At 39.6% G+C, this 144,179-nt stretch overlaps 1 protein-coding gene and 1 long non-coding RNA gene across 2 annotated transcripts; both read right to left on the bottom strand.

Moving 5' to 3' along the window:
- Window positions 1-80,365: 80,365 nt before the first annotated feature.
- igsf9a (immunoglobulin superfamily, member 9a) lies at window positions 80,366-143,914 on the bottom strand. The gene is made up of 20 exons (XM_068335421.1): window positions 143,432-143,914; window positions 134,838-134,932; window positions 134,511-134,711; window positions 128,323-128,469; window positions 125,203-125,351; window positions 123,664-123,775; window positions 121,217-121,358; window positions 114,630-114,775; window positions 94,094-94,236; window positions 92,675-92,815; window positions 92,205-92,321; window positions 90,196-90,346; window positions 89,863-89,974; window positions 88,269-88,459; window positions 84,787-85,004; window positions 84,326-84,410; window positions 82,230-82,400; window positions 81,801-81,837; window positions 80,676-81,514; window positions 80,366-80,451 (listed from the first exon to the last, which is right to left on the bottom strand). Exons 2-20 carry the CDS (start codon window positions 134,896-134,898, stop codon window positions 80,366-80,368), a joined length of 3,249 nt encoding a protein of 1,082 aa, XP_068191522.1. The 5' UTR covers window positions 134,899-134,932; window positions 143,432-143,914.
- On the bottom strand, window positions 100,021-102,027 carry LOC137609006 (uncharacterized). The gene is made up of 2 exons (XR_011038267.1): window positions 101,070-102,027; window positions 100,021-100,902 (listed from the first exon to the last, which is right to left on the bottom strand). It is a non-coding gene; the product is annotated as an uncharacterized lncRNA (long non-coding RNA).
- Window positions 143,915-144,179: the final 265 nt, after the last annotated feature.

The raw sequence follows: 144,179 nt of genomic DNA, 5'->3' as shown, positions 1-144,179 counted from the left end.
AAGGTAAATATATGTCATATTTAATTTGTGAATGTCTTTACAGCGACACCAAATACCAAAATACTTCTTGTCAAAGTGATCAAATGCACAGTGAGCAATAAAATGCCTTAATGTCATCACACACAAGTGTACAACAAAATCATCAGACAACTCTCTGTGCAAAAGGACTCAGATTCAGGTGTAAAGTGAGACTATAAATACAAACCACAAAAAACAAAGACACAGGTGCAAGAAAGAAAGCAATTATGAAAATATATTTACAATGAGTCGTCAAGATACAGGCTGTGGGTGTAGTGTGAATGGTCACTGGCGACGCTTGTGGCCCTACACAGACATCTGTTGTTGTAGATAGTAATAACTGCACACCTACACCTTTTGTGCTGACTTCCGGACCCTTTCCAGAGCCTTTCTGTCAGCCTGAGACCAGCTGTTAAAACACAACAGCATATTGTTGGTGAGGATGATCTCCACAGAGCACCTGTAGTAGGATAGCAGCAGGTCCTGGGACCTGTTTACTCTTCTCAGGGACCTTAGACAGTATCTCCTTAAACAAGAAGATGCTCCACCTGGAGGCGGGCTGGAGGTGGGAGCCACAAACAATGTCTACTTTTATAATAATGTTTCACAGAATAAAAATGCTGCAGTAGCTGTGCTTATTGTGTCGGTGTTAACAAACACCAGTGAGCAAAGCAGTTGTGTGTTATTGACAAAACCTTTCTTTCTCAATATGATCTGTGGTTTTATCACTAACAATAGATAGATATGTTGTACAAATACAAAATAGTATCATGAATGTGTGCTAGCTAGACCAGCGACAAGGGTGTGAACTTTAAAAAGAAAGGCAACTGCTTTTTTGCCTACAATATAGCGGTGATGTTGTAAACGTTTGAGTTTACTGTTGGGAACATGAGTATTTTTGTTATACAGTAATCCTTTGTTACTTGCAGTTAATATGTTCCTGGACCACCTGCAAAAAAGGAAATTCCGCAATATTTTGTTATTTTTCGTAATTCAACGTTCAAGAACCCTTTGAATCTTCTTCGTCTTTTCCTTTCGGCTTTTCCCTTCAGGGGTCACCACAGCGAATCAATTGCCTCCATCTAAACCTTTGCATCCTCTTCTCTCACATCAACTACCTTCATGTCCTCTTTCACTACATCCATAAACCTCCTCTTTGGTCTTCCTCTAGGCCTCCTGCCTGGTAGTTTAAAACTCAGCATCCTTCTACCAATATATTCACTACCTCTCCTCTGGACATGTCCAAACTATCTCAGTCTGGCCTCTCTGACTTTATCTCCAAAACCTCTAACATGTGCTGTCCCTCTGATGTACTCATTCCTGATCCTATCCTTCCTGGTCACTCCCAAAGAGAACCTCAGCATCTTCATCTCTGCTACCTCCAGCTCTGTCTCCTGTCTTTTCCTCAGTGACACTGTCTCTAGACCAAACAACATTGCCGGTCTCACCACAGTTTTGTACACCTTTCATTTTAGCTGAAACTCTTCTATCACACATCACACCTGACACTTTCCTCCACCTGTTCCATCCTGCCTGTACACGCTTCTTCACCTCTTTTCCAGACTTTCAATTGCTCTGGACTGTTGACCCTAAGTACTTAAAACCCTCCACCTTCTTGATCTCTTCTCCCTGTAACCTCACTCTTCCACTTGGGTCCCTCTCATTCACACACATGTACTCTGTCTTACTGCGGCTAACCTTCCTTCCTCTCCTTTCCAGGACAAACCTCCACCTCTCTAGCTTCTCCGTCACCTTTTCCCTGCTCACAATGTCATCTGCAAACATCATAGTCCATGGTCCAGATCTACAAAAACACAACGCAGCTCCGTTTGGCCTTCTCTGTACTTCTCTATCAACATCCTCAAAGCAAATACTTCATCTGTAGTACTCCTTTTTGGCATGAAACCATACTGCTGCTCACAAATGTTCACTTCTGCCCTTAGTCTAGCTTCCACTACTCTTTCCCATAACTTCATTGTATGGCTCATCAGCTTTATTCCTCTGTAGCTGCCACAACTCTGCACATCTCCCTTGTTCTTAAAAATGGGCACCAGCACACTTTTCCTCCATTCCTCAGGCATCTTCTCACTATCTAAGATCCTGTTGAACAACCCAGTCAGAAACTCTACTGCCACGTCTCCTAGACACTTCCAAACATCTACAGGTATATCATCAGGACCAACTGCCTTACCACTCTTCATCCTCTTCAGTGCCCTCCTCACTTCATCCTGACTAATCTTTGCTACATCCTGGTCCACAATAGTCACCTCTTCTAGTCTTTGTTCTCTCTCATTTTCCACGTTCAACAACTGTTCAAAGTACTCTTTCCATCTTCCCATCACACTACTGGCACCTGTCAAAAGACTCCGTCCATATCCTTAATCACCCTAACCTGCTGCACGTCCTTCCCATCTCTGTCTCTCTGTCTTGCCAACCGGTATAGATCAGTCTCTCCCTCCTTACTGCCCAACCTAGCATACAAGTCATCATAAGCTTCTTGTTTGGCCTTTGCTACCTCTACCTTCACCTTACGCTGCATCTCCCTGCACTCCTGTCTACTCTCCTTAGTCCTCTCAGTGTACCACTTCTTCTTACCTAAACTCTTTCTCCGTATACACTCCTGTACCTCCTCGTTCCACCATCAAGTCTCCTTATCTACTTTCCTTCCAGATGACACACCAAGTACTCTCCCACCTGTCTCCCTGATCACATTAGCTGTAGCTGTCCAGTCATCTGGAAGCACCTCCTGGCCACCCAGAGCCTGTCTTAACTCCTTCCTAAAAGTCATGCAACACTCTTCCTTTTTTAGCTTCCACCATTTCGTCTTCTGCTCTGCCTTTGCCCTCTTCATCTTCCTCACCACCAGAGTTATCCTGCACACCACCACCCTATGCTGTTTGGCTACACTCTCGCCTACCACTACTTTGCAGTCACTGATCTCCTTCAGATTACACTGTCTACACAAGATGTAGTCTACCTGTGTGCTCCTACCACCACTCTTATAGGTCACCCTATGTTCCTGTCTCTTCTGGAAGAAAGGATTCACTACAGCTATTTCCATCGTTTTTGCAAAGTCAACTATCGTCTGTCCTTCTGCGTTCCTTTCCTTAATACCAAACCTGCCCATCACATCCTCATCACCTCTGTTACCTGCACCAATATATCCATTGAAGTCTGCACCAATGACAACTCTCTCACTTCTAGGAATGCTCTGCATCACTTCTTCAAAGTCCAACCAGAATTTATCCTTCTCCTCCAGTTCACATCCTACCTGTGGAGCATACCCACTAACAACATTGAACATCACACCTTCTATTTCTAGCTTCAGACTCACTCTATCCAACACTCTTTTTAACTCCAGGACATTCCTAACAAACTCCTCCTTCAAGATAAATCCTACTACATTTCTCTTCCCATCTACACCATGATAGAACAACTCGAACCCTGCTCCTAAACTTCTAGCCTTGCTACCTTTCCACCTGGTCTCCTGGACACAAAGTATGTCTACCTTCCTCGTCTGCATCATGTCAACCAACTCTCTACCTTTCCCTGTCATAGTTCCAACATTCAGCGTCTCTACTCTTAGTCCTGTACTCTTGGCGCTCCTCTTCTCTTCGTGCAAACACACTGTCCTTCTCTCCTTCTTCGACCAACAGTAGTCCAATTTCCACCGACGCCCTGTAGGTCAACAGCGCCGATGGCGGTCGTTGTTGACCCGGGCCTCGACCGATCCGGTATGGAAGTCATAGGTTTGATTTGCATGTTTGATTTGGCAAAAGTTTTACACCGGATGCCCTTCCTGATGCGACCCTCTGTATATATCCGGGCTTGGACTGGCACAATAAGATGATTTGGCAAAAGTTTTACACTGGATGCCCTTCCTGATGCAACCCTCTGTATATATCCGGGCTTGGACTGACACAATAAGACACTGGCTTGTGTCCTCTTGTGGCTACATTTCATGAACCCTTCGAATACCGGTATTAAACCATCTCTATTGCCTTTTCCCACACTCATAGAACCATCTGTATTGCCTTTTCCCACACACATAGACTTGTAACACCCCTGGTGTTTCTTATGGTGGGCAAGGATGACACACACGATATTTCCTGTGCGGTCTTTATTTGGCATCCAGTCTTAACAAAGAACAAACAACAACCAATGATGATCTCCCACTCGCACTCTCACTCTCACGCCCCCTTTTCAGTCTCGCGAACACATGCAGAACACACACACGTAGGCCTACTCAGGGCAACACACACCCAACTTAGCAATTGGGTCATCACAGACTGTTTGAAACACTTTCGTGTTAAAGAAAAGTTGGAGGAGGAACCGTGAGTCTCAGAACGCAGTGCACACACATGCTGTCATCCAATGGCATTTACGTATGGTATCACGTAACTACCTACTAAAAATCTACAATGTAGCGAAGCCGCTTATCTTGAAGCGCGAATAAGCGATTACTGTTTATCCTTATTGTCGACGCTGTCTGTTTGTGTTTGAATGTTAGAGATGAATGTGTTTTGCTAAAAATAACAAAAGCAATAAAAGATATTAATGAGAAAAAAAATATTTTGCTTCCTTAAAGATATGTGTTTATAGAATCCTTGTATTGTGATTTCTCCCTCGAAGCATATTTAGGAATGGTGTACAACCGTCTCTGGACAATTTTAATCTACAGCATGTCTTTTCCACTGTAATCTTTCTGCTTTTGTTATTTCTTGACTTCTGTTGCTTTTCAAGTCACACTTTTCAGGGCTTCTTTTTTCCCCCAAACAATTCCTCCAAAGTTTGCTGAGTGTGTTTTTGTGCTGGCACGTTCCGACCTGTAATGGACAGCTGACTAACGAAGCTGTTCAAATTCCTCATATTCTGAACGGTGGCTTGTTGGGCGATGGTGAAACGAGTTGGTTCTGTTGCTGCTTTGCAGATGGCGGATGACGATATTGGCATTGTCTCGATTTGGATTCCTGATGCAGTTGATTTACTTTTTTTTTCAGTCAAATTAACTCAACTTTGTGTTTTGTGTGTTGACCGTGTACGCCTACGAACATACCCTGTTAGCACTCACCCTGTGTCCAGACTTCTATTCCACTTGGCTGCATGAGTCAATGATTGATTGAACTGGTGTTGTCTTGGTTTTGTTTTGTTTTTTTCCCCAGTATGATGTATTCAATATCAACTGGCACATTGTTAAGACCATAAAGATCTGACTGTAGAAAGTAGATGATACATAGCATGTCACAGTTCTGTCCATACTTTTCACTGGTGTACAGTATAGAATTACACGGTATCACTAAGCACAGTGATTAAAGGTTTAATATCACATCAACACTTCTATTAATATTCTCACATTTACTCTATCTCTGAAATCTGAATCCCAGGTACTACATTCCAGTTCTTTATAATGAAATCATATTTTTCATATATGCGTGTATGTAACAGCACAGTGATAAAGTACAAGTAGTAGTAGATAAGATGTGCTTCGAGAAATCCATTGTCTGCTGTTGGTACTTTCACTTCATTAAACAGTCCTCAAAAATATGTGACTGCACAATAATGTAGTGAAGTGTTTGCGCAGATGGTTGTGTTTTCTGACAATCTAAGATATTCATTAGAAAACACGAGACATACAAATATTGAAGTGCAGGCCTGATTTACTTTTTCAGAAGACGCTGCAGTTAAACTGAATGCTTGGTTGAGCAAAATGTTTGTTAGAGTTATTAGAATTTCTACAATATCCTCATTTATTTTTTGTCCACACATGGGGTCCAACCAACATTCACTAACAAAAGAGTGTGCTGAATAAAAACATGAAGCACTTGCTGAGATCAACGATTGACTGACTTTCACATATAAAGGTTTGTGCACACTTACCATGTCACATTTCTGCAGCATCTCACTGTCAACTGGATGCAGAAGAGTCAACTTCCTTTTTTAGCTGATCCTATAAAACAATGATGTAAACTATTCACAGCTTATGAAATCTTCCACGTACGTGCTTTGCGCACTTCATTTCTAGGAAGACAAATATCTGCACACATAGATTTATTTTTATACATCATTACATAAAGAGAAAGAGCCCCGCCTATATTTTTACTGCTCTGATTCCCTGTGTCTGCTTGCACTAAGCCCTTGAGTGTGATACAGTGTATTTCGTTGTTGCAAAGACTATGAAGTACATAACTCTGCATTCACAGTATTCCCTCTGGGTCCAAGAAAAGGCAGGATGCTCATCAATCTTTTTTTGTCAGTGATCTCACTTTGCCATCCAAATAGATGGAAGGTATGGTTTAAATCTTCTTTCATTTTCTCTATCTCCATTCAGCCGGCTCTGTCCTCACTCCATCAAAAAAGTAGCCTAGTCAGTAGATTGTTCATCCCTGGGCCAGCTGCCAACATCTGTGTAATCAGCTGCCACTAAGTGTGAGGCTAAGGACAGAAATGAAAATGTAGCTAGAATTAGCCTGTTATCTTTTATATCAGTGAGCACTGCTGTTATGTAAACTGTTTAGAGGTTTCCCTAATTATGATGTTGGGCAATTTTAGATGTGTAAAGCAAGATACAGTCTTTCAAAATAAGCATCAATTAATTTTTCAAGTATCACGAACCTTGATTTGAAATTTAAAAAAAAAAAGTGCAAAACATAAATAGTTAAAAATGGATCTCTATTTAACAACAGCAGTTTAAAAAAAAGTGTTCACACAACCAACTGAATGATAAACTTTATACTGTCATGTGCTTCACAAGGTGTGTGAGTGACAGAGCCTTTGCAGCATACTCCTTTCATAAACTCAGCGCTTGAACCAGTGAACTTCGATGTTGTGTTTGTGTATGATGTGATGAATCTTGGCTAAAAGTGTCTCTTGAAGATGCCTCTGTTTATCCGTTAGGATAAACAGAGGCATCAGAGGTAAACAGAGGTATCCGTTAGGATAAACTGGGGTTATATATAGACACACGGGACCTACTCTCCACTAAATAAAACAAATCCTGACAAAACCATTGAAACCTCTGCTAAACTAGCCCTGAACAAAACAACATGAAGCTACCGTGATATTGACTCTTTTATTTAGTGACCAGTGCGTAGCTTAGGAGGTTGGGGTCTATGTTTGTCCGTGCTCTGTGTCCCGTGGAGAAGTTTTGGTTTTCCATAAATAAATCATTGTTATTAGTAACATTGGTTAACACGAGACCTCTCGCACCCCCCGGACCACAAACTCACGTCCTCTGCACTGGACTTGCCGCCCCGCCAGCTCTCTGAAGAACGACCTGCAGCTGGATGTCTGAGGGGCTCTGATGTTCTCGGGGTGGATGAATGGAGCGCTCCATCGAATGCACCCAGACTGTTCACCTGGTGGGATACTTCCCAAAGAAGTTCAATAAGTGCCAACAGAGATACTCCACAGTTGAGCAGGAGACTCTGGCTCTCTTGTTGGCCTTACAGTTCTTTGATGTGTATGTAGGGTCCAGTTTTGAGCCGGTGGTGGTCTACACAGACCATAACCCGAGGTGCCGAGGCGCCCTGCCGAGGCGCCCTTGAGCGAGGCGCCCTTGAGCAAGGCGCCGTCCCCCTTACAAGCTGCTCTATTGGGGCACACTCCAGGAAGCTGCTGCCCGTCACTCTGCCTCCCGATGTACAGCTTGATGTTGTGTTTGTATACTAACTGCATGATTACAGGCCCCTTTGTGTGCTGTGGTTGTTTCAGGGGCCTGTACATACATAGTGTGTGTGAAAAACTAACACAAAAAAAATGTAACAAATGTACACCTGAGTGACAAATGTAATTTCCCCTAGGGGATCAATAAAGTGTATCTTCTTCTTCTTCTTCTTCTTCTTCTTCTAACCCCTTAGTTTTTATCAATTGTATGTACAATCATAACCGGAAACTGATGAGATGGGCCTTGTTTTTACAGAATTACAATCTGGTCATCTGTCATAAAAAGGGCAATAGCAATGTGTTTGCAGATGTTTTGTCTCGTGGAGGGTGGTTTTGAATTTTTCTGAAGTCATCAAGTTTGGTTTTTACATATACGTATGTAGACCTTATTGTTGCTAATTGAATAGTTGAAATTTTTACCTCTGGTAATACTGTACCTTTTCAAGTATTAACTTATGTTATATGGAATGGGCTAATCCGGATATGCTTGTTTTATATTAACTGGGAGTTGATATTTTGGATGGGAAGTGTTACAAGTGGAGGTATGTTATGTTATGTTTATGTTGTTTCCCCTTGGTTTGTGTTTGTGTTCACCAGATCCGTCCCTTCTCAATAGGTTTCACCTCTGTGATCATTCTAAGGCCTGCACAGCTGAAACCAGTTGCTCTCCAATCAAGAACTCACCAATCATCTCTCCCCTGGTTTCTAATTTTGTATTTTCTTCTCTCCTTAGACGGTGCCAGAGCCAAGAGGTAGGGAACTTAGCTAGACAACTGCAGAGGCCTGTACCATAAAGCTTGATGAACCTAGCTAGTCTTCCTCTTACTTATCTGGCTTCACTTACCAAGACATCCGCCTCCGGATTTTCGGTACCGTAAAGCCGGCTATCAACTCACTAATTCAATTCAGGCTTGTCCACTCTAGATCTGTGCGCGCTCACATAAAAAGGGCGGAGGTTGCTGCATGCGACCAATCACACACATGCAACAAACCGGCCCGATCCGCATATTTCACAACGGAGGAGCAAACAATAATAATTATAAATACGAGCAATACAAATCAATAATCCAGGCAAAAAGCAACACAGTTGCAGCTGCCAAACGGCGCCAGGATCACTGGTACAAAATCGCCGACTGTGTCAATGCGGAAGTTAGTGCCATTATAATATTACTTCCCCACTATGACTGCACTTGTATATCTGACTACAGTAACATTTGTGTGTTCAATAAATGTATGTGTGTATGACATTTTTCGTTGTGGCATGTAATTGTAGCCCCTGCAACTTTATCAATGGCTCTGCATACTGTGTTCTTCCCAAGGTTTTCGGCATCGCCAACAGAATACATACAAGTACCTATGAATGAATGAATCAATCCATGATTTACTTAAAAAAATAATTGATTAATGGCATTTTATCTGTGGATTGCTAGTAACCCATCCAACAAGGGATTTAAGGACATCATAATAATTACGAACATCACTAAGAAATATATTACCTGTGGCAAAGAACCTCAGTGCAATGCACACTGTCTGCGGGACTGTCAGCACGGGGTTACAGTGCGTTACATTACAGATGTAAGGCTCCAGCAGCTGACAGATGTAATGTAACCCCTCTCCCCAAAACCTGTACCTTTCGTACAGTGATTGTTCAGGCAATTCATAAAAGGGACAGCCCATTTTGCAAGAGAACTGATTGGTCAGTAGGTGGGGCTGTTATACCCACTGAGCTCTGATTGGTCAATAGGTGGGGCTGTTATACCTTGCTGAGCTCTTATCCTGCTCCGGAGCAGGTTAGGTGTTCAGCATAGGTTACCGCGACAACGTAGCCCGATAGGAAGTCAGCCACCTTTATGGTACCGAAATTCTAGGGTTAAGCCTTAAGTTATCTCACTAAACCGTAATCCAGCTTTATGGTACAGGCCTCTGGTCTACATCGTGTTTCCCACCTCACATAGCCCATCCTTTGTTATACACACTAGCTAGAGTGCTGGCACTAACGTTTGTATTTTTGGGACACTACAGTGCCTGTTTTGCTAGGGATAGTTTTGGGCTTATTTTTGGAAGAAGGGTTTGGTTTCTTTTGGGACTATTTTATTTAGTGACCAGTGCATAGCTTAGGGGGTTGGGGTTTATGTGTGTCTGTGCTCTGTGTCCCGTGGAGAAGTTTTGGTTTTCTGTAAATAAATCATTGTTATTAGTAACATTTGTTGTCCTGCCTTATGTTATGCTGGCGGCCTGGACATTAAAGGAGGGCATAACATATGACTTAAAACACATGCAAATGCGCGTGCACGCACACACACACACAGTGGTACCTCTACTTACAAAATTAATTGGTTCCGGAAGAAATTACGTAAGTAGAAAATTTTGTGAGTAGAGACGCGTTTTCCATGCAAATGCCCTAATCCGTTCCAAGCCCACAAAAATTCCGACATAAATATTTTATAAAGCATAAAAATGCATCAAAACATGTGACAAATACATGTTACGATTAGATTATTACACAATGAGAGCTGTGCATAACGTAAAAAACAAAGAATAATAATGATGGTCATTTACCTTTTAACTGCTGTCCCCATTGTTTTTTGCCCTCTTTGGTTCATGCGCTCCTATCTCACGATGCCGAACAGAGTGAATTCCAGTCCTCCTTTTGAACTTCTCCAACCACCCACGCAATGCCTTAAACTCCTTAAACTTCCTTTTGTTTAATGTGGTGGTTGTAGATTTTTGGCCATATTCTTTGGCGAGATCAACCAAATGCATCCCTTTCTCATGCTCTTCTATTATCTCTTGCTTTGTATGGACAAAAAAACTCTTTTCTTCATCATTTCCTCTTTTCTCCGTCACTTTCTTGGGGTCCATAGCGAATACGTACTCAAAAAGTTCTTATATTTGCGCAAAACTATCAGACTACCTCACGGGTCGAGTGCCGAATACCGAGACACTCCATAAGCACCGTTATAGCTCCACAAAGAGGTGGAGTACCATCCCTCTTAGCCAATGAGATGCCAGGAAGATACGTAATAGGTAATAGCCAATGGCAGAGCAGCTATGAAAATGTTGCGTTCAGGAACCTGTGGGAGATTCAAGTACCAGCCGATACTGTGTTTTTACATTACGTAAGTAGTAATATTTTCCTGCTGAGAAATTTTGTAAGTAGAAAATTTCGTAAGTAGACAATCGTAAGTAGAGGTATCACTGTATATGGAAGACAATATACTATATATATATAAAAAAAAATGTCCCTCTCACCCTTGTGGGGTGGTATCTGTGTGTCATCCTCAAGCTCGGGTCCTCTACCAGAGGCCTGGGAGTCTGAGGGTTCTGCGCAGTATCTTAGCTGTTCCTAGGACTGCGCTCTTCTGGACTGAGGCTTCAGATGTTGTTCCAGGAATCTGCTGGAGCCACTTTTCCAGTTTGGGGGTCACTGCCCCAAGTGCTCCTACTACCACGGGGACCACATTAACCTTAACCTTCCACATCTGTTCCAGCTGTTCTTTCAACCCTTGATATTTCTCAATCTTTTCATGTTCCTTCTTCCTGATGTTGGCATCAGCTGGAATCGCCACATCTATCACCACTGCTCTCTTCTGCTCTTTGTCCGGTTTGTTAGCCAGTAGCTGTTTGTCGGTCTGGAAGCTTAAGTCCCACAGGATCTTAGCCTTGCCGTTCTCAACCACCTTCGGTGGTATGTCCCATTGGGATTTGGGTACTTCTAGTCCATACCGGGTACAGATGTTCCTGTACACTATCACAGCTACTTGGTTGTGCCTTTCCATGTATGCTGAGCTGGCGAGCATCTTACACCCTGCTACCACATGCTGGACTGACTCTGGGGCTTCTTTACATAGCCTGCACCTTGGGTCAGATCTACTGTGGTAGATGTTGGCCTCTATTGCCCTTGTACTTAGGGGCCTGTTCTTGTGCTGCCATGATCAGTGCCTCTGTGCTGTCTGTCAGTCCAGCTTTATTCAGCCATTGGTAGGTCTTCTTGATATCAGCCACTTCCTCTATCTGACGGTGGTACATGCCGTGTAGGGACTTGTCCCTCCATGTTGTCTCCTCCTCCTCCTCTTCCTCCTCAGGCTTCTGCTGTCTAAGGCATTCACTGAGCAGTTCATCTGTTGGGGCCATCTTCCTGATGTACTCTTGGATTTTTGATGTCTCATCCTGGACAGTGGCCTTGATGCTCACTAGTCCTCGGCCTCCCTCTTTTCGCTTAGTGTACAGCCTCAGGATGCTGGACTTGGGGTGAAACCCTCCATGCATGGTGAGGAGCTTTCTAGTCTTGATATCTGTGGCTTCTATTTCCTCCTTTGGCCATCTTATGATCCCGGCGGGGTATCTGATGACCGGCAGTGCATACATGTTGATGGCTCGGACCTTGTTCTTGCCATTCAGCTGACTTCTCAGGACTTGCCTTACTCTCTGGAGGTATTTGGCTGTGGATGACTTCCTTGCGGCCTCCTCATGGTTGCCATTAGCCTGTGGGATTCCAAGGTATTTGTAGCTGTCCTTGATGTCTTCTATCCTGCCCCCTGGTAGGTTGACCCCTTCAGTTCTGATCATCTTGCCTCTTCTTGATACCATCCGGCCACATTTGTCTAATCCGAATGACATCCCTATGTCGTCGCTGTAGATCCTGGTGGTGTGGATCAGTGAGTCAATTTCTCGCTCATTCCTGGCATACAGCTTGATGTCATCCATGTAGAGGAGATGGCTGATTGTTGTCCCGCTTTGGAATTGGTATCCGTAGCCACTCTTTGTGATGATGTGACTGAGGGGGTTCAGGCCTATGCAGAACAGCAGTGGTGATAGTGCATCCCCTTGGTATATGCCGCACTTGATGTTAACTTGGGCAATTGGCTTGGAGTTAGTCTCCAGGGTTGTCTTCCACTTCCCCATTGAGTTCTTGATGAAGGCTCTTAGTGTCCTGTTGATCTTATACAGTTCCAGACATTCCAGTATCCACGTGTGTGGCATTGAGTCGTAGGCTTTCTGGTAGTCAATCCAGGCGGTGCACAAGTTGGTCTGCCTATTCTTACAGTCTCTGGGTACTGCTCTGTCCACCAGTAGCTGGTGCTTGGCTCCCCTGGTGTTACTACCAACTCCTTTCTGTGTCCCACTCATGTATTGATCCATGTGCCTACTCATCTTAGCGGCCATGATGCCTGACAGGAGCTTCCATGTTGTACTGAGACAGGTTATTGGCCGGTAGTTGGATGGGGTAGATTCCTTCTGTGGGTCTTTCATGATCAGGACTGTCCTGCCTTCAGTCAACCATTCTGGGTGCGTCCCATCCCTTAGCAGCTGGTTCATCTGTGCTGCTAGACGCTCGTGGAGTGCTGTCAGCTTCTTTAGCCAGTATGTATGGATCATATCGGGGCCCGGTGCTGACCAACTCTTCATCTTTGACACTCTTTCTTGGATGTCTGCCATTGAGATGGTTACTGGTTCTTGTTCTGGGAGGCAGCTGTGGTCAGTCCTTAGGTCCACTAGCCACTGGGCATCGGTGTTTTGTGATGCTACTCTTTCCCATATGCCCTTCCAGTATTTCTCCACCTCAGCTCTTGGTGGGTCTGGCCAGATGCTATTTCCCTGCCACTGAGAGTACACCTTTGCTGGTTGAGTGGAGAAGGTCTTGTTTATTCTCCTTGGTGTATCGCTTCAGTCGGGTAGCCAGAGCTGTTAGTCTCTGTTTGGCAGTTTCGAGTGCTTCAGGTATGGAGAGCTTGCTGTATTTCCTGGGTGCCCCTTTATTCACCATGTTCCCCTTCTGTAGCTCGGCTAGCTGGCTGACTTCTCTCCGTGTCGCCTTTATCTTGGCCTCTAACCGTCTCTTCCATGGAGGGTATTGTTTGTTATGCCCTGTGTTGATCTTGTATCCCAGCATCTCGAGGATTACTGTTGCTGTACTGTGGATCAGCTTGTTGGTCTCAGTTATGTTCCCTGTGGGGATGGTTCTTATTGCAGCATTCACATCTTCTAGCAGATCTTCTGAAGGTACTTGACAACTTAGCTTCGGTATTTGTCGGAGGCTCCAGGTTTCCATTTGGGTTAACAGCTGTTTCTTTGTTAGCCTTGATTGTGGGTTTCGAAGCATCCATTGGTCCCACATCCGCCCCATATATCCCCTCTCTCTGGGATTACTTGTGTAGTAGCATTCCAACAACTCCGTATTCTCCGCCCTTGTCCATGTGTGTCTTGTTCCAGTAGCCCATTTCTCATCAGATTGCCCTGGTTCCCTAGCATCTGACGCGGACCTTGTTAACCCGGGCGACGTCCGAGCCGGTATGACTCGGTCATTATTGTGTTCACTCATGTTTGAGGTAGGCTCGTATAGCATTAAGGGTCTTGCCTAAGGACCCTCACTGGATAGTGCCCGCCATGTCTGGGGTTCGAAGCCACGCCCTCCTGCATTCCAGACCACGCCACTTTCTGCATTTCACATTGACTGGATAGTGTTTGTCCCGACCGGGACAAACACTATCCAGCTGCTATCCAGCTGCTATCCAGCTGCTATCCAGCTGCTATATATATATGTGTGTGTGTGTGTGTGTGTGTGTGTGTGTGTGCGTGCGTGCGTGCGTGCGTGCGTGCGTGCGTGCGTGCGTGCGTGTGTGTGTGTGTGTATATATATAAATCCATATACAGAAACCTTTGTCACAGTTCAGTTCAAAGCCAGACTCTGACTGTTTCCTCTTGGTTAGGTAAAGGGGCCACACAGCCATAGTGATGTGTTCAAACCATCAAGGATTTCAAGAAGACAATCAAAATCCTCTAGAAGATGATCATCTCAAATGTGCTGTACTGTTCAGCACCACAGGAGGATTCTGCAAAGAAAGGCAACATTAATATGTTTAAAGCTTAGCGAGATGGACAGAAGTGTGGGTAATAAAGATAGGTTGTGCTCTGTGGTTGCAGGCGAGTAAGTAATCAGGGACACTGAAATCCACTGCTGAGCCCACATGGGGTATTGTAGACGTGATTCAGTGATGTAGCAGTGGAAGATACCATTGATAACCACAATGACTTAACCATTAATCTACCAAACTCATGAAGCAAAGGAGCAACTTAATACCAGGAATATTGTGCTTCAGGTTTATTTTGCAATTACAAGGGGATACATGGATATAGGGGATACAAGTTGAAATTATTACCTAAAAGTAATGGGCACATAAATTTCCTGATAAGAGTTATTATAAAATTAATTAGCTTAATGCCATTGAAAATATAGTTTAACGCTTGAAGTCTAACATCTACTATTCCAATTAAAATTTGGTACAGCCAAGAACAAAACAAAATTCTTTCAAGGTAGTTTTACATATGACACATATAAAACAAATTTTATCGACCTACATTATTTTATCTTTTTTTATATGACTTTTTATGCCGATGTTATATCTAAAATATTGATCTTCATTACCTGCATGCATATACCTTTGTGATGACAATGGATTTTTATGTAAGCATTTTTTTATTTACAGCAGTAGTAGTTATAAACCAGAACGTACATTTCTAAAAAATTTTAACACAGAAATTATTGAAATCAGTAGAGAGAAAATATATGAATGTTTTACCAAAACAACATTATCGATTTTTCAACACTTTGTTCAACTCATCACTGTATGAAATATATTTTTACCTGGGCTCATTGTAAAACTGTGTTCTATTTTCATTCCCACTTTAGACACCATCCCACCTTCTTTTGAGTTATGTATGTTAATGTTGACTCCAATCCTACACATAAAAAGTAAAGATTATGTGTTTGATAGTGTGACAATAAATGGCTTTTTAAGAAAAATGAAAATGCATGTATCCTGAATGAAAAGAAACCACTACATTTATAGAGTACATTTAAAGAGAGATATTGTGACATTATGGTATGATCATGCCTCTTACAAATGGCACTTGTTGACAGAGCTAAGCCATAATCTTCAATCTTCGCACTCTGCCAGCTCAACAATCTCTGTTGACTCTCAATTTGAGAGCATATTCAGTTAGTCTGAGTAATATGACAAGATGGATAAATAGAAGACTGCTGTACTAAAAGCTGTGCTGAATGTTGTAGCCCCCAGTCAAGGAAATTCTTTAAAGTGACAAGACTTTTAGAAGTCCAACACTACTATCAATGGCAGTTTATCAAATCCAGTCACAGTGTACTGAACATGCCGTGTAATTCTCCAAATTCAGCAGCTGGATTGATCTGAAATGCAGGTGGTTTTAAATCCTTTTGGGGGAGGCTGAAGCAATACAAAAATAATATTGATATTGACATTTGTACCTTCCCAATGATATTAATATTATGTCTCATGAACAACATCAGGCATCATGAACAACACCAGGCACCCCCTACACACCACCTTCTCCCAGCAGAGAAGCACCTTCAGCGACAGACTGCTGTCACACAGCGCCTCCACAGAGAGGCTGAGGTCCTCCTTCATGCCCCGTGCCATCAGGGGGTACAATGACTCTCTCAGGAGGAGCGGGGGGGAGGTGGCGAGGTCAGCACGGGTTTGAATATGGATTTAATTTAATTTAATTTAAATTTAATTTTATACTGTTGTATATATATATATTATTTATTTATTTATTTTTTATACTGTTTTATATTTTAATTCAATTTTATACTGTTTACATTTTATTTTATACTGTTTATATTTTAATACTGTAATATTTTTAAATTTTATACTGTTTATATTTTAATTATAGTTTAGTATATAAGTCCTGTTAGTGCTGCATGTGCCTGTCTGTTAGTGTAATGTATGTCTTGTGGTATGTCCTGTGATGTCAATGTTTCCTTTTCTCCTGGTGTTTATCCAGTATTATTTGTTATGTAATGCCTGAGCAGTGGATATATGCAATGTCCTCCGGGATTAATAAAGTATCTATCTATCTATCTATCTATCTATCTATCTATCTATCTATCTATCTATCTATCTATCTATCTATCTATCTATCTATCTATCTATCTATCTATCTATCTATCTATCTATCTATCTATCTATCTATCTATCTATCTATCTATCCTCTCTAAACATAACCAAATGCAGATATGATATATGTCAGATATATTAAAATCCAAAAACATCACCCCGGCAGACAAAAAACCCCCCTTTTAGCTATCAGCTACCTACTTTACAAAAATAAGAATGGGCAGACCTTAGCAGATTTTTTTGATAATCTTATCAAAGATTGCTCTCTACTATGGAAAAACCTTGTTTATGTGTGTTGTGTGTTTATAATATACAGGTATGTTTAAAACACTAAGGTTATTGTTTATTTATACAGTACAAGAAGAGATAGAAACTTCTCAATAAACAAACAAAAAAAAGTTTGGTTCATAAAATAGAACCTTCCAACCAAAATGGTTCTATAATGTTAAATTGCTAGAGCACCCACCAATAAGAAATGCTTCTTTGTTTTTTACTTGAGTGTTCGTCAAGAATAGGGAAAAAACTCTCAAGCATTCAGATCACAATAGGACTACAGTAAATCCCCTTAGTCTGCCTGCAACACACAGAGAAGATTTAACAAATGGAATGATAACTTTTATTTCATTTAGTCGTGTGTTGCAAATTGGACTTGACTTGTTGATCTGGTATTGCCTTCATATACCAGCCTGAGCATGTAATATGGTAATTAGTTTGAGGACCATTGACTTATTCAATCTAAAAGAGTACACATGAACTTAAATATGCCAAATAGAAACAATACTTTATCATAAAATTAGTCAATTAAAATAATAGAACTTAAATTAGAAACAAAGGAACCTAAAATTCAACACAGGCATAAGACACAAATAGTATTAACTACGACTGAGCCAAACACAGGTTTAATAGATTAACTGTTTAATATTGTTGTGTTTAGACTTAAATCATATTATGTTCATCCAAGCCTTTTATATACAGTCAACATGGTGGAAGTTCACTTCCACCAATTAGTCTATGATCTTTGTCTCGTCTGTTTATTATAACTGCTGCTACAAGCCCAGAGATGGGTCCAAGATCTCCATAAAGTCTACAATGCCACACAAATGAGGAGGATGAAAAAACAAGTATAGTTTTATTATTCTCCAGACTGAGGAAAAGACAGGAGGCAGAGCTGGAGGTAGCAGAGATGAAGATGCTGAGGTTCTCTTTGGGAGTGACCAGGAAGGATAGGATCAGGAATGAGTACATCAGAGGGACAGCACATGTTAGAGGTTTTGGAGATAGAGTCAGAGAGGCCAGACTGAGATGGTTTGGACGTGTCCAGAGGGGAGATAGTGAATATATTGGTAGAAGGATGCTGAGCTTTGAACTGCCAGGCAGGAGGCCTAGAGGAAGACCAAGGAGGAGGTTTATGGATGTAGTGAAAGAGGACATGAAGGTAGTTGGTGTGAGAGAAGAGGATGCAAAGGACAGGTTTAGATGGAAGCAATTGATTCGCTGTGGCGACCCCTGAAGGGAAAAGCCGAAAGGAAAAGAAGAAGAAGACGTTTTATTATTCTCCAGGGAATTTGTCACTATGCTATCAGGCCAGTGCTATCATGTGCCAGCACAGAAAACCTTTCTATACCCAAATCTCTTCATTTACACTGAATGTTTGCTTTATGTGCCTTCAGTTGCCCTTTGGGGAATAAACTTATTTGAATTTGAGCTGAATTTCTTCCTGTATTGAGCTAAAAATGCTGAAAGTAGCTGCTGATATATCAACCACTCTACTACATGCACATGTTGGTATTGTTAATGCAGTTGATTGCTGCACTTGTCACTGTCCTGCTGAAGTCTGATTGCTAATAATTTATTCTCATTATTTTGTATAACTGAGTCAGACTGTGAATGAATGAACAACGGCAAAGAATTACCTTTGTGGGATTAGTGAAGTTCTGAATCTCAAGGATCTATTTAAGAGTAATGACATTCCAGTAAACAAAATTATGATGAATGAGATAAACATCATAGTTACTGCTAATTAATTAATGTCCACATGTTTGCATGTTAATGTATTTATTTCAGTATACAAATTATGTACAGCCTCATACAACTTTCAAGTATTGAGTACAAAGAGACATTAGCTGACTGGCAGAAGCATAAACAAAACATGTTTAGAGTAATTCCTCATGGGACACAGTGTGCTCTTATTTTACACACAAAGGGACATGATGCAAAAAGTCTGTCACTCCTAATTGGAACTGGAGAACAGTGAATGAGCAATTCAGACAATGCATAAAGTTCTTGTTGAGAAAGATCTACAAGTTATTGTTAATGACAGTATAAGTACTATGAAATATTTAACAACATTTGTAGCTGATCTGAGTCCTATGTATGTTTGAAGATGATGTGACTCACACGATGCTTTTATGTATTTTAATACAGGTATTCCGAATGCACAGCATGAAATAATGGAAACATAAACAGTGCATGTTTCCAAGGCTGGGTTTTGATATGAGGAAACAGCTCTAATCTCGGTTGTGAGTATGAGATTCTCTCAAGATCAGGGGGACAAAAACTGGCTAAGGGAGATATTTGAATGAGCCTCTTGTTTTGATGCTAGATATAGCACAGTCCAGTTGCTGAAAGCTTTAGGCTGTTGCTATGGATACCATACCTAAAGCATAATATTACTAGAGAGCTGGGTTTTGTTTGTAGCAAGGCAAAGCATGGCAATATGTGATCATCATACTGATGATCACTGATGTTTTGGTTCACTAAATATTAAATAGGTAAAAATAATTTGAGCAGCTACCATCCCATAGTAAATTTCTAAAATCAAATGGATTTTTATTTTTACTGGGCGTTGGTTTAACACCAGTATTATACCAGAAATACTGCACAGGTTGCCATCAGACTTGGGCTCAGCTCACCCTAATTTGTATCTTTTCTACAAAAAAATTAATCAAAAAAGTGTGTGGATGAATGAATGAAATTTATTGTGGTTATTCATGTTTCACATTTAAAAAACAAAACATATTTCAATTGTATTAATAATAACCAAAACAGGACTGGACTGAAGCAAATTGCTTACATAAGCCCACCCTGAAAGTATTGGAGTCACTTAACAAATGGAAAACGACAAAACAACAGTACCAGACCTTGCTTCCGTTTGGGAGGTTTGCCGATATCCCGCCTCCATAGTAACCCTCACACTGTTTTAGTGTCAAGTGCTGGAGTTACAGGAGTCTGAAGTGCATGACAATCAGTCAAGAGGTATTTCTTCCCTTCTGCTGTCAAACTCCTTAACAATCAATAGTGTTTCACAAAAGTTCAACCTACAAAGTTTACACTTGTATTGAACCATCTGCTGCTATATCTATCTGTCATGCACACTGTGCTAATATCTGTCAATAACTGTTAATAACTGTGTATAATATCTGTCAATATGTAAATATAGTATTTTGTGGTGGTTTGTCTAAATACTGTACATGTGGTTTTTTTGTTGTTTATTTAAGAATTTGCGTCGTATTACGTGAAAGTAACTTTTTCATTGTACAGGGAATTCCTGATTCTTTACTGTGCAAATTACAAATGCTTTGAATCTTGAAATACAAAGACTTCAATCTGAAGCAGAACTTTGGCTGTGTAAATTGTGTGACGGTGACTTCTCTCAATTTGTAAATGTAATGCAACTAGTGACAGGTGATTGTTCAATCAAATGATGTATAACAGTTGCATGGTTATGTGTTGATTTTGATAGTTTGAAAGTAAGTCCTGTGTTATAATTAGTAAGGCAGCAGCTAGCACAGTAATGTTACTGTCTGCAACCTCTGTGCCCCCCCCCCCCCCCCGTTCCTTCCCTCCAGTAACTTGATGGTGATTTCCCACCCAAGTTTTTATTGGAAAGCATGCATATATAACCTAAGCCCAGCCCGACAGAGCATACAGTTGACCCTCGACCACACTTTCCTAATTTCTACCTCCATTTTTGGTTTTATGATGTTCTATAGCTTTACTAGCGGGCACAATTTCTCACCTTAGCATGCTAACTCCTACTGATATTTGAACACAGGCACAGCTGGTCTTCCCGCAGTTACCCTTTTATGCTTAAAACTTAAACTAACCAACCTCTGCACAAAAGGTAACAAGCATATGTCCTCAAATACAATATTTCAAGGTATGCTATTTAACCCAAAAAACCCTAAAAAATATTTTATTTCTATTAAATTACTTCCATTACATTTCTCATCAAATCTTCCAATGAAAAGAGTTGAAATATTTGAAATATTAAAATTTGAATGTAGGTTTTGTATACAGTGAATGTGCTCTCGAAGCCGTGTTTTCATTTTAGATTTGAATTAATTGAAAATTGGTTGTGAGGAATGCTTTTTTCTGGGTTAGATTTTCAGTGCCACAGTATATAAAGGGAGAGCCATGACCCAGATGCAGAGTAAACTGAAGAATGGTTTCATTGCAATGAGGTACAACTGAAAATCTTATTTTGGGGAAAATACATATACAGTGATACCTCTATTTACGAATGTCTCTACTTATAAAATGTTCTACTTACGAAATTTCTCAGCAGGACAATATTACCTCTACTTACGAAAGAAATTTCGACTTACGTAATGTAAAAACACAGTATCGGCTGATACTCGAATAAAAACACAGTATCGGCTGATACTTGAATCACCCACAGGTTCCTGAACGCAACATTCTCATAGCTGCTCTGCCATTGGCTATTACCTATTACGTATCTTCCTGGAATCCCATTGGCTAAGAGGGATTGCACTCCACCTCTGTGTGGAGCTAGAACAGTGCTTATGGAGTGTCTCGGCATTCGGCACTTGACCCGTGAGGTAGTCTGATAGTTTTGCGCAAATATAATAACTTTTTGAGTACGTATTCGCTATGGACCCCAAGAAAGTGATAGAGAAAAGAGGAAAAGAAAAGACGAAGAAAAGAGTTTTTTTGTCCATACAAACAAAGCAAGAGATAATAGAAGAGCATGAGAAAGGGATGCATTTGGTTGATCTCACCAAAGAATATGGCCGTAATGCATCTACAATCGCAACATTAGTAAAACAAAAGGAAGTTTAAGGAGTTTAAGGCATCGTTGGAGAAGTTCAAAAGGAGGACTGGAATTCACTCTGTTGTTCGGCATCGTGAGATAGGAGCACATGAACCAAATAGGGCAAAAAACAATGAGGACAGCTGTTAAAAGGTAAATGACCCTCATTATTGTTCTTTACTCTATTCTTTGTTTTTTACGTTATGCACAACTCTGATTTATTGTGTAATAATCTAATCATAACATGTATTTGTTAAGTGTTTTGATGCATTTTTATCCCTTATAAAACATTTATGTTGGAATTTTTCTGGGCTCGGAACGAATTAGTTTATTCTTACGTAATTTCTTCCGGAACCAATTAATTTCGTAAGTAGAGGTACCACTGTATATATAAAGTATGAACTGAAAATCACCACCAATGGTCTTCTTTTCCCTTCAGGGGTCGCCACAGTGAATCAGTTGCCTCCATCTAACCCTGCCTTCTGCATCCTCTTCTCTCACACCAACTACCTTCATGTCCTCTTTCACTACATCCATAAACCTCCTCTTTGGTCTTCCTCTAGGCCTCCTGCCTGGCAGTTCAAAACTCAGCATCCTTCTACCAATATATTCACTGTCTCCCCTCTGGACATGTCCAAACCATCTCAGTCTGGCCTCTCTGACTTTATCTCCAAAACCTCTAACATGTGCTGTCCCTCTGATGTACCCATTCCTGATCTTATCCTTCCTGGTCACTCCCACAGAGAACCTCAGCATCTTCATCTCTGCTACCTCCAGCTCTGTCTCCTGTCTTTTCCTCAGTGACACTGTCTCTAGACCAAACAACATTGCTGGTCTTACCACAGTTTTGTACACCTTTCCTTTCATTTTAGCTGAAACTCTTCTATCACACATCACACCTGACACTTTTCTCCACCTGTTCCATCCTGCCTGTACACGCTTCTTCACCTCTTTTCCAGACACTCCATTGCTCTGGACTGTTGACCCTAAGTACTTAAAATCCTCCACCTTCTTGATCTCTTCTCCCTGTAACCTCACTCTTCCACTTGAGTCCCTCTCATTCACACACATGTACTCTGTCTTACTGTGGCTAACCTTCATTCCTCTCCTTTCCAGGACAAACCTCCACTTCTCTAGCTTCTCCTCCACCTGTTCCCTGCTCTCACTGCAGATCACAATGTCATCTGCAAACATCATAGTCCATGGAGATTCCTGTCTAACCTCGTCTGTCAGCCTGTCCATCACCATAGCGAACACGAAGGGGCTCAAAGCTAATCCGTGAATGCGGAGGAGGATGACAACTCCAGACTTCTTTTGTGAGTTTTTCATGAACACATCCAGTCTGAACCATTAACTATCCAAAACCCACTCAATTCCCGCTCAACACTCACCTTTCTCACTCACGCACCAACCCTCTCATCTCTCGCGACATGCAGAACACACACACAACCAAATACACATACACAACACAGGGGATTTCACAATATTTCCCCTGCTTTAGAAAAGACTCGCTTCATATCGCTTTCAACACTTGCGGCACAAACCAAACCACTACCTGAATCAGTCAAGTGGTATCAGCTAGGCAGCGAGGCTTCAGACGTCACCATTTTCAGCTCCTCCCCTAGATGAAGCAAGCCTCGATACGCACTTCACGGGAACGCCCCCTCCCCTACTCGGCACATGCTTCGAAGCCTCGATACGGAACGTCACATCACTACAAGTAACCCAGTTATTTTTGCCTGCAAGTTTGTGAGATATGCTCAGGATTAAGATATCTTGGAAAGACATAATGTTTTAAGTTTGAGGGACTACAAAATTCTCAAGTTAATTCCACCAAACACTTGCAAAAATATTGAAACTGAACAAAAGTGACACTCTGTTGATCAGATATAAAGCAAACAGACATAAAGAAGCATTGAATAGAACAATAGCTGTGCAAATTTTGGTTTATTGTGACACCTTCCCACCTTTTGGTTCACTAACAAATCCATTGAGCCAATCAGTTGAGTTTTTATGATGCAATCTCAGAAGCAGAGCTACACTGAAGTGTGCTTTTCTGAAATGCCTGAATTTAAATATTGAGATCTCACTTTGGCCACATACCAGCATGATCATATAGGGAATCAGCTACATATATGTATTAACATTGTAAACTCTGCTATATGACTCAAATCTCAAATATGATGACTTTAGATTTGCGAAAAAGAATCCCCTGCAGGACAATTTGTATAGAAACAATGTTAAAACATAACAAAACATAGCTCTCTTGTATTTATTGAAGTGAGCAACCACAATAGAGAAAAACAACAGTTTGCAGGTCTCTCTTAATTTAAACTGGTTCAAATAGAACATTAAAAAATAAGATAACTTGAAAGCCGAGGCAAGACTAAGGGATAACTTAACCCTGCGACAAGATATGATTGCTTTATTGAATGAATTAGCCGGGAGTCTCTGGGGTTACCTAGATTTTTAAAATAGGTAGGATTTTCTGTGAGTCTTGTTTTCATTAAATGCAAGTTTACAACAAAAACATAGTCTTTCCCTCCCTCGCTTGTTGCCTTTCTCTTGATTTTGTTTTTGTTAACCTTTTTGTCAGAGGATTTGTTCAATAGAATTAATATAATTAGTACCGCCAACAATGAAAAGACACAGCATAATGTTTTTTTTCTTCTTGTTTTACTCTTCATATCCGGAACAAGCAGGTCCATTATGTCAGCCAATCTGCCTGAGTCGAAAAACATATGCCCTTATCTCACCCACAAGACCTGACCCGACTCACATATGGTCGACTTTATGGACTTTATTGGCACAGAGAACTGACAAAGTGACAGAGACGAAACAGACCGCTGTGGCCCTAATCCTTCTGGGACCAACCTAGCCTTCATTACTTTTTCCTCTTCTCCTCTGCCCACAGTAGTGGGAAGATATAATACAAAATACAGACAAATTGGTCTAAATGTCAGTCTTTATTTCTGATTAACAGCAAAAAGAGTAACCATGCAATAAATCAATGAACTTTGACAGAAAAAGTGACTGAAAAGTGAGAGGAAAAGTAAAAGTTTAGGGTTGATCCATGCATGTAATGACGCTAAAAGCTATTGATAGTCTACTCTAACTACTGATTGGTGACCTGAGGCTACCATGACCTAACTGGATATATTTCCTCACAAACAAGCTTGACCTTGGCTGGTCCTGCCAGAAATAGAAGTGTTAAAGGTACTTTATCGCTGATAAACATTGTAAGTATTGCATGAATGTGTATCTCTTTGTCACAGTTGCTCATTCGGGCGCACCAGGCAGGCGCTGCCCGCCACTCTACCTCCCCTTGAATGCCTACAGTCCCCTTTTGTGTGTTTGTGTGTTCAGGGCCTGTACACACTAATATACCGTCTATGCATGAGATTTGATGAACTAGAATGTGCTACTAATTTCCCTTTGAGAATTAATCAAGTATAAAAAATTTAAATAAAATATTCTTTCCAGCTAATACAGAATCAGAAAAAAATATCTGTCGGTGACGTTCTCTGAAAAATCAAGTCTGCTTCAAGTGTTTGGTTGCAAAGCTCAAGGTGGATCAAAAAGTTAATGAAGGTAGTCACCACTCAGTCATTCTTGATAGCTTGGCCAAATAGAAAATGTAATTCTGATCCTTCCTTTAAATACAGAGATGGAGTTTCTTTCTTCAGAGAACCAGGGGCCAACAGATTTAAATGCTGCTTAGTATCCTTAGTAATGTATAGTCAGTTTGGGTGGAGCCTTTTCACAACTAAGGAAGATTATTATTATGTGTTTGTGTGCATTTCTTTAATTCCTCTACTTTTACCAACTCTTTTTTTACTTTTTTAAACTTTATTGACTCTAGATGATGATTAACAAAGCACCAATCACTAAATGACCAAACATGTGATTGATCACCTGCTACCAAAAACATAAATGTTCATGTTTTTGGTCTATTTTGTTGTGTAAGACTGCAATGGTGAACTAACCTGTAGATGCATCCATTGATTAGTTTTGATTAGGTTTGAGCTACATATGACTGACTGCAAAAAGCCTCAGGCATTTGTTATCCACAGAAGTCACATCAACAGTTTATTTATGCAGAACATAAACTTGGGTTGCTGTGCTATTCATATAGACGTACTGTAAGTCGCAAATGTTTTGGAATTAACCTTGTCCTAACAAAACAGTGCACCCTGCGTTCCAAGAACCACACGTGAATAACAAATTCCGCGATATAGCAACAAACTATTTACATTTTATTTACAGTAATTTAAATGTTTCTGAACCCTCCCCATTCTGATATTAAATCACCTTCTATCTGCATTACCTTTTCCACACTCTTATCAACTGTTTAAAGTACTTCTGTGTCTCACAGAAGTGCGCCGCATTCCGAGACTCATGGCACATCCGGATGCCATCAGCCAATAAAATGCACATACGGTATCGTGTGACTACCTACTAAATATCGACGATGAGGTGAAGTCGTAAATATTGATGCGTGAACGTTCGAGGGATTACTCTATTTTTCTTTTTCATTCTTCGGATGGCATTTTTTTAAAGAATTGAAAACACAAAAGGAAATTATCTACGTGTAGCACCATTTGAATAGTGAAAAGTTTAACATATTTTTAACAAGCCTTTGATAATAACAACAATTCTAACAATAATGAATTAATTTTATGTGTTTGTTATTATGTTGACTAAAAACTCTGGCAAATTTAGGTGTATATCACTTCTACCGTCATGGGATGCTGGATTTCAAAGCACTTCAAAAAGTAATGAAGTTAAAGTGCAATGTCTTGTTGTGCCTCTGGTGATGCTCTTAATCATTCATTTTCAATAAATCTTGTCCTTTGTTTGTTTCTGTCAAGCAGCACCAACAATATTCACTTGTTTGCAGAATACATACTTATAAGCCTGCTACCTTGTTTACATGGAGGAGTATAATTCCCTAACATAGGATTAACACATACTCCTCTCCCATAAGGCACACTTACCGCCTTTCATATCAAATCTATTAGAATAATCAAGGAGCGAAAAGTAAATCACTGCTGACGTTATTGTCCCGTTTGGAAGTGCTTGTCTTGTACACGGATGTCAATTCTGTTGAGAAAACTGTAACAACAAAATGCACTCACCCTCTAATTGCCTCTTCATTATTGTGCTTCTCAATCTTGATTATAATTTCCCAAGCAGTTGATGGGCGTTCAGACACCACGAGTCAATATACATAAATTGACTCAACTGTTTGACGTACATCCTGTGAGATTTATGACTCCCATTAGGGGAGGAAATATGATTTTCCTGGTTGTGTACATGTAATATACTGTTAATGAAATTAAACAAATGCTTTCCGCAATTTAATGAAATTTATGCAAGTATAGACAATAAAATGCAAAAATGGTATAAGTTAGTGCATCTGTTTCAAATGTCACTGGTAGAACCTTTGTATTTTCACAATTAAGTTGTCTTTCTTTAACAAAGAAATTCAAACCATTAAATATTTTTTATGTTTTTCACTATGTTTTTCACTGTTTTTCACCTTGACAAACAAGGTTTTACACAGTGAATCCTTGTTTTTCAAGGTTTCACTGTGTTCAGACATTTCTTCCCTTTCCACTTCACAAAGCAAATTATTTATCCCATATGTTTCATGAATTTTTAATAGCATAAATAATTTTTTTCTTCAGTTCTGGGACACAAACACCCACATGCAGTACAGATCTGAACACCTACTGAGGAAAAGCATAATTCTCCTGGCAAACATATAGGTCATTAATGTCATTTTGATTAAGCATTTGGCTGTAAACTCATCTCTTGTCCAGAAAGTGGCAAACAGCCTTCAGGAGCCCATTGTTCTCTTGGATTTGGATCCCGTGCAAATATTAGGCTCACCAGCCCACAATTCAGAAGGTGCCACCTGTTTAGCAAAGACAATATAAAATCAAAAGCAATCAATATAAAATTTGTTGAATAGAAGGACACACAAACACTGGAATGCACATATACACACACTTGAAACAACAGGCAAGCGAATGCTTAGATCTAAACATAGGACGAATGCATAGTTAGCTCTCATCATGCACTTGTTTTTCTTTTTGACAACAAGGGACAGAGGAACTCCAGTTAGCCTGGAGGAGATGCTGGGCAAGGCTTAGCACAGTGAGTTTCTTTAGTCCTTCCAAAATAACAACAGATTTCAAGCTAAGAGACTCCACGGGAAGCGTTTTATGTTCTGATATCTCTTCCTTTGTAATCGGCATGTGTGCAAACAACCTGGAGCTGCTTCCATGACTGTCTGCATAAGTGTAAAATCCCAGTTTTGTTTGTTAACTGACCCAGATTGTACAACCGCCACAGAAATTTGGATGTCCTGATTGGGGCCAATGCTGCTGTTTCTGCTTATTCCGACATGGTGTGTGCTTGTGATAATGATCAGCTGTTCCAAGGCTCTGATTTTCCTTTGTTGTCCTCCAGAGAGAAAGAGAGAGAAAGAGAGAGAGAGAGAGAGAGAGAGAGAGAGAGAGAGAGAGAGAGAGAGAGAGAGAGAGAGAGAGAAGGAGATGAAGCACAAGCAAGAAAAATACTGCTCCTCACCCGATGATTCATTTTTTTCATGTCTTGGACATATTCTACAAACACAGACTTGAACCTGCATTTAAGATTGTAGGCCCGTTTCACAAAGCCGGTTTAGTGGAAAACAGACTCTGAAGCTAGCCTCACGAAGCAGGTTCAGTGGAAACTCTGGGTAAGTTAACCCTGAAATCAGGGAAAACCAGGGTTTACGGTTTCACAAAAGGAGGTAACTTAACCCAGGGTTAGAGCTGTAATCCTGGCCTGTTTCACGTAGCGAGGTAAACTGAACCTCTGGGTTTGTTACCGCAGTAACAGACTCTCTGAACATAACCTGGTCGGGAGCAGGTTTTATTCCACACACCCAGAGTTTCCCTTTCACCGCCGCTCGTGCGGCTTCATTTTCCTGGTTCTGTCGGATGGAGAGTTTTACCGACGTAAGGTTTAATCAATAACTCCGTATTTTAGAGGTATTTTAGAGGTGAACATAGCATGTTCGTTTGACATGGAGCCCCTTGATGGAGTTTCAGCATTAATTCACAGAGAATTAAATATTTTTGTATCGCGTTCAGATGTCCAGTCATATCCAGACAGTTCTCTTTATGATCGGTACCGATTCACGTCCCAACACACACACACACACACACACACACACACACACACACCTGATCCATCCTCACATCTGCAGCGGCGCTGCGTATAGCGCTCCGTTCAGTTTTTCATTTTTTATTTGCAAACGGTAATTTTCCTATGTAATGTGAGAGATGCTCAGTGCGCCTCGCCTTCAAACTTTTACCCCAGTTTTTCTATATCCCTGGAGAGAAAGCCTTCAGAATCATCAAGGAGTTCCACAGGACTGCAGGTGAATAATGTAGTAATCTGATAAGTTAATTTGAAAGTATGTTCTCTTAATGATATTGTGCTGCAATGTTAGTAACATTAATGTCTTTTCGGATGTCCCAATGTAATTTGCTGCCATAGATGGTACCCATATTCCCATCAAGGCTCCCTCACATAATGAAGGTGATGATTTGAAGAGGATGACAATTCACAAATAATATATGCAGGTACAAGTAGATTGACTACTGTTTCTACATGTTAAAGACCACATCATAGATAAACTAACATCTGTCCAGATCACATGTGATGCTGCAAACTACATTTTCCGCCCTTATTTGTATAGCACCTAATCACATCATCTGACATTTCAAAGAGCTTTAACAGACAGACACCCAACAGAACCCTCCAGAGCAAGCATAACATGCAGCTGCGGGGAGGAACTCCCCTCCGTACTGATGTGGAGACGGAGCGGTCCTGATCGGTTCCTGACTCACAGGTGTATGATGAGTCTCACCTGAGCAACAGACTAATGCAGTAACTAAAGATTAGCACAATAATACATTTGTCTACATTGTTTAATCCACTCTAATGAATCTATTTTCCATCACAGGAGAGTCTGAGGGTTGTTTTCTGGGGGACAGGGGTTGCCCATGCCAACCGAGGCTGCTGACTTCACATGGGTTCACTGCAGGATGAGAGCCCGGGTGGAGATGACCATAGGCTGCTGAAAGGCCGTTTCCAGTGTCCATGACACCTCAGGATGATTCCTGAGAGGACCTGTGATGCAGTCCTGTTCTTCATAGTAGTATTGCCACTATTAGACAAGAACAACACCCTACCCCACAAACCGAACACTCCGATAATGACCCCGTCCACCTGCCAGCTATCCAGGGTGGTAGAGCAGTGACTCCATCTGCCAGAATCATTTCAGAGTCTGTGTAACTCAACATCACCACAGCAGGCAATAAAAACATACAATATACATTTCATTTGGTCATCTTTATTACTTACAAATACAAAGTAATTTCTTAGATCGTTGCAGTGGTGAACATTGTAATATTCAACATGATTCACTTGTGAACAACACCCACCTCTAACTTGGCTCCACAATTTGTATGTTCAAATCTGCCCTCCTAATCTGGAGGTCCAAAGAAATCACTTTTTTATCTGATGTCTGTATTTCATAGAGAGTGAATTCGATAAACTTTAACAAATAGCTGAAAATACATGAGAAGGACATCAAAACATACAGTTGCATATGAATTCCACTGAATTAACCGCTGGTGTTCACTGAGCATCTATCTGTACATTGGATGTGATGGACTGTCCAGCTTGCTCTGTTAAAAAAGGATGAGAACGTGTTGATCCTTCAGTGGAGGCTAAATGTGACTCTGTATTGCACCAGAACAATAGGAACAGTAGGTAACAGAAAATATTTGACCACCTTTCTTATCTTCAATTTCCTGTTACTTTATTTTTCTTTTTATCAATTATGTATCATTTGACTAAAAGACACAGAGAATTAAACATGGAATGCCGAAAGATGAGAGCACATTTATGTGTGTGACAAGAGCATTCTGTTGGTGATAAAACAACTGAAAAGCCGAACGTCCACTTATTATTTACTGTACAATGTCATTATGTTATAATGAGGTAGAGGAGGATCCCTAACGAGATGATGCAGAAGTCTGACCTGTGTGAACGATGTTTTTAAACTACGTTCTCAGTTATTGACGTGTGCGCTTCTCCCCTGCTGGATTGCATCTAATAAAATAATTTAATAACCTATTATTCAAGCCGTTTATCTCCGTAATTTTACCGTGAGTCCAACGGACTACGTTTAGACGTACGCATCGACTTGAGCAGCAGTTTCAAGTCATCTCTCTCTTCTTTACAGCTGCAACGCTGTTCGTCTTTTCGCAATATGTCCTCAAAGTCTTCATACACGTAGATTACAATCTGCACTTCAAATGCGTAAAGTAACGCGGAGCGCGTCTCGTCCGTCGTCATGGTGACTCGTCGAATCCGGGCTCCATTGATGATGGCTTTTTAAAGTGGCGTCACGCCCTGTTAAACTGCGGGTCAACTTACCCTGGGTTACAAAAACTAACCCCGAGAAGCGTTTGTGAAATCGAAAACCCTGGGTTTCCAAGTTCAGGGTATAGCAACCCAAAACCACAGGTTGTACTCGGGGTTCGTTAGCCCTGCTTCGTGACGTGGGGCCGTTCAAAAAGCAGGTTTAGTGGACAACCAGGGTGAGTTAACCCTGAAATTAGGGAAAACCAGGACTTTCATTTTCACAAAGGGAGGTAACTTAACCCAGGGTTAGAGCAGTAACCCTGACCTGTTTCATGACGCGTGGTAAACTGAACCTCTGAGTTTGTTACCGCAGTAAAAGACTCTCTGAACATAACCTGGTCGGGAGCAGGTTTTATTCCACAAACCCAGGATTTCCTCTGACTCTGCTCCCTTTCACCGCCGCCCAGGCGGCTTCATTTACTGGTTCTGTCGGACGGAGAGTCTGACCGAAGTAAGGTTTAATAAATAACTCCGTATTTCAGAGGTGAACATGGCATGTCCGTTTGACGAGGAGCCCCTTGATGGAGTTTCTGCATTAATTCACAGAGAATTTTTTAAAAATTTGTATCGCATTCAGATGTCCACTCATAGCCCGGCCAGTTGTCTTTATGATCGGTACCAATTGATTCGCGTCCATCCATCGCACACATCCACGACCTGATCCATCCTCACATCTGCAGCAGTGCTGTGCTGTAGTTAGTGGTCCGGTCAGTTTTTTATTTTATATTTATATTTTTCTATACAATGTGAGAGATGCTCAGTGCGCCTCGCCTTGAAACTTTTACCCCAATTTTTCTATTTCCCCGGAGATAAACCCGACAGAATCAGGAGGAGTTCCACAGGATTGCAGGTGAATAATGTAGAAATCTGATAAATGAATTGCAAATGATATTGTCTTAATGACATTGTGCTCCAACCTGAAAATTGGATTATTAACTTCAATTTCTTTTAGGATTTTCCAATGTAATTTGCTGCACAGATGGTACCACATCCCCATCAAGGTACTTGTAGTCTGAACATTGTTTCAACATGTTCAAGACTGCATTATAGATAAACATCTGTCCAGATCATGTGATGCTGCAGACTACATTTCTGATGTGGAGCTCTTGGATATATGGTTTTACCCGAGCAGCAGACTGTATTGTGGTCAGTAAGCTAAAGATTTGCACAATAATTCACTTGTCTTCATTGTGTAATCCAGTCTAATGAATCCACTATACATGAGAGGAGAGAGCCTACGACACCTCAGGATGATTCCTGCTATCCAGTACGGCAGAGCAGTGACTCCATCTGCCAGAATCATTTCAGAATCACCATCACCACCATCACAGAGGGTAATAAAAACATACAATAGACATTTCCTGTGGGCATATTTATTCTGAAGAATACAAAGTAATTTTTGTATCGTTACAATACTTAACATTCTAATGGTTAACATGATTCGCCTGTGACCATCACCCACCGCTAACTTGTGCTCCAGTATTTCAATGTCCAGATCTGTCCTTCTAATCTGGAGGTCCTGATAAACCTTTCTATTTTCTGTACTTTTTTTAGAAAGTAAATTCTATAAACTTCTTCAGTAGATTGATGGGAATACATGAGTAGGACATTAAAACATAGTTGCATCTGAATTCCACAGAATGAACCACTGGTGGTCACTGAGTGTCTATTTCACCGTGATAATCTGTAGTTGGGACCCTTCTGCTACTGTCCATTCATGATTTGTTAAAAAAGGATGAGAATTTGTTAATACTTCAGTAGAGGATAAATGTCACACTCTGTATTCCACCAGAATGTGAAGGAATGGAAAGAGAACAATCAGTAACATAAAATATTAGACCACCTATGTTTTCTTCTATTTCTTGTTAATTTATTTTTGTTTTTATTGATTATTAACTCCTGTGTGTATCATGTGACATAAAATAAAACTTGGAATACCTTAAAGCGGTTCTAAGCAGTACAATGCCACAGCCACTGATGTAAGAACTAAAGCAGTTTTGGCTATTACTGTATCAAACGAGCTACATGTCAGCTCTTGATTTCAGTTCTTATATAATATAGGTATACACAATGGTGTCAATATCCTTATCAACGGTTTTTGTAACGTGAATATGTCAATTTACTGTTTTATGTACACAACAATAAAATGTTTAAATATATTTCCTTATTGAACAGAACCTGATATACAGTAGATGAGAGCGCATTTATGTGCGTGAAAAGAGCGTTATGTTGGTGATAAAACAATTCAATAGTCAAACGTCCACTTAATATTTACTGTACAATATCAAACATAATGAGGATGAGGAGGGTCCCTAATGAGATGATGAAGTCTGACCTGTGTGAAGAATGTTTTTATACTTCATTCTCAGCTGCTGACGTGTGCTTCTCCCCCCCACTGGATCGCACCTAAATAAAATTAACCACTGCACGGTGGTGCAGTGGTTAGCGCTGCCGCCTCACAACACGGCAGACCCGGGTTCGAGTCCCGCTCTGTGCGGAGTTCGTATGCTCTCCCCGTGTCTGTGTGGGTTCTCTCCGGGTTCTCCAGCTTCCTCCCACCTCCAAAAGCATGCGCTTCAGGTTGATTGGCCATTCCAAATTTGCCCGTAGGTATGAGTGTGTGCGTGCATGGTTGTATGTCTTTGTGTGTGGCTCCGCGGTGCACTGGCGTCAAGCCCGGAGTGTCCCCCGCCTCACGCCCTATGCCGCCAAGATAGGCTCCGGCTCCCCGTGACCCGCTGCGGCGGATGCAGCGGTGGTAATCTGAAAATGACTGACTGACTGAAGCCGTTTACTTCCGTATTAATACCATGAGTGCAACGGACTACGTTTAAACTTAGGCATCGACTTGAGCAGCAATTCACTGCCACGATATGTCGCTCTTCTTTGCAGTTGCAACGCTGTTCTCTTTCTTCTGAAAATATCCTCAAAGTCTTCATATTCATAAATTAAAATCTGTACTCAGACTGCTCTTAAGTGCTGCGGAGCACGTCTCGTCCATTGTCATGGTGTATCGTCGACTCGGGGCTCCATTGATGATGGCTTTTTTTCGAGTTGTCGTGTCTGTTAAACTGCGGGTCAACTTGCTCTGGGTTAGAAAAACTAACCCTGAAACCCGTTTCTGAAACCGAAATCCCTGGTTTTTCCAAGTTCAGGGTAAAGCAACCCAGAACCAAAGGTTTACCTCAGGGTATGTTAACCCTGCCTTTGTGAAACGGGCCCTGTATGATTAGTCAGTTTTCATTGCTGTCATTTTCCTGAAAACTTCATCTCAATTATTTAATGATTCAAAGGTTATGCAGTTTGATAATTTTACTTTTCTCTATGAGCATTAGATAATGTGACCGTGTGTCAGCAATTACAGTATTGGCTGCACACAATTAACTGAATTTTGATAACAGTGATTAGAAATGAGACATTAAAGGGAAAGCGAACTTTTAGTGGCTCAATAATTTTACTCAATAGTTGTCTAGTGTCTGACCACATGATGACAATTTTTGACTGATTCCATATGGGAGAAAGAAGTTGGGTAGAAGCTGAAGCTACAGTTGGCAAACTAGAGGCATTTGCATTTTGTTTTGGAATTATTTATTGAAAATGGTAATCGCGTTGACTTACCTGCCGGGTTAGATTAGAACAATAAGCTAAAACAGGGAGTGTGCTTTGATTTTAGAAAAGTTCAAAGGCATTGGGTAGCAGCTTTAATGAAATACCCAGCAGCTAGACTAAGGAAAAACACATTTTCATTCTTTTTATCCATGTATTTAATTAATAGAGCCTTGGTGTAAAGTGGTGACCTGTCCAGAGTGCTATTTTGGTCTTCAATGTTTTTGCACACTGTGACTGAGCTTGTTCAGACAGCTCCAATTTACAATTTAAAAAATGCACTTAAAGCACTGCAATGAGTGGTACCTTGGATGTTTGACACTGAGCTCAGACTAGATGCCTGAGATTCATGGAGTGCAACAAAAGCAAAATTATATTGGAATACATAACTCATTGTAAAAGAACCGATAATAAACATATGACAACTGGTGAGTGTGACTAATTGCTGCAATAGAAGCAGGACTGTTGGTTAAAGTAAGAGTAAGAGCAGTTCATGTACGATGTTTGAAGTGCTTAAATCCAGTCATCCAAAGGCACCATCTCAGACCTGAGTCAACACAAGGAATCGTCCATATACACATTGACGTGAAGATGTTTTCTTCCTAGCTGTGAAACAACTTTGTGTCAATGTGAAGGTCACTGTGTAACCCTGTCAGTATAAAGGGTTACTGTCAGTTGTAATCTATTGCTGAAAGTGTTATTTAATTCAGAAATGTATTAGAAATACTTTTAGCAATATTATTGTGAAAAAGGAAGTCTGTGACTTTTATTTTGAAAAGGCCATCGAAAGCGGCGCAAGTGACTTTCGCTGAGGCAGCCCGCGAAAGAGTGAAGAGACAGACGGCAAAGAGTGAGGAGAGAGATGGCCGAGAGAAGGAAAATAGAGAAAAAGATGTTCCCGTGCACCACGCCAGAATATTAAAGAGAGAAAGGAACTTTTGACAACAAGTTTTTGTGGGATTATCAAGACTTGGATTTTTGGAACTGTTTTCTGTGGAAATCCATCACGGGAATCCACGGAGACCCTTAATTGATGCTGGCGCCACACCGTCGCCATTTCGGATTCTAGATTCAACGTAGTGTCCAATCCAAAGATGGTTAGCGATGCCGCCTCACAACACGGCGGACCGGGGTTCGACTCCCACTCTGTGCATGCTCTCCCCGTGTCTGTGTGGGTTCTCTCCGGGTTCTCCGGCTTCCTCCCACCTCCAACAGCATGCGCTTCAGGTTGATTGGCCGTTCTAAATTGCCCGTAGGACTGAGTGTGTGTGTGTGCATGGTTGTATGTCTTTGTGTGTGGCTCCGCGGTGCACTGGCGTCATGCCCGGAGTGTCCCTCGCCTCATGCCCTGTACTGCCGAGATGGGCTCCGGCTCCCCGGGAACCGCTGCGGCGGATATAGCGGTGGTAATCTGAAGATGACTGACTGACTGACTGAATTTCTGTGGATGGACAAAGACTTTGGAATTCTACTTCTGAGGTAGGAAAAATTGCACCTTGTTCGTGGCACACTCTGCAGAGGACACCATCATTGAGAGACTAACTAACAAAACCCCGGGGTATGTGTGTATGTCTGTTTATTATTTTATTGATTTTCGGGCCCATTTTCTTTCATTGTGAAATGTTATCTTTTATGATGTTAATATTGTTCTGAATTATGAACAAAGATGACCCTTTATTTATTTATTTTTTATAATGTAGCCGCAAGAGGGCACAAGTCAGTGTCTTATTGTGCCGCTCCCAAGCCCGGATAAATACAGAGGGTTGCATCAGGAAGGGCATCCGGAGTAAAACGTTTGCCAAATCAGAGATGCGAATCAAACCCATGACTTCCATACCGGATCGGTCGAGGCCCGGGTTAACAACGACCGCCATCGGCGCTGTTGACCTACAGGGCGCCGGTGGAAATTGGATTACTGTTGGTCGAAGAAAGAGAAGAGGAAAGTGCGTTCGCACAAAGAAAGAGAAGAGGAGCGCCAAGAGAATAGGACTAAGAGTAGGGACGGTGAATGTTGGAACTATTACGGGAAAAGGTAGAGAGTTAGTTGACATGATGCAGAGGAGGAAGGTAGACATACTGTGTGTTCAGGAGACCAAGTGGAAAGGTAGCAAGGCTGGAAGTTTAGGAGCAGGGTTCAAGTTGTTCTATCATGGTGTAGATAGGAAGAGAAATGGAGTAGGAGTTATCTTGAAGGAGGAGTTTGTTAGGAATGTCCTGGAGGTAAAAAGAGTGTGGGATAGAGTGATGAGTCTGAAGCTATAAATAGAATGTGTGATGTTCAATGTTGTTAGTGGGTATGCTCCACAGGTAGGATGTGAGCTGGAAGAGAAGGAGAAATTCTGGATGGACTTTGATGAAGTGATGCAGAGCATGCCTAGAAGTGAGAGAGTTGTCATTGGTGCAGACTTCAGTGGATATGTTGGTGCAGGTAACAGAGGTGATGAGGAAGTGATGGGCAGGTTTGGTATCCAGGAGAGGAACACAGAAGGACAGATGGTAGTTGACTTTGCAAAAAGGATAGAAATGGCTGTAGTAAATACTTTCTTCCAGAAGAGGCAGGAACATAGGGTGACCTATAGGAGTGGTGGTAGGAGCACACAGGTAGACTACATCTTGTGTAGACGGTGTAACCTGAAGGAGATCAGTGACTGCAAAGTAGTGGTAGATGAGAGTGTAGCCAAACAGCATAGGATGGTGGTGTGCAGGATGACTCTGGTGGTGAGGAAGATGAAGAGGGCAAAGGCAGAGCAGAAGACGAAATGGTAGAAGCTAAAAAAGGAAGAGTGTTGCATGACTTTTAGGAAGGAGTTAAGACAGCTCTGGGTGGCCAGGAGGTGCTCCCAGATGACTGGACAACTACAGCTAATGTGATCAGGGAGACAGGTAGGAGAGTATTTGCTGTGTCAAAACTGAAGGAAAGTAGATAAGGAGACTTGGTGGTGGAATGAGGAGGTACAGGAGTGTATACAGAGAAAGAGGTTAGCTGAGAAGAAGTGGGACACTGGGAGGACTGAGGAGAGTTGACAAGAGTACAGGGAGATGCAGCGTAAGGTGAAGGTAGAGGTAGCAAAGGCCAAACAAGGGGCTTATGATGACTTGTATGCTAGGTTGGACAGTAAGGAGGGAGAGACTGAACTATACAGGTTAGCAAGACAGAGACAGAGATGGGAAGGATGTGCAGCAGGTTAGGGTGATTAAGGATAGGGACGGAAGTCTATTGACAGGTGCCAGTAGTGTTATGGGAAGATGGAAAGAGTACTTTGAAGAGTTGATGAAAGTGGAAAATGAGAGAGAACAAAGACTAGAAGAGGTGATTGCTGTGGACCAGGATGTAGCAAAGATTAGTCAGGATGAAGTGAGGAGGGCACTGAAAAAGATGAAGAGTGGAAAGGCAGTCGGTCCTGATGATATACCTGTAGATGTTTGGAAGTGTCTAGGAGAGGTGGGTTGTTCAACAGGATCTTAGATAGTGAGAAGATGCCTGAAGAATGAAGGAGAAGTGTGCTGGTGCCCATTTTTAAGAACAAGGGAGATGTGCAGAGTTGTGGCAACTACAGAGGAATAAAGCTGATGAGCCATACAATGAAGTTATGGGAAAGAGTAATGGAAGCTAGACTAAAGGCAGAAGTGAACATTTGTGAGCAGCAGTATGGTTTCATGTGTAAAAAGAGTACTACAGATGCAGTATTTGCTTTGAGGATGTTGATAGAGAAGTACAGGGAAGGCGAAACGGAGCTGCATTGTGTTTTTGTAGATCTGGAGAAAGCTTATGACAGGGTGCCCAGAGAGGAACTGTGGTATTGTATGAAGAAGTCTGGAGTGGCAGAGAAGTATGTTAGAGCGGTGCAGGACATTTATGAGGACTGTAGGACAGTGGTTAGGTGTGCTGTAGGTGTGACAGAGGAGTTCAAGGTGGAGGTGGGACTGCATCAGGGGTCAGCTCTGAGCCCCTTCTTGTTCGCTATGGTGATAGACAGGCTGACAGACGAGGTTAGACAGGAATCTCCATGGACTATGATGTTTGCAGATGACATTGTGATCTGCGGTGAGAGCAGGGAACAGGTGGAGGAGAAGCTAGAGAGGTGGAGATTTGTCCTGGAAAGGGGAGGAATGAAGGTTAGCTGCAGTAAGACAGAGTACATGTGTGTGAATGAGAGGGACCCAAGTGGAAGAGTGAGGTTACAGGGAGAATAGATCAAGAAGGTGGAGGATTTTAAGTACTTAGGGTCAACAGTCCAGAGCAATGGAGAGTGTGGAAAAGAGGTGAAGAAGCGTGTACAGGCAGGATGGAACAGGTGGAGGAAAGTGTCAGATGTGATGTGTGATAGAAGAGTTTCAGCTAAAATGAAAGGAAAGGTGTACAAAACTGTGGTGAGACCAGCGATGTTGTTTGGTCTAGAGACAGTGTCACTGAGGAAAAGACAGGAGACAGAGCTAGAGGTAACAGAGATGAAGATGCTGAGGTTCTCTGTGGGAGTGACCAGGAAGGATAGGATCAGGAATGAGTACATCAGAGGGACAGCACATGTTAGAGGTTTTGGAGATGAAGTCAGAGAGGCCAGACTGAGATGGTTTGGACGTGTCCAGAGGAGAGGTAGTGAATATATTGGTAGAAGGATGCTGAGTTTTGAACTGCCAGGCAGGAGGCCTAGAGGAAGACCAAGGAGGAGATTTATGGATGTAATGAGGGAGGACATGAAGGTAGTTGGTGTGAGAGAAGAGGATGCAAAGGACAGGGCTTAGATGGAGGCAATTGATTCGCTGTGGTGACCCCTGAAGGGAAAAGCCGAAAGGAAAAGAAGAAGAAGACCGTCTATTTTTTATAAAGTTTCAATACATGTCATCTAACCAAACTTACTGAGTTGTCTCCTTTATTGCACCTCCTGCTCCAGTAGTCAAACCTCCGCATTGGCCCAACATCCAGTGAATTCTCAGACTAACTCACTAAAATCTGAACGGGTGTTACAACTGCATGTGGAAATGTGCTTTTCATTTCCCAGGAACACGAGCAACAAGAATGTCAATAATGGGATTTCTGTCGAATGTTGCTTAAAAAATTTTGAGTCATAATCTGGCTTCAACTTTTGAAAATAAATTGATTTGGAAATGTTCTACTCTTTTGGAATTCCATTGGCCAGTATATAATGGTGCCATTCTGGACGTCCTGCCCCTGAATCCCTGCAATTTCTGGGGATTTACCATGCCCCCACATTTCAAATATTACCACATTATCTTTTGAAACTTTTCTTGTCCAGACCTGGCAAATTGAATCCAGAGGTATCTTTGCAAAGTTCCATACTACTTTATTAGAAAGGTTTTACTCACATTGATATATTTCCCAACTTCACATAAGGGTATACGTGTCTCATTGCTATATTAATAAATTTCTGTATACTTCTGTGTGTGTGTGTGTGTGTGTGTGTGTGTGTGTGTGTGTGTGTGTGTGTGTGTGTGTGTGTGTGTGTGTGTGTGTGTGTGTGTGTGTGTGTGAATGTGTGTGTGTGTGTGTGTGTGTGTGTGTGTGTGTGTGTGTGTGTGTGCCTGTGTGTGTGTGTGCACGTGCCTGTGTGGTTGCATTCTTGCATGTGTGTGTCTGTGTGTGTGTGTGTGTCTGTTCAATACCACCACTGTTTTTTCCATTTTCCTGCTCTTTGTAATTCACGAAGGGTTTCTAACGTCTTTTCCACTGAGGAGTATCAAACATGTAAACAGTATGAACAACTGGGCATAATGTGAGAGACAAAGATCGCAGGTTACAACAAATTTGTTTAGACAATGTTTTGATCTTGAAATTAAAGCACAGGGCCTCACAGACACTGCTGTGTCAAATGAGATTCAGGAGGATTAGGTACATTTGGTAAATTTTTTTACCAAACATTTTTTCATCACTATCTTGATGATTCATTCTAAAAAAAAAAAAAACATACCACACACATCTTGCTCTGGGGATGTTTGTTACACTACTTGAAAATATCTAAATAACAATCAGAAGTTTATTCATTTGAGGAAGTATAGAGGGAAAGGTGGAGGTTATTTGTATCTTTGTGTCTGAAAACAAGGTCAGATCTGGAGCTACCATATCGAGATGCGAAGTCATTCACGTAAAACCGATTGTATCACCATATTATTTCCAAAATTATTTCAACATCTCATTAAAAAATATTACAACCCATATCGCTGTGAGATAATTTCATCAACTGGGCCGAATTAACAGGAAAATGTGGTCAATATGAACCGAAGTGAGGATTACAAAAGTGACCATAATTATACTTATTCTCTTACAGAATTTTGTTCTCACACAAAGTATTGCCTTTTTTTTTTCATTAGCATGTACAGTGATATCTCTACTTACGAATGTCTCTACTTACGAAATTTTCTACTAACGAAATTTCTCAGCAGGACAATATTACCTCTACTTACGAAAGAAATTTTGATTTCCGTAATGTAAAAACACAGTATCGGATGATACTTGCATCTCCCAGGGGTTCCTGAACGCAACATTCTCATAGCTGCTCTGCCATTGGCTAATAGGGATCTTCCTGGCATCCCATTGGCTAAGAGGGATGCCACTGTGTGGAGCTGGAACGGTGCTTATGGAGTGTCTCGGCACTTGGCACTCGACCCGTGAGGTAGTCTGATAGTTTTGGGCAAATACAATAACTTTTTGAGTACGTATTCACTATGGACCCCAAGAAAGTGACGGAGAAAAGAGGAAAAGAAAAGACAAAGAAAAGAGTTTTTTTTGTCCACACAAACAAAGCAAGAGATAATAGAAGAGCATGAGAAAGGGATGCGTTTGGTTGATCTCGCCAAAGAACATGGCCGTCATGCATCTGCAATTGCCACGTTATTAAAACAAAAGGAAGTTTAAGGAGTTTAAGGCATTGCGTGGGTGGTTGAAGAAATTCAAAAAGAGGACTGGAATTCATTCTGTTGTACAACATCGTGAGATAGGAGCACATGAACCAAAGAGGGCAAAAAACAATGAGGACAGCTGTTTAAAGGTAAATGACCCATAATTATTCTTTGTTTTTTACATTGTGCACAACACTCATTTATTGTGTAATAATCTAATCGTGACATGTATTTGTTACATGTTTTGATGCATTTTTATGCTTTATAAAACATTTATGTCGGAATTTTTGTGGGCTTGGAACGGATTAGGGCATTTGCTTGGAAAACGCCTCTCTACTTACGTAATTTTCTACTTACGTAATTTCTTTCAGAACCAATTAATTTCGTAAGTAGAGGTACCACTGTATTGTCATTTCCTGTGAGGGATAAACCAACCGCACTAGATGTGAGAGATAAAACACAATCTGAATGAGACGTGATAAAAGAGAAGACTAACCCTGGCACATGAACCAGGTACAAATGTGCCTCATGTCACATCCACAGAAGACACACACTGTCTTTTAAAGTGACACTAATTGGCAAAAAAGCCCGAAAGCCTGCTTTAATGGGCCTCTACAGCATCCTAAAGATTTTACATTGATCTGGTGAAGTTAGAGCGAAAAGAATTATTATTATCACAGTGTTCGTGAATACTGACACTGCTTTTCGGATATTCCTGACCATTTTTGAGACCTCGTTTTTGTTGTGTACTTCTACAACATCACAGGATATTTGGAAGCATTTGAAAGCTTTGGGTTACCATTGACTCCACCATGCTTATGTTTGTCTATCAGTTAAATACTGTATGTTCTGAAAATATGTGTGCACATTTTACTCTAAATATATTTCTCAGTCACTATTAAGAACATCTTAGATTATTAAAAACAATCACACTAAAGTCAAGTCAGTAGATTCTGAAGTGGGCGACAGAGAAATTAGCCCAGCTTTTTTACTATCATTAACAAAATCATGTGCACTCATTCATGGACTAATACTATGCTACAAGATCCATCTCTGCTTTCACCACAACCAACTGAGGAGAATTATACTGCAATACATTATGTATGTTAAACTGTCAACATTACATGTTGTGACCATCAGTAAGAGGCTACACCCCAGGTCACATGTAGAAATGCCATCATTACAGAGGAGTGTTTTGGAGGGCATTTCAAAGACATCAATCTATTTGCGTCATTGAAAGGATTGGGTGGGGTCGAGCCATGCTCTGAAGCCCCCAAGGGAAGTCACAATCATCTCGCAGAGTGGCTTCGCTACCCTTGCAAACTACAAATTGTCATGTGCAAATGAAACAAGGATTACATAAATGTTTCCAGATTCGAAAGCATTTCCTAGAAAAACAATTTACAGTATCGCTGAACAACACATTGCCTGACAGCTGCTTGCAATAATAAGCTGCTGGAAAACACGAGAGCAGTTGTTTTAGCTGGCACCTATTTGAGGGCATGCTAATTTAATTTTAATACATCCATCTGTGCATTAACGGAAAGTGATGATGCAAATGAAGGACAAACAAATAATGCGTGGACTATCTCAGACTTTATGATTGCAAATTTATGGGCATGTATTTCTAGAATTATGAAGAGTAGTGTAAGTAGATGCAGAACCGGAATGAAATAAAAGGCTTTTATATTGAAACTAATAACCTGAGGTAGGACAGAAAAAAGAACAGCTTACAAAAAAAACCAAAAGCAATATTATTTTGAATATAAAGGCAGTGGTTCGGGCCCCCCACTTTTATATTCTATTTGATCCAGCCAGCGTTAGGTAGTGATATGCCATATTTTATGCTGAACTAAATGTTATGAATACAATAAATGGGTTCCTTTGAGCAAAATTAAAAGAACAATTTCTTTACAATCATGTATACATGCATTCAAGGAAAGATACATCAAAGCTTTCATGATGACGCCATTGTATTTGAATGCAATCATTTTTAGTGCCGATCATCTGCTAATCAAATGAATATGTGCAGTGTCAGAACAGCAGGCAAACCTTCAAAGAACAGAGTGTTTCATTAGTTTAAAAAAAATTGTCTTAAAGAACCAAAATGAAATTCATCATCAAAAACACTGCAATCAAAACGAGATGAAGGAGTCATGCCGTTTCAAGTTTTGATGGACATGGATATACATGGTCCCTTCAAGCCAGCAGGTATTAGCTTGTCAGATGTCACAGCTGTGACATGTCCTCGAAATGGATTCTGTAAAATGTAGAATAGTTTGTCCATCCACATCCGCTCATCAGCATCAACTAGTTCTGACTGGGGGATCCCAAGGCGTTCCCAAGCCAGTGTCGAGATATAATCCCTCCACCTGGTCCTGGGCCCGAGGTATCCTTCCAGCAGGACGTGCCAAGAATACCTCCCTAGGGAGGCGCCCCAGAGTCGTCCGTACCAGATGCCCAAACCACCTCCGCTTACTGCTTTCCACTTAAAGGAGCAGCGACTCTACTCTGAGCCCCTTGTGAATAACACCCTAGTGTAACGAAGACACCAGCTACTTGCCTGAGAAAACCCATTTTGGCGGCTTGTATCCGCAATCTCGTTCTTTCGGTCATGACCCATTGCTCTCGACCAAAGGTGAGGGTAGGATGGCCCTAAGATGAGGCCCCCTCACCCAAAACCCTCGCAGTACCTCCCACAGTATATCCCTGGGGACCCAATCATGCGCCTTCTCCAAGTCCACAAAACACATGTAGACTGGATGGGCATACTCCCAATCCCCTCTAGGATCCCTGCAAGAGTAAAGACCTAGTCCGTTGTTCCACTCAATGACAGAATCCCCATTGTTCCTCCTCAATCCGAGGTTCGACAATCGGCTGGACCCTCCTTTCCAGCACTTTGGAGAAGACTTTCCCAAGGAGTCTGAGGAGTGTGATGCCCCTGTAGTTGACATACACCCTCTGATCCCTCTTTTATAAAAGTATTTTATAAGGTATCAACTTGATTATATGAGGTATCAACATTATATCTTCAAAAATGCATTTTCAAAGAAACTGTGAAGGCCCAGTGCTGGATGAGCTACTTGACAGACGAAAAATATAAACTGAATTTAACAAGGACGATGCAGGTCAAGATGTACATCAGGTGGCATAATTACTGTGTAGCATCCTTGCTACCAAATACATAAATAACGTATAATCATTATTGCTAATAATTCTTGAATCACTTCCCTCTGCATGTGTCAGTATCATCATCCACTCCTCAAACATAATCATAAATATTGCTTGCGAGGTTCAGATTGGTGTAATAACCGGAGATGAGTCAGCTCATAGAAGTTAATCCAGAAGCTTTCAGTGTGTTGTGACAGAGAACAACCTGGCTTGTAACACCACTGAAACGAAGAAGAAGTCATTGATTAGAGAATCCATGGAGTGAGACCCGCCCCCTTTTGCATTGACAGAGATGGCTTTCCACCTTCTTCCAGAACTCAGATCTCAGAGGACTTCCACTTGTCTGCAAATATAACTGTGTAACTGTGGTAAATTTCTGAAGGAAAAACTGCCAGTGACTAATATTCCCTCTAATTTTTCATATGTCTGGGCAAACGCACAAGCTCAGTGAGCACACTGAGGATCACTGTGAGCAACATAAGACATGCACGCTGTGGCCACACACCAGTATCACACTTGTTCAAGACCTTGGATCAAAGTTACACGGCTTATTAAAAGAATCAAATTACAGCAGGAATTTTCATTAGTTTAATTTTAATATAAGTGATTTGGTCCACTTGAAATGAGTATGCTAAATGTGAGGGTCCTGCTTTGGCCATGGGAAGAATGCTGCTTTGGTCAAGGTGCAGTCCAGTTGTGGCCTGGCTTAGGGTCCTGTTCTTGAACACACGTACACCTTTCAGATATCACATTTTGTTCACATTAAAATATTCATAATTTTTCACAAGCTGTTGTTTTTGATACAGTCTAATTCCTGCAACTGTTTATCTGCAAAATATCTAATTAGAGTGCACCCTCTCACATGCTCACATCAATGACTCCACCTCATCACAGATTTTTAGTCGGCAATAAATCCGCATATGATACCATAACGCGCATTCTATTGGCTGACAGCTTCTGGAAGTGTGCTCTGTTCCATCAGCCTCGGACTTTCATGAGACACAAAAGTGCTTTAAATAGTCAATAAGAGTGTGGGAAAAGATAATACAGATAGAGGGTGGTTTAATATCAGTATGGGGAGGGTTCATAAACGTTTAAATTACCATAAATGATAAGATAGACTGGGATCTCGATCACGGATTCCTCAACCATTGTAACAGCATTTAATAATTAATATCCACAATAAAAAAAATTAATAAATGTCACTAGAATATACACAAATCTTACTTAAATTTTATCTTATCTTAGTCTGTTCTTCTCACTTCTCCAATGACTGTACACTTTTTCCAGGCTGATGGCTTTATCTGCTTCTTGCATTGATTTTATGTGCGTTTTCCCTGTATTTAATATACAGGACTAACATTTTGTGTACTGATATTTCTGTGCTCTCATCTAATATCAGGATATGCCAGGGTGTATTTTTGATCTCATTTATTGAGTTTGCAAATTCAAAGGCATAGTTTTTGCTTCGCCAGCTTTCTGGAACACTCACATACTTTGCCATGTGATCGTGGATTTGTTGAACTGACAGCATCGATGCATTCATTTTGATGTCAAGTAAAATATTGTTAATGAGTATGTTAACTTGCTCAGGGTCAGATTTTGTTTTGTGTGACAGCTCTTTTCTGTCGGTCTTTTGCGCTCTTCCACAACAATGTACTAATCCCCCGTCCCATTTTGAGTCTTCGTACAATTCCAACAGTTTTCAAATGACTTCTCTGCTGAATGTGACGCTTGAGGTAGTCCAACTTCCATTCAGTCCACATTTTCCCCCAAAAAATCACTTGCTACTTTGGCTTTACTGCATGTTTTGCAGAGTAGACCTTTCTCACTCAAAAAAGAAAAAAAATGTCTCACAGTTTTTCTACTTGTTCTATTAGCAAACACTCCGACAGCCATTCCAACTTAAAAGAACCTCATTTCTTTTTTGCATCATATAGCACATCATATGTGTCTGCCCGTTCGTTTTCCCATGATTGGGGTTAACATATGCGTTTCTTAACTCCGTCTTGCTGTCGTTAACTAGCAAACCTGCATGACGCGTGTAGCAGGGTGCACTGTCAGTGACAAGCTGTCACTCACTGAGTTAGAAATGCAAAATGGTACAGCACACAATGTTATTGGTCTAATTAATTAGATTAGGTCTAATGTTAGATATTATTTAAAGTGTTTATAATGAATTTTACTTTGTGCGCTACATAGACTTTCTCGTGCGCTGAGAATGTGCAGGTAGTGCACAATTGCGCACATCCGCACCTTAAAGGGAACACTGCCGCTGACCTTCTGTGAGTTCATGACTGACGTTATGTAAGTTGTAAAAACGTCCGAAACAATCAACTGCTCTCTGCCTTCACTGGAAGATACCCCTAAAAAAAAAATCTTTAAACACAGAAAGTGTTCACTCTGCTCATCTGTGGAAGGAGGTTCCAGAGGAGGACTTCCTTTCTTTTTTTTGAATGTCAGAACACCACATCCCAAGAAAATCAACCTAAAGTGTCAGTGTAACATACACCATTAGTTGCAAATGTCTTTTATTTATAGTACTTATTTTGTATTTATGTATCATGTTTCTTTAACATGTCTATTTTATAGATTGCACTGATCAGATGTCAAGCCTGTAATGTTTTAGTATGTCTGTGCAAAAACAATGAAGCCTTTCTATTTCCACCACAGTTGCCAAAAGAGCAACAATACCTTCATACCAGATTTAGAGACTTGCTAGACTCCCTTAAGGGTCTGAATAAGTGCCAGGAAAAAAATCCAGTTACTGTTAGTTGGCATCAGCTATTTCTTTTTATCTTAGCCCACACTCACCAGCTCACATAATACTAGTGGATCACAAAACATGTTTTGTGTGCAGGTTCAGGCACCCATGCAGCAATGTGATTTACACACGAATGAGCTGCAACCTGAACAGCAATAGGATGGAATCATTATGACAACAAAAATTATGAGGTGTACGCTTTCTTTGAGCTTTAGTACACAATTAGTCTAATTTAAGACTCCCTCCACACACACACACCTACACACACACGCACACAAAACCTTGCAGATTATAAATGTTAAAAAAAAAAATGGATGAGCGGTTCAGGTAATCATTGATGCACATTTTGATGCACATTTTTTCTTCTGTGATTTCAGAGTCTCAATTATTTTAAATTGGTAGATTTATTCTGTCAAATTGCTATGCTAAGAGATTTCTAGAGAAATCCACTTAATCTCTAGATAATGAAGTGTATTTATTTGGCAAATGTGAACATAAATGCAATAAAAAAAAGATATGAAGTATTAGTTATACAAAATGGGCCTGGAAGTTTGATCATTTACTGAAATTCCAAGCAACAAATGAGACAAAGTTGTGCACAGCCGAGAATGCTTACAAAATCAATTCAAATGTAAAAACACAAAACTACCTTAATTGTTAAAATTATGCTGGCTATTTGTTAAAAGTGATTATAGACCTAATATAAAAACTAGGCTTTTTAATCCATTTACAGTGAATAGTGTGTGAATAAGGACTAAGATCTGCTTAGCATAACGTGATAATAGCTACAGGATTTTTTAAAATTGAATCCTTGAATTGCCTTTGAACAGTGAGTCTCAAAAGATCTGGATCTCATTTTCAATACACCTGTTTTCAAACAACAAAGATAAACACAATTTAAACACGTGAGCATACATATACATGACCACCAAAACAGTCGCAGTTGTGATTACAAACTTTTAAACCTAAACTTACAGACTAATAACCGCTCTTTAACCATCCACTGGAACGCAAGCTGGCAGTCATCAGAACTGACACCATTCGACTATACCGATCCTACAAAGACAAAGTGGAAAGAAAAGGCACAAACATCAAACGAAAGCCCTGGAGACATGTGGCTACCCAAACTGGGACAGACATGAGTGAGGCTAACTTTATATGAAGTTTTGATACAAAATCTAAAAATGAAAAATCAACAACATTTCTTTCGCTAAATTCAGATCAGGAGCTTTGTACAAAAGACATCTCACCCTTTTCCCTGATAAATCACAAACAGACTGTAACCGGGATGAATGTTAACTATGGTAATATCCAATGGTTATTTTGTTTATTATTAATATTTTGGTTATTATTATTTTGGTTATTATTAATATATCAAAGAACGTTAGGTTCCACACTAGTGTGGAACTTCTTATCACATGGTGTATGACATCACGCATTCACCTATGGGGCTGCAGGTGGCTAATGATGTCACCCACAATAAAAAGCCAGTGAGAAGACGGCAAAGACACACTCATTTGCCAACGGACAATTTACGGCTTGGATCTTGTCACTGGATTATTTTGGACAGTCAGTGTGTGTTGATAAATATTGTGTGTGGTTTTATTATGATGCATCTGAAATGTACTTTATTTTAGTTAGTTTATTTTATTCCTTCTGCAGAGTGTAAATATTGGGGTTCACTGTATATATTTTTTTTTTCACAAATTAATACAACGTACTATTTGCACTTAAAGTACTGTGTTTGTGTGGTTCATTGCACCACTACCTCCATGAGTCGAATCGGTCTTCTGATTGACTAGTCCAAACGCTGATATCTTTAAATAATGTAGCATGGAAACTTGCTACAAGACCATATCTTAGAACTGAAATCAGACAGCAAAGGACTGATAACTCAAGTGTATGACCTCATTCAGCAAATTAACCCACCCTCCACTCAGAACTTAAGGAGGGCCGGAGATGCTGACCTTAGAGTAACTCTCAGAGATGGACAGTGGGCTCTTGTCTTGAACATGATACATATTTCATCTACATCCGTGAAACATTGCTTAATCCAAATGAAAATCATACATAGAGTTCACCTAACCAAAGCTAGGTAGGCAAAAATATATCCGGACCTGGATGCATCATGCCCTCGATGCAGAAACCAGACTGCTGATTTAATTTAATTAACGTTTTGGTTGTGCCCTTAGTGAGATTTTTTGAACTCGTTTAGACCCCAACCCAAGCTGCTCCCTTTGAATCCCATGTGTGTGTGTGTGTGTGTGTGTGTGTGCGTGCTTGCATGAGTGCATGCGTGTGTGTGTGTGTGTGTGTGTGTGTGTGTGTGTGTGTGTGTGTGTGTGTGTGTGTGGTTGGGTGGCTGGGTGGGTGGATGTGTGTTGTTGTGTGTGTTTGTATTTTTAATTTTTTATTGTATTTACTTTTTAAATTTCTTTACCTTTTATTTTTTTATTTATTTTACATGTAAACCTTGTGGGTAAGTGGGTAGGGGGTGGGACCCCGGCCTGCAGTTGGACCACGAAGGGTGGGATGATCTGTGATATACATGAGAAACAATGCACCCGATGTTTTGAAGGTGACTTGGTGATGTAATCGGCATGTGTGTGTACTCTACCCCTGTAAAATGTCTTGAAAGCAATAAAACATATTTACAAAAATTGTATTTTTATTTTTTTTCTTTTGTCAGCAAAGTTCCGCTACCTTCTTGAACTTTTTAAAACGGACGTGGCGGACAAATAACATGACTGGATGAATGGGAGGACGAATTGGGAGGACGCTCTACACCACATTACTTCCACTCCAGACGTGAAGATGTGATAAACTCTCTAAAGATTTTCTGTGAGAGTGCTTGACAATGTAAATAAATAAATAAACACATATTAACAAACCAAGGACTCAAAATAGAAATCAATCAAGCATTTAATCATTAAAAAAAAAAAAACACTTTGTTTTACCACTCTTGAGTTGAGACATTTCAAGGTCAGAGACAAAATGTCTTCTTTTTAAAATACATATATGTTTTTAAACACCATATTTTAACATTTAACACAAGCAATAGGTACAAACCAATTTACCATTTACATAATACACAACAGAATCATCATTAACAAACAGGTCAAGTGTCTTGTTCCAGGATGTTTGAACAAGGATACCCAGATTGATTGTATTGAACCAAATCTGTTATGTACCAAGAAACAACTGTTCATAACAAAATGTCATGGCTGTCATATAAATAAGTATTAAAACAACAGGGCAACTGTTTTCTTCCAACAAAATTAATATAATTGGCCCCTGGAATGGACCTCATCTACATTCATCTTGTTGTTATTTATTTTCGTGAGCATTTGTGTCTATTGCAGGCTGGGGACACACTGCACTTTCCAGGACTACAGATGTGATGCAACTGCGAGAAAATAGTTCCCAAACATTTTTTATGTCAATCATGTCAGCATCTTGCAATGGATGGACAAACAGCGTATACAGTATGTCATAGAAAGTAAGCTCTGGGACATAGTTGAAGAGCAAAATATCCACCTCGACTAAATATAATTCACGTCTCCATGGTGTGTACAGTGCTATCAACACCAATGAAGAACAATGTGAGTGAAACACATGGACCTCCACCCACTGTACTGGTAACCTTCAACTTCTCTTGAAGAATTCAATTAAATTATATACAGTTATACATAAATAAATAATTATTTCTGAAAATATTTGTACTATTAAATAGTGTATAAAATAATGTTTTAATATGTGACTCAGCTTCACTATGAACTCCCAATGAAATCATTTCCATATGAAAACAAACCAGGATATTTTATGGGTAATGCAAAGGCAAATATACCTGCTGTTATCTTCTGCTGAAAGCTCTTCTCGCTAAGATTTCCTTGGACTGCAATGTGCTCGGTCTGCATTTTTCTTGATTTAGGCCCAGCTTATCTTAAGCTTATAGAGATGTCAGCAAAACCCCATTTAAATAGTGCAAGGCTCTTAATTCATTACTAAATGTAAACTTGCTGCAGAGGAAAGCAAAATGGACTGAGGTTAAAGTAGAGGGTGTATTCTACTCAACTAATTACTCAGTAAATCCAGTGCAACCTTGAGAGGAGAACATTTAAAACCTCTCAAACATCCCCAAAGGATGTTATTTTTTTCCTCATTTTGAATATTATTTTCTATTAGGATTTTTTTTTTGAGAATCTTTCATTTTTTTAATTAATTATATGAATGAATTAACATTTGACTAGGATGAAAAAAGAAAGTTCTATTAACATTCAGATGTCTAAAACAATCTGGATGATGTAATTACATTTAAAAAAAAGTGCAACTTGGTAAGAACATAAAGCATGTGCCACTTTGTGCGTATGTATCCAAAAAAACATTGGCTGTCAAAAGACGCTGTTCGCTGACATATTTATTGGTTTACGATGGTCACAGAAGGGAAAGGTTCAGTTACCTAGCTGGTATAATTGTGGTGATTACACTCTTTGATGCCAAGCTTTCACCTCTTCAGGCTAAAGGCAAATGTAGGCCAGAAGAAAAATCCTGGCCAACTGGTCATTTAACGGCCGACATCACAGAGCAGGAGATAAGCCGGACAAAGTGCTGCGCCTGTCAGCGCCTCCAATCCAGCCTTTTATCTTGTCTGACGAGACAGAACTCAAGGTCAGCTAGTGACCCCTCAACAGTCCAAGCTGTCAGACTGCACCTCCCTGCCTCCCACATGCTTTTTGTTCTCAATCTCTCACTTTGTTTAATGGGAGGGTTTTAAGTGCCCTTAAAGACCCTAATGAAATTGACACTTTGACTTCCCAAATATTGTGAATCTTACATAAGTGATTTTCCTGAAAGACAGTATTTTTAGCATCAAGCACTTTATCCTTCAAGGCTTAAAAATCCCATTTTACAGAGAATGGCAGTCATGGTCCCTTTGGATCTCAAATGGTTTCAATGGATTCCAAAAAATATCCAAAATAGAAATACATCCCAGCAAAATTCCCAAAGCATTCCTGTAACATTTTCTATGCCCAGGTTGGTCAGTATGTTCCCAAAACTTTGTTGGTGAACATGGTGCTTGGATGGGACTTTAAAGAATGATTTTTCTATTCATTGTTTCACATTTATATGACATACCTGTCATGTTGTAAAAACATGGGTGTGTTAGTGGCATTGTTGAAATGATAAGATAATAATCCTTTACTGTCCCAAAATTTGTGAAATTTGTTAAAACTGTGCATCCAACAATGATAGTAATAACTTTACAATTTTATTTTTTTATATATATTTTTTTTTAATTTTATTTATGTCATTACAACAGACTTTAACACCTTCATCTCATTTGCAACATCGACAACATCCCAAAAAAAAGTGCTAATGGGTAGAAGCCGTTGTGTACTTTCTGTCCCCAGAATCATCACAATGTGTTTTCAACCGAATTCGTACAATAGTCATTGACAGTCATTGTGGCACACTGATGTTTTATTCATTCCCAATAGACATATCCCTCACATGTCTTCATCAGTTGATGAACTGAACGTCACTTGTTCTTCACTACCTCTGATGTGACATTGACGTTCTTCAAAGAAACAGTTTTGTCAATGTTATAGATGGTCCAAACAATAAATTGTCCTTGCCGTTGTTCTTACAATTTCTGTACAACAATGTGTGAATCAACATTGCCATCCGTTTTGTAGGTTTTTTTGAGTTTCTTGATTCCTAAGTTCCTTTTTCAAATTGTTCTACAGAATGTTGTTCTTGCTTTCTTCTGTAAACATGCTGTTTCCTCTCAATTGATAGTTGGACTCACTATTCTGGATGTGTTCTAGTAGATTTTGGGGTAAACATTCATTGGCCACCTTATACATGAGTTGAGCAGACCTGAAGGTTATGAGGTCATGTAACTTAAGTCATTTGGATTTAATGAATAATTGATTTGTGTTAACTCTATAATGGGCATTGTGAAGAATTCAGTAGCTGCAGCCAAGTACGCAATACCACCAGCACAATTGCTTTTGTCAATGCAGAAGCTCCGCTGAGGGCAGGTCACAAGAAGGTGACAGCAGAGATCTTGGCAACAACACCAGATTGGCAGCTCACATTAGACTTGGAGAAGCAGTTAAGATTCCCGCAGCACATCATGAGCACCGACCTGAGTCCAGATATACTGTACTTCTCATCTCAGAGAGCACCAACAACATCGTCATCTTGCAAATGACGGTGTCATGGAAGGACCACTTGGGGGAGGCTCATGAAAGGAAGAGGACCAAATATGAACAGTTGGTCAATTGTCGGCAGCAGGGCTGGAGGGTGAGGTGCGTGGCCATTGAGGTAGGCTGTAGGGGATTTGTGGGCCACTTGCTCCGCAAAGCTCTCAGTTTACTGGGCATCACAGGAACAACAACAAGCAGAGACATCAAGAACTTCACCGAAGCAGCTGAGAAACCCTCGAGATGGCTATGGATCCGGAGAGACAACCGAATGGCATCTGAACACACACCACTGTCAGATCAATCATGGTGGGGTCACCTGGTGTATAATGTTGAAAGACCAAAAACACCTGATGATGCCAGGTTACATTACTGATGATGTGTTCAGTTGCTTTGGAAGATGTATTCTCAAGAATTTAAAGGTCCCATATTATGTACTTTTAACTTAATGTCATTCAGCTGCCAGATGTCCAACTAGACTGTATTCCAAATATTTTGACCTAAAGTGATCTGTGGTCCTAAATATCAGCTTTTCAAAATTGCTCACATGAGCTACTCACAAAACGCTTCGTTTCAGGCCTCCGGCTGTAGTATGTTAATGAGCTCCGTTGGTCAACACATCCTTCACCTGGGTCACGCCCCTCTGAAGGAGAGCGTAAGGCTAACGGGACACTGACCGGCATTACATTCGTTATCATTATGGCGTTCGGAGGCCCCATCGTGTCGCCGTACATTTATTGAAGAGTTCTCTGCCATGGAGAGACACAACAGAGGAACATAGAACTTATTGCAGTGATATTTATTGCAACTTCCCAACATTGTAACTGTACAATCTATCACTCTATCACTCATGCTAACAGATAACTGCTGAAAAGATAAATGTGGTGAGACTTACCTGTAACTGTGACTTACCTGTGCAGTTCTTTGGTCCTGTATGGTTGGGAGTGATCCCTGAATGAGGATCAGTCTCAGGCAAAGCCCCTTCTGTACCGACCCTCATTGCTAAAACAGGCTGGAGTGAAGTGGTCCGCACACACAGACAAACGTGCAGGTGATGTAGCCGGCACATTGCCATTAAAAATTAAATTCAACCACGCTCTCTTCTGTTCTTCATTGAATGGGATTAAAAATAAACACTGGTGTTGATTTGTACAATGAACAACTGAGCAACTACCTTGTCTCCTTCTCATGGAAGCCATTTCAACAGACTGCTGCCTAATCTCTGACGCAAAGAATTCTGTCTTGGGGATGGCCACACCCTTGAGCATGTCCACCAATCCATATCGTCCAATATTCTGTCCAATAGCACAGAGTGCATAATCTGACGTCAAGAATGCCTATTCTAGCGCTTTATGATCGATTTGAGTCGTTCAGAGCCATGACTTCCTAAAACTCCAAATATCTATTGATGCAGGAAGTGTTTGTTTACCAGATTCTAGGAGTTGGTCGGGTTAGGGAGGATCACTATGTATATGTAGAGACCTGAAAATGTGTGAACTTCATAATAGGGCCCCTTTAAGGATTTTATCTTATTATACAAACTCTATTTTAAGGAATAGAGGCTTTATAATGCTTTACGTGTTTCCCCACACTTTCCCCCTCACTTTTTACTCAGCGTCATTTCAAAATATTAATGTACCCACTACATTGTTTTTATATTCCACAATATTACTGTAAAACTAATGGGGATCTCTAAAGCTTTCCATCAAGCAATGGAAAGCTAACACACTAAAGCTAACACACATGCTAACACACTAAACTACAGAGGTGAACATTAAGAACATTCTTTTTACTGTCACCGTGGACACTACACAGTTTTAAACATGAAGACTGATTCATTCATTTTCTGTAGCCAATTATCCTATGTGGGATCACAGGTGGGCTGGAACCCATCCCAGTTGGCGCTGGGTGAGAGGCATGAGGGTACAAGTCATCAATTCACCACAGATTCATCGCAGGGCCAACACAGAAAGACAAACAACTATTCACATTCAAATCGTTTGGAAGTGGGAGATAATCGAATCGATATTTCATGATTTATTTATTTTTTTAATTTTGGGAGGAGGCTGCGGTACCCAAGGTGAACCCAGGCAGATATGACAAGATGTGAAGTCAGGTGAATTTGAACTCAGAACGTTCAATTGTCTGACTACACCATTGTGACATTTCCATGTCTTGAGAAGGCATTAAATAAGTATTAAGTTGTGTGTAGTCTTGTACCAATTTACATAATTTTTAAAAGAAATATATAAAAAAATAAAGAAGTGAATAACACACAAAACACGAATATAGGGTTGTTGTTGTTTTTTACTTTTTCTGCAAAATAGAAAAAGGTACTGTACATTTGAAAGCACTGCTGCATGTCATCACCTCATGATGCTTATCTGTAGGTTAGAATCTCAACAGAGATCCAACTGCAGTTTATTTTTGGTCTGATTGTTGTGGGCGGATTGATGTGTTTTTGTTCGCTGTATCTTGCCCTTATATTTTATTGTGAAATAGAAGGCCCACCATTTTTTGGATAGTGCATGGTTGTATGGGTGGATGGATACATTTATAGGCTAACTTCAGTTTCAATCTTTTGTAATTCTAACTTTTTTATAAGGCTACCGTTAAAAATAAAAAAAGGTTGTTACATAAAAAGATAGTGGGGGGAATTAAATATCACATTTGCAGTGAGCATCTACATCTGTGGACATCTCTTCACAAAAGCTGACGTGATGAGCAGTCATGCTCCTTCATTAACAGGATGCCATATAATTTACATGCATTTACTTTGGCCATGAGGAACTCTGGATTTAATTAACATGACAGACAATCATACAATGCTTATTATTTTAGACAAATTGAAAACAGTATATGTATTTTAGTTTCAAAATATCACATATTTCTTTTTAGGTTGTTAAAAATATTAACTTCTTTTATTAAAATTAAGTCAGAACTTTGAAAGAAATTTATTACTTGTGATAAAACCTACCAAAATGTGATATATTCTTCGACAAAAAAACTGGCATTTATTAACAACACAAAAACTTATACTGCAAATACTGAAAACTAGTCTTATAATATACAGCAAAAGTCACAATCACATGCAAGGTTGCTCTACTCTCATTTGCTTGCAAAGACTGACTGCGCATACTGAAGTTAGCTGGTTTGTTGACATCATACCTACATTCCACATTAAAAAATACTCAATGATATTAGTTTGTAGCACACTGATGACATGCATGGCCATCAAAGCCGTGAGTGGATTAGAGTTAGTGTTTGCATTGATGATCTACATAAATCAACACTGAGCAAGAGTTTAGTCATTCAATATGCGCTGAAACTAAAAGTAGCCTATAAAAGATTAGCATGCAAATCCATTAGTCAAGATTGGGTTGCTCCTTCTTGAATAACAACCACCTCGGTGCTTTGTCATGATTGCCTTAGGAATCCATCCAGTCCTTCCTTGAAGCACTTCTCAGTGAATGTAGACTAATAAAGAACAGGCCTACATGGCTGCCAGGCTGATTTCACATTGCTGTCAAATTATGACAACCACCAAGTTTAGATTTGTTGCCATAGCAGCTCCAATAAAAAAACTAATTCAAAGCACTTATACAAACACGAATGCCAATTTAGTCTTCAAACTCTTGAGTTGCTTTTGTATACTTACTTGGATTGAAGATTATACAGTAATATGGTTTCTGCCAAGACTTGTTGCAGGAAGATTTGAATTCTTGACCAACTAAGGTTGGAAACAAACACAGTTCTGACAGTTAAAGATATTTAATGAGAAAGGTAGGGAAAAAGGCACAGGTGGTGGCGACAGGAGGCGGGCTGACTTGGAAGCTGGGGAGGATTTCAAACTTGCAAAAAATTCTGACACATGTGAAAAAACTCAGAAAGCAGAGGCACTGGTGGCTGACAGTGGGCAGCAAGACAAACACAAACAGGATGGGATTATCTGGTGCAGGTGGGGAGTCAGGACGAGGCTATGTAGAGGGTCGATCAGTGGAGATTGTAGTGGAGATTGCCAAATCTCAGGTAGGAGGAGGAAAACCAGCCTCACTTCCTTCCACGCACACACACACACACACACACACACACACACACACACACACACACACACACACACACACACACACACACACACACACACACACACACTGCATGTAGAATAAAACAGAATTCTAACCAAGATCACAACAAGACTGTTATTGCTGGCAATGTGTTTTCCATTTGTCCTTGTTTGAGTCCAAATTGACTAAAACAAATGTCAGCATATATTTCAAAATGTAGAAATGAAAATATATCTGCATGTAGACCTAAATCAGCTTGTACACAGACTCTTGTCTGCATGGAGAGATTCATGTATGTAGACATAAACATTTGGTGGTGGTTGTGATGCATTGGGATACATTCTCCTCAAGGAACAAGGCCTACTGACCATCATAGTGTCACTACTCATTGTATTTTTTCCAACATCCACACCTCAAAAGCCTCAGGAGAAAAAAATTTGGACCTTTCAGGACTATCAACTATTCCCTGCTTTGATTGTTCTGTTTTACTGATTGCAAATGTTTATGGAATTATGACACCCACATGTCAACCCCAGCTTGATTTAAAAGCTTACAGCCCATCCATGTTAGCATGTGCTGTTCCTGCTGTTGCACAAGCAAAAGCATGTGTGTAAATGAGGCTGTTTCCTCACATTGGTACAAAAACATCTTGGTGAAATCCTGTAGTCTAAACATAGATTCACTATTAACCTTCATCAGTAGAGCACTCAACATCCATCTGCCTGACATGATAAAGATTGGTAAATAAAAGCACATCGACCTGAACAGCAAAGTCAGGTCAAAGTCACAAAATTCATACGTTAAGCATGAAACAATTCAACAAAAAGAGCAATTCTACAATCAGAATTTTATTGTCAATAACTTTTAGACATTCCAAGTTTTAATTTCTGTCTGTTTTAGTAACATGATGAATGCTGATTGATGGACATTAAAAAGAAATTATCAAGAAAGGTGTTCGAATAAAAGAAAGGTGGTCTGATAATATGTAATATTATTTATAGTTCTCTTTCCATTGCTTAACATTGTGGTGGAACACAGAGTGTCACAGAGTGACAGAGTGCAATGGTCCTCATGTATTCCCAAATACTGGAGCACAAGTTAGAGTTGGGTGATGGTCACAGGTGAATCATGCTAACTATTCGAATATTAACTATTGAAATGGTAGAAAAAAAACTAACTTTGTTTTTGAAGGAAATAAAGACGATCAAATGAAATGTGTATAATATATTTTTATTGACTGCTGTCATGGTGATGTCACATAGACTGAATGATTCTGACAGATGGTATCTCTCACTGCTCTGCCATCCTGGATAGCTGGCAGGTGGACGGGGTCATCATCGAGTTCATCCGATTGTAGGTTAGGGTGTTGTTCTCTTCTAATAGTGGCAATACTATGAAGAGCACAATTATATGGCAACCCTTCTCATCCTGAGGTGATGTAAGCATTGGAAATGGGCTTTTAGCAGGCCTATAGTCATCTCTGCCCAGACTCTCATCCTGCAGTGAACTTAGTTGAAGTTCTGTTGGCAGCCTGTGTCTGTGTAAGGGCTCCGCAACCTAGGTTGGCATGGGTAACCTCTGTCTCCTAGGGAATAAATGGATACATTAGAGTGGAAAGGAGGGAGACAAATAAATTATTGTGCAAATCTTTAGGTTACTGTCCCATGCCATCTCCCTCTGCTTTGCACCTGCACAACTGTTCCTCCTTCTTCCAAAAATGTCCTCAAATTCTTTATATGCATAGATTAAAATCTGGACATATAAAGTACGCAGAGCGCTTCTAGTTCGTCGTCATGGTGACTCGTTAAATCGGGGGTACATTGATAATGGCTTAGTAGAGTTGTGACGCACTAAACTACAGGTGAACTTACCCTGGGTTGATAAAACTCACCCTGAACAGCCTTTGTGAAACGGCAAACCCTGGGCTTAAAGCCTGAGGGTAACTCAACTCAGAGCCACGGTTTTACTCAGGGTTTGTGAACCCTACTTTGTGAAACGACCCCAATATCTATTGATAATTGATCATCTACCCCTGTTGCGTCTGTCTTTGCTTTGACTGAATGCTTGTGTTTTCTTTATTTTCCTTATAATAATGATTCAAATGTGCCTTTTCATTTGTCACATTGCTAGTTTGAAATATAAATCTTAATTGACCGCTCTGTTATTCTCTGAATAGAATCCTCTCTTCAACTAAATGCAGTATAAAAAAGAAGAACATTTTCTGATACGTCCTTATAGCTTTCCACATCAGTGTTAGGAGGACATCAGGTGAGGCTTGGAATGAATAGCTTATTCACTGAAGTTTCCCTTGAGCCTCAAAAGTAGTTTTCAAACTTCTCCCAACACTCTAACAAGATGCTATGTCTGTCCTCTATCTCACTACAGGGAGTGGGATTCTTGCAGTAAGTAAATGTAGGAGAACAAAGTATCCCATACAGAAAATGTGATCCTCAAGCTCCAAATCATATGATTTCTTGCCCTGTGAAGGCCTGTGTTTTGTTCAAATTAGGTTTCTAAAATCTGCATGGGGTTAATTAGTTTTGGCAAACCACAGATTGTCATGGAGAAGGTCAAGTAAAATCCCTATCCTCCTTCTCTGGGATGGCCCTCACATTCACCCTCAGTCCTGATAGAACACCCTGCTGACTAACCACTTAAGCAGATATTAAAACAACAGGTGTCCACATTCTACCTGGCATTCTACTGCATTATTCTCATTTAAAAATGTGGGGGAAGTTTTTTCATGATTTTCTCGACTTCTGTAACCCATTTTCTTTCATTGCCATTCAGGTGATGTGCTACGGTGGATCACGTAATCCAGTTAGGCATTTTTTATAGCTTATTACTGAGTGAGAAACAAATTTTCGTGCTTTATAATAATATACACAATCAAACCATGTTTTTTTAAACTAATTTTGGTGTTTCACCATTGGAGCCCACAGAGCTCAAATTTCTGGGCCGCTGTTAGCCTCATGTTTGTTGACTTTGTTCTATTCAACTGTGGTTTTGCATATAAATTAATCATTACTGATGGAATTCAGACAATTCTTCATTCAGTCTAGAGTCTTGGTGTAAAAATATCTAATAATTCATGGAGCACAAAAGATTAATTAATATTAATATTGATTCCAATCTGCCTTGATTAATGGAGGCACAATGAGCACGTCATTTTCATTGAGGTTTTTTTCCTTTCCCTTGTTTTTGTTTTATTTGTTTGCCTTTTCTTTGTTTGGCAAATTAATAACAAGAACATACACAAATCAGGAGACTGCGCTTCTTCCCCTTCACATCATAGTTATGTGTGTGATTGCTCAAGGTCATTTGAAAATGCATTGAAGACGCATTATGTTCAATTTCATTAGAGGATTCTTGGTTTAATCCTGTGGCAATGTGCTATTTGAATTATCTGCCACTGATGCCAAATAGTTCTTGTATCCATTTCTTCCAGCAGAATGGTGCCAGTATGACGTATGCAAGGATATATGTGGATAACAGGTTTGTAATGATTTAAAAAACTCATACTTGCACTAGTTTCTGTAACTTGTTCTTTGTTGGGTGTAACATTTTTTTTGTAAAGAGTGACGACATGATCTAATTTATGACATTCATCCCATGATCTGGTCTTTGCACTGACCTGACATCTGAATAAAGACATGAAACTAAATAAAGGATTCTGATGCAGACTGGCATCCTCAGTCTTTTCTCTTTGACATAAGGTATAGAAAAGTACAAATATTCAAAATTACATGCATTCTGCAGGAGTTAGACAGCAGGCAGAAGAAAAAAACTGAAATAGAAGTGACAGAAGTGATGGACACTCTAGAGAGATGAAAAGCAGAAAGAGACACATGAGTGATCAAATTAAACTATTACAGATGTCAGTCCTTACAAAAACAGCATTCCAAACAGATGTGAACACCAAGTCACAAACAACAAGTGACAAATGTCAAACAACGAGACAACGAACCAAAGCCAAGAAATACAGTATATGACAGAAGAGAACACAAAACCGCTGGGGTACTCAATAGAACTCAAGACAGCAGATTGATTGTATCTATTTATTTATATAATTGTTTATTTTTTGTTTGGCCAACACAGACGGCCCCACTAACCCATTTGAAATCAATTTGTCTAATGGAATAATCTATTTGCCTGAAACAGTGAACATTCATTGTGTAAAATAGCCCATTGACAGCTGCATGGAGGTGAAAACAGACAATTAACAGTATAATTACTGTAGTCTATACATGATGCCATGGGCTATATTTCGAAAAGTTTTATGGAAATCATTGACAGGTTTAGATTTCGATGTATTTTTCACTCATGGACCAGTAATTATAAAGTGTGAGGCAACAAAGAAGCTGTGCTTTTTTCCACTCCTGCAGGAGGTTGTGTTTGTTGTTCGTGTCTTGGTGACAGCCCACATTGAAAACACCACACTCCTACTTTACTGTATTATTTGGCATGATTTTATCTACTGTCAACATTCTTGTCTACTGAAGTGTTTCATTTTGTGCTAAGTAACCTCATTTCACTACACAGTATGATCATCACAGACAAGGTCGAAGAAAATGTCACTCAGGATCCTTGTCTGATGTTGGAGGTATTTTGAGGAATCTGGGAGATAAAGTGCATCAACAAGTGTATTATTGCGGCTGTGTGTATGTGTGATGTATAGCTGCAGGCAGCATCCATCTCCTCTGACAGAGGGCAAACCATCATGATTATGACAATTCAGGAGGGATCACACCTTAAGATGGCAACAGATTTAAAGATTATTGGATCCTGCAAATATCATACACACTCCCATATGGGAATTTATTCCTATTACAGACACTATTTTTTCTATCATCAGAAGGTGCTTGCACAAAATGAAAAGCATACATTCACTGAAGTCTCCCTTCAATGATAGATGTGAAAATGTGGAGAGAAATTGACAGTGAGGAGGAGACCACAACATGAAAAGACTTCAAACAAACTAGGTCAATGTTACCTGTTGGACTCGGTTGAACTGGAGACCAGTATATGTTCCTTGTGTTTGGAGTTTATTTTTTAACAATATCAGTATCAACAACAAATGAAGCAACATATAGACCAATCAGCTGTAACAATCTGACCACGGACAGATCAAGAGAATGGCGCTGATTGTCTCTTTATCATGGCTTTTATTGGGTGGGATATACAGATATTTGCCAGCAAGTGAACATTTTCTCCACAAACTTGATGTGCTAGAAGTAGAAAAACAAGTGTAAGGTAAGTGTACAAGAGTGAGGATTTGAGTGAGCTTGACAAATTGTGATGGCTAGACTTCTGGGTAAGAACATCTCTTAAACTACAGCTCTTGTGGTCCGCAGAGGTCAGTATGTATTTGAAGTGATCACAGAAAGAAAAAGTGAAGAACCAGTGACAAGGTGAGGGACAGCCAAGGTTCACTGATTGGGAGTGAAGCCTGAGTGGGAGTGAAGCCAACAGATAAACTATTGTAGCTCAAATTGCTGAAGAAGTTAATGGTCATTCTGATAGAAGTGTGTCAGAAAACAGGACAGTGTATCGCTGTTTGCATAGCCAGAGACCAGACCACATTCCAACCATAAACCTAACCTTGCCAGAAAGCAAAACTGTTTCAGGACTGGTTCTAGGAACACAGCAACCACTCTGAAGAGTTGACCTAGTCCCCTCAGATCCCAGTCCAATTGAGAATTTGTGGAATATATGGGACAAACAAGTCTGATCCATGGAGGGCTCACCTCACAACATACAGGTCTTAAGGGATTTGCTGGTAACTGTGCCAGATTCCAAAGCACACCTTCGGAAGTCTGATGAAGTCCAGACCTCAAAGATTAGGGCTGTTTTGGCAGCAGAATGGGGACCTACAAGTTAATATGCAGATTTTTTTTTTTTACTGATCAGTGTTTACATAATACAGTGCATAAAGAAAAAAAGCCATTTGAAGGAGTCGTGTGTTTGTAAAGCCAGACCCACTTGAGCAATGAAGCTTTAATGATATTTCATGATATACTGTTCTTCACACCCTGGCATCAGTGGAAGCTGCATGCTCCAGCTATGTCAGCAGCCTGCCAGTATTAAAATGGATGTTAATGACCTGTAACAGCAATATGTTAGAGAGTGACAAAAAAGATTGCCACAAATTACCACAGGGGCCAGGTGAATCAAATGTTCTTATGAAAGATGTACTTTGATGTGAGTCAACATCAGCTTAATGAAAGAGTACCTCAGGAAAAGCCAGTTAAGATAACCATCAGCAATGAAGACCATTTAGCATCAACTCTCAGGTACAATTATGTTTCTTGATTTAAAAATAGTATTTGTATGGAAAGGTCGCAGTTACAAACTAACATTATACTAGGGTTAATGTTGTAAAGGAAAACTGTATGAAAAAGTTTTGTTGGCAAACTTTTTTCCATGACTAGAAGAAGATGACCAGATGGCACATGTCCTTTCAATCAAGAGAGACAAGTGACTGAAGTGAAAATGATTGTTAATTACATCAGTGTATATGTTATAATTAGTCTGTCAAAAATGTTTCTGGTGCTCAGATTCATCAAGGAGAGTGTGACTGAAGGACGTCTGTCAGCGAGGTAAATGCCACCATGAAGTTCAGTCCCTGGTGGCGATGGTGGCTGATGACTCTGCCCAGACTGATGAAATAGTGAAGTTTGGTGATCCTGCAAGGACTGAGCAGCATTAATAATAATGAATTTAATTTATATAGCTTTTTATTCTACGGACTCTAGTGCTTCACAGTGGTTCCATTACTCATTCAGTTCTCATTCATACTTACTGATGGTAGACTACGTCTGACTACATGTGTAGCCACAGCTGCAGCCCGGAGCTACAGCCCATCTGACCACCACAGAGGATTCACACACACTCACACAGCAGTGAGTCCCTCACTGGAGGCAAGATGTCTTGCCCAAGGGTCCAACAGCAGATGACTGCAGGGAGTTGGATTCAAACCGTCAATCCTACGACCACTGGATGACCCGCTCTTCCACCTGTGCCACTGAAACCCCCATTAAACAACCAGAGGTGTCACCTTTTAAAATTAAAAAACAGAAAGAAAACAGCAGCAAAATGATGGTTAATAATGAAGTTGTGTCATTGTACTATCGGTTGGATGTGACCAGCTCACCTGACAGCTGCAGACCACGACATCGGGAAAATAATGAGCGCACATCAGAGGTGTCAATGACAGACATTAGGAGTGAGTGTGCCACATGATAATGTTACTGACAATTTGAACTGGAGCTTCATTGAGCAAATGACAATTCATGACAATGATGGGACACCCCCAATTTAGTATCTGGCACTCACTCTTAAGCTTCGTTTACATTTTGTATTTTTCTATGGTAGAACAAAGGAATAGATTTCCTGGGACCATAACAACTTTAACCGACAGTCAATGAAAAAATATAACTAAATAAAAAGCATAGTTAAAATTGAGATACTGTTAAATAATAGTTGATAAAATTAACACCAATAGAGAACATCATGATGGGATTTTTTTTGGTGTGCTCCTGTGGCTTCATTATATAATGCAAAAGCAATCTTTCTACTCTCTTGAAGTAAAGCTGCTGTCATCATCTTCTCCTTGGACGTGTATTGGCAGATCTTCTTATTTCAGCTAAGGCCATTTCTTCAGTATTCCTCATTTATCAGTGGTGATGCAAACCTATTTTATTTAAATTCCTTCCATCAGTTTATCATCAATCACTACATTGCAGTTACATAGAGCTGAAAAGTAGTCCATCTTTTTTGCTTTTCTGCAGCCACTTCGAGTCATTACATTCCAAACGTTAGCTTTTCAGGTGAAACTGCGGTGTTAGGCAGTCCTTGAGTTTGTAAAGCGGCACAGACAGGAGAATTAATCTATAAGTGGAGTTGATCCCAGAGTTCCACACAAAGACTTCTCACTGCTGCTGTACTCAGTATGAATGTCACTGCACATATTGTGCCATGTAACAATAAGGATACTCGTTTTTCAATCCTGGGTCTAAATGTCTAATCATGTTATAACCCAACCTGGCTAATCTGACTGTCTCTCCTTATGACCTAATCAGGTCAAACCTAATTATTACAGCAGGAGTGGAGGACAAACAAAAAGGAAAAAAAAACTCTAGACTACTTCAGTATGGATATGTTTACTCCAAAGCAACATAGGAGCTCAGGGACTTAACTATACTGTTCCACTTTTCTTAGTGCACAGATACCCTTGGACACAGCAGTTGCTATTCAGCTTTTAAATGGCTTGGGCCAATAATGATGCGACAACTGCAGGGTGGTTTGAATGAGCTGAAAAAATGTCCTGGGGTTAGAATGTGTTTGCTCCTATGTTTGACACACCTCAAATTTGACTCAATTACTTGACTCAATATATTACTAATTGTACAAACTTTGGTAACATGAAAAATAGTTGTACAATTAACCGTCAGTGAGCTTCTCAGAGTTTGATTTTGTTGATTTGTTTCTCTGCACAGAAACCTGATCAAAATGCATAATGATCCTACTGACACATGGCAATGACTGCCTCACTTCCACACAGATCGACCCCAATTAATCCAGACAGTAATAGTGCAGGTCACAACTGATTGTGATGCCGCCATTCACCTGATCTACCAGAATTTTGCAGCCTTTTTCTTTTCTCGAACTGCATTGAAAATATAAATTTATAGTCAGCAAATGTAGTTCTGTCAGTACCAAGACGCAAAGCATTTTGTCAAATATGGCTAAATACTTTACAGTCATTATTAGGATTAGTTATCTTGTCATAAGCTCTCTCTTTTTTCTTTTCTTTTTTTTTGTCTGTTCCCCTTTCTGTTCCTCTTGCATTATTGTCAGGCAACACCACAATCAAGGACATACATTTGCTTGTTTGCCTTCTGTAATTACTGAGGAAGTGTAAAAATAAATCCTCGACTCCACATTCAGCATAGGTATAAATGAGATTTAAAACAATTTCTTGCTTGTCTTTTATTATATTTGTTGTGGATTACTGTCATTTGGAAGAAGGGAGGTATCCTTCCTTCTAACTTAATGAATATTGCATTAATGAGACAATGGTGTCCACGTAAGATTTGAAGCCTGATCTGGGTTCAAGAAACATCCCAGGGTATGGTAGTCCATAATTTTAAATGTATAGGTTCTTGGAATAAAAAAAAACTCTACAGTGATGCTGAAGTATTGAAGTAAAATCAAATTATGGCTGAAACTGTGTTGATTCTGAGGGCAGTTTTCCATGGTTAAAGAGTCATATTATGACATTCAGACTCTCATAGGATGATTGCTTTATGCCACAATGACATATGTTGTAGTTGGGGCTCAGGGTGGCTATATTTCATACTCAATTCAAATTCATTGGTTGGTTAAGGAGTCCTGAAAGTCATTATGTACTTTTGCATGTGCCTCCTGGCTTTAATAGCGCTCTGCGGCCATTCCAGAAAGTTTTGGTTTTTTTTCCTACTTTAAGGGCTTACCTGCTGACACCATAAATCTACTGTGAATTCAGTCTGACTCCATTTGCAGTCCACGATAATCACACCTGTCATGATCACAATCCAAGTGAGGTTAAACAAGTCAGATTAAAAAAAAGAAGAAAAAAAAACTTGCTGCAGCAGCATCTAGAAATCATTAAAAAATGAAAACCATCATCTTTAAAACTGTCAATTTCATTGTGAGGCCTCTGTGGAAACACTCAAGGGGCAACTAGAAAGGCAAAAGGTATTTCACCAAGAACATAAGTTTGCTACAAAGTTTGAAAGTAAACTTTCTGATTAATCTTTATGCCAGTGAGCATCTTCAATCTCCCAAACAGCCCAGCCTTTCAAAGGGATTTTATCAACAAAGTTCCATTGATTTTGTATTTGCATATGCAAAACACTTGAAATTAGCAAGGGGAATATAAATACGTTTAAGGATTCACATTACATTACTTACCCCAGTGTAACAGACTCAGATCAATGCTCACGAGGGCTTTTATTCCACTGTTTACTAAACAATATAATGCACAGAACCTGCGGATCAGTAAAAATCTTAGACCAAGAAATATTTAAATGTTTCCAGTTTATTCTTCGATACAGTAATGAATTACAGTGCCCTGTTAGGCTTCATCAATGATTAACACAGGGGAAATAGATGATTGGCTTTAAGAGACTTTGTTCATCTTGAAAATATTTTGTAGAATTGCATTTTTTATTTTAAACAATGTAAACCCTGATTCAGGGATTGCTTTTAAGATGCATTTATTCATCAATACAAGTCTCAGAGTTCTACATGACACCCAAATACATGAAACAAAAACTTTTTCCACTGTTGTCTTCCAATCAAAAAAATTATATCAACATCAAAAACATAAAGCCAATGTTTCAGAAATGACATACTGTATATTTCTCTTAAAAATAAACCTCACCTTATAAACTGAATAAAACAAATGTGGTTTTTTTATGATATTTTCACAATGATGAATCATTTTGAGTCATTTTATTGCCGTTGCTGTAAACAATACTGCAACCAGTGCTGCAGTTTTTGAGAAAGTTTACATGAAGTCATTCATCACAAATCCAGAACTGTGAACAAAGCAATTTCTAAACAAAAATATACTTCTGTATTTATATTTATAAGCAATATTAATCTTTTTTCTCTTCATAATTGCATTATCTAAATATATTTACGGTAAAGCAATGTGTCCAAACAATAAAGGTTTTACCTGTAATTATTTCAATATGTGAAGAGACAAATATGGCAAATAGTGGTTCAAAATGTCAACAGGTACTGTGAGAAACTTTATGATGAGTGAATTCCAATGGACAACCTAAAACCTTCTTTTTTCATAACACCATCATTTCTGAATGGAGTTCTTTACAACCAGCAAGAGAATGACACAATTAGCACAATACTATTGCTCTAGGGTTAGCAGGAACACCGATGTTTTCAAAAACAAGGGGTCTCTTGGGCAATCACCTAATTAAAGTGAAACAGGGGTTAAAATGATTTTACTGTACTACAAACCAATACAGCGGAAGAAAAGTCATTCTCTTTCCCTCTTCCTCACGTTATTATTCTACATTTTGCTGGGAGGCATTCGGTGAGGTAATTAACTTTGCTGACATGTTGCAAATTCTCGCCTCTCAGACTGATTACTGGATGTGCAGATAGACTGATTGAAAAAGTCTCATTTAGGTTTCAATCTTTAAATTATCCACGTCCAACCATATTTCTATGGTAATATTGCTGATAATCGCACTAATTTTACACTTGGCAGGAGATAATAGCCGTGGCTTATCCTGTGCAACAAGAGCTAATTGCCATCCTCATTTACTCATTCATGCAAAATATAAATACCTACTGCACTATTTAAGATGGAATAATGTAAAAAAAAAAAATCATGTCTGCAAGGTGAAATGAAATATAAATGCCTTCATCAGAATGGAACACAATAGGAAAATGTTTCTGGGCTACAGCTAGAAGCTGATTAATTGTTATAACTCTCATTTAAGATTTTAATTTATTTACAATTGGTGCTTTAAGTAATAGCATAATTACTGTTCAGTCTATAAACTTATTTTTTAATACAAGTGTATAGTAGTGAAAACGTTTGATTTTAAGTCAGAGAAACAGTCATAAAATCAGCACCTCCCATTATCTGAGCTAAACCAAGCATTCACTTAATTTTCTCAGGATGGGCTACTTTTCATCATCACTGCGCCAGTGGAAATGAGTCATGATCAGGTTTCGCGGTTTTTAATTTCATGATGACAAATCAAATTTCTGTTTTTAACTAAATAAACTCCTCCAAATTCCTCTGAGTCTCCACTGAAGAGAAAAGTACAGATTGTCAGCTTTTAATTGAGTGCTTGCTTTGGCTGTCTGGCTAAATGGTTGAAAAATACTTTCAGTCTGTCAGTATTTGTGCTTCAAGGTGGGCACGCCCAAAGACAAATGTAATTCCAGGAAAGTTTAACAAGTTGTAAGACAGAGCATAATCTGGGATGTTATAGCTCCATCATCCCTGTCAGGAGTGACGATTGTTGTTCTGCTTTTCTGTATCATAAACTTGGAAAAGAAAAAAACAAAACAGGAACCACAGCATATTTGTTAACAACATTAGCACTATCCTCATTAATAATATATATTTTTTGTGATGTTTTATTTCTTTCAAAAGTCCTGCACATGTGGCAAAGTTACATTAAACTAACAGTGAAAACAAGTTTTATGGACGACTCAACATTTAAGGTCACACAGGCCAGGTTCATTTTGCATCATGAACTTAACAACAATGCAAAGCAGTGGTAAAATAAATACCTATAAATAAAAATGTGTTTGACGGACACAACAAATCTCACAACCAACCATCCAGTGTGTATATAGCAACATACATCGCCACTTTCCTGCTTCTCTGTGACTCATTCCAAGCTGTCATTGTGTCACCTCTTCCTCTTCCACTTTGAAAGTGAATAACAGGATCAAATAAAAGACTTCAATGAAAAATAGCTCTTCACAAACAAACCTTCACTGGCATGTTGACAGCCTGAATGCAACTGATTGAACAGCTAAGTAAATTCACACAGTGTATACAAACAGAAAAGAACAAAAAGGTACCTGTTGGAACGGAATGTGGTTTCTTCGTATGGACGCTGCGAGCGCTCGCCTTTGAACATGGCTGATCAGGGCTACTCACACACTTACGGCACTTACACACACACTCATTATAGCTTTCTTTGTTTGCGCTCTGCATTGTGACAACTCTGTTTCACAGCCAAAAATGAGAAATATGTGTTTGTCCCACCCTGTAATCTCTGATGTCAAAGTGATATAAACGTCAAAATAAATGGAATTGCTGGGCATTAAAAGGGATGACTGTGACATTACCTCCGATCATTTCCTCGGTATGGGAGCTGCCTGGTGCTGCAGTGCTAATACCATTAGTTTAATTGGAAGTTGGTTCAGATGTAAGACAAGTATTTTATCAGTCAATGAAATTCGCTGCCCACTTAGTGTCAAAAGAGCAGAATCAAGCTGTGAATCTGCACAACATCACTGATTGCTTCTCCATGTATAAGTAAAGCAAAGTAGAAGAGTTATTCCCAAAGCTCTCCAAAAGCACCAAATATTTACACAACACAAATTAATATCAAAAAAGTCACGCTTTAAAAAAAAAACATACAAATAATTACTTTAGTAATTAGAATCTCCTTTAAAGCTTGAATTATGTCTTTACAAAACCTTGCAATGGCATACAAACTAAATGTAAGCAGAAATGTTTGCTAACAGTGCATTTTTTAACAGACATATCCATTATATACAGTATATACAGTATATATATATCTACCCATGTGTATATGTGTGTGTGTGTCTGCACACACACATATATATATATATATATATATATATATATATATATATATATATATATATATATATGTGTGTGCAGACACACACACACATATACACATGGGTAGACGCCGGAAGCGTGACAGTGTGAGGTTTTCAAGTGAGCTTATTCAAATATAGAGGTGGAGATATAATATAGTATAATACTGTATGCTATAATATGCTATAATATGCTCTAATAGGCTCTAATATAATATAATATAATGTTTAAAATGTTTGAAATTCTGAGACAATCTGAAACCAGCAGCTCAATCTTCTTGATCTTCTGCAGTCACGTCCTTTTCAATACTTTGGAGAGACACTACCAGAGATGATAATCAGCAGTGTATGTGCATTTTACTTCATCTCAGTTTTATTAAAAACCTTCTTGCATCAGAAAACAGGTCACCATCGCTGGACCAATTTTTTTTGTCTACTGTTTCAAAGGCTGTGTGGCAGACAGCACTGCTTACTGTAACCGTCATCAATCTTCAAACAAAAACCTGCTATTTGAGTGCTTTGAAAAGTGATGCCAACAACTGAATACTCTGAATGAGAGCGCGTAGTGTGGGAAAGTTTTACGGTGCATAAAGATTCAGGCTCTAATTAGAGCAACTTCAGAACTGTAATGATGTAACATGAGTGTCATTTGATTACACTTCTGTTTGTGTACGACACATTTCATAAGATCTTGATTGGTTTCTTGCTTTTAATGCATTCACTGTTTAATGGTCATCATAAAAGTGTGCTTGCTTTAAAACTAATCCCCTAAGTAGACGCAGTAGCTGGAAAAGGTAGCAGTAATGTTTCCTCTAAAATGCATGCTGTGCAATCACACGCTGCACAGAATATTTACATGAACTGTAAATAAAGTAAATAGAGAAGTTGGACTACCTCAAGAGTCAATTGAATGCTGTTGGAATTATACAAAGTCGTAAGATGAGAATGAGAATTTGTATATTATTGCAGAAGAGATCAAAAGATCGAAAGAAGAGAAATCAGTCACTCCTAAAACTACCAGTTCAACAAATCCATGATGATACGGCAAAGTATGTGAGTATAATGGAAAGTGGGTGTGTCAAAAATTTTGCCTTTTATTTGTGAACTCAATCAATGAGATGAGTGTAGAATGTGATGATCTGCATTGTTAAATATGCACCTTGGCATACCGACATACCAGTGCAAAAAAAATCTAGTCCTACATACTAAATACAGGGAGTGAAATTATGTCCACTATACAGTAAAACTGTGTTCAACACCATCCTCCAGATGACAGCATGCAGGCAATCAATCAATTTTACTCCAAGCATGAACTGGACTTGCAGAGAATGGTGATGCTGACCTCTGACGGCGCCTCAGCATCACTAGTAATCCAAAACAGTGTTTCAGCTTTATTGACGTAGCAAACGCCACACTTCATGGAACAACATTGCATGATCCATAGAAAGGACTTGGGCATTGTTGATGTTTGGAAAGATGGACCCTTGATGGAAAGGTGTGAAAACTTTGGTTAGAAATTAAAATTCTCTGCCCACTGAGGCAACATGGAAGACCTAGCAAAAGTTCTTGTTGAGCTTCTTCATCAGCATCAGCTGATGGATGAGATAAGTTGGGGGGTTTTATCCGTAAACTCTGCGATCACTTTGATGCTTGTTTACCAGAGGATAAATTAAGTGGTCTGCATTTGATATCAAAGTATAGAGCTCAGACATCAGTTTTGACTATGGGTCAAGAAACATTGCTACACTGGCAAAGCAGTATGAGGCCGTTCTCTACCGCCCACATTCTATGGAGGCCATTAACAGTGAAACTGCTGAATTCAAGTACAGAGCGAAGCAACAACTTAAACAAGGTCAATCAGTGCATTTTCAGATATGGCGGATGTACCGTTTAGACGTAAGAAGGTCAAGGAGATCTCATACCTTTTGAATAGTATTTGTGCTTCATTTCAAACACAAATCTGATCGCTGAAATTCAAGGTCCGATCAAATGTGTGCTTACTCTAGTGTCATTTATTAAGAAATTTATTTTATTGATATTAATGATGAAATGCTGCTATTAGATTATGAGCAGTAGAAATCCTAATCAAACCTGTATAATTCTATATTTTACTGACAGAATTACAGGAATTTAAAATCTGTCACATGCTTGTGCTCCATCGTGCATCTCATTGTGCAAAATGTTAATGTTTCTATGTGAACACAGTTTAATCACTCAGATTCTTTCAAAGGTCCTGCTCTGGAAAAACTGAGATGTTTGTCTTTTAGAGATTAAATTTTGATTTTTGACGTACAACATATTACCCAGCTCGTGAAAAACAAGACTTTTGTCTTTTTCATTGTAAATTTGTCAAATAACTTATATTAAAAGTATCTAATGGGAATTAATGCTATAATTATCATATCATTATGTGCCAAAACTCAGCATACAAACAAATAATTTTCTTTTTGATTATTCAATTTCAAATGTACAGGTATGTTAATGAAAGTAAAGCAAATCCCCAGAGCAACACTCAAAGTTTGATCATTTTAGTGCCTAGGGTATGAAATGTATACACCAGAAAATGAAAACATTGATCTGCAGTAAATGTAAGCTCTACTAATGAATTTCAATTATAGGACGGATATCAAGGAATGTACTGTGGTGTTCTGAGTTAATTATTTGGTTGACTAATGTGAAGGCCTTGAGCTAGAGTAGCAAGCAAAGCTCAGTGTTTTTTTCCTTCCATTGTTCATGGAGAACAGAGCAGCTGTAGGGCAGGGGTGGCAGGTATGTGGGTGGAAAGTCACTTTTCGACCTGAACTAACAGGAGCAATATAAATTGGGAAGTACAGCTTTGAGGAAATCAGTGTTTTTGGTGTTTTAATTTACTCTACAAATTTCACAATACAGCAATAGTTAAAGTGGAATTTTGCAGGTGGTACGTAAACGAACATTTCCCATCACTCTAATCCTCATCATAAAAGTGGCAAAATTTCATTAAATTACAAATACACACAAAAAACAGATGTATAAGTACCTCAACCTTCTGACAAATAATATTATTATAAGTGATACAGTTAGTCAACTATATAACAATAGGTAGAATTACAGTGGTACCTCTACTTATGAAATTGGTTCCGGAAGAAATTACGTAAGTAGAAAATTACGTACGTAAGTAGAGATGCGTTTTCCATGCAAATGCCATCATAAGTTTCAAGCCCACAAAAATTCTGACGTTTTATTAAGCATAAAAATGCATCAAAACATGTAACAAATACATGTAACGATTAGATTATTACACAATAAATGAGAGTTGTGCATAACGTAAAAAACAAAGAAGAGAGTAAAGAACAATAATGGGTCATTTACCTTTTAACTGCTGTCCTCATTGTTTTTTGCCCTCTTTGGTTCATGCGCTCCTATCTCACGATGCCGAACAACAGAGTGAATTCCAGTCCTCCTTTTGAACTTCTCCAACCACCCACGCAATGTCTTAAACTCTTTAAACTTCCTTTTGTTTTAATAACATGTCGATTGTAGATTTTTGGCCATATTCTTTGTCGAGATCAACCAAATGTATCCCTTTCTCATGCTTTTCTATTATCTCTTGCTTTGTTTGTATGGACCAAAAAACTCTTCTTCGTCTTTTCTCCATCACGTTCTTGGGGTCCATAGCAAATACGTACTCAAAAAGTTATATTTGCGCAAAACTATCAGACTACCTTACGGGTCGAGTGCCGAATGCCGAAGTCACTTCATAAGCACCGTTCTAGCTCCACACAGAGGTTGAGTGGCATCCCTCTTAGCCAATGAGATGCCAGGAAGATACGTAATAGGTAATAGCCAATGGCAGAGCAGCTATGAGAATGTTGCGTTCAGGAACCTGTGGGAGATTCAAGTATCAGCCGATACTGTGTTTTTATTCAAGTATCAGCCGATACTGTGTTTTTATTCAAGTATCAGCCGATACTGTGTTTTAACATTACATAAGTCGAAATTTCTTTCGTAAGTAGAGGCAATATTTTGCTACTGAGAAATTTCGCAAATAGAAAATTTCATAAGTAGAGACATTCGTAAGTAGAGGTATCACTGTGTTATCAATGTGTGGAGCCGCTCCTGTTTGCAAACTATCTTGCCAAAACAATGAAGTGGAATAACATTAATTATGAAACTGCCTAATGAATTTATTTATTTTTATCTATTTACTTTTTTTATTAGATGCAGCAAAAATCCAGAGATTTCCAACCCACTTTAACTTCTGTAATACAGGATATGTCAGATAGATAGATAGATAGATAGATAGATAGATAGATAGATAGATAGATAGATAGATAGATAGATAGATAGATAGATAGATAGACAGACAGACAGACAGACAGACAGACAGACAGACAGACAGACAGACAGACAGACAGACAGACAGACAGACAGACAGACAGATAGATAGATAGATAGATATCATACATAAGAAGCTGAATTGTTAATGGATTTTAAATGTGTATTTTAGAGTGAATTTATCCCAGTTATTAGACCAAATATTTAGCAACACTTTTTCAGGTACGATGAATTTAGTGGTGCTTTCAAATCTCATATAGTCATGGTAGCAAAAGCACCATTATCTGCCAATAATGTGAAGCTGGTACAGGAAGAAAAGGTTTTGGTTATCATTCAGAGAAGTGACCCTGGTAAATCTGAGTTAGAATAAAAAATGATCTACCTTTAATTCCATGAAAAACAAACAAGGACAACACCTGGTTGAACTGGCCCTCCTCAACTGCCGAGCATAATTATAGATTGTTCACTTCGTTGAACAAGCAGACAGCCTTGTTCAACAAAGGCTGTTTAACCCTACCCTAACCCTAACCCAGAATACATTTTTGAAGCACATAAATCTGATCACTATGTTTTAAGGGCTATACTTAAATCCGTACTATTTATAATGCACCAAATCACAGTGGAAAGCTACCTCAATTGTGTCATGTATAGAATGAATTCTGTCTCTGCAGAGACCAGAACAGAACCATTACCATGAAGAAGAAGTATCTATATTTCATTTATCTTACTTATTTGTTGGCATTTCATTAATATCTATTTTATTTAACTCAGAGGTGATTGATGGTATCTAAAAATTTATTCATCCACAGCCTAAGTAACTTGATGACTGAGATCATTCAGTCCCCCTGTGCGGCCACTGAGTCATCCCAAGATGATGGATGCTATTGAACTACACAGAGAGAATGTGGCGATTTCATGAGCACGGTGGAAATGTTTTCATATTGGCAGCGTGGCAGACAGTCTCAAAAGGAAATGTCAAGAGCATGTTCACAATCGTTAAAGATTCCTGGTGTCTGAGAACTAAGGACGATAAAGGAAATAAATTTTAAAAAAGGGGGATATTCTGCAAAGAGGGAATTAAATTGACGGGACAAACACTCACTTCCTGCGACATACACTTTTTGTCACCTTATGCACGTAAGTCAATAAAAAGGACACAGCAGGTGAGACGGGCTGAGGGCTGACTTTGTCAGAACAAAACGGAGTCTGGTTCTGGCTCAGCAGAGCAGCTGCTTTGATGCCCCGGGAGCAGAGAGAGTTGAATGCCTTTTTTCAGTGCCTTTGTGGAGCACTGCATGCTGGGAAGGCTACTGCACCTGACAGGCTTCAACAGATTCAATGACGGAGGCAGGCCTGTGAGTAAAAAGAAAACTTGAAATTATGAAATTATCTTTGAGTTTCCTGATATTTTACTACAGCTGTTATTTTATTTAATGTCTGCACCCCGTTGGTTTCCCTCAACACCCACAAATGTGAAACAGTGAGGGGTTAAGGTTTGAATATTAAACAAAGGCTTTTCAGTGCAAATGTGGGTTAGCTTGTGAGTTAATTCAGAGGAGCCAAGGGGTGAAAGCATAACATTTCTTTTAATTTGTTCCGAAAAGTACACCAACATTTATCACCTGGAGCATCTTAAAAACTGTTAAGTCTCCCACTAATGGTCGGTTAAATCCTGCTTTTTAACATGCATGCCACACTTCCACTCTCAGGCACCGAATTTAATTATTTAAGTCTTGAATAGCACATAAAATACGTAAAACAAGTCATAAGCAAACTGTTTCAAATACACAGGTGGTGATGTGGTAGAAATAAAAACTGAAAGGCTTCAAAGGTGCTTTTTGAGTTTTCCTTTGCAACGATGGACACAGGCATCCATGAATTATTGGCTTAAATGCTACCGACTGATGCCAACTTAACAGTGACACTGAAGCAATTTCTAACTGGCTGTTTGCTCAGATTGACAGACTGAACCAGATGATGTTGAGTATCATTACACCTTAATACAAGAGTCATCTGTTCAAAAGGGAAAAACTCATTTTTTGGCCCCATCTGAAAAGCGATTTCTGTTTAACCATGCTTAACTGATTTCTGTGATTTGCCTTGAGCCTGAAAATAAAACTTGTAGAAAAATACCCCTGATGCTTTTTTTTTCATCTGCTAAATACAAAATGAACACACCCTTGTTCATTTTGTATTACAATTCCCTGTAATTTAACAAGGATTTACAATTGGAGAGGAAAATACCATCTACAAGAATCCCACACCCGGGGCAACATGACTAATGTGTGTGTTCTGGACTGGCCGGCAATGAGCTCCAACCTAAACCCCATTGAAAACCTGCGAGGTTGTTTGAGTGGTGAGTGTGACAGCGCGAACATCGTCCACAGACTCAGCAGCAACCCTGGCCAGCTCTGACTGAAGTGTGGGCTGCCATCCCACAGGATGACATCACTGGAGGTTGTGCCAGACCACAAGAAGGACAAGATTACTGTAATCAATGCTGATGGGGGGACACAGTAATTACTGATTGTGAAAAATGTTGAATACTCCAGTTATGTCACCTTGGACTTGTGATTTTGGTTTTGCGTTTACTCTGTCTTGTCTTATTACAGATTAAATTCAGATGATCATTAAAAGTTAACAACAGACATAATGCATGACCTCTAGTCAGTATAGCCATTCTATCCATGTTCCACCCTCCCCCTGACTTTGGGGAACATGGAGCATACACCATGGAAAAGCTGCAAGCTCGTCACAAAGAGATGAATGATGCTTCTCGCACATTTTCATTCCTACAGTTAATTTAAAGTCACAAATTCGCCTTTGGTGATGGGAGAGAGCCAGAGAATCTGAAGGAAACCCAAGGAAACAAGGGGAGAACATGCAAACTCCACATAGAACAGGTCCAGTCCCTCAGGTGGATTAGAACTCAGGACCTTTTTGCTTTAAGCCAAAGATGCGACTCTTCTGCCAACGTTTCCGCCATTACAAAGATGACCTTCCTTGTGTTGTCATTCAAGAGAAGCCATAGCATTCCACATGTTAAACGGGGGAGGATATGTCTGGCTTCACAAGCATTCGTTTTTACTTCAGCATTGTTCTTTATGGACAAATGAATTTGGTTTTTCACCAGCATTTGTGCCAAAAGCCACAAGATGCATATTAATGAGTAAAACTCCTCACCATCACGGTCTCCAGGCTGTGAGCAGAAATCAGCAGCATCCCACTCGTAATTCTCATCAACTGAGGCCTTTCTCCTGGAGGGGGGTCACAAAACACCACTTAGTATACAAAGACAGTCAGTTAATGTATACGTGTATACACATTCATCAAAGGTAGAAACTCTTGCCGTTAAATGTTTCTGCCTCAAAAGATTTAGAACAGAGAACATTTTTACGGTGTTTGTTTTTGCTTTTTAAATCCTTACAAGCCATTTTATTTAAAGGGGACTGTGTATAATTCTCAGACTTATGACACACATTTCACATTCTGTAATATATCAGTGTTGCAGAGCTCTACCAACAGCTGAACTGCTTGTTATATTGTTTTGTTCACACTGTTTCTCTAATCATACAATCATTGCACAAATCGAAATCTGAGACCGATGCACTCCAGTGTGATTTATACAAAAATATAGCACTTAGTATAAAGTGAAATGTAATTTTCCTCATTCATTATGTACTTAATACCTTTGGCTTGGTTCCATTTTGTGACTGTGCTTGTCCTCTGTGCTCCCCTGGCTGTCCTCTACAGTCTCTGGTGAACGGGTGAGGGATGGGGAGGGGTGACACAGGGACAGGCGTCCGTTGGCAGGCTCCATGCTGCCTAGGCCACTGCTGGCATAACTGCTATAGCTGCTCCCGGACTCCTGCACTCCCTCATAGCCCCCAACATCCACTTCTAGTGCATCTTGATCACTGCCCTTGGATGGTAAGCTTTTAGAAACTTCCTTCATGGTCTCAAAGGAACGGTCTGCATTTGTCACGGTCTCCTTATAGGCGACCGGCCATTTGGCAGCATTAGGATGAAGATGGATGCACGCCTCACTCCTGGGGTCGGCGTGGCAAAGCATGTTAGGATTTGAAAAACGTTTCTCTGGACAGCTCCTTGGAGATGAACGATCCTCAGCAGGAGGCAAATGAGAGCCAGCTTGGTCAGCAGAAGGGGAATTTGCGTGACATTTAGAGAGCTTTTTGATAGGGGAGGTTTTTTTACAGAACAAAGAATCCCGATGGGGGGAACATGCAACGGAGCAGTTCTCCTGACTAAGAGAGTCCATCCATGCATCAGGAGTCAGAAAATGATTATTTTTCTGTCTCCTCGAGTCAAGGCTCTGACTTCGTTGCTTCAAGTGCCAGATTTTAGATTCTTGGCTTGTGGAGAAGGTGGTTCCCTGATGGCCCCTGATTATTTTATCTGCAGATGTGGGACTGCAGCAGTTAAAGCTTGTGCTCTGACACATATCTTCATACCGACCTACCGACAAGGAGTTCCCTCGTTGCAAATGACAGGCGATTCTTTCATGCAGCCTGGGCTTCGTAGGGAGCGTTACACATTCATTCAAGTCTGGTTCATCAACACTCATCTCTATACATACATCTCCATTATCTGTTTCAGGAACCCCTATGTTCATTTTTGAAGTTCCTGGCACTGTACAGATAGTTGAATTAGATATTCCTGTATATTTATTGCTATGGAGAGCCAACATTGAAATGTTGCCATGACTAAGACTGTTCTGTCTCCATGCCTCAGAGCACGAATCATTCTTTTGAACTTCGAAGAGTGTGGATTGCCGTGAATTATCACAGCCCCCTGGATGTCCTTCTATCCTTTCATGTCTCTGGTGCTTTAAGGAAAGATGTGGGAGAGTTAATCTGTCTTTGGAAAAATGGACTGCTTCCATAACTTGGAAGGGATTCTGTTGGGTGAATGATGAAACAAGTTGATTCTTGTCAGAATTAAAACAAGGGGAACTCGCAGTAGAAGATTCAGTGACACAAGTAAGAGCTGGGACCAAATTGGGGGGAGAGGAATCATCCTGATCTTTGTAAATTGCAGAATATGATGAGAAAGGGCCCAGTGACAAAACGGTGCTCGTCTTGCTGCTGTGGGGGTGACTGTGGGGCAAGGTGCTGCTTTTACCTTCTAACAAAAACTCTTTACCACCAACACCTCTGTCCCGTAAGTCTGAATACTCCCTCCACTTTTCTCCTTTGGAGCTACTTTCTAGAGAGTACTTCTGGAGCTCCTTCTCCAGCTCCTCCCTCTCTCGAGCCAGTTTAAGGCAGTGACTCAGGTTTCCCCTCTCTCTCTCGTGTTCCATTTGGAGAACCAGTGTGCTGGCTGTCGTGGACGGCTGGCCTAAGGCGGATCGGATATGCGGTAGCACCGGAAATGTTAGTTCTCTGTTATGACGAATGGTGGCCAAACTACTGTTAGAGCACATCCTGCTGAGGTCAGGAAAGACATCATAGCTCGAGCTGTGATCCCAGACATGATGTTCACGATTGGGTAAGAGCTGGGCCATGCCACAAATTTGCTGGGTGTTATTATCTTCTGTTGCCTTGCATGGTGGGAGATCAACAGAGAGCACAAACGGCGCCTCTTTCCTTTCTTCCCTCTCTGAATGTAGTGACGCACACCGTCTGACTCTAGGAGGTTGGTCGTATCTTATGCTTTTCTTGCTGTGAACGCTCAGCATGTTGTTCTCATACAGTGGGAGTGTGAATCGCCCATCTGGACCTCGAGAGATCAGCTCAATCGGTGGAGAAATTGGAGTGGAAATTGTCCTAGTGAGGCGGCCCCTGCTGTGGTTGGACAACAGATGCTTCCACCGGTGATGATTTTCGATGTTAAACGATGAACAGTCTGTCTGTGAGGAGGAGGTGGTGGTGGAGGAGGAAGTAGTGGGATAGAGGATGCTGGCTGGAAGCAGACTTTTCTTTAACACACTGTCTGGACTGCTGGTGCGTGATGTTTTTCTGCGAGAGAGAGAGAGAAAAAGAAGGGGGAGGCAGGGGAGAAAAAAAAGAAAATACTAAAAAAACTGGAGGTGTAAGTGGGAGGCAGAAAATAAGATTAAGAGAAAGTGAAAGAGGAGGCGGAGAGTTGTAGAGAGAAAGACAGAGCGGCAGCAGTAGATGAAGATGAGGAAGAGAAAGATATGGAATAGAAGAGCTGACATTCTCAACACATTTTCATTTGAAAGGGATGCTGAGGGAAAGGTCAATGGAAGGTATTATAATGACATGATAAAGGGGTACTTACATTGAGGGGGAACGTTTACAGATGGTACGAGAGGAATCTGGGAGGGAGGGAAAGTAGCAAGATGGTATCTGACTCATTAGGGATACAACCACACTGACCAAGAAGTAAAAACATAATCAACTCTAATTACAGACCATTAAAAGGCCCAAGACACCCAGGCTTGCCCGAAAAGTTAATTGCACTTACATTTATCAGCCACTAATGAGAAATTACCCTAATTAGCGAGTAATGTATATGACATCGATAACTTTTACAACTGAATGGATGAGCAGGGGGGACATGAACGGCGCCAAATCTATGCACTGGGTATGATTTATATAATGGATTGAAAGTGCCTTCAATATTTTTTATTGAATAAATGATCACATTCATGATGCAGTTCATCAACGTGAGTGTCTGCTGAGTGTCTGGACCGAGGGAGTCTTTTACCATCCTCCTTCTTTCTGCGGCGCTGGTCTCTCTTGTGGCTGATGACACAGGCAGACCCCAGCAACAAGACCAGTGCCAAGCACATGAAGGCGACCCCGCCCAGCACGCCGGCCAGTAATGGCTCCGGGACGAATTCCAAGAGTTGGGATGTGGCAGGATAGATCTCCATCCCTGTGACATCATTTTATCAGGTTTATTAAGAAATAAGAGTAAAAACAAAATCTTTTTGGCTATCAGCAACAACAATAAGAAAATGACAAAATAATTGAATCAAATAATAGGAAAGAGATTTGTTATTTACTATAGGGAGAAGGAAAACAAGGTTAAAACAATGAAGATTAAAAACACTGCTCTAACTCTTCCATTTTTTTCTTGGGCAAACTAATTAATGAATGGCCATAAAAAGTAAAATATGTATTAGTGTATACTTAATTATATATTAATGTATCCCTTGCGGGGTGGTATCTGTGTGTCATCCTCAAGCTCGGGTCCTCTACCAGAGGCCTGGGAGTCTGAGGGTTCTGAGCAGTATCTTAGCTGTTCCTAGGACTACGCTCTTCTGGACTGAGGCTTCAGATGTTGTTCCAGGAATCTGCTGGAGCCACTCTTCCAGTTTGGGGGTCACTGCCCCAAGTGCTCCTACTACCACGGGGACCACATTAACCTTGACCTTCCACATCTGTTCCAGCTGTTCTTTCAACCCTTGATATTTCTCAATCTTTTCGTGTTCCTTCTTCCTGATGTTGGCGTCAGCTGGAATCGCCACATCTATCACCACTGCTCTCTTCTGCTCTTTGTCCATCACCACTATGTCCGGTTTGTTAGCCAGCAGCTGTTTGTCGGTCTGGAAGCTGAAGTCCCACAGGATCTTGGCCTTGTCGTTCTCAACCACCTTTGGTGGTATGTCCCATTGGGATTTGGGTACTTCTAGTCCATACTGGGTACAGATGTTCCTGTACACTATCACAGCTACTTGGTTGGGCTTTTCCATGTATGCTGAGCTGGCGAGCATCTTACACCCCGCTACCACATGCTGGACTGACTCTGGGGCTTCTTTACATAGCCTGCACCTTGGGTCAGATCTACTGTGGTAGATATTGGCCTCTATTGCTCTTGTACTTAGGGCCCTTTCTTGTGCTGCCATGCTATATACATATAGTATACACACACACACACACACACACACACACACACACACACACACACACACACACACACACACATATATATATATACTATACATATACTGTATATATACATGTATATGTGTGTGTGTGTGTGTGTGTGTGTGTGTGTGTGTGTGTGTGTGTGTGTGTGTGTATACTGTATATACATATATATAATAAATTATACAATAATATATAAAGTGTCTGATATATTAGATGATTAGAATTTCTCACATGTTAAATCAATAAAAATTTAATCATTAAAACGTAGTTATTATGAAAACATTAGACATTTTAATTATTTTATTAGTTTTAAGCTCATTATTCATCAAGCTTAAGATGATCTGGTCTGATCAAACTGGCTGACCTTCATCTCATGCCTCTTGTTTGACAGTTAATACAATATCTCTATAGTGGAACTAAACTCATTTACATAATACACAGCCACTATGGCATCACCAGTATGTGGTGAATCTAATCTCCAATCAATGTCCCAGGTGATCATTATCAGCAAATCATAAACTTGTTTTACACAGTTAGCTCAGTCAGATTGAAATGATCTGCAGAACTATCTTAAGCAATAGACAATCTAGGGTGATACCAGTGGGGTTTGTAGCTCCCTCGTTTCATATCACTGTACAATATCTAATGAAAAATTCATGTCACATTCATATCACAATCAGAAAAGACCAGAACAATGTGTATCACTAAGTCTTTTGAGAAGTTATTAGCAGAGCAATTTCTATCATTGAGGTTTCTAATGGGCAGCAATCCCCGGGGCTCTGCTCTAATTCTGGTCCAACGCTGGGAATGAGCGGATGAAAAGAAATAAACTAGGAAAGAAGAGAGTTAGAAAAAGAGCCTGCATGAGGAGTATGGGTTAAAACTGAGGGTGGGGCGAGAATTTGAAGGTTGCTCTCGAACACCTACCCATAGTGGAGACATTGACTGATGGACTGGGCTCGCTCAGCAACTCCCCGCGACGAGATAGCAGCCGCAGCTCGTACACACAGTCCTGAAAGCAGCGCATGGTGTGCACCCACACGCACGCACGCACGCACACACACACACACACACACACACACACACACACACACACACAGGGAGGACAGAGGATGAAGCCACACTTTGTCAACACAGGATTGTGTCTGCAATACTAATGAAGTTCATTTGAATTCATGTAGGCCTATATAAGAAAAAAAAAGGGAAAAGCCAAGACAAGGTACACAGATTGAAAGATGACAAAGTTGATGACTGCCATGCAGTGTGCATAATTGAGAGTCTACAAAAGTAAAAATCACAGAGGTATAGCTGAGATAGAAATCCAAAAGGCACTTAACAAGCGCCGTGACTGATTAGTCTCAGAGGGAACACAGCAAATGGCTTGTTACCTTGTGCAGACCGGGAACGACTATCTCACTACTGTTGCCACTGATGTCCTCATCCAAATCCAACCACTCCCCCTGCTCAGTGCGGGACTGGAGAACAAAGCCCGTGATGGGAGGGTCCTGATCTTCAGGAAGGGACCATCGCAAAACAACACCTGCTGAGTCCTGATTAGCTGACAATGACTCTGGAGGTTTCGGTTTACTTCTTCTCAGAGGAGGATCTGATGCAGACAAAATAACAAAGACGTTCAGTCAATCAGCCATATAGCTACAGCAGAAAAATCTAATTACAGGGGAGGAAATTGCTGCCACACATGTTCAACCTTGACAGCTTGAGTAAAGTCAGGCTGGGTTGCTTAGTGCAACACTATAGTTAACCCTAACCCTAGCTTTTATAGCATAAACATTTATATATTACACATATAATTTATGGCGCGACATGATGGGTAGTGCTGTCGCTGCACAGCGAGGCGGTTCCGGGTTTGCGACCCGCTCTATGCGGAGTTTGCATGTTCTCCCAGTGTCTGCCTGGATTCTCTCCGAGTTCTCCGGCTTCTTCCCCCCGCCCAAAAACTTCAGGTTGATCGAGCTTTCCAAATCGTCCGTAGGTGTGAGTGTATGCGTGTTTGCCTGTGTGTCTACATGTGGCTCCGCAGTACACTGGCATCGCGCCCGGAGTGTACCCTGCTAGGTTCCAGCACTCCGCGACCCACGACGGCTGAAGAAGTGGGTTTGAAGATGAATAAATGGATATACGTACAGTGCACCCTCGCACATTCACGCATCAATACTCGCGACTTCATTTCATTGCGGATTTTTGGCAGGCAGTCCCATGATACCGTACGTGCATTCTATTGGCTGACGGCATCCGGACGTTCGCTACGTTCTGTCAGTCTTGGACTTATTTGAGACACAAAAATGCTTTAAACAGTCGATAAGAGTGTGGGAAAAGGTATACAGATAGAAGGTGGTTTAATATCAGAATGGGAAGGGTCATAAACATTTAAATTACCATAAATAATGAGATAGTTTGGCACTATATCGCTGAATTCGTTATACGCATGTGGTTCCTGGAATGCATTAACCGTGAGTAACAAGGGCGCACTGTATATATACGTATACTGTATACACATTAGCATTTATTTTCCTACTGTCATATTACATAAGTTTCAATCCACATTCTTTTGCAGACACATTATTCATGATCTGCTTCATCCACTGCTGGAACACCAAATTCATAATTTGGTAGCTTGGGGTATTGATGATGAGTGTATAGAGTATAAGCACTTATTTGGGAGCTTTTAGTTTTAATAAAGAAGACTGTAAAAAAGACTCAAAATACAATTTATTTCGCATCACACCCATCTGCTGATTGGATCTTCAAAGTTATCTTCATAATCTCTTAACTCAGGTTTACACTCCAAGAGTTTCAGAATCCCAACTGATTATTAAATTGGGTTTCATCAAACAAGTAACAAAAACTGGCACAGATTATGTCGTCTCAAATCTGAACCCTGAATGCACTGTATGATTCAAAAATAATTCGGCATCATTTGTTATAGGTGTATCTGCCAACAGAGCAACAGATACACCGCTCCACCGGATGTCTTCAGAAGCGACAGTATTGAAAGTTGCTTTAGCAATCTGCCAACCTTGCTGTGAGAGAACAAAAAACAGAATGTGTGATATCTAGATGGTGTGATACATTAGCGTGTACCTGGCCACCACCCACAGTCAGCTGAGATAAGTGAGTGTAAACTTCCCGGATCCAAATAAGCGACTTAAGATGAAATCATTACTGTCTCACCTTCAAGAAAATAAATTAATAAACATGCCATCTAAGATTAGCCTAAAAACCTAACATGTTCACACCATCAGCTAATGTACTCATACTTTGCTAAAGCACTATCAAATATCAATAATATTTTAAAAACTATTTGGATGGCCCTGATATGTGAATGAGCAGCTTTGTGAACATCTCCGACTAGGAGACGACCTGGGTCAAGGATACAGATTGACGAGTGTGTTACACTTGTTTTGAGATAATTGAGTTGTTGGATTCTCCTGCACTATGAGCCGGGGTTAAGGTGCCTCAATGGTATCTAATTTCTGCTGGAAAAGATCAAATATTTTGTTGTGCTGAATGATCATTTAACTCACAAAGATTCCACAAACTGATTTTCCACTGCCCTGATCTGCCACAGGCTAGGGCACATCACCACACATAACCCAAAGTATTTTCCATACAGCAAAGGAAAAGCAGAAACCCAACTGATTTTAATATGGAGCTTTCTACAGGTTTAAAATTCAATCATAGAGGACAGACAGTAAACATCCACTTGATCCTGAAAGCCAATACGAAGACATGCTGCCCTGCTGACAGAAACACCGGGCCACAGTCGGTGTTCAGTGAGGTTGTGAGAAAGGACCGTGACGCTGTGACGTGTGATCAGAATCCATCAGAATCCATGGCTGAAAATTATATCTGATTTATGTATTTGTGTCTTCCGGAATCCTCCATCACCCAGATTCATTTGGACACTTAGTCAAGATATTGGGAAATAATTAATAGATTGAATGAGCGGTTACTGTATTTTATTTATAAAATAATTTATTCATTGTAATTACATTCAGGTGAATAATCTACCACCTTCAGACAGTGACAGAACCGACTGCCTGTTTTTTGGTCATTGGTCATAGGAATTGAGCAAAGGAATTGAGAACCCTGATCAATAATACAGAGAGTGGCCCACTGAATTAAATGCATTTCATTTTTCAAACTATCTTGAGTGCTTGGAAAATGTTTGTTTTTTTTATTTAACTGTTGATCTCCTCTCCTTTGTACCTGGTTACTTTGAGCACCAGGGATGCCAACAACACTGCATAGAATTAGAATTTTATTTTTATTTCTGAAAATCCAGCAGTAGATAGTCGTAAACACTTCTCTGCTGTGTTTACAGTTGAAAATTGACACAAATGTGCGAGGAGTCAAATCAGTTTGAAAAGTTAGTTGTGATGCTGACTTCAAACAGCAGAGGGCAGAATCTGGTACGTGTCACAACTACGTTAATGTCAGTTAACGGTTTAGACTGAGGGAGCCAAGCATGACATTGCTTAATTTTTATTTTATTCATCTGTATTGGTTATTTGGTTATTTTAATGTGGGGATTAATTTAAACTTCAAATCATGGTTTTTATTCACAACGTATTTTTAAGAATAGGACATATGTTTTGTTTTCCCGTTTACCCTACCTCGAAAAAATAAAAGCAAATTCTGTTTAATTGTTTAAAGATGAGACATTTATGATTTAAATATCCATCCATACATCAATCAATTTTCTTGAAGACCGCAACCGTAACCATCTCGTCAGGTGGTTAAGCAAATGGATGGATTTTAAACATACATTAAATACGTAGTTTTTGTATTACAATAATGTCCCAGTTATGTCAGAAAATAATGCATCCCCAGTATTTACGGTACTGACCCAAGGTCCGGGCAGTGACAATCTCACTGAAAGGTCCTGTGCCCATTTTATTGTGAGACAGGACGCTGAACTGATAAACCGTGTTGGGGGACAGACCCGTGACCAGCAGCCCGGTTCCAGAGGACTGTGGGACCGACACAGAAAACCACTGCTGCTTTTCATCACTATCACTTGCTGCAATCTTCTTCACCCTGCGGAGGCAGAGACACAGAGAAAGAGGAAATGAGTACAAAGAGCAGCGGGAAACACCAGGAGTCTGGTTTAATGGCACATGACAGAAGTGTAGGTTTCATTAAACATTCATGCTCATCATTGGCTTCAGATATTCTGACAGGGACAGAAATGATGTATTCCTATAATTGCACAAAGAAGTCGCAACTCTAATTACGGAGATTTTCGTGTTCCTACTGTGACTGAAGTTCTTCCCATTCATTTTTGTACAGAGCAAATTATTTGACCCAAGGCGCAAAAAAACCCCCAACCCACTCATTGAAAATGGGAGGAACTTTGAAAATTATTCATGTTAGTCTGAAAATAAGGCTTCTGTTTTTGATGATAGCTTTGACTCAATGGAAGAAAGCTTTTATGTGGACGAGTAAGGGCAGAGCAGGAAAATGTTGTGGTTAGTTGTGAACCTCTTCTTTTTCATATATTTTAGCATGATGCAAATTCTGCCACAGTAATTTTGATGTCCCACTTCAAGTAGAAGTGTTTCTTCTACTTTGTGGTAATTGATTTTAAAAGGACACGGTGGCAAAAAAGATTCAAACTTTTTTTTCTTTCCAGAGTTTACAAAATTTGATCAAACATTTTTAGACTTAATGGCAAAAAAATATATATGTTTGAAGTTTCTGTATTAACCAGAAAAATTATTTTCTTTTAAAGTTGTTAACATGCAAAACAAATAGCAAAACTGTTCTTCTTAAAATCGTGTTTTGACTGACTATACATTATAATCTATGGTCACAAAATGTCAAGTTGTCAGATCAATGAATACTTGAGAATTTCAGAGACTGTTTTTTAGTCTATTTTTATAGTTATGATAGAATTTATATTTAGTTCTTTGCTTCTCCACGTTGCAGTGGTGACCCAGTTCTCTCTCCGAGATTAAGATATCTTATCTCATCTTTGTCTGGTGTAACGCTCCCAGGTTACAATGTGATTAAGATGAGCATCAGGAGAGGTTGGTTGAATGTTGTCACATGTTGTCTCCGCCTTAACAAAATAAACCTGATTTTAATACATACCACACCTGCAAGACGAAGACAATTTCATGACATTTGTCCCATTTCCTGTAGTTTGACTTTTCTTTCATTGACTGTTAGCATACAAGACAGCCCAGTCTTTACACCTAAGTGTAAAACCGATGAGTCACAAGAAACAATTATGTTCTATTTTGCCACTGTTGAAGCCACTATGGCCACTGTAGTGTAAAGCTATACTGTGCAGCACTGTTTGTTTTTTTATTGCGGCTGCCAAGAAGTGATAACAGATACATGAATTCCTCTTCCTTGAAATCAATAGTATAATACCAGCGCTGTCGATGGCTGCCATGGTTACAGCCCAAGAAGAAAGTGGGAGGCTGTACACCCACCATACTGAAAATGTCTGTGATGATCCTCCATCAAAGCCTGCCTCCCAGGATACGTTGGCCTTCTTCACGCCTGGAGAGACGGACAGAGAGGTAGCAGCGTGGGGACTAGTTCCTGTAATGGAGGGAACGGAGAGGAGTTGATGGAAATCGGCCAGCACTTCAATTGCCTGATACCTCTAAAGTTTTAAATGTACCGCATTCAAAAGTTGGAGGTGGGATGGAGGCACAAACATTCAACCTGTGAATATATTTAAATGCCGAGAGCTCACATAACTGGAAGACCTGACTTTTATAATGGTTTTCTCCAATGGGAATTATTCAGGTTGCACTCACCCAGTACAAAGACTTGTGCGCTGGCTTTAACTGAGGCTACACGGTTAACGACGCTGCACTCCCACGCCCCCTGGTGGTCCTTCGTGAGGGGCTGCAGGAGCAGCGAGCCGTTGGGTTCAACGGAGTACGACGTTCGACGACCCAAGTCGACCTAACAAGACCAGAAACCATTCACTCATGCAAAACTCTCATAATCTAAAATATATACAGCTGGGACGGACAGAGCGATAACGGTCAACGAACAAACACCGTGGATCTTCTTGGCTGCGGAGATTGTCAGTCATTCAGGTCGCGGTAGATCGCTGTGTTGGATAAAGTCAACTGGACAAACCAAAAGGTCTTCAAGCTTTTCTTTCTTCCAATCCAGTTGAGTTTAGTCAACATACAGATTATGGATCATCTTCCACATGTATTAATTAGATTTATCAATATCAAGATTAAATGGCTCAATCAAGATCCATATTATTGAGCTCTAATATACCGTAATACGATAAAGTACAAAGGCTCTTTGCACCAACAGATTTTAAAGAAAAGATAATACAGAGAAAAGATAAAGAACATTTGTAGAGTAGTTTGCAGTAAACTCACTTGCAGTGTGTCTATATTTCAAAGTAGTTTTAGAATTCAGGTGGTGGGGAATTGAAGTACTAACTTCCTGATCAGTCTCTCACTAAATATGCACAAAGAAAAACGCCTCCACAAATTGTTTCTGTGCTTTGAGAGAGTGTACTTCTGATCACATTCATCATCACTGATGAGGAGGTATTTCACCACTGGAAAAAGGATTATGTCATAAAACTTGGCTATCTCTGTTGCAGAGGATGCAAATATAACTAGATTTGGCGGAATATGATGAGAGAAAGATGGCTGGAGTGTCTTCTTCTTGCTCAAATGATTAATATCTTATAAAGCAGGGTGCTATTTATCAGAAAAAAAGAGGGGGAATTGATTTTTGTTTTAATCATAAAAAAATAATCAATCAACATGTCTCATTCTTTTTCAGGTTAATGGTAAACCCTATGAGCCTTACTTTCGAGGAGTTGAACATTCATATTAAATGCAAACTTAAAAGACATGAAACATATGATTTTCAGTGCCACAATGTGGAAGATGATGATGATGAAGATGATCACAGCAAACATGGTAAGAAGATTCATCCTAATCCTAATGGTCTGTACAATATAACATTAACTCCTCATAGATTAAGATTTCACATCGTGTCAAATTAACTCAGCAAATATCCGAATAAGTGAACATTCTGCTCTGATGTCAGATTTCATGTGGCCTTATCAGCTTTCCTGATGGCGCGTCATCTGCAGTGTTTCGTCCATCTTTTGTCCACATCTCTGTGTAATCCTGAACAGAGAATGAACGCACGTCTGCTTCATTAACAGCAACAAAAAGAAGACTGTTCAGTGTGGACACATTCATTCTGTTGTGCTCATCAGTAAGGATGGGATTCAGCAGAGGTTTAAAACCCAGTAAAACTGCACTGGGGTTTTGACAGTGAACAATCACAGCTACATAATGTAGGAATTTACATTTCTGAAAAGCTCTTAGGCATGATTAAAAAAGCGGATCATGTTTGATCTGAGGGCTCTTATGGCTTTGTCCAAAAATTTCTATCACAGTTGACATGTGTTGACAGATGTCACATGATGCAGACTTTTGAGATAAAGAAGTCATTTACAATATATGTTTATTGAGTTTTACTGGAGAACAAATTCAAGAGATGTTCTATATATCTATTTGGTAAACATAACTTCATCTTTTAATCTTTTAATTCATAGTCTTTATGGGTTTTATGGTGCAAACCGTTTAACTGAATGAATGAAGATTAGGTTTTGACATGTACAAATTTCTACCAGAATTTTGCAAGTTTTACTTTGACTACCGGAACACAAACTACATTCAATAGAAACATTAGAAAGAGGAAAATTACTATTTCAATACTCATATTGAATAAAACAGCACTGTCCTCTTCATTTGAAAGGAATTAGATTAATTACCTTTGTCCAGATCACTTTAATGGTCGGGTCGTCATTTCCTTGACATGGAATGATCAGGGTTCTCCCAGCCTCCTGTTTGTACTGCTTCTTTGGAGTAACGCTGAATGATGGGGGGTCCTACAAAATGCAAAAATTGATAGCTGAATATAGCTGAATCAAGGCGATTGCAGGAATGGCAACAATGGATTGCAAGACCGGATTACTGCCTCTTTGGACGAGATTATCTTATTAACAATAGGATTTTCTGCACAATTAACACCCAATATTGGAGTCGCTGTAGTGAGTCTGAGTTGACTCTATTAATCCCACAGGGCTCCCACATTGGAGTGGAAAGGTCAGCGAAATGTCACTTATACAGTGACGTTTTTAATTCACTGTGATGGGTGTAGTTGTGGCTGGTTTTAAATAGGGTGTGACCAACAATTAGGTGCTAATGGTGTGCAGACGTGTAGCCTGGAGTTCATACTAACCTGTAGGATCACACTGGTCGGCCCCGATGAGCCCATGCTGCCGTAGCTATTGTATGGAGTGCAGGCGTACACTCCTGCTGTGTCATCATTCACCGTGGCCATAAACAAGGAACCCTCTGTGGAGAGGGTCCATCCTGGATACTGTGAGAAATAAGAAATAAAGTTTAATGCCCACTAGGACAGAAAATGATCTGGTACATACAGCCTTAAATACTGCATAGCTTGATACTTGAATGTAAAAAAAAAAGAAGTGAAAAACATGCAGAGAGTTTGAAGAGCTAAGAAGCAGGAAATCTGTAATCACTCCAAAGCTGTATGTATGAGCTTCTCAGCTGCGTTTAAAGGCTTTAAAGAAATATTATTTTGATATGTGGCGGTCAAAGTGGTTAATTACTGAACACTCCATTGTGCAGATTTCATCTTTTCTAAACTCCTCGATGATCCGTTGATGCATTCACAGCTTTTACAAGATGTTATCTGAACTGAATGTATAAAGGTAGAGTGGTTTGTTCCTCCATCAAAACAATGATCCACTCGAATCCCTTTTTGACATTTTTGCATTAACAGCAGTTCAACTTTCAAGTAGTGTAGCCATAGTGGAAGATCATTTAAGTCAACGAAAGGTTCCTGCTTTTTCTATTGGAGTTAACACTGCCATTATCCTCTACAGAATGAGACCTGGAGAATGTGGTACTGCCTGAGAGAGGAGAGCATGTGACACCGAAGTGGGAATTGGAATAATTGGCAGAATAACAGTCTGACTCCAACGCCTCTGTCCCTCTCTACTGGAATCTTTCACATTTCCAGCAGCGTGTGTTATCCACCGGCATGTCCATTTCTCACACCCTAGTCAACAATCGTTGAACTAAAGACAGAAGGCGGAATTGTGTCGAACTTTTTCATGCAGGGGCTTTGAATGTGGTTTCAGAATCTGATGCTATGAACTGTTTCATTTTGAAAGAAGAAAGAAATTTACCATCAGACTGGGAATGTAGTCATTTTAAAAGCAAACCCACAGCAGATCATTACAAATGCATCCCCTCATGCATCAAGGTTCCTGCACTGACAAGGTGATCGCCACTCATAGTGAAAAAATAAAAATAAAACAAGAGAAAGCAGCGGGTTTGTTTACGTCAGCATCCATGCAATACGGAGGAGATGCTGCTGCTCTGTGGGCGAGATGAGTGGGCCGATTGTTAGCTGTGTTTTTTTATGATGGGCTGCTGACAGCAGTCGCCTCGTGGATGCCTGCAGTCAGCATCGATGTCTGATGTTTGCAGTATCAGGAACGAATAGATCAGTGTTGATTGGACAAAAGCAAGAGGTAGAAATACCTCCTGTGCAATTCGGACAGATAAGTGGACGACAGACATCGCCATGGTGACTGTACCTCCATCTGGAAATGATTACTCTCATTACCAAGGACAAGTCGAGGGGTTCTCCATCCTTTGTCCAATCCACTCGGAGCAGCGGTGGTTGTGCAGCTGTGGGGCAGGTGACGACGCCATTCATACCTGTTGGAAGGTATGTTTTCTGTGGCATCTGAAGGGCCTTGGCAGGATCTGGACAGAGGTGAAATTGTTTTGTTTGTTATTTGCTTGATATATTTACAACAAAACTACCGCAGTCGAGAGAGTTCTCATCGGCTCATCGGAAAAAAAACACAAAGACTGGAGCAAAGAAACTGATCCATTTTGAAACCAGAACTGTTTTGTTACGATTATTTTTCAACTAGTCTATGCTTTACCACAGATGTTCCTTCCATTTACACCTGACTGCATGAATCTGATGGGTTTTACAGCACTGCAAGCAGCATTCACAGTTTGGAAGAGAAGTATTTCATAAAATGATTTCATTCCTGCACATTTACAAGTAATATATTAAACAGGGTTTAACTACTGGATTGGACATGCATGACTGGAACCCACCATCATTACTCCTAAATAGATTATTATGATTTTAATATAAAGACTACCAATAAACAATAATCAATCTTTTCCTTTACTGACACTAGTAATGTTTATAATTTAAATAGGCTCGTATTTTCGAATCATAATGGTCAATATTGTGTTCATGAACACAAAGGATGCATGGTATTTGTGTATTTTTGGGGGGGCGCGGGTAATAAAAGAAAAAAAGTCAGTTTAACTTTTCTACTTCCTGCAGACTTGGCCTGAACCAGTTGAAGAAGTTACCAATTCTGCTAGGCTTGTTTTCATGGAAACTCACTGGTTGAGTTTTTATTATACTTTCTAAAACATAGTTGCTTATGTTGGATTTCTTGCATTTCCTGTATGAAACAGCTCTGCCACAGCAGCCCATAATACATCAACCCAGATATATCACCGTACGGAGGTTGTTCAGCAGCATTAGTTATCTCACAAAATTTCCACCTGCCGTAAATCACAACACTCCACCCACAGCAACACTCTCTGTCACTGACCCTGAACAAGTAGTACTAAAGAAACCCAGAAATGAATGCATAGAACAACAGCAGTAGAGCTGACAACTCAAGCCATTATATCGCCTTGAAATCAATCGTTCTTCTTAAGATAAACTGAGGTGACAGCCAATGTTCCCTCTAATTTTTCACGTGTCTGGGCAAACACACAAGCTTCTTGAGCGCACTGAAGAACAACATCAGTTGTGCTCGCTGTGGCAACACACCAGTATCACACTTGTTCAAAACCTTGGATCATAGAAAGATGCGTGGCGTATTAAAAGAATCAAATTACAGCAGCAATTTTCATTAGTTTACTTTTAATACAAGTGATTTGGCCCAGTTGAAATGAAAAAGACAAAAATCTTGTCCCTCATGAGATGTGTAGTATGTTATATGTGAGGGTCCTGCTTTGGCCGATGAGGTCTAGTTGTGGACCTAGCTTAGGGTCCTGTTCTGGAAGAAATGACACATACACACCTTTCAGACATAACATTTTGTTCACTTTAAAACAATCACATTTTGCACATGACGTGTGCTTTTGCTTGTGATACAGTGTAAATTCCTGTAAACTCTTCGTCTGTAAAATATCTAATTACTCTTTTTTTTATTAGCTTTTCTAGTACCCATAAATTATCTAGTAGTAACAGCATTTTATGATTAATATCCCTAAATAATAAATCTTAATGAATGTCATTAGAATATGTACAAATCTGACTTAAATTTTACCTTATTTTTCACGTGGTTGTACACTTTGTCCAGGTTAATGGCTTCGTCTGCTTCTTGCTATGAACTTTCTCAAACAGAAAAAAATCTCAAGCCATTTTCACCGCTTGTTCTTCCATTTGCATAAACTCAAACAGCCATTCCATCTTAAAAGAACCGCATTTCTTTTTTACTTTTTCTTGGTGAGAGGATGTGTAGCTGGCCGTCATTAACGCTAACATGCACGGCATGTACAGCAGGGCGCACATGCAGGACCGTAAGTGCTCTGATTGGCTCCTTAGCATCAGTGATCCTTATCGTATTTCCAGCAGCGTGGCTGGACACCTGTCACTCACTAAGTTACAATGCAGAATGGTACAAATGATTTGAGCAATATTCTGTACATCCACTTATAATATAAATCCTCACGGGAAAATAATGAGATACAGTATGTCTTTTGAAATTTTTCGGCTTAGATCTCAAAATGGTCCTTGATGAACCAGATGCACTTGTAGCCTTCCACGGAGATATGACTCCCTGGAAGGCTACAAGTGCCTAAGTCATTTCTGTTTTCATGAGATTAGTTGGAAAATGCTATCCATAAGCAATTTTCCGTTTAAAAAAAGGAAAAGGGTGAGAGACAGCTCAAACTTTAATGTCCGTTTAATAATTCATCAGCAACGTCTCACCATCACATCTTCCACCCCTGGAGCAAAGAGGAGCAGACTGGACTGAACGGGTGAAATTATATATTATACATAATTAGATAGGAGAATGAAATAATGGACTTATGTTAACTTTGATATGATTACTCAGCCACTTTATTATATGGAATTTTTTTTACTCTCATTCTTTCCTTTATTTATTCACTCTTCAGTTTTTAACATCTTAATCAAAAACACTTCATGTGTATATACTGTGTGTGTGTGTGTGTGTGTGTGTGTGTGTGTGTGTGTGTGTATATATATATATATATATATATGTGTGTGTGTGTGTGTGTGTGTGTGTGTGTGTGTGTGTGTGTGTGTGTGAACTAACTTATATTACCTTAGGGTGATTTCAGACCTGGATTAGACCAACGTTGTGGGGCCCAAAGACCTTAGGCACCCCAAAATGGTGGGCCCCACAAGGTTTTTCATTGCAAAAGGCTCAGGGGACACTCCTGATATGCCCCCTGCCTTTTTTTTGACATGTCCCATAAGGTAGCAAAAGTTGGGTACAGGTGTGTGTGCATTTTCACCCTGGTGGTAGGAAATGGTACTGCATTGCACACACACTCCAGGAAGTGTGTATCCCAACTTCCTGCAAGAGCAGGAAAAGCAGGAAGTGCTGCTGAGCTGCATATATGGACATATTTTTTCAATGCCATTGTGTTTAATCCAACTCTACAGCAAATGTTAATGTTAGATAATGTTAGCTAATGCTAACGGTAGCTAACGCCAACATTAATGCTAACGCTAGCTAACGAGCGTTAGCTAGCGCTAGCGTTAGCGTTAAATAGCGTTAGCTAGCGTTAGCGTTAGCTAGCGTTAGCGTTAGCTAGCGTTAGCGTTAGCTAGAAATAGCTAACATTAGTATTAGCTTTTATTGCTAACTGCTGGTCATAATGATGATAGTTAAATGACATAAAAATAAACAGATGGATGGATATTTCAGTAGAAATGTAGAGATGGATGGGTGGAAAGATGGATGGACATTTCAATAGAACTCTCATGCAAATGTTTTAACCACAATACATGGATCTCTTGTTTATGCTTTATGTTAGCTAGCTACAAGCTAGTGTTAGCACTCTATTGTTAACTGCTGGTCTTGATGATCATTGGATGGATGGATGAATGGATGGATGGATTGATAGATGGATGGATGATAGATAAACAGAAGATGGATGAATGGATGGATGACATTTGTACATTGATAGTTTTTCTATGCCATTGTGTTTAATCCAACTCTGAAGCAAATGTTAATGTTAGCTAATGTTAACTAACGTTAGCTAGCGTTAGCGTTAGCTTGTATTGCTAACTGCTGGTCATGATGATGATTGTTAAATGACAATGATAGACAGATGGATGGATTGATGGATGCATATTTCAATAAACCTCTGCAGCACATGTTTAACCACAACTTCAAATGGATCTATTGCCTGTGCTTCAGAGCTTTTTAGCTAGCTACAAGCTAAGGTTGGCTCGCTTTCTTTTGTTAACTGCCGGGCATGATGATCATGATTTTTAAAACACATACATGGATGGATGAATGGATTATAGATAAATGGGCAGATGATAGATAGATGGGTGGATAGCTGGTTGAATGTTTCATTAGAACTCTCATGAAAAGGTTTTCATTTTAATTAAAAAAAAAAAAAGTTTTTATTAAGTGTATTAATCCCCAAAGGGAAATTAAGACTCCACTCTACACACAGGTTAGTAGTTACATGCATCTAAATAGTGTGTACAGGCCTGTAACACACACAAGGGGCCTTTGGGCATGCAGGTGAGAGGGAGGTAGAGTGGCGGGCAGCTCCGTCGTGGTGCGCATCCAATGCGCAACTTCTAAGATGATGGCGCCTTGCTCAAAGGCACCTCAGCAGTGCTCCAGACGTGAGCTAACACCTCCCACCATCAGCTCACACTTTGGGTGTTTTTGGGCACGAGCGGGAATCTGAACCCCCATCTCAGAACATTGGACGACCCGCTCTACCGCTTGCTTTACCACTGAGCAACTGCTGCCCCAAAACCACAATACATGGATCTCTTGCTTATGCTTTAGAGCAGCGGTCCCCAACCTTTTTTGCGACACTGACCGGTTTCATCTAAGACAATATTTTCATTTGCTCGATAATTGTTAATGTTGCCAGGACAACTGTTGTCTAATAATAAATCCTCCGCAGTGGTTTTATATAAAATGCAGACATTGTTGAAACAGACACAGACCAATGGATGGATAGATGGATGGATAGATGATAAATAAACAAAAATGTTGAAATGCTAGTTTCACCGAGCCTTTGTATGCTATTGAGGGTCATTAGCATGAGACACATCACCTGGGTTAATCTGCTGAGACAATCATTTTTGGAGTTTCGAAAGGACCTGATTGTAAATAGGCGCACAGCCTATCTGTGAACCGCGCGCAGCCTATCTGTCTCCCTAAAGTGGTGTTACAGAAAGTCAGTCGGGCAACGCGAGAGGGGACATGGGGAGACAGACAAACGCTGCAGGTACATTAATGGTTAGAAGTTATAATTTTGCTGTTTCAACATTTAAAACTTTCTTAACTTGTTAAACTAGTGTCAACTTATAAGAGCTCACAACCAGCGCCAGAAAATGAAAGTTATTAAAGGACAGTAAAGTTAATTTTAAATGACATATATGTTATTTATCATAATGAAAAATAGAAGAAAAAATAAATTTTAAATGTGTAGCATCATCAGTTTGGTCAAAAAAGCTTAAAATCTGCACCGCAGCAGCTTCCGCATTCAGTGGTCACGTGGGCGTCACTGGGGCCGAACATAGCTTAGCGGCCATAAGAAACAATACAATCCACGTCGCGGTTAACTCCAAAAATATCATGATTACCTGCGCAGTGAACAGTTGTGTCAACAGAACAGCAAAAAGACGCGAAGACAAGGACCTGTCGTTCTTTAGAATACCTTCTGGGAAGGTATCGCGCTAAAAATGCTAATGCGCTAGCCCATCAATGAGATTGTACATATTATGATAGCATTGAGCTAACTGCATTTATTACTATTGGACTGTGTGGAATGAATAACAACTCTAGTTGTTATTCATTCCACAGTGAATTTATTCGAAAGTCGCGTCTGTTGTGTCAAGTCTGTTGACACAACCGTTCACCATGCAGGTAACCATGATATTTTTGGAGTTAATCGCGACGTGGATTGCATTGTTTCTTATGGCTGCTAAGCTATGTTTGGCCCCAGTGACGTATGACGCCCACGTGACCACTGAATGCGGAAGCTGCGGCAGTGCAGATTTTAAGCTTTTTTTGACCAAACGGATGATGATACAGATATAAAAAATGTTCTTCTATTTTTCATAATGATGAATAACATATATGTCACTTAAAATTAACTTTACTGTCCCTTTAAGTGATGGGAATTCCAGCTCTTTTTTTGTTGCTTTCATCAATATATTATACCAATAATATAAAATTATAATGTAAAATTATGTACAAATGAATTAATAATGTAAAAATCTCGTTATACTTTTTATTTATATATGTTTATTATATAAGTATGCCTTTATTTTTTTCACTCTACAGTGCACTTTAAATGAATTTAAACTTAAAACTTATTTTATATAAAACAAATCGACAGTCAAACAACACAGAATCCCTTAAAAACTCGTAACACAACAAAATATAAATGAAAATATGTAAAACAAAAGAAAAAGATCAGCATCCAAATAATGTGTTTAGTGAAGATTGGCATTCAGAAACACCATGTGTGTCCGCTTTGAGGGACTGATTCGGCTTCTTCTGTCAGTCATGATCTGCCTGGTTTTGGAGAAAATTCTCTGGGAGGGAAATGACGTTGCACCAATGCACAGTCTCCATGTCATCACGTGTGTGAGGTGTGGGCAAAGTGAAGCCTTGTTTTCCCACCAGTTTAGTGGATCTGCACGTAACTGGCAAAGGGGCTCCTCAAGGTAGGGTCTCACTTCCAGTATTGCATCTGCTGAAGGCTTCCTTCTTGTAGTGTCTTCACTTGCTCTTTCTTCAAAGAATCTCCAAACAGCAGATGCTTGTGGCCCCTCTTGCTCATCCTCTGCTCCATCTTGGCCCCCTGGAAGTGGAGTTGGCTGGTTGAACTTTGCTGCTGCTGCAGTTATTCTCTGAATAGCTTCATCAACTGCTTTAGTGTCATTGAAGGTCAGCTTCTTGAATCTTGGATAAAGAAAGTTGGTTTCTGACAGAACAGTGTTATATTCCATTCTATGGAACTTTCTGTCCATGGATGCACAGGGAGCCTCTACTAGCTCTTTCACATGCTGTGGTTACGCTGGTCTGGTTCTGAGCTGTCACTCTCTGCAGAACCCTGCGCAGGATTAACATTTTGGAGGCTGTAACATAGCTGAAAAAGAATAAACAATGGGTGTTAATATTACGCTTTGTTTTATGTGCAGGTGTATTAAAATTATTTCATGTCTACTCAGCCTTTTATTCCAGTAATGCAACAACAATTACTACTACTACTAATAATAATACTAATAATAATGTAACAACATTTGTATACTGCACCTGTCTGCACTGATCTCCACAGCGACCTCCTCAAATTGCTCCAGAACAGTGCATGCCTCCTGCAGTACCTCCCATTCCTCTTGGCTCGGAGGATCGACCGGTACATTGATAACAGCTAGGTTAGAGATGACTGCATCCTTGGACTCCGGAATCCGTTTTATCATATGAAAGGTGGAGTTCCACCTTATCACACAATCTTCTCTGAGCTTCAGCTCAGGCATGTCCATCTGTCGTTGTGTTATTTTGAGCCTGTGTGTGGCTGTTGTGCTCCTGTGGAAATATTCCACTATTGACTTTCTCCACAGCAGGCTTCATCACCTTCAGAGCATCTCTCACAATCAGGTTAATTGTGTGTGCAAGACATTTCATAATTGTGCTGGGTTCATTTCAGGGTTTTAACTGCTTTGGTTATGTTCGCTGCATTGTCAATAACACAACCACCTACTTGGTTGATAACATTCCACTCTTTTGCCACTCTGAGCAGTTCCTCTGCTAAGTTCTCAGATGTGTGTCTGTCACTGAACTCAAAACAGTTCAGAAGGCAGGACACCATTTTATCGTCTTCAATAAAATGACAGGTAACTGACGAGAAGGATGTGGGGGTTCAGGATGTCCAGCTGCTGGTTGTTAGAGAGGGCTTTATTAACCCTCTCTTGCAGGGATGATTTTTTTGAGAGAGGGTTTTCATGCTTGGAATGTTGTACACGTGATCTCTTCTTGGTGTATTCTATTGATTAGTCATGCGCTACAATTTTGTAATGTCCTAGAATTCAAATTCTTTATTTGGGGGCCTTTAGCAGGTATGAGATTAAAATGTGATTAATTAGATTAATTACAAATCCTAGTTTTAATGAGATTATTTTTGTAATCGCCTGACAGCACTACTTTTTACCGTGTTTAGGAATATCCTTGTCCCTCCCTGTTGCTCCTCTGTCTGGCCTCCCCTGACTCTGCTGTCCTGACCTGCTGTGTGGAGCTGCCGCCGCCCCTCCCCCACCCCCGCTCCCCCCCTCCGCTGTGAGAGACTGGCGGTCACTTCTGAGTGTGAGCTGACGGCGGGAGATGTCACTGAATGCAGGAAGGCCCCTTGTGTGTCTCTGAGTGTTACGGGCCTGTATGCATAACACCAGAACTAATAGTGGGGTCTATACTGTGCTACTAATAATTTTCCTACAGGGATTAATAAAGTATATAAATTTACTTTATTAATCCTGGGCAGAAATTATCTACTATCTGCTGTCATACAATCACAGAATTTACAATATTACACAGACCACAAGACCGCGTTTAACTTGTGAGCATACATTCAGAGGTCATGTAGCTGTTGGGCTACCAGACCTGGTTTCCCTCCTGAACTCCTTCATGTATTCAAGGCGTCAGTGTGGCTGCAGGGAGCCAGTCCGCTGTCACGTGATCAGTGTGGCTGCAGGGAGCCAGTCCGCTGTCACGTGATCAGTGTGGCTGCAGGGAGCCAGTCCGCTGTCACGTGATCAGTGTGGCTGCAGGGAGCCGGTCCGCTGTCACGTGATCAGTGTGGCTGCAGGGAGCCAGTCCGCTGTCACGTGATCAGTGTGGCTGCAGGGAGCCAGTCCGCTGTCACGTGATCAGTGTGGCTGCAGGGAGCCAGTCCGCTGTCACGTGATCAGTGTGGCTGCAGCGAGCCGGTCCGCTGTCACGTGATCAGTGTGGCTGCAGGGAGCCAGTCCGCTGTCACGTGGCAGGCGCGTGACGCTCAGACGCGCGCGACTGCCGGCGCTGCCAGTCAACTCATCAGACGTCCGCATCTCATTAGAGTCACGGAGAGAAGTTGGATGAAGAGCAGCGGACACGGAAGTTCTGTTTCTGTTGTGGCTGAAAGCACATTCCTGTGGTGAAATCCGAGGTAAGTGTGTTAATACGTCACGAATCTAACATGGCTTTAACAGAAAGTTGTCAGACAGGCGATGCGTCACTGCACGGTTTTTGACAGCAAGAATAATAACCAGTACTGATGCTAGTTTTTGTGCGCGATGAGTGTATGTACCCGTGTGCGTAAATCACGTTTTAAAAGTTTTTGTGTGTGGTATTTGGTCGTATATGTGTGTAATTACACATTATTTTTGACTGATAGCCAGAATAATACAAATATTAATGCTATTTTTATATATTTAACCTGCGTGCACGTGTCGTGCACGTATATGCTAGCATGCATGTAACGCTCGTTTTGGAAGGCGTGTCAACGTAGCTCACTCATCCAGAGTCTGAGGCTGATGTTCAGGTGACTGATCCTACTGGATACATCTGTAGTTTCTTGGAGATATGCAGAAAGTGATTGTAGTAATTTAATTTACTGACTTGAGGCCGTATGCAATGTTAGTGATGCATTCAGGGTGTTTGGATACTGTCCATTTGTGTGTGATACAGCCCATCATACAAACTGCAGAAATGTAAATTTGAGTTTGTGGTGATTTCAGAATGGTTGATTCAGCAACCCTTCTACATGCATGTTTTTACCCCAAAGGAGCACTTCTCAACTTACGAATGCTTTTTGAATGACATCATTTGATCATATATATAGCTGATTTTTCTCTAACTGTACTTTGAGTTACAGTGCAGTTTTGGGAAAAAATAAAATATTCATTTTGCTTTAAATTGTGGTTTTGGGTGAATACAGATGCTCTGGTGACAACAATAGAATTTGTAGATGATGTGGCATTTTGCTTGTGAGAAGCATTGAGGTGGAAATTCCTATAAAAGTATATTGATCTTTGCTTGACAAAATGGATATGAGCAATCAACAAGAACATGTATTGCCTTCTCTTTTGGGGGATAAGTAGAAATGTTTATCAGGGAATGTACTATATCTGGTTATGGGTTGAGTGAATCCAGTTCTGAATATTGATCTATTGAAGCTGGAATGTGTTTACATTTGTGTCTCCCTATGTCTGCACCTTGACAAAACAGATATTTAACCATTATAAAGGACAGTGCCTGTAAAGTTCTATGGATGAGGGCCAGGTATACTTTGGTATACCTGTAACATAATAAAAATTGGGACAAACTGAAAAAAATGTAATACATAACTGGCCTAGCAGCATCAAATGTTCAGGGTGTGCCATGTGGAGCAAACAAATGTTTGGTGAGGTGCTGACCACGTGGAGCAACCTACTGAAATAATTAGGACTTAAATTGGATGTTGTAGTGTACGCGTTGTAATACAAAGTCATGTTGATATAAAAAATGTTCAAATGAATTAGAATACACTAAACTAATAGTAATGAATGTAGGAGATTGGAAAAAATTGTGGTAAGGACGGGCTGGCTCTATCACAGTACCTTAAAATTTGTGCAACTTCCAAGTATACATCAACATGACTATTCCAGATGATTATGAACTATGATTATGAATATGTCTTTAAATCAGTTATTAGTTTGGAAGGATGTTGTTTGTGTTGTTGGATACATTTGAAACAATTTAACAATATTTTCACAGAGGCCTAATGTCAACAAGGAGAACCAGGATTAGGGCCTGCAGATGATGCAAAATCATACATTCTGTCTGCGAGGGACAAACCAGCATTTATTGAATGACATATTGACGCCAATAAAGGTACAGGGCATTATTTGGGTGCACAATACACTGTTATAAAGTTGATATTTAGGATGCATAGCAAAAACATATCTTTGGGAACAAACTTCATTTCAACTGCTAATTATTCAATGTAAAATAATTAAGTTCTTTACCTTACAGTCATATTTCTAGTTCTGTCTACATTCACCTCTATGCATTTACACACTCATGTGTCCCTGGTCTTGTCCTTGTGGGGTCTTGAAATCCTGGACACACAGTTTTCTCTTTTGTTGCAGCCAGTTAACTTTACACACTCCGTTTCTAGTCTTATCCTTGTGGGGCCCTTCCGTCTGTAACTTATAATATATTACTTTATAAACAATTGGCAACACCTGTCAACAACCAAGTCAAGTCATTACTGTCATAAAATAGCACTTTATTAAGTATTAGAGGTTTGACATGGCTATGTTGAATGTAACCCATGTTACTCTTTCATTTGTTGTTTTATTTCCTTGTTCCTCTAGTATAGACTGAACAATGCTGTTATTTTTGAGTTCACATGTCATTTCAGAAGCTGCTTTCACTTGAACTAGTGCTTTTAAGACAGAAATATCTACAAATAGCAGGTTTTATCTTTACCAGCTTGCAAACGATTGTTTTGATCTGAATTCACAGGTGATAAACAAGCAGCCTCCCATTCCAACATCCGCACCTGAGATGGTACCCTTGGATCTACAATCTCAGACTGATTACATCAGCGCCTGTGACAACAAACAGGTAAAGTAGCAATGCAGAAGCCATCATTCTCAGTTATTTTAACTTGTACATTAACCAGAATAAGAAGGGCTAGTGCTGCTTGTGTTTCACTAATGGTTACTGCCTGGATTTGTGTCCTATTTGAAGTAACAGACTTGACCTTAGTCATATTTCTAGTTCTGTCTACATTCACCTCTATGCATTTACACACTCATGTGTCCCTGGTCTTGTCCTTGTGGGGTCTTGAAATCCTGGACACACAGTTTTCTCTTTTGTTGCAGCCAGTTAACTTTACACACTCCGTTTCTAGTCTTATCCTTGTGGGGCCCTTCCGTCTGTAACTTATAATATATTACTTTATAAACAATTGGCAACACCTGTCAACAACCAAGTCAAGTCATTACTGTCATAAAATAGCACTTTATTAAGTATTAGAGGTTTGACATGGCTATGTTGAATGTAACCCATGTTACTCTTTCATTTGTTGTTTTATTTCCTTGTTCCACTAGTATAGACTGAACAATGCTGTTATTTTTGAGTTTACATGTCATTTCAGAAGCTGCTTTCACTGGGAACTAGTGCTTTTAAGACAGAAATATCTACAAATAGCAGGTTTTATCTTTACCAGCTTGCAAACGATTGTTTTGATCTGAATTCACAGGTGATAAACAAGCAGCCTCCCATTCCAACATCCGCACCTGAGATGGTAACCTTGGATCTACAATCTCAGACTGATTACATCAGCGCCTGTGACAACAAACAGGTAAAGTAGCAATGCAGAAGCCATCATTCTCAGTTATTTTAACTTGTACATTAACCAGAATAAGAAGGGCTAGTGCTGCTTGTGTTTCACTAATGGTTACTGCCTGGATTTGTGTCCTATTTGAAGTAACAGACTTGACCTTAGTCATATTTCTAGTTCTGTCTACATTCACCTCTATGCATTTACACACTCATGTGTCCCTGGTCTTGTCCTTGTGGGGTCTTGAAATCCTGGACACACAGTTTTCTCTTTTGTTGCAGCCAGTTAACTTTACACACTCCGTTTCTAGTCTTATCCTTGTGGGGCCCTTCCGTCTGTAACTTATAATATATTACTTTATAAACAATTGGCAACACCTGTCAACAACCAAGTCAAGTCATTACTGTCATAAAATAGCACTTTATTAAGTATTAGAGGTTTGACATGGCTATGTTGAATGTAACCCATGTTACTCTTTCATTTGTTGTTTTATTTCCTTGTTCCTCAGGTAAAGACTGAACAATGCTGTTATTTTTGAGTTTACATGTCATTTCAGAAGCTGCTTTCACTGGGAACTAGTGCTTTTAAGACAGAAATATCTACAAATAGCAGGTTTTATCTTTACCAGCTTGCAAACGATTGTTTTGATCTGAATTCACAGGTGATAAACAAGCAGCCTCCCATTCCAACATCCGCACCTGAGATGGTAACCTTGGATCTACAATCTCAGACTGATTACATCAGCGCCTGTGACAACAAACAGGTAAAGTAGCAATGCAGAAGCCATCATTCTCAGTTATTTTAACTTGTACATTAACCAGAATAAGAAGGGCTAGTGCTGCTTGTGTTTCACTAATGGTTACTGCCTGGATTTGTGTCCTATTTGAAGTAACAGACTTGACCTTAGTCATATTTCTAGTTCTGTCTACATTCACCTCTATGCATTTACACACTCATGTGTCCCTGGTCTTGTCCTTGTAGGGTCTTGAAATCCTGGACACACAGTTTTCTCTTTTGTTGCAGCCAGTTAACTTTACACACTCCGTTTCTAGTCTTATCCTTGTGGGGCCCTTCCGTCTGTAACTTATAATATATTACTTTATAAACAATTGGCAACACCTGTCAACAACCAAGTGAAGTCATTACTGTCATAAAATAGCACTTTATTAAGTATTAGAGGTTTGACATGGCTATGTTGAATGTAACCCATGTTACTCCTTCATTTGTTGTTTTATTTCCTTGTTCCACTAGTATAGACTGAACAATGCTGTTATTTTTGAGTTTACATGTCATTTCAGAAGCTGCTTTCACTTGAACTAGTGCTTTTAAGACAGAAATATCTACAAATAGCAGGTTTTATCTTTACCAGCTTGCAAACGATTGTTTTGATCTGAATTCACAGGTGATAAACAAGCAGCCTCCCCTTCCAACATCCGCACCAGAGATGGTACCCTTGGATCTACAATCTCAGACTGATTACATCAGCGCCTGTGACAGCATACAGGTAAAGTAGCAATGCTGAGGCCATCATTCCCAGTTATTTTAACTTGTACATTAACCAGAATAAGAAGGGCTAGTGCTGCTTGTGTTTCACTAATGGTTACTGCCTGGATTTGTGTCCTATTTGAAGTAACAGACTTGACCTTAGTCATATTTCTAGTTCTGTCTACATTCACCTCTATGCATTTACACACTCATGTGTCCCTGGTCTTGTCCTTGTGGGGTCTTGAAATCCTGGACACACAGTTTTCTCTTTTGTTGCAGCCAGTTAACTTTACACACTCCGTTTCTAGTCTTATCCTTGTGGGGCCCTTCCGTCTGTAACTTATAATATATTACTTTATAAACAATTGGCAACACCTGTCAACAACCAAGTGAAGTCATTACTGTCATAAAATAGCACTTTATTAAGTATTAGAGGTTTGACATGGCTATGTTGAATGTAACCCATGTTACTCCTTCATTTGTTGTTTTATTTCCTTGTTCCTCAGGTAAAGACTGAACAATGCTGTTATTTTTGAGTTTACATGTCATTTCAGAAGCTGCTTTCACTTGAACTAGTGCTTTTAAGACAGAAATATCTACAAATAGCAGGTTTTATCTTTACCAGCTTGCAAACGATTGTTTTGATCTGAATTCACAGGTGATAAACAAGCAGCCTCCCATTCCAACATCCGCACCTGAGATGGTAACCTTGGATCTACAATCTCAGACTGATTACATCAGCGCCTGTGACAACAAACAGGTAAAGTAGCAATGCAGAAGCCATCATTCTCAGTTATTTTAACTTGTACATTAACCAGAATAAGAAGGGCTAGTGCTGCTTGTGTTTCACTAATGGTTACTGCCTGGATTTGTGTCCTATTTGAAGTAACAGACTTGACCTTAGTCATATTTCTAGTTCTGTCTACATTCACCTCTATGCATTTACACACTCATGTGTCCCTGGTCTTGTCCTTGTGGGGTCTTGAAATCCTGGACACACAGTTTTCTCTTTTGTTGCAGCCAGTTAACTTTACACACTCCGTTTCTAGTCTTATCCTTGTGGGGCCCTTCCGTCTGTAACTTATAATATATTACTTTATAAACAATTGGCAACACCTGTCAACAACCAAGTGAAGTCATTACTGTCATAAAATAGCACTTTATTAAGTATTAGAGGTTTGACATGGCTATGTTGAATGTAACCCATGTTACTCCTTCATTTGTTGTTTTATTTCCTTGTTCCACTAGTATAGACTGAACAATGCTGTTATTTTTGAGTTTACATGTCATTTCAGAAGCTGCTTTCACTTGAACTAGTGCTTTTAAGACAGAAATATCTACAAATAGCAGGTTTTATCTTTACCAGCTTGCAAACGATTGTTTTGATCTGAATTCACAGGTGATAAACAAGCAGCCTCCCCTTCCAACATCCGCACCAGAGATGGTACCCTTGGATCTACAATCTCAGACTGATTACATCAGCGCCTGTGACAGCATACAGGTAAAGTAGCAATGCTGAAGCCATCATTCCCAGTTATTTTAACTTGTACATTAACCAGAATAAGAAGGGCTAGTGCTGCTTGTGTTTCACTAATGGTTACTGCCTGGATTTGTGTCCTATTTGAAGTAACAGACTTGACCTTAGTCATATTTCTAGTTCTGTCTACATTCACCTCTATGCATTTACACACTCATGTGTCCCTGGTCTTGTCCTTGTGGGGTCTTGAAATCCTGGACACACAGTTTTCTCTTTTGTTGCAGCCAGTTAACTTTACACACTCCGTTTCTAGTCTTATCCTTGTGGGGCCCTTCCGTCTGTAACTTATAATATATTACTTTATAAACAATTGGCAACACCTGTCAACAACCAAGTGAAGTCATTACTGTCATAAAATAGCACTTTATTAAGTATTAGAGGTTTGACATGGCTATGTTGAATGTAACCCATGTTACTCCTTCATTTGTTGTTTTATTTCCTTGTTCCTCAGGTAAAGACTGAACAATGCTGTTATTTTTGAGTTTACATGTCATTTCAGAAGCTGCTTTCACTTGAACTAGTGCTTTTAAGACAGAAATATCTACAAATAGCAGGTTTTATCTTTACCAGCTTGCAAACGATTGTTTTGATCTGAATTCACAGGTGATAAACAAGCAGCCTCCCATTCCAACATCCGCACCTGAGATGGTAACCTTGGATCTACAATCTCAGACTGATTACATCAGCGCCTGTGACAACAAACAGGTAAAGTAGCAATGCAGAAGCCATCATTCTCAGTTATTTTAACTTGTACATTAACCAGAATAAGAAGGGCTAGTGCTGCTTGTGTTTCACTAATGGTTACTGCCTGGATTTGTGTCCTATTTGAAGTAACAGACTTGACCTTAGTCATATTTCTAGTTCTGTCTACATTCACCTCTATGCATTTACACACTCATGTGTCCCTGGTCTTGTCCTTGTGGGGTCTTGAAATCCTGGACACACAGTTTTCTCTTTTGTTGCAGCCAGTTAACTTTACACACTCCGTTTCTAGTCTTATCCTTGTGGGGCCCTTCCGTCTGTAACTTATAATATATTACTTTATAAACAATTGGCAACACCTGTCAACAACCAAGTGAAGTCATTACTGTCATAAAATAGCACTTTATTAAGTATTAGAGGTTTGACATGGCTATGTTGAATGTAACCCATGTTACTCCTTCATTTGTTGTTTTATTTCCTTGTTCCACTAGTATAGACTGAACAATGCTGTTATTTTTGAGTTTACATGTCATTTCAGAAGCTGCTTTCACTTGAACTAGTGCTTTTAAGACAGAAATATCTACAAATAGCAGGTTTTATGTTTACCAGCTTGCAAACGATTGTTTTGATCTGAATTCACAGGTGATAAACAAGCAGCCTCCCCTTCCAACATCCGCACCAGAGATGGTACCCTTGGATCTACAATCTCAGACTGATTACATCAGCGCCTGTGACAGCATACAGGTAAAGTAGCAATGCAGAAGCCATCATTCCCAGTTATTTTAACTTGTACATTAACCAGAATAAGAAGGGCTAGTGCTGCTTGTGTTTCACTAATGGTTACTGCCTGGATTTGTGTCCTATTTGAAGTAACAGACTAGACCTTAGTCATATTTCTAGTTCTGTCTACATTCACCTCTATGCATTTACACACTCATGTGTCCCTGGTCTTGTCCTTGTGGGGTCTTGAAATCCTGGACACACAGTTTTCTCTTTTGTTGCAGCCAGTTAACTTTACACACTCCGTTTCTAGTCTTATCCTTGTGGGGCCCTTCCGTCTGTAACTTATAATATATTACTTTATAAACAATTGGCAACACCTGTCAACAACCAAGTGAAGTCATTACTGTCATAAAATAGCACTTTATTAAGTATTAGAGGTTTGACACGGCTATGTTGAATGTAACCCATGTTACTCTTTCATTTGTTGTTTTATTTCCTTGTTCCTCTAGTATAGACTGAACAATGCTGTTATTTTTGAGTTCACATGTCATTTCAGAAGCTGCTTTCACTTGAACTAGTGCTTTTAAGACAGAAATATCTAAAAATAGCAGATTTTATCTTTACCAGCTTGCAAATGATTGTTTTGATCTGAATTCATAGGTGATAAACAAGCAGCCTCCCACTCCAACAGCCGCAGTGTCCCCCGCCTCACGCCCTACGCCAGCATGGGATAGGCTTCAGCACCCTGTGACCCGCCACGGTGGACACAGTGGCAGAAAATGGATGGATGGAGATGTGGCCCACTTTATTTTCAGTTTTTTCTTTTATAAAGTTATCTTTCTTTAAGTTTTTTTTTTTTAAATTGAACTAAGGCTAAAAGAAGGCCTCAGGGTAGAAAGTTTTTGTTTTATGTTTTTCACTGCCTGTTTTTGATTTTATATTTTTGAAATGAAGCCCACTTGTTTTTTCTTTTATAAAGTTATGGTGATCTAAGCTCAAAAGAAGGCCTTTTTGGAAAAAAAACCCAGTGGAGAGCAAGGCAGTAAGGTTTTGTATGTTTTTGTCACTGCCTGTTTTTTATTTTGCATTTTGTTGTGATGAGGCCATATTTATTTAAGTTTTTTCTTGTTTGTTGATAAAGTTGGGTTAATGTAAAGCATTCATGTCTTTGTCACATGTCTTGTACCACGCTACGATATAAAAGCTAGAAATGTGTGTGCAGGTGTGTAAAAAAGGGCGTCTAAGGTAGTAAATGCTAGAAATTGGGCCTCACAATGTAGCAAAAAACTTACTTGGAGACAAAAGTTTGGAAATATGTTAAACTCAAGTGATATTTGTGAAATAGATTTTTTTTCCAGCTTGCCTGATTTTTTACAAAGTTGTAGCACCAGTGGAAAGGGTGGACCCCACAAAGTAGCAAAGATGAGTGAGACCCGGTAAGGTAGTATAAGTGAGTATGTGTGTGTGTGTGTGTGTGTGTGTGTGTGTGTGTGTGTGTGTGTGTGTGTATATATAAACACACACATATATATATGATTGTTTGACTGTGATTATTTGTTTTCCCAGAGTCACATGAGTGTCCAAGCTGTATCTCTTTGTACATCTCCAGTTTCTCAATAATCACAGCATTCCTTTACGAGTTTTCTACAATGCATCTGTTTTTTGGGGAGGTGTTTTTTGCCCTGAACTGTTATTTGATATTAAATAGAGAGCTGGTGTTCCATAAGCATAGATGCGATGGGTTCCACTGCAAAGTGTGCATCCAGCGTGACATCCAGTGTGACATTCCCAATGTCATGCAGCAATGAAATAACACGGCAGCATCATTTACCCTCCCCTTACAGTACATGGTGGCTGATCTCTTCCCTGCTGGGAGGGAGTGATGCCGCCAGACTTCACATTGCATCCCTAATTTTCCCAAATTTTCATTGCTGCTCTCCAATTCTCGTAGTTCACAGAAACACACACAAAAAAAAAAAAAAAACAGCAAAAAAACCATTGCAACGCCCATCCTTTCCTCGATTTATATAGTCAAATTGTTGTGCCTCTCCTGCTGGTTCAACAACAATCCTGCTTTGAAAGCTGTGTAAAGTAGTTCCGCACCTAGGCCTTCACCAATGTAGCGTTTGAGGACTGAGGCGCCATAATGGGACAAAAACTGTCACCTTCAGAGAGGTGTCCGCCCCACTCCTTTTCTCGTCCCTTGCACAGAAGAACCACACGGCCTCACTTTTTATAGACGTCACACAAGTAAGTCACAGAACGAAACTGGCTGTACCATTTAAACACTTAAATGACCATCATTTGTGACACCACAGCCGGAGAAATAAAATATAGAAATTAGAAACACTAACACACTACTAGATGTTGCGTCACCTCACAGGCTATTTTCCGGCAGTGACAGAGTTATAATGAAGCAAGTCTCTTTGTGCATTTCCACTACAATCACACAAATACGACACATTATTTACACACATATTCACGCAGCAGACGAGCTGCACGGCGTTACCCACGTCTGTTCTCTCATCCACCATTACAGCGACAAAAAGCGCTTTTTTAGATTTCTGTTTTGATCTTTTCTCCAATCACTTCTGAAATAGCATGAATGAGGTCATTTTGTATTTTCCCAGATATCCCAGTAAACACTCTATTTGTGGACAAGTGTTAATGCCGGTAAAAAGTTTAAAAGTTTTTAAAAGCCCTGTAGCTGCAAACGTCCAGTTGTGCTTTGGTGTCTCAGTTAAACAACTTAAGTTTACAAATCCGGTGTGGCTCCAAACACCAAATCGATGGTTTGCAGACAAAAGGCATTTCCCAGAGGAACGATTCGCAGCGTCTCTCTGAGCCATGGGTGCCGCTTGTACTTACTTGTCTGGAAATGGCAAACAAACCTTTTCCCAGCCTTGGACAGGTTAGATAGTTCGGGGATCGGACGACCTCGTCTCACAAGAGCTAGTTAATCTTCAAATGTGCGTTTTGAAAATGGCGTTGCAAGTCAATCGGTGACCAACTCTTCGTTTTCTCCTCCTTCAGTCAATGTTTGACCAAAAAGCAAGTACATTTTCCAGTTTCAAAACGCGTGTAGGTTTCTCCAATAACAAGACACGTACATGTCAGGTCAACTTGAGGCCAGCTAGAAGGCCAACTCGTGATCTGATTGGCCATCGCATCTGTCTATTAACTAGATGTGCCGGTTCACTCACAGTGCAGGGATGCCTGTACTGTGGATTATGAAGGCCCTGGGCAAATTTCACTCAACCTGGCAACACAAGCTAGCTGAATTCTGATTGGATAAAGCCTCTCTAACCTTAAAATAGAACACTGACCCAGTGTTGGCTCATGTCCTATTACATCCCAATGTGTCTCTATGTAATTTTGTTATTCAGGCTGCTCATACAATAAAGTTATTATGTTTATCTCTTTTAAACACAACATTAACTGCATTTGTTTTACTCCTCTACTTGGCAGCTCTCCCTAAGGTTTCTTCCATCTTTTCCCCCAAGGGATTTTGGAATAAGTTTTTTTCTTATCTGAATTGAGGGCCTGTAGACAGAGGGTGCCATATGTTTTACAGATTGCAAGACCCCCTTTGGGCAGACTTGTTATTTGATGTTGGGTGACATGAATAAAACTGATCTGACTGCAGTCAAGCCCCAGAACAGGAAGGGTGAGAGAGGAAGCCTATCTTTATCTAGTCATTCATAAGTTTAAACCTACTGTTATGTAATCCTGAAGAATTTCAAAGTAGCTTACAGCAATGTTTTATCCATATTTATAATGGTTTGAGAACATGTATTCATACAACATCATTCAGCAGCTCCACTTTGTCGCCTTCCAACCATTACATTTCGTCTACATCTTGTTGTGATACAACAGAGCACTGCACCACCATGTATCTGTTTGTTGCCATTTAATTTATTTTTATGTAATACACTATTTGAGAATTTTTTTTTTTTAAAAACAGTATGATAAAAGCATTTCTAAAATCATTTTAGAGTTAACTTTTGTAAAACTATATAGACAACACTAGATGTCTCATTACTACAGACTACACACTAAAACATACGCATCACTGTGAGGTTGGCGGACGCTGTGGGCGGGGTCAGTAGGCCATTGGTCGGCATGCAGGTGTAGTTCCCAGAATCCTCCGGGACGAGACCGGAGATGAGAAGAGTTCCATCCACCATAATCTTCACTCGCGACTTCAGAGACCTTAAAAAAGAAAACACACAGGGAATCTTCAATAGCTCAATAAAGATAACCCCTATAGAATAACAGAAAAAGGTAATTCAGGTCTTCTTGACTAATAGACTCTCAGAACGTCAGCGTAGGAGTGATTTACCCTGTTTTATTCACCACTGTGTGTATATGGAGGTTTCATGTGACATGAGTCAGAGTGGGAAGAAGAGTACCCACTCATGCGTTACATTCTTACATTTAGAGAAAGCAGAAACACAACAGGAGGCTGCACCACTTTACAACACAACAGTTTGTGTCCACTGGACCTCTCACAGTCATACAATCAGACTAATTACTACTGTATATGTATAAACATCACCTGTTTCTGGCCCACTTCACACATTTTTCTTCTCCATGCATGAAATCCTTCAGGAGTTTAAAGGATTTCCTGAAGTTTATTATTATTTAAGCATGCCCTAATGAATGTAATAGTCTGCTCTTTTTAGTAAATGTACAATAGCAGATGCTGTTCGGAATGTATGCTGTAGAGAAGGCGACCAACTTTTACAATAAAAAAAAGAAGTTATTAAAGAAGATATTAAAGAATGATATTAAAAGTCACCATGGATAATCTTTGTCTAAACCTTTGTAAAGCAAGAAAGTACAGGTAACCAGATATGATCCAGACAAAATTACCTTGAGAGTCGTCTACTGTACAGCAACGTGTTTCCATGGAAACCAAACTGTCTGAATTTCAAAACTTCATCTACTCATAATGACAAATATATGTGCAAAGCTGGATGTAATATGAAGTCCATAAGAAGCTCAGATGGATCGTATATTCACACATGCATATGCATATGTCCATATATGGTAATTGCGATAATGAAGTTCAACAATTAACAGCGAGACATTTTAATTTTCTTAGGACAAGCTCAAACTGTAGATTTGACTACTAATTTGAATAATCCTTTGGGGGAAAAATGGAAGTCTAAGTAAATGCTGCTCCTCCTATAGTTGGGCTGTTACTGCTGCCTGTTTTCATTATGGATTAATCCCTCCATCTATTTCCTGTTTACTTCTTATTTTTTAATATTCCCGGATTAATTATTTGGTCTGTAAAATAAGTGCAGAAAGACATTTCCAATGTGGGTGGTTTCACTGAACCCAAATGTATTAAAAATCATAATGAGATATAGCATAATACAGGTTATTTCTTTATATTACAGAGACTACAAACAGACACAGACATGTTCCACCTGCTATAAACAATGAATGATAAATCTATAAATAAACAGTCTGCTCTGAATATAATTTAGCACAGACTTCAATGGCATCCAACTTTTCATCAAGTAATACAAAGTCTTTTATGGCTTTTAAACTCTAGACTTAACTAAGATGTTAATTGTGGTGAACAACTCCTGCATCACCATGTTAACATGTTGGTGTCAGAGTGACACATTTACGTGTTTCATTTCAAAGTAAGATCCCGGAATAGCTCTGAAAACAAATCCCTTCCTTTAATGTACCATACTCCCAGAAGCTAGCAGACCTGTAGGCTCATGTGCTGAGATAAATGACACATCACTAGGGAGTTCTCGAGCAAAAATAAAATCAAGGACACAGGTAGCGTGGGATAATGGGAGTCGCTGTCTTCATTCTTAAACAATGGCAGTTTTTGACATGATTCAGTCTGAGATCACACAGCATCGCATTTTTTTTTAGGATTCATGTCATAACACACACTGGAAGTCAAAGCGGTGAGCAAAAAACAATCAAACACAATTTTCCTTGGAAGAAAATATCATGGATTTATCTAGGTTTAAACTTCATTACCACCACTAAGGAGCTTATGTGTTTGCTGGCTTTTCTTCGCTTGTTTGTTTGTCTGTCTGATAGCAGCATAGCTCAAAGTGTGGGTGGATTTTTTTTAGAAATGCAGGATATGACAGGTTTTCATGGTCAAGTAGTCGTAATAAGAGGATCAAACCATTCTGGAAGCTTTTGCTTTTAGGTGAAAATACTTAATGAGGAAACTGAGCTGCCTTGGCGACGGTTTGCTATCTAATTGGAAATATTATTATAGGAGGCATAACAAAAATTATTTTTGATGCCTAAACTTTATTTGCAATTCACAATCAATGGTGTGAATGAAAAAAGACGACACTGAACATTTTAGACATTCTCAAAGAGATCCTCACTGTTTTTAACAAAGAAATTACAAATGAGACCATTTCCCAGATTTAGTGACAGTAATCCTCATGTGCTCTTAACAGCTCTTAACTCTTAACCCAGCTCTTAACAGCATAATATATCATTTCCGAAAAGCCTCTCTGAAACTTTTTCCTCCTCATAATCAGTTAGAGCATAAACCTGTAATCGTGAGACCATAATGAATGTTAACACGAGTGATGGAAAACAGCTACACCAGGAGAAGTAATGCAAATCAGACTCCACCTGCTCGTCTGACCCGATTACAGCCGCACTTTTTTTTAGGAGAATATTCAATTGTCTGGTGGATTATGTGCTAGCAGTCATGAACTATTCCCCACTCACTCTTCTGCCTGTCACTGAGCACTGCTATTATAAAAGCTATCCAAAAGAAAGGCTCACTCACTGCTTCCTCTTTCAATTTTTCTGTAAAAGCAACATGACTGAACCTTTTATCTCTTTTATTTGTGTGTGTGCGTGCGTGCGAGCGTGTGTGCGAGCGTGTGTGTGTGTGCATGTATTATGCAGGTGTTTTGGCAAGAGATATTATTTATTTGCATCAGTGCTTTAACTTCTGCCTTTGGTGGTTTGGGGACTATCGTGTCACAAACAAGCTTATTCTAATAACACCTAGAATGATATCAACATATCCAGCTACCATAATGGATCAGGAATCCTAATGTATCCTAATGTATCAGGAAACAGAGCTCATCACTTCATCTGCTTTTGAACACATTACAAACAGTTGAATATTTATTGACAAATGGCCATTTTACAGCATTAAAAAGAAACTAGACAGTCTGGAGGCACAAGTGGTCTCCTTTTGTTGCTGGTATTGTGTAGGTTTGAGAATACACACACACAAATACGCACACACACACATACGGTTCTTTTGTCGGTGTCAGTGGCCAACAGTGGCAATGAAATGCAAAGAAATGTGCAACAGTTTCAATAGATGAAGTGTAGAAAAAAGCAGGATGCCAATAATCAATGAAGACAATACACCATTATAATGTTGATTTAAGGTTTCTGTGTTAATTCGACATCACAATGAAAAAAACTCACAGATAACAATGGATTTCATTCTTCACTGTCCTTCCCTTATTGTACGTACATATCAGTGTTCCAGCTATGCAATTTATGATTAAATCATATTCGCGTGCGGCATTTTCATGGATTTTTTTAAATGGATTTTCATTTCCCTCCATTGAAGTAAAAACTACTGTATCCTGGACATTTGTGTGGAATGTATATCACCTGCAATTTAATTTTTCTTGTAAAAACTGCTTGACATCAGCGATAACACAAACAATTTTAAACGCTTCTGTATCGCGGACAAAAAGCTAATTAATGCCAGCATGGGCTAGGGTTATGTCTTAGGCATGATATACAATCTACTTCATGTACTTTTCATGCGTTGTCACTATGACAATGAAACCTAAGTGCTTCTAAATGTTACGGTGTTAAAATCAAATCGACTTGGAGACATCACTGAGATTCCTGCAAATGAGCAGAGAGAAAACTGTGATGTAAAATAAGGCATAAACAATTCAAACGGTAGGATCAGAGTTAAAATCCCTGCCAAAAATGTCAACCCTCTCCCCCCTACCCCGCCATCAACCCACGCACCCCCAGCTTTTTTGTGGGGGGGTTTTTCTCCTTTGTTTTTGATGCTGATTTGAATTTAACATCAGAAGCAGGAAAAAAATGAATGTATCATTTCAGAAATATTGCCAACATAGACCGCTCTCTTTTTCTCTCTCTCTCCCTTCAGCAAAAACTAGAGGAAAAAAGCATTCTTTCATTGTTAGTAGACTTGATTACTGTAAAAGTGTGAAAGTTTTTAATTCTACGCAGAAACCTCATTCATGAGTTCTCATATAACACATCATAAAGCATGTGTTATATGCTTTGTCTTCTACTCTTTTTCTAAAGGTCTTGTTATATACCTGCACATGATGCGACTAATGAAGCACAAATCAGCACGGCATCAGCGTTCTCTTAATGAAAAACAACATTACATGAAGCAGGGTCCACATCATCATGCCATCATCAGGACTGCTCAAGCAGTGTCAAGTTGTTTCATTTGGTAGCTAAGTGTTGAAAGTTATCAAATCAGCTACAACTAAATTAGGTGAATTTGTCCTGTGAATCAGGCTGTGAACGACTGAGGAACAAATACAATTATCCATCCATCCATTTTCTTGTACGTGAGACGAACGTAAACATCTCATCTACAGCTGCTTTAACGCCTTGCGAGTCATGGATCTGCTGAAGCCTATCCCAGTTGGTTAAAAGCAAATGTTGTGGTATGCTCCAGATGCACTGTAATCACGGCTCACTCATACCTACAGACAATGTAGAGTGACCAATTCACGTAAACTGTATATTTTTGGAGGTGGGAGGAAGCTGGAAAATCCAGAGAGAACCCACACAGACACGGGGACGACATACAAAGTCCACACAGAAAGGAACCTGGAACCTTCTTGCTGTGAGGCGACAGTCGTGCTGTCCATATCTAAATTTAAAACATACTATTTTATTTGTGATGATCTGCCAAAATATCAAAATTTTTGTATTTTACGAAATATGAGCATCACTTGGTATCTTTCTTACAAAAATATCATGCATGTTAATTAAGAGGGCTTCCCAGGTATATTATTGGACAAAATACCTTTGGTGCTCTGTTAAAGTAGTGGTAATGTAGAAACAAAGCCCAGATTACTTACGGAACCACCTCTCCTGTATAATGGATGTATCATGTTGCTTTAAAAGTATCATTATTACACAAAATAGTTTTTCATGTTTTTCAAACGTAATTATCTGTCCCTCAGCTGTCTACAGATGGGGGGGGGGTGTTATAGGCATCCCATACAATACAAAGACATATGTAAAGTATGTAGTTCAGCTATACTGTACATAAAATTGTTATTAAGAATGTAACATAGAACTAGAATACTGGTAACTTTTAATCCGGTTGGTGAGAACATAATTCTGAAATATGTTAGAACCAGAGTATACAACTCTGTCTACGCCCCCCAAGTACCTCATTGATTGGGTAACTCGCAGAGCTCGTATGCCTCAACACCTTTCTATCGTGTTCACAATAGCACTGCATCTTGATAAGGATTGAGTATTGTAAGTATTGATTTTTGGCCTCCATGATGAAAGTTGTATTCATGGAAACTACAGTTCATTCCTCACAGTTGCTCTGATTGTGTAATACTGACGGAGATACATGAAGACTTTAACTCCTGCCTACCTCCTGGATTACAGCCATCGTTAAAACGATGGTGACAGTTTGACACTTTGGTATCAAGACCTCAAATGCTTCTTTTCAGAGGGAAATTAGTCCAAACATGTTCATAAATGCTATTCTCACTCAAACCCACATGAAACACATGTTTTCTGCATGTAGTTAAATTTGTCGATTTTTCGGAGGAGAAATTTGATTTTTGAGAGGTTTTTGACTGTAATAGATGAAACAACGTCAAGCACTTTATTTCAAAATGAAATCAATCTAAACATCACGGGGGTTGCTGGATCTTATCCAAGTGAACAGGCACGAGGCAGGGAGACACTCCGGACGCCTCGCCAGCGCATCACTTGAACCACACGTAAAACGAACAACCACTCACATGCGTTCACACACACCTATGGACAATTTGGAACTGATTTGTCTTCAAAGCATTTGGTGGACCAAATATACATCTACTCTTTGCAAAGATGCCAAGAGTAGATGTCAAAAAAGGCTTTTAAGAAATATATTTCAGTCAAAGACGTTTATCAGTCTATTTTCAGTCTTTCATGTCATACAGCACCACGGGCTAAGAACAACCCTTGTGAAGAGATTAATTATTACCTGCCCCAGAGATTTAAAGGATTAGTATTCACCTTTTTTGTCCAAGATGTATTGTGTATTGTCCTGCTCTCACTGACTGATCCCTGTCATTTCACGTTTCCACTGTTTTCTACAAGATGGTATTTAGCCTCTGTCTCTGAGACATTGTTCGGCAGTCTTTCACGAAAGGCACAGTGGTAAAATTAAAGGATCTCATGAATAACAACAGGAAAAAAGATTTCTTTCACTTATAAATGTGGAACAATTCCAACAGTCAACCATTGTTCTTGAAAAGAAGGTACAGTTTTACAGTCAAATAATGTACAAAAACCACCACCATGCTCCTGGAACATGACAAAAAGAGTTTAAGAAGTGACTGGTAGCATTTTCCTTCAACCAGAAGAATTTAACTGATAACTCACGCTGTGTGATAGACGTTTTCTCCATCCTTCTGCCACACGTAGGTCATGTTGGGGGGATCAGCAACTGCCTGGCATTCAAGAAAGGCATTCTGGGACATGTTGAGAGAGACACTTTTGGGAGGGAGGATGATGACAGGTGGACCTAGATGGAAGCAGGTTGCAAAAGTTAAAGAAAAGGCTGTAATCAGTGATTACTTACCAAAATCCATCAGAGTTATGTGAAGAATGAAAGATTTTAAAAAGACAAAGACAAGTTATAATAATACAACTAAATGTTACGTATAGGACGATATCAGCTCTGGTCGTGAGTGTTTTCTAGATGTCTGCTGCACCACTTCACACACAGTTCATTGACATGTATGCAGATTTTAAGACAAAGTCCTTTTGGGGTATAGTTATCTGGATGTGCCTCAAGAATAACTGTTATTTGATGCAAGCAAAAAAAAAATATGGTACTATACATCTCCCCACCTATACATTTGAATAAGCTCACTTCAAAAAGTCTCACGCTGTCACCAACTCCATCCACTACCTGTCAATCAAGCGGCCAACCAATCACGGTGCATCTGCCAAAAGGAATCACATGAACAATATGGCATAAGGCATAGTCCATAACTATAAATGGACTTCCCAGTTAACATAATTTTAGAGAGTCATAACTGTTCCAACAATTTTCATGTTTTTGAGCATATACCGTATATGCTCAAAAAGAGTCCATAAGTACACTACATAGGGCTTCATATGGAGATATATATAAACTCCTCATATTTTATATATATATATATATATATATATATATATATATATATATATATATATATATATATATATATATATATATATATATATATAAATTCTCTCGTTTGATGCAAACTATGAATTAAGGGTAAGCCATGCTGGAAGTGGAGTTTCACGGGTTACTGTAAGACAATTAGTAAAGGAAGGGAAAAAAGAAATGGTAAATACATCTCAGCATCCCATTAGCTATACAATGCCATCCTCTTTGACTGGAACAACACCACTTTGCACCATCTGTATAAACAATATAAGTAACTAAAATAATTATATATTCAACTTTAATCAGGAGACTGACCTTTAATCATTTCATGCAGCATTAAAATGAAAGATTAAAAAAATCTTGACACATTTTGATGGCTGACCATGATATTTACCAGAGGAGGGGGTTTACACAACGAACACGTTTATTAATATGCTTGAGAGTAAAACAAGCCAAGCAAAGGTCAGGGCAACACCTGGTTAAGTAGCAAGGCACGAACTCAGTAGAGCTGTGGGTTTAAGAAGTCAAATCTGCATTTTTATCTGACAAGTACACCAACGCCAGTGAGGAAATGTCAATTTCCCAAATACTGTGTGCTACCAGAGTTTTGTAATGTCTTATTCTTATGTTAATTTTCATATGTAGCAAGCACAAAAAGTCAATAAAGGGGGCGTGACATTCTAGATGTCTCATGTATAAATAACCCTGTGATCTCAGGCGTAGCCATTGTTGCAGTGTGCATACTCTGGTGCTCAGTGGATATAAGTATGAGTGTCAGCACAGAGGTTACTTGGGTTTCTCTACATCCACGTCAGCCAATAGCCTGCAATCCATTAATGTGGCAGCACTGCAGAAATGCTCAACCAAAGCTCAGATTATGTGACTGAACCATATTAGGTTTCATCATGATTATTATTCAGAATGTGGTCACCGTTGCTGCAAAGATGCCAAATTGAAACCTCAGAGACACAGCACTAAAGCAAAATATTTCCCACATGCCACATTTCAGAATCCTGGATCTCCAGAGAAAATCATCAGCGGGAGTGAGAGTAGGAGTTCTTGGGGAAGACAGAAATAAATTCCACAATGTATTCTCTGTGTCGGTGTAATCCAGTGATCCGCAGATGCCCATTTGCATATTCTACATGTATTTGTCCCTTCATGTGGAAGGTAGGATTCTGTAACCTGGAGATTCTGTCGCAGGTGTGTTAAGAACCAGGAATATTGAAACTGTATGTTCAGTATTTGATCACATGCAGGCCCTTTTTTATCGAATATTTTTGTACATTTTTTTGACAGTAAAAAAAAAAGACATTCTCAAGTTGTTCAGCTAAAGCAGCTCATACACTCACATACGTAAAATGTTTTCAAATTGAGCAAACACATCACAAACGTTTCATCAAATTAGAGAAACATCCCCAAGTCTCCTACATCCTGTTCCATATCATGATATCAGTGTTGGCTTCAGAGGATAAGACGGAGTAAGAGTTAAACGTAGTCTGAGTGCCTCTTACCACTCTGTCATATGATGCAATAGGGAGAAACAGAAATGTAAATGATGGTGGCTTGGGCGCATAGACATTACAGGGAATGAATTAACTGACAGGAAGACGGCAAGCCAGACAGACAGACAGACAGACGGGCAGGCAGGCTTGAGGCAGCGTCTGACCTTTGATCGTCACTCTGGTCACACTGGTCACATTTCCCTCAGAGTTGGAGGCGTGGCAGGTGTACCGTCCCGCTGACTGCAAGCTCACTTCTGGCAGCGATAATGCTCCATCCTGAAAAATACACCATAAAGTGAGCAGTGAGTGGAAGTAAATAGTACGCATGAATACTGTGCACACATTATATAAAAAGATGGAAAGACATGGACTGAAATAAATGAGTGCATGTTTATGTTATTCTGCCTTAGTATTACATATGAGTATAAATCAAGCCTTCACATTTTTATTATTAAGGTGTTTGTGTACAGTATGTGTGAGTGTGTATGTTGTTCGGGCATGCACCTGAGTATTTTATTTAAGTTAAGAAATAAAGTTACTTAGAATGGCTTGTTTGTCTAATTTGATCACAATTTCTGGTTTGATGAAAGACAATAATGATATTTAAGTCATCGCTGGTATTTCTCTCAGAAAACCTTAAACTTTTGCAATAAAAAGAAGAAAAATAAAACAGAAAATGTGCACAATATTTAAAAAATCTTAAGACATCTCTTCAGTTCATGGAAAATATGTAGATGTGTTGTAAAAATAATGAATAGACTATCGCTATCATCAAATCAAAATTAAAAGAAAAAGAAAACATTTAACCAAAAAACATAAAACAATAATTTACTAGTTGTGTGCAGAAAATATAAGGAAGAAGAGAGGTAGAGAGGTGAAGAGATGGGGGGACCCACTACACATCCCCATTCTCACTTTGTTTGGGGATAAAAAATTTTAAAAAAGGAATGGGAAAAACTTCATGTGACTTCTGTGTATATGTGAGCATCTTCGCTATTTGGATGAGGATAGTGCCAACATTTTTGGATGAAGTCTAAAAATGTTGGCACTATTACTACCAACTGCTAAAATCAGTATGGATAGATTAGGGGGTATGTGTGAAGGTGCGACACTTTCCATAGAAGTGAGACGAAACGGAAGAAATCGAGACACAGGCGCAACATGAGGTTGGAACTCGTGACTTATATACACAGAGTAGCGTTCCACAAACAGCGGGGACGCCGGGACGTGAGGGAATGGAGGGTGGCAGACACAGATGGCTGATTTTCAATGGTTATTTAGAGCAATGTGAACAATGCAGTATATGAAAATAAGCAATGCTTTTTTTTTTTTTTTTTAGAATTTTGTTTTTAGATTTGGCACTTTCTCCACAATGTTGATTCTTCATGCGTTCTACGACTCATTCTGTCCCGCTGACCTGCCGGGAGTGCACCCACTCCTCCTAATCTCCATATGAAGCCCTATGTACAGTTCTACTTCCTCCCAGCCTGACTTGCTGCGACAGCAAAATGCTGCTTATGGGCTGATTTGTATACACTATATTACTGTGTCGGCCATGAAATTATGCATAAGTACCATTACTTTTCCTATGCATAACCGATTTCAACATGAGTGGATGGATGTGGTTAGAGAGAGACACACATAATGCTTTAGACACATCAATAATATGTGTGATGTTAGCTGACACACAACTGGAAGCTTACCTGATCGTTTGTTCTTTGAATCACTCTGTCATCTTTTAACCACGTAATGGTCGGAGTAGGGTTGCCCTTAACAACACAGGCAAGTAACAGATGACTTCCAGCCAGAGCCTGCACCACAGGCGATGGAGCTGCGATGAAGGTGGGAGGGGCTATGGAAAAAAAGAACATTAAAAATTGATTTCATAAAAGAACACTAGTTATGGAAACCTCACTTTCTGTAGCAGGAGAGAAAAATCTAAAGCTTAAAATTTTCAAAAGAGTTTTCTAAAGAGAAAGCCGGACTGGCTCTTTGTATCTTTGTCCCTTTATTTTCATTTTATATTCAATGTGACAGCATATCGGCATTATTTGCTTAAAAGCAGCAGCTTGTGTGCCGTTTACTGACATCAAGTTACTTTATTATTTGTGGCAAAATTAAAAAAAAAACATCAGTTTCTCTGCCAATTAGATCTAGAGATGTGACCATTTGGTGCCACTTGAAGTGTCAGATCTTATCATTGAAGTATTTTTCTTTGTACGTCCCCAAATACTCCAAACTGAAACAAACCATTTACCATTGTTATCCCAATATTTGCTGCACACCAGGTCCCCTGTTATTCTTTATAATAACTACCAAAGTTTAAGTTTGAAAATACCTTCAGAATCTTTTTTTGTTTCTGATATTTTATTGAAAGTTTCTTTTGGTTCCTTGTGAGTTACTGACCTATAAATTAAAATCCACCTGTCATATACTTTTTCCCTGGTCAGCCTTTTGCATTCACACATGGTTTAGTAATACCAGTAGTATTAGCAGACTGTGAAAGCACTTTAAATTCTCAGGCAGAGCCCAAACAACAGGATGTGAAAAGCGTATCTGCAGGGCACATCAGTGAAGTTATATCCAACACCTGAAACGCATGGTAACCCATTATAATTCATTATAATTCTAACCAACCGGGTGAAACTGTTTCACCTCCCTTTGATCAGCTGCCTGAGCTGTTCTGCTTTGTTCTGCATGTGTGTAAAGTCACAGAAAACATTTACTCAAATACAAATACACTTCAAACAGAAACAATACTGCATATTTCATCTTTAGATTTATTATTTAAACCAATCAATAAGGATAATTAGAAATGATTTCTTTCAACAGTCAAAAGGCATAAAAAAACTTTAATAAAAAACTTTCCTCTCTTCAAAGTTAAAAAAAAAAAAAAAACTTTACTAAAGTTAAACCACATGGGAATCCTATGAGATGTTGTCTCTGCAAAAGTAGCCATATAAGAACTTAAATTTAAGTTAACCAAAATTTCAATCATTCAGATTTTAATCAGAAAAACTCTAATCAAAGAGTAAATAAAAGAGTAAATAAACAAGAGTCCTGCACTATTGATGAGAGTTGTGGGTCTTCAGTGTCACGACACTTGTGCAATGTTTATTCAGATTCATTGCCGTAGCAAATTTATAAAATGATGGCATATGGACAGATCCAAACGTATGAAGCTCTGCCTCGCGAACAATCAATTCTCTGGGAAATGCCAGCATCATCCTTCATGGAAGATCTCTGGCTGACTGTATGGATCATGAGGGGTGTTCTCTTGTGTAGGAGGGACCCCTTCTATCTTTTTAATGTCTTCTTTCCTCCTTTTGGCTTCAAGCACTGTCAGAACTGCGTCATTTAGTTTTTATATAGTGAAGTCCTGCAGCGCTAAAACCTTGTACTTGCTTTACTGATAACGTATGAAAGTGCCACTTTGAATTATAGTATTATTTTTTTTGCTCCTGTTTGACAAAGCTGGGGCTGTAAGAATGAGGCCAAAAAACACGTGCTCCAATACCACATTAAAGTGACATGTTAATTTAATAGGATACACATAAGATAATATGTACACTAATGAAGGTGCGGTCACATTATAAGCCTATTAATTTACACATACACAGAGCGTATGAGGTTTTTGCCAGTTTTCCATCCTGCATTTGGCAGCAGCAGCCGTGTTGCTTTTAGCCAGGATTATATGTTTGACTTATTTGCATTATTCTAATACGAACGTCTAATCCTCATTTGAAAAGTATGTCAATCTGCTGACAGTAAACCCTCAGGTTTGTGATTAGCCACGTGCTGCTGACACCTCTGGTTTCATATAATAAAAACACTCACGGAAAGGTTAGGGGAAATCTGGACTGACTTATTGACTTAACAACCATCGTCATGTAACCCGGTTGCTAGGCCTACGGCTGACACACACCGCAGGTGGTTTCAAATCCCAAATGATTTTGGAACGGGGTTTTTGTCACATGAGAATTCCCGATGATGTCTTCAGTAAGATCTCCATGCTTGAGGGAGCGAATGAGTCACGTGATCACAAGATCCCAGGAGGCGTCGCTCCTGATGTCTGAAAGCAACTGTTTTATGTAAATGATGTAAAACACAATAGATTGAAGTTACCATAGCGATTGGCCTACTTTTCAGAGACACAAGAGAACAAGTAATAAGTATGGCTAGAGTAGAGTTAGCCTGAACAGTTAAAATGTTTGCCGTTGGGAGCAACATCAGCTCTGGTACTGCTATCTCATTGGCTAACGTGGATATGAATTTAAGACTACTGACGAATCTGGTCGGGCTTGTCTTCCTGAAAATTAAAAATTTTATAATTGCTTCATTTGTCAGCTAGCAGATTGCGACATGTAAAATTGAATTTTGTAAGTGCACGCTACAAGAGAATCTGGGCCGAACATCACAGCCAACCAAAAGTCTCTGAATCCTCCCAGAAGGGCTGAATTGGAGTGGAATTGGCCCAATTCTGCGTAAATGTTGGACCATCTTCAAAGTACAGCCTCAGATATTCAACACCAACTATTGATGCGTTTAATCTCAGATCAAATAAAGTACTGATGTTCAATACTCAGCCTTCAACAGTTCCTGAAGGCCCAAAAGGTGAAAACATCTTATTTTTACAGAACCATGTGTTTTATTTTGGTTTTATTTTATTTTACTTTACATTTGGATCATTGATTCAGGTGTATGAAGCTTTTTTTTTTTTTTTCATCCATAAAGGCATGAAGCAAAAAACAAAACAAAAAACTGAACAAAATAAAATGAAACACACACATATAATTCAAAAAAAAAAAAAAAAAAGACCTCACCTGTTATATAAAGCTGAGTCCAGGTGCCATTCTGCTGCTCGTCGGTGGGTTGATCCAGCAGAAGGATTCGACAGTCGTACAAGCCCTGGTCATCCAGCTGTAGCCCCTCCAGCCTCAGGGTGCTGATATGCACCAGAGACACCCGCCCTGTGGAGACAGACTTCCCTTTAATAGGTGAGGCAGGAGGCGGCGAGGGGCATGAGGCAGCAAAGCTGTAACACGATTCTGATCTCACTTGTCATGTCTCAGGTCTGAGCCGCGAGTTACTGCTGGAATGGGAACTTTAGTTGTAGGGGGGGGGGGGAGAATACTGACCTGAAACGTAGCCTGAAAATTTAGTATAACCACAAATTGAACACATATACAAACACACAAGCAACATTAACACATGCATGAACTGATCTACTGGTTGCCAGGTGACAGCTCCCTTGAGCCACACTGTACTTTGCAACATCATCCCTTTATGTTTTTTCCAGTCTGTTGCTCACATCGGTCTTCATACAAACATTATGGTCCTGTGGCAGCAAGTGGCATGTTTGAAGAGAGTTCATTAATGGCAATGCACTGTAACAACAGCCTTTCTCTGTACTCCACTGCAGACACGAAAGCATGTTAAGAGAGAGCACACTGCAGTGTGGAACCCCCCACCCCCATGACTGTGTTGTAATGGTAATTATTAACAGAGGCTCTGTCGCAGGAAGGGACAGTCCTGACAGTCAGTAAGAACCAGGAAGTAAGAGTTCGGTATGTTGGCAGCGATAACACGCCTTATTTACTTTTCCAAGCTGCCAAAGGGGACAAAATCCACAGGGGGGGGGGGGTAGGGAGGGTTAGCGGTGAAGCAAAACACACATCGGTATAGACGCCAGGGATTAGTGCTTTTCAAAATCCTACCCTCTGACCCCTAGCAGTTTTTTTTCTTTTCCTCTCATGTTTACTGGCTCAGCTTGATATGGGTCAATTTAGCACCTCAGAGGAAAAGCTGTGCTGAGGCAGGGATGCTGTCGAGTCCATGACTGGGAGTTATCAGATAAAAAAGGAAAGGGAAGGGTGGAGGTGAAGAGCATGAACTGTGACAATGCCCTGCCACCGTTTGAAAAATGTACGATTGGAAGAGATTTGGAGAAAGAGAGAGAAAGAGACAAGGGATGTTTTGGTCTCTCACCAACACAAACTCCACTGACTCTTCCATATGCAAACACGTCCACAGCGTAGGAAAATCAGGTGCATTAACTTGTTGTTTATGTAAATAAAGCATTTCCCTTTCCTTGCTTCAGTCTAAACTCACTGCAGTCAGCAAAGAAAACTAAATCACAGTTATCTATGGGGGTAGTCAATTCATTGGGAAAAATTCGAACAATGATGCAGCTTTGAGCTTTTTTTGTTTGTTTTTTAATCTGTAAGAATCCTCAGTTTGCAGATGTTTTATTGTAACAAGAAAAAAAAATGAAACGTCACATTTTATTCAGTAGTTATTAACTGTATTGACACAGCAGATGTGTTGCAGCCCCATTACCTGATTTGATTCATTTGTGTTTAGCAAAAATAAACGTGTTTTTAAATGTTAAATATTGTCAGCTGTAGCCTTAATTTATCTATTTAGCCAGAAAATACACACAACCAAATGAAATGGTCTACATTTCTGGGGCTGTTAGGCCAAGTAGTTATGTAGTTAGAGTATGCATAATTTATACAACAGTGTGTGTCTAACTTTGTTGTGACACTCATAGGAGCTGTTTACTGCATGCTCCCCCAAAACGGTCAACTTTTGTTACCTTTTTCTTGTTCTTTTGCACACAAAAAAAAGCATTTTTGTTGCTTAAAAACGCAAACTTTTAAAAATGGAAAAACTGTACAGCATTGAAAACAATGATGGCAGAGCCATCCTTCACTCATTGCCAAGTACAGTTCCTGCCTGCCTTGTCTGAGTACACAGACAGCAGACAGCCTACTATGGCCAGAATGACAGAAAAAACAACGTTGGGCTGTCTGGTTTTTGTTTCTGCTGCAGACCCTATTGATTTTATTAATGCCCCCCTCCCCTTCCCCCATGTAGATCTGCTGACCCACCACTGTGATCTTATTCTGTGGTGTTGATCCTGAAGAGTTATTTTCCAATCTTTCTAAAGGTATCTATATGTAAGGTGGTTCATGTAGGAAATGTCCTGCTGTAAATGCAAACGCTCTAAAAAACACATTTTCATGTCCTTATTCTGAAAGCTTCCAGAATAAGGAAGTCGGGATAGAAACACATTTAACACCCATATATATATATTTTTTTTTTTTTTTTTTTAAATGTACCAGTGAGCCACTGGAGAGCAGAGTCTGAATGTGACAGGTAGAAACCTCACCCATAACAGCCACACTTACTCCTCCACCTCTTCCTGCTCTCTCCACTCACCCCTACCTGCCCCCCCCCCCCCCCATCTGCTTGCTGAATCCATTAATTCTGCCACAGAGCAGCTTTTCAACTGCCCCAAGCTTAACAATATCCCCTATCAGTTCATTTCATGCCCACACGCACTGACACACCCACATCGATGCGCCGCAGTGACTCATACAAACCACTGACCAATGCATTTTTTTTTTTAAACTGCTTCTAAACCCCCCCCCCTCCCCAGAGTCCTCACCTTTAAGCACAGTCTCAGGTGACAGAGAAACTCTAAACTATTTAGTATGGTACTGAAATACAACTCCTCACCCAATGAAAACATTGGAGAGCCTGCAGGCCTTGTTGGTTTTAGGTTTGAAAAGACTGTTAAATTCTTATTCTTATTCTTCTTCTTCTTCTTCTAAATGCCGTGTGCACCATCTTCCTGAACTGTCTTCATTTATCTCAAATAGTAATAAAAAAACCCAAAAACATTAATGTTAAACAGTTTAACATCAATCAAGGAGTATCTAAAAAAAACAACATTTTTGAAAATCAGCAACAAACATCTCAATCGACGAGACGGCTCGGCGACGAGCAGCGAATGTAAAGGTAATATTTTTATTATGGGAGAAAAAAAGTGGCGTGTTGAGTTCCGACAGAACATGACAGTTGGTATGTTCATGAAAAAACAATATTCACATGTCGTCTCCAAGGATGTTTGTCCGTTACTGGCGAGCCTGACGGAGCTAGGTTTCGCTTTGGAGAATAATAAAGGTGGATGAGGTTACGCTCTCCACGCCAATCATGTGAAAATTGAGATGAGAGCTTTGCAGCTTTCAGGAGCTAGAACTACTCATTTCTGTAACAATCAAGAATAATCCCAATTGTAAAAAAACAAAAAAAACAAAAAAACATTTTTGTCAAGTAGGGAAAGGAAGCGCATTATCCACGTTAGCCGTGTGTGTGATGTGTAACGCCTGCACACACAGCCTGCTCCTGCTGATTGTGATGGGATTTACATGACGAGAGCTTGTTAAACAGTGTATTTTATTGATACAGCTGTATTTTTTTTTATAGAGTCAGCAGCTGTACTGGTTGCCGAGGGACTTTCTTGTCCTCTGCACAGAGCACACACTAATCTTATGATCTTTAATACTCCATTACAACAAATACATTTAGCTCTCCAAACTCTCAAGAGGTGCATTCTAAAAATGTGTCTTATTCTAAGAGAAGCTGCATAAGGTCAAACATACAGAATATTCATGGTGATCCAGTCCAAAAAAAAAAAAAAAGTTCAAGTTCTTCCATTATGGAGGCAAAGAAAGGTGGAAAAACCTGGGAGGGGGGGGGGTCGAGTTGGAGGGAGTAATTTGGGTTAATCGTGTGCAGCTAAACATCAGTTGAACCAAATTGTTCAGACACCAGAGACTTTTCACGTCCAGAGGAGGTGAAATCGACACCACCCATTCTATTTCTAAGGTTTCCAGTACCTGTGAGAAAAAGGCCAGGCTCAGCATCAGAATGGACAAAGCATCTTTTTTCAAACCTTTTGTGTCCTTTTAAGTACAGAAGCTTTTTGTTTTGTCACCGGAGAGGCGTGTGATTAGCATACCCATCTTGAAAAAGAAGGTAGAGGGGAAATGTGTAATAAAGACAATAAGAGTTGTTGTTGTTTTTTTACTAACAGTGGATGGCTTTGATTTCTTTTATGAAACTCACATGTGTAATCAAGCGTGGCATCAGGTTGTGTCGAAGGCGACTGTTTATGAGCCTTGGCTGGTATTAAAGTCCACCCTGCTCTCCAGATATGATAATTTATCAGCCAGGGCTCAAGCTGACTTTATTGCTATGTAAATGTCTGTATCGTATTTCCTGCTCAGGTGGGGTGAGGGGGCAAAACTCGACTCAGACAGAAAGGTCTTGGCTCAGCTGAAAGCCTGTTCTGATCCTTTGACAAACACTCGCCTGGATGTGATGATTAATGCTTCTTTACTGTGTATCAGAGGAACAAACTGACTCTGATACAAACAGATCCGTCTGGATTATTCTATAGACCTTTCTCATTGTCAGCAAATCCCAATACCAACAATAAAATAAAGCTGCTAACGTGCACTCAAGCCTGACATATACTGAGCCCCATTGTTAGGAAGGATGGCATATTCCTTCTTAACAATGAAAAGAGACACAATAGTTTAGTATGAGCTAAATGGGAATTAATGTGAAAATAGTCCCCAGAAAAGGCACAGTTTCACAGCTTTTGTTCAAAGCTGCAGCAGCTTTTTAGAAATTAAATGGCATTTTAAAATGGAATATACAATTCTAGAACTAATTTTTAATTAAAACAAACATTTAATTTATTTTATCAATATCATAATTAGGTTAGAATTATTTAACTATCTATTGTTTTCATAACCAGCGGGAAGCAAATCAGTCTTTGCTACGGAAAAAAAAAAACACACAAAAAAAACCACTTAAACACCCCCAGGAAACCTTTATGTTCTGTTGTGGATTGTGCTGACCACCTTATCAATATAAATAAGGAACACTGTTTGAAGATCAACAATTACATAATTTCCTTTCAACTCACAATTATTTTCATTTCATTTATTAAGAGCCCAACCGGGGAATGGAATTGAGAATTAGCACTAGCTATAAACTATATGAGCATCATTTCAGCTGCAAGCTTGTAAATGTAAAACATTAATATTAGTCAAATCCACTAATTTCATTTTCCAGTCTTCATTTCACCTAGAGTTTATGATTATTACACTAAATACTGGAAACTCTGTGGAGAATAAATATTCTGTTACATTAAATACCCAGTTTCATAAAACTCAGGCTGACTTCTTCGGAGACGCTGGCGTCTCCACTAGAATTTAAAAATAAGTGTCTGTGGATTTGAGCTCCACAGAATGACTTTTGAATGACTGATGCAAGAGCTGGTAAGTAGAGTTTATGGTACTTCAAATTGATCCATTGTTACAAAAAAAATGTTGATATCTACTCTCCACCTGCGTTCAAGTTGTTGAAAATAAATGATAAGCATTAATGAGCAGATTGCTTTACACTTTCAACTTGGAAGTGTAAGAAATAATTCCTCTCTTTGAAGTGCTGTCATCAAGAACCGCTTGGCAGTTTCTTCATAAATTGGACGAGAGTCAAAACCACACGTAATGATCAAACAGAAAAAAAAATTAAAATGATCTTTGGAAAAGGTTAGCTGAATGAATTTTTTCTTCAGGCAGCTACCTGGTAAAAAAAAAAGAGCTTCACAATAGAAAGATCTGAGCTACCAAGACATGCTAACCCTCTGGCCACACCTGCCCCATTGTTTGTGACTTTAAAAGGATAACAGGAGCCACATACATGCATTCTTGGTTAGTTGAGAGTCTTTCTTCCCCCAACAGAGCCTCTTTGTTGGAGAGGAGCTGTGGGCAGGAAGTGAACAATGGATGATGATGCAATGTGAGCGTTTTAGTTACTTCAAAAGTAGCTCCCACTGTGGCTGGTTTGAAAAGACCATTGAGGTGTGGTGCTGAACTTACTCTGAGACATGGATACTGGTTACATTCAGTCAGAGGAAGACATTGGGTTGGCAGCATGAGCATAAGAAGTGCCCTCATACTTAATTTATCATTATTTAAAAGCCAGAATGGCTCAGTAGAGCACGTACGCCTCTCGTCAGGTTTAATTAAGTAACGCTTAATCCAAAAAATTTAACACGACATGCACAACCGTAACGAATGGCCTCGGAGGCCGTGCAGCGTTTTTTGGCACATGTCTCATTCTGAATGCTGCTTCCATTAAGACTCACCCTCATACTGCGGATTGACGTGAGATACAAAGGATCCAAATTTGATCAGGACGGGGACGTCGAGTCCCTGACGAACCCATTCCACCACATGTAAGGATGCTGAGGACACCCCAGCTGGGCCCGGTAGGGGAAAACTACACTCCAACTCCACCACACCTCCAGCTTTTCCACGCACCTCTCTCCTCAAACCTTCAGTGGCTACTGTTGGATTTTTTTTTAAGGAGGAAAAAAAATGACACATTATAGTGGGTTCACGATTAATTCTGAAAAATATGAGAGAAGGGTTTGGAAAATGATGAGCACGTATCTTTCAAACAAAATACTTACAGAGTGAGCAAAAAACAGCTACCAAAGTGAAAGTCTGCAAATATGATCTCGCTGACCCCATATCTGCCACTCACAGAACCTGCAGCATGTTCAATCTGTTGGCAAAAGACACACAATTGTCACAATCACATTCATTTCTTGGCTGCATGCAAGAAGACAGCCATCTGTGACAGATTTCCAAACTAAAAATGCTCCAGCAGAGCTGTATCTTCTGTCATAATTTTATAGATAGGGGTAAAGGAGTGCTTAGATTTTTATGCAGCTTTACAATAACTGGAATTCATCCCACATCATTACACAAATGGTCAGAGTTGCCTCAGCTGCCAGAAAACTCCCCGTCTTTATATCCTTTTCTGAAAGTAAATGTCACAAATGTCACATAAATCTGCGGAGAGTCACGAGCAGAATGACGTCTAAGTGTTTTATTTAGAACGCATCAATGATGATGTTTGGCTGAAGCATCCAGAGGACTCAGCACTTGATGACAGAGATAAGATGAGCTGATGTGAAGGAATCATAGAGGTCACATGGTGCACCACAATTCAGGTTAGGGTCAAACCATACAAGAAATGGATTGACATCAACGCTACAGCTTTGTGTCCATTTAGGGGATATTTCTTCACATAATTAATCCTGAATGACAAGACTGTCACATTTTCTGGGGTCCTTAAAAAGTCCTTCTTTTCAAGGACAGTTAAAGGACTGAAAGTGACGCACTTATTTCTCATAAGACAGAGTAATTGGTATCATTTGCCAAAGAGCTAATTTATTTATATATATATATATATATATATATATATATATATATATATATATATATATATATATATATATATATATATATAATATTAAAATATATTAAAAGCTTTGACCTAATACGGCAGTCCTGAAAGACTCACAGTGTGTTCATCATAACTTGTGATTAAAATTTTCAGATTGTTCTATCTCTTCTTTCGAGTTACGTATACACTGTAAGTGAAAATGCTGCAAAACTCTCTCTCCCTCTATTTGTGTTTAAGCTGCATTAATTTATTTGTTAGAATAAATACTGTTTCCTATTCATTTTCAATGGTCTCATCACACAACAACTACAAATGTCATTGGTTTATAATGCTATAACCCACTCCATCTCCAAAGGTGTTCATTAAGAGGAAAAACAAAAGGAAAGATGTAAGTTGTTACGACAAAAAAAAATGTTTTCATTGACAACATCACGGTAGCAAGGGAGAAAGTCTTGAAAATGCTGCATCGTTCATGGAAGGCCGCTCTTAGACTTTTGAGCTGAAGACTTGAACTTCTCAGAAAAGGAGCAAAGTCATCGCTGTCGCTTCCTCTCAGGCAGCCGACCAAAGATAGAGAAGATTTTGTCAACCATCATCATCACAACCATAAAGTTCATTATCGACCTGCGTCCACCCCCGAGCTTTATCAGACACAAACTATCCTCACGAGGACAGAGAAGCGCTGTTTAACAGGGCAGATGGGTCGGGCGCTGAATGTAGCTGCCGAGCGTTGTGTGTTTTTATTACTCTGAGTGTTGTGCAGTTCATCCCAGCCCTTCCCAGCAACCCTGCCAACATTTTTTCTGCCAGGAACGCCATGTGGACATGTGAGGTCTTAGAATTAATGAGGCCTCTCGCTGACATAGAAGTTGGAGTTTTGGCTGTTTCAATATGGTAACAAACCATTCTTTTTCCAGGAAAAACGCAAAACCGCAATGAAGACGGCATATAAAAGCATCTTGTAATACATAAGTGGCGTCACGACAGTACATAAAACCAAAATACAATCTATATCTATCCCTTCCAGTACCGTATCGTGTTGGTTGGAATGGTTCTTAAAAGCAAGTGAATTGGTAGTGATGGTTGAGGATCATATAAAATATATTTTCATTTTCTTGTGAGTTTCCATCCATCTGTGATCATAGGCCTATTTTCAAAGGCTAAATGATGAAAGGTTCAAGATCTGTACGGTCAAATAAATGACTCCGTTGTCATTTTCATTGATCTGCGCATTTCCTGAATATGAGCAGTGAATGCGCCCCATCCTAGCAGCGGCACAGACCATATCCATAAGGTTTTTTTAATGGCTTTTTCATTTCATGACAGGGGCAAAGTCTGAGCCGGTGAAAAACAATTACGCAGGCTGTCAACAGCTGCTGCACTTTACGCCCATGCTTCAGCAAACAGCGGAGCATACACAGATTTTTCCATAAAATCAAAAGTGAAAGTCAGAAAAAACCTCAATCTGTGTCGCCTTTGCGTATCACCGTCTATTAGAAAACCCAGAGACGTCTGCTTTCCTTCGTTTTTGACAATGTGGCCTCATGCAAATCAAACACAGCAGAGTTTATACTGAACTCATTACATTTAAATTAAGCATTGAGTGCTCAGAATGAGTCTGACACGCCAAGGTACGCCAACTTCATCATTATGGATGCGATGATTCTCTCCTCTCCACACAGTGGGAGTATGAAACAAAGAGCACACACTCAAAACACACACACGAACAAATTAAAACTGCCTGCTGTCATGACTGAGCGGCAGTGACTCTTCCCTCACAAAATGAACAGATGTTCAGATATTCTTCATCATCTGCCTCTTGTTAACTCATAAATACATACATATAAGGTCTGACTACACAGTAATGATGCTCCTTGTGTCACCGATTAAAGAACCAGAGACAGACATTTATTAAAACACCACAGTCAGTCACAGATTTACAAAAATGCTATTTATATTTTTTATTGATCTAGGAACGTAAGACTTATTTGTACATCTGGGAAGATGCCAAGGAAATAAATGACAAAGTGACTTTAAAAAACGATGTCATTAAAGAAAAAGAGGTGACAAAGAGTGGCAAACACAGCTAGAGGAAAGGTGAAAGACACAAAAAAAAGTCTTGTTAAGCTGTGGGATACTTCATATTGTTAAATCTGAAGCACCAAACTCCCAGACTGATCCACGCAGGTGAAACGCTCAACCTTGGAAACGCACGACGTCTCAAGCCAATTTTCCTCAGAACTCCTTCCATCCTCTGACGTTGAGGACGTGCATGAGCCCAGTGACAGCACAGTGCTTGTTTAAAGCTATAATAAATGAGCCAAAGAAAAGGAACCCATCTCCCGCAGATTTGTCAGCCAACAGAAATAGAAATGTCGGTGAGAGACGTGCTGTTGCACGATGCTGCATTGTTGCCATTTTAATCTACACGTGGAAAGAAATGTGGGCTGTCTGATTAATGACGACCGAGCCGCAGTAAAAGATTTATCAGTATAGCTCTGCCTCATCTTCCCTGACTGCATTTGAAAGAATAATTTAAAGGACTTGCTAAGCATTTTATTTTTCGATCAGATTCCATTTTCTTTCATTTCTTTGCATCTACACTCATAGCACATCCTTAATATTAAAAAAAAAAAACACCCCAGGTATTGATTCAGACAGCTACACATGCTGTGTTCTCTAGGGGAAGCACAGCATATTTGTTCAGTGGGTTAAGATGGTTTCAAAGCTGTTTGTGTCCAGCGGCAAGCTTAACCGTTTATAACCTCCGACCGGAAGGAGAGCAAAGGGAGAGTAAGTCAAACTCTTAACACAATGTGCCCTAAAGGGGATGGACAGAATGATATAAGAGAACAAAAGTCATTTAACTTTAAATGAAATTGCAGCTGGTGCCACAGACTAAGATACAATATCATCAGACTCACTAAGGACAAGAGGGTTTCAATAGAAGCAACAGATCCAGATATATTATCTCTTTTTATTCAGCATGTCCTTCTTCCTTTAAGAAATCTGGCACTTGCATTACCCACAATGCAACATAACTGCTAGTAGCTGGATCTGAGATTGGGGTGTTAAGCTATTAATTTAAATACAGTCACAGACATGAGCCACAAGTAGACAGAGGACACATCAGGTTACGTCTTTGTATGTCCTCACCTCAAGATTTATTGAAGCTTAAATCTTTAAATCTTGTTGGGTTTAAAGGGACTAAAAATAAAGTTCACCCCCCCCCCAAAAAAAAGCAAAACTATGTGAGCAACAAACTATGAATGCTTATATGTCACCCTGTCATGGGCACAATCTTCAGGTTTTATACAGAAAGATCCACTTTTCCTTTCACCTGGTGAATCAATACAGTTCACAAAGTAAATGGTTCCTCCTTGCAAAAAGATCTGTGAACCATCTTTCGTTTTTTGGCGCTTTGAGACAAACATTTTGAGTGGGATTTAGACGTAATAGATCTGAGAGGAGGCAGATATCAACAGATGACACCTCTGAAACCCAACTCACCGAAACAAACGAGACAGACAAAATAATATTCCAAGAAGTGATTGGTGAAATATTCAGTCATAACATTGTGATTCTATGATTCACAAGCAGTGACTGTTTGATGGCTATAATTTTGTAAAACAGTCAGAAAAAAAAAGTCCTTGATTTTGTCAAACCCAGGAAAATATCTTTAGATTGTTTATTTGTCGTCGGACCAACTCTTCTACTCCCAATGATTTACAGACACAAGCCACACACACTGAGAATGTGAACACACACAATGTTTTGCATTTTGACTTCTACTGGTAAACAGTCATCAGAAGTAATTGACTATTGATGTTTGATCAAATGACTGATGAATGAGGTCGTACAGCCTGACAGAATGCAACAAAAGGCTCTGATACGCTCTTCTCTTCACACTGTTCACAATCGGTCACCAAAACTGAGTCACGCACAGTCCTGACATGAGACTTGAAATCGAGAATATGAATTATAAATAAGCAAAGAGAAAGAGCGCTTCAACTTAACAATAAAAAATGAAGTAAAGGAGTGACATCTAGACCGTTTATAGTCTGACACATTAAATATTTCATGATTAGGCCTTTGCTCTGACAGGGCATTTTTTGTGGGATAAAGGGATATATAAAAAAACACAACTTAAAAAGGAAATTCAGTGTTTCATTTATTTGCGTTTGACTTTTCTTTTTTTTTTTTTTACTGAGGAATACTTTTAAACTTTTAAACTAAAACTCATGTATTGTGTCATATTCTAATGACTTCATCTGCGTTATGTTTCCTGTCTGTTGATTATTTGTTGTTTATTTCCTTGTTAGCAGCTTACGCAAAAAGCCAATGAGCTGATCTCTGAACCTCACAGACGGTTGTTTGACAAGCGAGGAAATATAACATGTTAAATCGCAGCCTTTGCAACATATAATATTTGATTTTTGTAATCATTTGCATATAAAAAAATTTAATCTTTCTCTTTTGTCTTTTATTTTTCTCTCATAGGAGCTAAAACAGACAGATGACAGATTGTTTGTCTTTGGCGTAGGTATGCAGTCCACTGACTGGGGTAACCTCAGTACACTTCCTTTCTAAGCCTCGAGACAAAATGAACATATTTTGTACATTTGTCACAGTCATGTCATAATGCTGATTGAAAGCCACCTCAATGACACTCAACCTTCTTTAATCCACCCCTGAAGCAATCTTTTTTTTTACCTAGTCTCAATGTTTATGGAGCTCTTATTTTTGTCTGCACTTCATGTAAAACGTGCACTTTAATTTTTCATAGCACACACATGGATTTAAAAAGGACCGTTTTCAAATTTCATCTCAGACATCCAATCACAATAATAACACTGAATAACTCATTTTGATGTGCACTTTAAACGAAATGGGCCAGATTCAAAAGAAAAAATAAATAGGTTCAGCTCTGTGCATTTCTACAAATTCAGATGGAAGTGAAAGAGTATATAAACACGGAGTTAGTTTGATCATAGAAAATGAGTTAAAAGCTTTTTTTTTTTTAAAAACACAGCTAATACTGCGCTAAGTGTTGGTGTCACAGTCTTTCTTCAGAGCAAATTTCGACAAGTAGAAAAAGTGTTAATTATTTGAATATGTAATTTTTGCGGTGTATGTTTTGCATGAAGGCATCTGGTTTGTGCTGCTTAAAGTACAGTCTTTAAATTGAACTGGTTTCTGGTTTCCCCAAGAGGATCCTGAATCATTCAAACTCAAAAGATGAAAAACATGCCGATTTTACCAAGTCCTAACATTTATGATTCATGCCAAAGAGTTCACGCCTGGGGTTATAAGAAGCAATTCTTACACAGGAGGCGAGTCTGTCTGAGCAAGAACACCTGAATCTAAGGAAGGCAGTGGACAAGCAGATGGCAGCCTTTTGACAAAGCAGAACTACATCACTCTGAAACACCATGAAAACCTATTTTCTGTAGCAGCTTTTTTCCACCACTAGCATCTACTTGAACACATTTTTGTACACCGAGGTGACAGAAACTTTTCCCATGTGTGATTTAATGTTCTCTTCCCTCTTTTTTCCTTCAAAATAAATGACACTTGGAAAAGGTTGATGCTATCTGCACCAATCAACACGAATCAACATTTGAAGCACACTGGTGACAGTTGGTCTGTCGAAACTACACCCACAAAGATCTGATCAGGAGCTACTTGAGTCTTCATAAGATGAACTTTTTCCTTTTGTTTCAGTGTTATTATGGAAACTTTTGAAGATGACACATTTTCAGGAGCAATAACAGGAAAAACCTGACAGTTTTCCGTCAACTCTGGTTTTAATTGTGGTAACAAACATTTTATGGACATGGATATTCAAATCACACTGATCATAATTTTTTTTTCACTAATGTTTTTAGTTACTTTACTGTCAAGTAGCAAATATTTTCCTAATGAATATCCTCTCACATTATATTGATATTACAATTACAGCAGGCTTTTGAGGTAAGAGGGATGCACTCAGATAAAGGATGCAATAACTGTGGTATGAGTTTAGATGAGTTTTGCTTCTACTTCATACCGATTACTGTATTAGATATGAAGTGTTTATAGTTCTCATATTTCAAATTTTGCCAGGGGAGTCTTTTTTCTTTACACAGCAGTATATTCATGTACATTCATTCATTTCCACTCGCGTTATGTTCATGATATTCTAAGTTTTGTGTTATGTATACATCTGGCCCCTTTGCTAATCAAACCATTCATTTGATGTGAAATGAGTAAATATGTCTTTATCAAGGACAAATATATTTTCTGTTATTTGCACACACAAAAAAAAACCTGATTATGGCCTCAATAAAAACCTTACAAACAAAGAGAGATGAGTTTTCACCTTCAGTCCCTGGTGCTTGACATTACACTATTGTAAGGTTGGAAATATACAGTATATATGGTGTGGTTAAATGTGCTGAATAGGATAAAGCACTAGATGGCTTGAAATTATATGGGGCACCTAGGTCCACTCCTGCTTTCCTTCAGGGTAAATAAAACCTAATACATACATATAAAACGTGTCTGCTTGGTGAAACAGTTAACTCTTCTGACCGTGTGCTTCCAGTGGATAAAAAGTGATTAAGATATATAGATGTGCCTTGCCTACTATGTGGGCCCTCAGTCCATAGTTCTGTTCATCCACTTTTTTTTTCTTTTGTGTGCTTGTGAGTTGATTGTTGTTGTAATGTCGTTTTGTCTGTGTTATGCTGCTGTTATTTGTATTTGTGTATGTATTGTGAGCAGATGATATACTGAATTTCCTCCAGGATCAATAAAGTATCTGTCTGTCGATCTATCTATCTATCTATCTATCTATCTATCTATCTATCTATCTATCTATCTATCTATCTATCTATCTATCTATCTATCTATCTATCTATCTATCTATCTAAAGTGCTAGCGTTCTTTTAGTCATGTGATCGTTTGTGTTTATGACAGACACACATCAGTTACAACATCACACTCACATATGGTGTAATTTAATCCTAAACCAGGATTATAACAATTCCTCTATAATAAATCAAAACTTCCTGGTCTTTTTGGCCCTCTTTATGATGTGGCCCCTGTCCCGCAGAAAGCTTGGATCCGTCACTGGGACGGACTCCACTTACTAGATCAGACTCTTCTTCCCTTCAAACCAGGAACTATAAAAAATACTTTCTACTGAATGGGAAAAAAATTGTTTCAGAGACGGATTTTAAGATTTTTCATAAAGCTGCAGTTTATAGTGTTGTCTTTTTAAAGACCTGAATATGGTTTAAATTGATGAGAAAGACACAAAATTGCTTTTGAAAGCACATGTTCCAATCTGCCAGACAACCACTGTCTCACCCTGTTGTATCACGGTTTCAAATGTTCAAAACTCTGTTACAAAGGTTGTACACCAGAACGACACAGCTGAAAATAAATAATGAAGGAAAGAAAACACCCCTGCGCTTTATGAATTATTAAACGTAGTCGTCTCTTGCGTTTGGAAGCTCGAACTGGTCTGGAGGAGTTACTGAAGCTGAGTTCAACCTCCAATATTTTCAGATCAGTTTTCCCCACTAGAGTAAAAAAAAAAAATAAAAATAAAAAATTCCCCTTTAGAAACTTCATAAATGCTGTTTAAATGTAAAACACCAGTCAGGGATTTAAAAGGAAATTTCGCACCCACCAGCACAAGCTCATACAATTAATTTCTCATCCTGACAAGACTGCTGTGAGACAGACACACTTTCAGAATCATTAACTGGTGTTTATATTTACTTATTTATTTACTTACTAATTTATTTATTTTACATATCCTACCTGTAGCTCGGTTACTCTCAAGACGCTTCCTTTTAAAAACTCATCCTGGCGTTCTTTTAAGTCCAACTTGTGCGTCAGTGCGCTCCGTGCGGTCACCGCCTCACTGTCCGACTAACAAGAAGCAGGCCTTTTTTTTTTTTTTTTTTTCTCAAACTACGTGAAATACGAGCTCTTCCTTTCTTGAACCCGCAACAGGTGTGTTCATTTCAGGTGACAGTGAAGCATCGACTCACTTTGTTGCTCCCCGGCTGAGTCCACCCTCCCTCTGCCTTCCTCCTCTCCCATTATCTGTCCGTTGGCTGCTCCCGACAAACACAACCAACATGAACATCCAACAAGCGCAGAATAAAACCCCATCCACGTTTAGAGACAACCCATGTGTGACTTTGTTTCTGGAAGCAGATGATGAAAGGACTTTTTTTTTTCATTATTATTATTTATTCAATTATTCATTTATTTTTAAGCCCCAAATCCCCAGATGACATCCAGTTTAGAGGCAACCACAAGAGGGTGTCCTTTACCTGACCAAGCAGCCCAGGAGAAATTTTACACTTCACTGGATTGAAGCTGCTGACGCTGACAAGCAGTTTTACAAAGGTTTTAGTGTTGTTCACACATGTAATAACACGACTGGTAAATAATCTGAGGTATAATATAACTAGGATTAGAGGACGTTCAGGGTTTAGTATGATGTAGTGTGTCTATATTTAGTGTGTCCATATTAATTAATACATTTATGCATACCACA

Source organism: Antennarius striatus, chromosome 15, assembly GCF_040054535.1.
Source record: "Antennarius striatus isolate MH-2024 chromosome 15, ASM4005453v1, whole genome shotgun sequence".
NCBI classification, from domain to species: Eukaryota; Metazoa; Chordata; class Actinopteri; order Lophiiformes; family Antennariidae; genus Antennarius; species Antennarius striatus.
This window is presented reverse-complemented; position numbering and strand designations above follow the sequence as displayed.

Excerpts from the sequence above, each read along its gene's own strand:
- igsf9a (XM_068335421.1), bottom strand. The coding sequence starts at position 134,898 with ATGGGGTCAGCGAGATCATATTTGCAGACTTTCACTTTGGTAGCTGTT. Across the intron at positions 92,816-94,093 it reads AACCCCTCGACTTGTCCTTG|TATCCAGGATGGACCCTCTC; the intron begins GTAATGAGAGTA and ends TATTTCTCACAG. Across the intron at positions 81,515-81,800 it reads TGTAAACGTTCCCCCTCAAT|AAAAACATCACGCACCAGCA; the intron begins GTAAGTACCCCT and ends TCTCTCTCGCAG.